Here is a 144,179-nt window from a genome sequence, read left to right as displayed (position 1 = left end):
GTTTTACTTTGAGGGACTGAGATTCACTTACTCATGAATGCCTCTAAATTATAGCAATAAAAGAGAAATACCGACAAACCAAGAAAAGCTCAGCTTTAAATAACTCCTCGCCTCACGTTACACCTAAAACAAACATGGTTAGTTTCCTTCCCATCATGCTCTCCTCTTTCACTGGTGATGCATTCCTTTCCTTCGGTCACAGTCAAATTATTAATCTGACTCACTGACGCAGACGACGCAGATAAAGCCTGCCAAATCCCCAGAGAAAACCCTCTCAGGTATGTTTTCGCAGAGCTCGGCTGCGGGGCTTTGGTGACCCCGGATGCCTGAGTAATTAACGAGGCTGGAGAGACTTGAGTTTGACCTCGCGCCCACCTCTGGGGGTCAGGAGGTCAGGGACGAACCGCTGGGTCGGGGGGGCTGTCGGCCGTGCATGATAACACCCTCGGAGCTTCATCGTTTAATCAAATCTGGGCTGTTTTGGACACAACGGGCAACCAGTCAAAACAATATCAACCCTGAAATCTTAATTAGTGTAAATGAGAAAGTCTCCCAGTGTTTTATGATGCACTTTGACCTTCAGATATATTCTAGAAACAAGTAGCAGCATCTTAAATCAAGTCACTATGGGATTTGTGTTTTGTTTTATTAAACTAAGGCTGAGTATCAAACCTCAAAACTTTTTTTTGGTACAAACCAAAATGTTTCTGTGATACTGAGAATCCGGCAGAGCCAGAGCAACACAACCTCCTCTCCAGGCCAGATAGGTAGAGCCAGAGCAACACAACCTCCTCTCCAGGCCAGATAGGTAGAGCCAGAGCAACACACTCTCCTCTCCAGGCCAGATAGATATGTGTTGTTTTGTTGGTTTTGGTCTCTGAAGCTGATATCCTTGTTCATGACATCTGTACGGTGGGTGAATTGTTCTATAACTCCCCCGTTTAGATTATATTAAAGCTTAAAGTTAGTGTGACAGGTGGGTGCTGCTCTGCCGCGTCACCCGGCCCGCCCCAGCTCCACCAACGATCCACCTCTTTGCCCATTTTTTTGATTAGTCGGGAGTTAAGCTGTGTCGTCACTGACAAGATGGCCACAGCCGGAGCCGCCGACTTTGAGCTTCACAGCGGCTCTTCAGAAACCCGTTTGACATTACGGAGACTACGTCCGTGCTTTATACAGTCTATGGTTCAACCTGCCGCAGGGATTCACTCCCAGTAGGACTCAAGAGTGTCACTGAGGTCCAACACTGATGTTGATCATCAGCCCTGGCTCGCAGCCGGCGTTCCATTTCATCCCAAAGGTGTTGGATGGGGACCAGTCAAGTTCTTCCACACCAAAACTGGGAAAACCATTTCTTATGGAGCTGGCTTTATGTCACAGGGGACACTGCCATGTTGAAAGAGGGAAGGGACAAACACAAACTGTTGACACAAAGTTGGGAAAGCACTGTTGTCTAAAATACAGCAGTGTAATCGAGGCCCAAACCAGGAGAAACCGCCTCAGACCAAACGCAGCGTATTAGATCATAAAAACATGCAGATTGTGTCTGAATCTCTGTTTTATTGCTTTATTATCCAGAAGGAAACCTGCCATGGTGGCATCTGCTGCGTGCAGCAATGAAGGTCTGGAGGTTTTCCAGGAGTTTCTTCGTTGGCGGTTTAGAACAAAATCTTGCTGAAATCTGCAGCAAAAACCCAACGGGGGGGGGGGGGTCCATTAAAATCATGTGGCTGTACGCAGGCAGGTATCCGCATCAATGGAAAGGCAAAGTGGCATTCATGAGCATTAATGAGCAGATGCCTCGTGTTAGAGCTGGTTTCTTCTTCCTCCTCCTCCTCCTCTTCTTCTTCTTCTATACCAGCTCCTGTTTCATTCGCCTCCCTCTGCCTGGATCTGATTACCCACAATCCCCTAAATCTGACGAGAAAGCTTCCTGCCTCGCCTGGATGTGCCAGCTTGCAATTTATAGCTCCTCACACACACACACACACACACAGATGAAGTGATGGTTTCTGTGTATGGGTGGGGGTGCTGCCATGTTACATGTTTTACGAGGGTCCGCTCTGAGATGGCTTTGGTGTTTTTTGGGGGCGACCAGCGGGGGGGAAATGTGTGTGTCATCATTGTGAACCAGACCACGTACTGTGGCAGCTGGACTGTGACTCAGTGTTAAAGTGATCCTCCACCCAGAATCTAACTTTAGATATCAAACACACAAACATTACGAGCTTAAAACCTGGCTGTAAAAAAATCGTTGTGGAGTTTCAAGCGTTGGTTTGTGAATGTTAACTTTTTAAAGGTCCCATATTGTAAAAAGTGAGATTTACATGACTTTTATATTATAAAGCCGGTTTAAGTGATATATAAATACTGTGAAAGTATCAAAACACTCAATCCATGGAGAAATACACACAGCCCGTATTCAGAAACTGTGCGTTTGAAACAAGCCGTTTCTGTCCATTTGTGATGTCACAAATATATATCTATATTTAGACCGTTTCACGGTTTTAAACGTAAACATACTAAATGTGTCCCAGTTTATTTCCTGTTGCAGTGAATGTGAATAACATCAGCTGACAGGAAGTAAAAATGGAGCCCAAGCTGTTGCCTAGCAACGCAATTCTGTTGCAATGTGCTAAAACGGAGCGTTTCAGACGGAGCATCAATACAGGTATATTCAGACAGACGGTATGAGGAAAACAATGTGTTTTTTGAACATTACAGCATGTAAACATGTTCTAGTAGAAACCTGAAAATGAGCATGATATGTCCCCTTTAAAAAAGTTCACTCTCGCCTCAACACATTCTGTTTCACTTCTATCACAGATATTCAAATCACAGTGAAAATACATATCAATTAGGGCTGTGTTAACGTATTAACGCAAATTTGTTTTAACGCCACCAATTTCTTTAACACATTAATGCAACTTAAGATTTTTAGGATGTTGTAGCGGGCTCAGTTATAAAGCTAGAGTGAAGATACTGGTATCATGTGAAACTAGAAACCTAAAGAATCCATCGGTGCCAACCATGTCATACTAGCTCGTCCAAACTTACGCTAAATTTCGGCGAGGAAAAACTGTCATGGCCATTTTTAAAGGGGTCCGTTGACCTCTGACCTCCAGATATGTGAATGAAAATTGGTTCAATGGGTACCCACGAGTCTCCCCTTTTGCTGCAGTTTGTTTTATGCGAAATGCAGTACCTGTGAGGGTTTCTGGACAATATCTGTCATTGTTTTGTGTTGTTAATTAATTTCCAATAATAAATATATACATACATTTGCCATAAAGCAGCATACTTGTCCACTCCCATGTTGATAAGAGTATTAAATAATTGACAAATCTCCCTTTAAGGTACATTTTGAACAGATAAAAAATGTGCAATTAGATCGTGATTAAATGTTTTAATCGATTGAAATCCCTAATATTGATAGTTGTTGCTGCTCACCTCATTACCTCAAAGAGGACATAGTTTACTGTAACTGTGGTTAACAGGTTTGTCTTGCAATAAACTACAGAACCAGTTTGACTGCAGAGGGACGTTTCTTTTCTCATCATATTTTCCAGTGAAAATCAATAAAAACCAAAGACGATGATCCTGTAGTAAGCTGTATTGAACCACTGTCAGTAGTTGTAAGATGATTTAATAATAACCTTTGATCAGGGTTGTATGTTGCCTCCCAGCAGAGCACCATGAACCCTGAGCAGCCTCCATCCTGCCTGACATTCACTCAGCAGTCGGCCCACACAGACGGGCAAGCAGCCCTCCGGAGAAAAACACTAAAGCTGTGAGTGTCACTGCTCCGCCCAGCGATTATTCACAGCCTCACACATCCATCACCCACAGAGGGAGAGAGGGAGACGGATCAGACGGAGCTCCAGCTTCTGCTTTTACTCCAACAAAAAATCCAACACAAAATCGGACTTTCTAAAGTTTTAAGAAACTTAACATGCAACCGCTAAATCACAAAATCAATTCACCGAAGTTTGATGATAAACAGTTTTCATCACGTGGCCATCACATGATGATGAGGTGGTCGGATATAAAGAGAACTGGAGCCTGAGACCGGATCACCTTCCGGCACCAAGAATCAAATCCATCAGCCAGTCTTTCAGGGACACAAACGGGACACTGACACGCTTTCTTCCGGTGGACAGGCGGGTCTATTACACGCTTTGCCGTGAGCCTGGGCTGGATGCGCACGGACAGACGAAAACCTGCCGCTCGGAACTCACGCGAAGGGGCGTATCTGATGGTGTGAGGTCACTTCGGCCGTGCGGACACTCGCAGATTGGTCAAGCATAAAACCGGCAAAAGACCCACAGCCCAAAGCAGGGACACTCAACTTGCTTTGCCTGGGGGCCACTTCTGCAAAATGACAGCAGGCCAGGGGCCCGTTAATAAACCAATATGAAACTCTCGGGGATCCGGGGGGCCAGATTTGGCACATGAGCCGTAAGTTGAGTATCACTGTCCCAGACCCTGTTTGACTTTCACAATCCAGTTAAAAGATGAAACGTTTCAACCTCAAAATGTTCTCAGAGACGCACATCATCTGATTTAGAAGAGGAGTGTGTGTCTTGGGAGGCTCAGCGTGTCATTTACTCTATTCTAACACACAGTCAGCTCGTGTTTTAGCTGAGGCAACAGTTAAAGGTCACGGCTGTGGTCTGTGGTTGGTCCTGTCTGGCCTGCACGGCTTCATCTGTTGCTGCTGCTGCTGCTGCTGTCATGGAAAAACTATGCAACCAAACTGCTTTTCTTTGACTTGAAGTTACAGATTCTCAGAAGTCGTTGAAAAGTCTGCGCCATAGTTTGAAAAATAGCTCAAGAGGAAAACGCAAAATATGTTTTTTGAAAAGCAGAAAGAGACTGAACCCTCCAGGGACATCTGCTTGTTGCAGCAGAGCAGGAATCGGCGGGATGAAGCAGATCTACATCAGCGACACGTCTCTGTGAACAGAATGGCAGCGTTGTGGAGCTCAGGGCCTTCCTCGACGACCATACGACAACATGTTTGTGTTTACGCCTCGCCGTGTGCGCCCCGCTGCATATTCTTCCCACGATCAACATCCTACAAGACAAAAGAGTTTCTGTGTCCTGAACAGAAGCACGAAGGCAACTCAGACCAGAGGACGACATATGAGGTGAGGCTGCACACACGGAGCTGCTGCTCTTTCCACATTTCAATAGCAATACATCATTCTGTTCAGCTGGTGTGTTCACGTCAAAGAGAGCTGACAGTGACCTGAGAGTGATGCTCATGTTGATCAGTCGATGCTTCAGGCTGCAGAGACCCAAATCAAATCAAAGCAACGATGATGGAAGTAAACTAAAGAGCTCTCATAATGAATTCTCATAATGAAAGCAAAGCCGCTTTTTTCACTTTCTTCACAAACTCAAACCAGCTTAGGTTTAAAAAGGGGGACATGTGTGTCTCATTACCCACAATGCCAATGAAACCGGGCCAAACGGGGCTGTAAACTAATGCCAGCTAATTGTCAGAAAACTGCAACACTGCAGGGCTGCGACTCGCCACCGCTCCACTGGTTTCACCTTATTCTGCTTTACATCTTAGTTTCACAAGATCTCCGTGATCGCTGACATATTGGAGCTTAAATCTTTTAACCCCCTGAGACCGACTGACTTTACTGTCCTTCAGGGGCTCTAGCAGCTTCAGTTTTAGGGCTAGAGTGAAGCTACAGATATCATATGAAACTAGAAAAACCTGAGGCATCCATTGTAGGATGGATTGGGATGGGAATGGATGGGTTTCTGAGCAGTTTCTACAACAGAAGTGCTCGCCATCCAATCGCCGAAAAAATGCAATTCTTGCAGAAATCTCCAAATGTGAAAAGTTTTTGATCCCAAATCACAGCATGGCTTTTTCTATGGTGTTCCTCAAGGTCTTGGTGTCTTAATGTGGTATTCTGAAGCGATTATTGATCATTTTTATTAATTATCCAGTGGTAAAAAATGGTTAAATTTAGCACCAAATCTGTGTAACAAATGGTATCAACCCCAAAGATTGCTGCAACAACTTAGAAGTCTTAGTCCCTGATCCCACCCAGCTCCACACAGTGAGCTTCACAGATTTTAAATTCATTTAAAATCTTTTATTAGATTTATTTTGTTCTTGTGTAACTCTCTTAACTCTGTGACTATTTTGACATCCCCACAGGACTGAAAAAAATCCGCTGGCCACGTATTCAGGATACCTCGATGACCACAAGCACAACAGTTCCCACAGAGTCAGACGCTGTGATGTCTCCTGTATCCGCTGTCCGCTAAATCGGGGGGAACAAATATTATCATTTCTGAAATGTAAAAATAACTGTGGCTTTTTGAAGTCGGGGGGAAAGAGAACGTCTTCGTCTGTTCGACGAAACAATGGAGCGACGTGCGGAGGATGTGAAAGTCGTCCAGCTTAAAGTCAAAGAGAGGAAGGATGTGAGGAAGGAAAGCAGCGGACAGCGAGGACGGAGATAGTAACAGAGTGTGAGTGTGGCGCTCAGATCCTCAGAGCTGCAGCCAAACTGCCCCGGGGATTTGAAACTTGATCAAAGTGTTTGGCAGACTGACGGGGAGAGAGCGATTAAACGAGCTTAAGACCAGAGCAGTTTATTCAAGCGGCCGATTAGACGGCTCGATATAAACTCTGACAAGAAAGGTGCGGATATCCTGACTGGGCATTCGCTGTTGGTTGGTCAGCAAAAGTTGTGGAGACAAAGAAACATTTTCATGATTCTCAGCCAACATCTTATTAGATTTCTGTGTCAGTCAGCTTGTTTGGAGTTCTTTCTGCCCCCTAGTGGCCATAAATATATTGCCGCAGCTTTAAATCAATAAAAAAAAAACCAATTAAAACAGGAAGATCCAGTGAAGATCACCTACCTGATCAGGACACACTGGTTCTGCAGCCTCTTCCACAGTGAGCGGTAGCACTCGTTGGCGACGGCGAAGATGTGCGGGGAGATTTCACCGAGGTGGTGTCGGCTGTACATTTCCACGGCCGGCCGGTCGTACAGGCCGGCGAGCAGCTGGTAAGGGTTCACCGCCGCCAGGATGGAGCCGATGTACGTCTGTGGAGCAGCAGAGACGGTGCGTTAGAAATATAAACATGTATGAGAAGGAGGTACGTACAGTACATCTTCACCAATTCAATGATGTGAATCAGGTGTATCAGTGTTGTTTGAAGCTCTGTAGCATGGCTAGCATGTCTTTCTGAAACCAACATGTACTGCAAGCAGCGGCGGCTGATAGCACCATGAACTGTGCATCACTTGCGACCGCTATCTGCCCCGTCTGAAGGTCCAATTCACAAAAGATTTCACAGCTTTAAAGACATTACAGTGTAAACACGCCCATAAAGTTTTGCAGCTGAGTGCAATTTGGCCTTTTGTTTTGCATCTGATTGCAATTATCTTTGTGGCAAAGTATAAATGTTGCCTCTGTTGGCAGAACAATGGCAGAGAGAAAAAATATCATTCAATACTACCATGATCACTGGAAAGTCTGGGCGTGACACTCCTAATAAATGTGCTTCAGTTCCCGCCAACTCTCTGAAGACGCTAATAATTAGACTGTAACTGTGTGCGGCTGTTAGCGTTGACCTTTGTGAATTGGACTGTAATGAAGCTAATTTGCATAGAAATTGGCCAATTTTACACCAAATGTTTGCATATAGGTGCAAATAGCACAGGATCACAGAGCCGCTATTTGCTTGGTTAGTGGTGCATTTCACCGTTTGCAAGCGCTTTGAGAATTTCATGGTTTCTTTTGTCTTATTTGTGCAGGTTTAGCGACTGCAAAAGCCGCGCAATCCTTTTTGTGAATTCGCCCCTCAGTGTTAACCCCAAAACATGTCAAAAACAAACTGTGATGTCATATTTGCTCTCTCTTGGTTTCCTCCCGGGGTCACAATTCTCCCGTATTTCTCCCGATATATGCCAAATGTTCACATCTTTTAAAGTCACCAGAATGCAGGAAACAAAGTCTTTGAAACTCAAGTGTTTCTCCCCCAGACCCCAGATGGTTTTGAAATCCCCCCTACACTCTTAGAATTAGGAGAGCCTCAAGGAACTCTGGGGATATTCAAGGAACCTTGCTTGCTGGTGGGGTTCCTGGAGGAACCTTTAACAGATGGGTTTAGAGGAGAGGTAACTGGACGAACCTTTAATACTCAAAAGAGGTTCCTGGAGTATCTTTTTTTTCAGTGACAGTGTACTTTGCAGCTTGTGAGAGAAGATGCAACATTGGACCTGCTCTCCAGTCGACGAGGAGAATACGAATTAATGCACAAAAAGGTAAGATAGCTCCATCAGCCACCCAGATAACAAACGTTGGGTCCAGTGTTGGCGAGTTAAGAGTTTGTGCATTCGTTGCAACCCAAACGTTAGACCAACCCGAGTCACTCAGCAACCGTAACGTTACTGATCTAACTATAACTTAACGTTAGTTCCACCGAACCATTCCCAACATAATGTAACATTGAACACGGTAATGTTTTATTATTATTTATTATTTGAATGAGTTCAAAATTGGTTCAATTCAATTCAAATGCAAAGCGGTTCCTTTTACGAACCTTTCTGAGGGGTTCCTTAAGGAACCTTTTTGAATTGAAAAAGGTTCCTCCACAGTGGCAATGGTGAGGAACCCCAAAAGGTTCCTCAAGGCTCTTCTACTTCGAAGAGTGTATCTGGGGAGCAGATTATAAAGCAAAGATGGTTGTATCTTTCTTTAACAGACTGAGGGGAATACTGACTGAATTAAAAATGAAAACCTGCATTTTACAGCACCAACAGTTGCAGAATATCCGTTTCTGAAAACCCCTCTGATGACAATAACTCAGATCTGGACCTCTATGTAGTAATCCCCGATCAGAGCGACACATCTCTGCTGCCTGTCAGTGCTCAGGTGGAACCACAGACGGGCCAAAGGCTGCACCTAATCCAATTTATCCGACATAAAACTCTTATTAAGCTTCCTGGAAGGCGAACGACAACAAACAAAACACGTGACCTCGGTAACACACACAAAACCTCCTTCACCAGTTGTACTCAGCAACACAACATTCAACACATTTGACCTTTAAGCTCTTCTTTTCACCCCCCCCCCCTCCCCCCCTCTCAAACTGCACAATTTCCAAAACCAGCTTCATATTTCAAAGTTCAAAGCAAAAACAAACCCAAACTGCTGAAATAGAAGCTTGTGAAGCCAGAATACGTGTTGGCTGCAGCTTCAGTGCTGCGGCGGTGGCGGTGACTAATGGATAAATAGGCAAGGCTTGGAAAAAAAGGGGCAGCACATCAGCATGTATCTGTGAGAAAACAACTGGATGTTTTCTACTACCGGCCTCGGTAGGTACGAGGAGTCGTAAAAAAGGTTACGGCGGCGTCATGTGGACTCTCGGAGTCACTCAGGTTGTGCAGAAAAAAAGAGGTGATGCTGTCAGAAATACTCGTTGTCATCGTCGGTGGTGAAGCTTTGAGCGGTGGGAAAGGTTAGAGAGGCATTAAGCTGCTTTTTGAGCAACAAAAACAGTGATGCTGTCAAAACCGGTCAATGCTGAGAGGAGCAGTAAACAGGCTGAGAGAAGTTTCCATGATTACATTCCAAAAACAGCTACTCTTAAATTGGCTGTTCCTTTAAAACAGGGGTCGGAAACCTTTACTATCAAAAGAGACATTTTAGGCAAAAAAGAAATTAATAATGATCTGTATGGAGCCACAAAACATTTGATCATTGTGATGAAGGTAACACAGCTTATAGTCTAAGTATATAGTATATAAGTCTAATGCAGTGAGGGCCAAAGAGACCATGTGCTACGGAGTATTAGGGACACATTGAGGGAAAAAACATCTGAGATTTCCAGAATAAAGTCGTAATATTACAAGAATAAAGTCATAACTTTACGAGAAAAAAGAAAATAACATGGAAAATTACTACTTTATAATATTATGACTTTATTCTAATAATATTATGACTTCTTTCATGTAAACTTCTGTTTTTATTCTCGTAATATCAGATTATTTTTTTTTCCTCAATGTGGCCCTAATACTCCGTCGTACCGTCGTACCATAGTCCTACATCAATGATAAATAAAAATGAAAATGTAAACAAAAAACAGTTACTCATTTCCATTTTTATAAATCCACAGGGAGCCACTGGAGAGGAGCTGAAGAGACGCAGGTTGCTGACCCCTGGTTTAAAATAAAAACAAACATAGGAAGAGTAAAGCTGATCCACACTTTGGAACAATCCCTTGACCTCTGACCTCAAGATGTGTGAATGAAAACGGGTTCTCTGGGTGAAGATGAGAACATTTTGATCTGTGCATCTTGGATGGAAAAGTGAAAATGTCATTACGGCAGCAGAGTGTTCCCATAAGCACACATTAGGACGTGAGTGGCTGTTGCCTGAAGGAGGTGATGTTATGCATTTAGAAGAAAGAGACGGAGAGCGAAGGACATTTAGGTCTGCAGAGCGTCTCCGTCTCCCGTCTCTCTAATCCTGTTCATCTCCTCACTGACCGTAAAAACACCAGACGACATCTGAAAGCAAACAAGGCTGTCCGTCTTCTGTATTCCACAACTGTCTGACTTCTTCAGTAGCTATTTATTATTGTTTTATTACCTGTTAGTAAAAGTGCTACTCAGGTTTAATATATCAGAGCGGAGCTTCAAAGTGTTGCTAAAACAAGCAGATGAATTAAAAACAGATTCCTTTTCCTCATTACAGAGGTCAGTCAGAAAATGGTGTGTAGTTTGAAGAAGAAAAACACGTAAATGGATCTTTCTAACACCGTCTGCCACGCCTGAGGTGAAACCGTGTTCAGCGCTCTGAAGTGGAGAACTCAAATTACAGCCCATAATAACGATAATTAGCTTAATGGGCATGCCGACGTACGTATGGGGCATGAAAAGAATAGCAGCTATAAAAATCAGCCTGGCCGTGCTGAGTAGGTCGTAGCTGAATGGAAATACTTAAAGGTCCCATACTGTAAAAAAAAAGGTGAGATTTTCATGTCTTTTATATTATAAAGCAGGTTTAAGTGCTTTATAAATACTGTTAAACTATCAAAACGCTCAATATACGGAGAAATACACACAGCCCATATTCAGAAAGCGTTTGAAACAAGCCGTCAGGATTTCTGTCCATTTGTGATGTCACAAATCTACAATACTTAGACAAATTACACGGTTTTAAATGTAAATATTCTAAATGTGTCCCAGTTTATTTCCTGTTGCAGTGTATGTGAATGACATCAGCTGACAGGAAGTAAACATGGACCCAAACTGTTGCCTAGCAACGCAATTCCGTTGAAATGCACTAAAACAGAGCGTTTCAGAGAGAGGGTAAATACAGGAATATTCAGGCAGACAGTATGAGGAAAATAAAAGTTTTTTTGAACATTACAGCATGTAAACATGTTCTAGTAGAAACACAAAATACAAGCATGAACCTGAAAGTGAGCACGATATGGGCCCTTTAAAGGGAACTTCTGATCTGACTGACTACAGATATATTTACCAGAGACGGATAGTTATGAAGCTCATTCAGCTTTAACATTAGAAATATAAGAAACCATCAAACCTCTGGTTACACACATGCATGATCCTTACAAGTTGGACATCATTGTGAAGGTAAATAAACAGGCTTTCCAACGAGGTAAAATACAATGACCATTAGCATTGTAACAACAAAGAAATAATCCACCAAACACAAGTTTATGAACTTTTTTTCCCCAGTTTATGTTCACATTATATTATTTTTTTTTTGTCATATGGATTGTTTATGTTGTACTTAACATCATAGAACACCATGTTTAAAAAAAAAGTTAACAAAAAATGCCTTTAAAGCCACCAAACCACCAAGAACCAGTTCGAGCCGTCCCTCCCCGTGTTACATCCTGATTAAACATCCTGGTTAAACATATCACATTACAGCAGCAGTAAACTCCTTAACTGCTGCTTCACAGTCACTTTAAAACAGTAAGACGAGGTCAAAGAAAGTTTTGCAGACAAAGATAGACGTCTATTTGGAGTTACCGACTCCCCTCCTGTACAAACGTCTTTGTCACCTGCTCTCGTTAACCCCCACTACTACGCACTAATCTGCCCTCGCCATGTAAACGGCCTACTGACTGACTGACCTACATTCAGCCTGGATGCAAATACATTTGAATGGCAGTTGAGGTGACAGTATTTACATGACAAATGCATTGCTCCGGACTATCCCGCCTGTGCAAAGTGGGCGTAGAGAAAAGAGGTGAGGGAGGGGATGTAGTTATAGTAATGTACAGCGGATCATAAATCAGCATGCGTGTTATCTCTAAACTCAGCGAGGCAGCTCCCTGCTCAGGTGAAGGACTCAGTTTATAGGCATGAAAGCAGAAGTTTAACCGTCTTCCTGCCGGCAGTGTAAACAGTTTACGGTCGGACTGATCTCGTGCATCACTCAGCCCGTCGTGTAAATGCCTTTGCAGACGCTTATGTAGTGTCACGTAATGTTTGGGGATTTTTACTTGAGTTATGTTGTTTACAGTATCCGGGGGAAGTCGACCGAGAAGCAGCCTGCGACTCAGACTTTTACACCTTGTGACTGTTATTCTGCATGCACGCCAGATAGGTCGAGCCAGAGCAACACAACCTCCTCTCCACGCCAGATAGGTCGAGCCAGAGCAACACAACCTTTATTTTTTTTCTATTTTGTTTAATTTATTTTCCCCTTTTGGATATTTCTCAAATTAAAAATGGAGTTATAAGTGAAATACTATTTACGCAAAATAAAAGTCACAGTTCCTTCAGCAGCGGTCTGGAGGGGGTTAAAGTTCATACGAGACGGTGAGCGTCGCTAAGAGTAAAAAAAACTTGGGTAAAGTCACGCCTCCCCTTAACTCCATGAATTACAACCATTTGGACTCAATTAGAGCCCCCCTGTTGCTCCGTCCTGGTAACAGTTTCCACGGCAGCACCCTGGCTGGGAGCTAATTGGCTGTGACTCTCATCAGAACCCCCCCCCGTCCTCCTCACCACCCCCCTATTGGCTGATGTGATTAGCCGCGGCCTCTCGTCCTCCATGAGTGGTGTCAAATACTCTGCGTCTCAGAGTCATACCACAGAGGTGACGCAAGGAACGTGATACCCACATTTACATTGTTTGTTTGAGGTACTTATCCTGTGGTATTTAGGACAGTCAGTTTGACATCATTCCAACATTGTGGTGGCTGGAGAGGCCCAGGTTTTAGCATTTAGGAGGATCTATCGGCAGAAATGGAATATAATACTAATAGGTATGTTTTCTTTAGTTTATAATCACCTGAAAATAAGATTTGTTGTTTTTTCGTTGGCTTAGAATGAGCAGTTTATATCCGCGTAGGGAGCGGGTCCTCTTCACAGAGCCGGTAGCCCAGAACAGACAAACCAAACGCTGGCTCTAGAGAGGTAACCCTGTCTCCTACAAAATTACATTCCCATACAACTAAACTGCGATTACGTTACGAGGGAAAAGTATTTTTCTTTTCTAGATCATGGTCGCAGTATTAAATGGTTTCAAACACATGGTTAACGTTGTAAATTGAAACAAAACTAAAAACGTAACTGAACTACTTGGTTAGTTTGGCTTAAAATGTCTACGTTTGTTACTTATTTAATATATAAATTAAGTAAGGGATAATGAACAGCAAGCCTCTTAAAGGGACTCTATTTAAGAATCAGAAATTGATTGTCAACAGCGACACCTGTGGCCGTTAAGTCAACGAAAGTCAGCGTCCTGTTGCTGGCGCTTGTGCTCGCTCTACATAGACATGAAGGAGCATCGCTCAACACAGTGAGGAGACACACGTCAGCTAAAAGCACAATATCACTCTATATTTCAGCTGCTTGGCAGTAATGTTAGCTGACCAGACCAAGGTCTCTCCATGAATCAATGCTGATCCTAGTGTTGGCTTTTCCTGCCTCAGCCTCCCGACCGCGGCCGGAGGGAACGGGGGAGACACCGGAGTTTTGGTCGGAGACGATAACGTTTCTCTCTGCGGAGCCCCGTCACTTCACAAGACACGGGAAACCTCTGTTGGTCTGGAGGAGCTGCAGCAGTTATTTCTGCACAAACGTCCACTGAACATTCACTAGATATTCTCAGAGCTAAACTAACTCTTCTGCAGTGTGGAGTGAGTAGCATGCACGTGAGAGTGGAGCGAGAGAGCGAGTGAGAACAAGCGCAGTGTGTGAGTGAAGGCAGGCAGAGAAGCAGAGTACAGCAGAGATTCGGGCCCTGGAGACCAAAGCTACGGTCTCCCCCGCGTCCTCCGACCGCGGTCGGGAGGCTGAAGCAGGAAGAGTTGACACTGTTTAGCAGACGGGCTTCACTAGATAGAACTTTGCGGTTTTGGTGCTTCCGTGTAGTTTGTGTTGGAGTCTGAATCTGAATAGCTTAGCCACACGCAAGTGCACATGGGACACCGACCCGCAATCATTTATACGTGTAAGAAGTTACAATCAGTCCCTTTAAGTAAGTAGCTGTGTTGTAAGCGGGATAATGAACAGCTAGTGGGTCATTGTTGTGAAATAAACCCCTTCAGGGCGATGCAAGACACAACAATGACCGGCTTGAAAGTTGAGTATCACTTTACTTTTTGACATCACATATCTTACATTCAACGGATAACTCCCACTGATAAATGGCCGAGATGTGTCACCGGTCAAACTGCCCTGAAGTGAACCTTTCTCTCTCTCGGACAGATCGCGGTAACTGAAGCCGAGGAGACGTTTACAGAAAGGCGTCAGTCGGTGCTGACGGAGGAACTGTAGAACAGAGGGAGGCATGCAGGCAGTCGGACCGGTGTCCAAAAACACAAGATCTCTCAGAGACAGAGCCAGATAAATGCACCGAGAGGGAAATGAAGACCAGATGGAGAGAGAGAAAAAAGAAAGCTGCTGGAGGATCAGAGCCAAAGCGCCGTGCAACCTGCCTGACTGACGGCAGGAAATGTAAGAGAGTGGAGAGGAGGGGGGGGGACGTGCAGCCGTCGCAGAGTTACCGTGTCACTGAGACAAATTCCTGCATTTGTTATACTTGGCGATTAAAGCGTTCCTGATCCCACAGTTCATGTTTAATATCGCTGTTGACGGACGGAAAAGCCCACATCTGCAAAAGTCAGCTTGTTCAGGAGAGTTTATTCTCTCAGCGATGCTCGGATAGTTTTAAAATGATGCAGCGGCAGTTTTGACAGGTAACCTGGAGACGTGAAACCTGCTAAACATACAGTACAATAAATTGTGGAAGGTTTTGATTCTAGAAGGGAAAAAAAGAAATATATTAAAAATTCATTTTTAATTTCCTGACTGGAGGAGCTCTCTGACAGATGAGAAAAATTATGCTGGATCAGGATCTGATGCTGCAGAGCAGATGATGTTATATGGTGCCAAAAGTAAGAGGCAAGCAGATCATGTTTAGTTTTTGTGTGCATTGTTTTATACTATAAAGCCGTTAGGGAGGCTAATTTTGACATTTTTTCTTTACCGATAACCGACCCTTGTTAACTGATTATTAACTGTTAACCGTCAAGATGTGTGCCCTCGCATGCAGCTGTGCGCCAGCTGCAGTGAAGGAGCACAACAGACAACAGTTCACCGTCCGGGAGCGTTAACTTAGCAGCTACGATGCTGCGTGTAGTGTCGCGGACATGCAGCCACTTTCCCAGTAAAAGTCTCCACCGCACATTTAGTTTAGTTTAGCAGGTTGTCAGTTGTGTGTCTGCGCAACGCAACTTTAGCGAGTGTCCGACAAACAGTGTGTTACCGTTAGCGTTAATCGGTTAAAATGCTTAATGTCGGTTAAACGGTTAATTATTAACATCCTTAGTGTCCGTGTTTTCGTCTTACAACTTTAACTCTTTTACAGTGTGTTTTCACTTCATGAAAGTTAATTGAAACATTTCAGTTGCCTAAAAATGTCTGAGTCAGCGTTTGGTTGCACTTAGCTCCACCCCTTTTGAGTCACTTCTGGTTGCAAAAAAACCCAAAATGGTGATGGCCAAAAAGCTGAACTCGAGGCTTCAAAACGGCAGTTCACAAACCAATGTGTGACGTCATGGCAACTACGTCCACTTCTTATATACAGTACAGTCTATCAGAGCAACCTGCAGGTAAAACACAGCCTAACGACCACAGCTGTAAAACTCTCAGATCTTGAAACCATAATTTAATGATCTGAGCCAAAAAAAAACTGCGTCCACCAGATTCCAGACAAATCTGTGTTTCTGTTATTAGCAAGATCTTTTAACAAATAACAGATGGGTGAATAACTTCTGCCAAAACTGACCGTAATTAGTAAACCAAAAAAATGCTAAAAATGGTGCTAAACACTTAAAACCACACTCTGTGTCTCATTCCACTACTTCACTCACATGTTCAACATATTTCTAACTAAAATATGTAAATGAAACCAGCGGGACAGTATGGTCTAAATCTGGTCTCACAGGAAGTGAGGTATAAGCACAGAGTATTTGTACACACAGCCCAAAGGAAATGACATCAGGAGAGTTTTTCTGTGGAAGCGTGACGCTCCGTTGGCTGGAGGGCCGTTTCTTCTCCACATCTGAAACTAATCAGGACTCCGAAGCTGGACGACGACGAGCGCTTCGGCTGAAACCTCTGAAATGTAAATGGATCTTCCACACATGCACACGCTCTGCTTTCAATAAGGAGTAAAGTGGGTTAGTGTTTCAGTGTGTCTAAAGGAATGTGTGTGTGTGGTTGTTTATGTACAGATAGTACCGGATATCTGTGGGGAAAAAACGGACATGTAATCTAACTATGACTTTAAATGACTGCCTGCAGAAAACACTGCATCATCTGGGGTTTTTCAAATATTGGGAAATGAATTTGGGCCAATACCAAACCATTTATCACTGTTATCATGCCTGTATATGCAGGTCTTTGCTCAAAGGTATTCTGACAAAAGCAAAGGCTCAAATGAGGCGATTAGCAGGTTTCACCGACTGTAATCTGGTTCTTCTGCTGCCGTACGTTACACCTCTCAGCTCTGAGCCGGGAGTGTGTGTGAAAGTGGAGCAGCAGCTCGGCTGTTGCCGTCTGTCAGCGGGCCGGCAGCGGACACGGTGACTTATTCAAAATAAGCCGAGAGACGAGTCACAAGACTGATTCTTGACCGAGTTGGCAAAGTATTCGATGGGAGCTGGAAAAGAGGAAGAACACTGAGCGTGATTGAGTGGTTTGCCCTCGATTTACCCGTGTGAAGCCTGGAGAAGCACACAAACCTTCCAACCATCTCTGCTAATCTGAGCTCTCTCAGTCCAACGAGACCTCGTGTGAACCACAACAACGGGTCATGTGTGAGCGCCTCCTAAAACAAAACCACACAGAACTGGTCCAAAATGACTCATGTGTCAGTGTTTTATGATCTGACACCTCTTTGGTTACAGTTTGGTTAAGTTCAGGCAACTAAAACTACTCAGTCTATCGGCTCAAATCAAAACAGTGAGCAGGCTGCATTTTTCACGCATTGCTACAGTGGGTCTGAACGCAGCCTTAAGGCCTTTACACACCGGGGGTGACACGAAGAAACAACAAGAAATCGTCCCGGAAAAGAAATAACATTAATTTCTCGCAGCGTAAAACAGCAGTTCGAAAAAAATATATATTGACGTGCGAATTGATAATAATTATTTTGGTGAGTAAAGGCCTTTAGTGATGTTAAATGAGACATGTTACCCAAGTAAGGAATGTCCTGCCATTAGCCAAACTAATATAACTAACTACATACAGTATTTATATTCCTATACATCGGTAGGAATGTATAGGTCTTGATTTGAAAGACCCCCTGCTGGGAAGAGAGAGAGGGGTATGTGTGTGTGTGTGTGTGTGTGTGTCTGTGTGTGTGTGTGCGTGTGTGTGTGTGTGTGTGTGCGTGTGTGTGTGTGTGTGTGTGTGTGTGTGTGTGTGTGTGTGTGTGTGTGTGTGTGTGTGTGTGTGTGCGTGTGTGTGTGTGTGTGTGTAGGGATGAGGGGGAGTTGAGAAAATATTGATGTGTGGGGGGGCAGACGAATAAAGAACAGCGTGTGATAGAAAAATGAGAGCATGTCAGAGTGTTTGTATGAGAGAGGGACGGTGTCGGGGTACAGAGATTCCTGAGAGAGACAGTGTGTGTGTGTGTGTGTGTGTGTGTGTGTGTGTGTGTGTGTGTGTGTGTGTGTGTGTGTGTGTGTGTGTGTGTGTGCAGTCTTTAGCTGCTGTGATTGTAACCAGCTGTGCTGTCGACTGGCAGCCTCACTCGTCTCCTCTGCAGATTCCAGTGGAGCACACACACACACACACACACACACACACACACACACACACACACACACACACACACACACACACTCACCAGTCTGGTAGCCTCCAGTCTAAATTCCCTGTTCAGCTATATATGGAATGCTAATTTAGCATTGAGGCTACATAGCTTCACAGTTTAGCTCAAACTAAAATATGTTCCCAGGCAGACGAGCAGAAAGCAGCACCAAGAAAACAAGTTTGTGTCCTCAAAAAACATCCATGAAAACTATAAAGTTATTACAAGACGAGTGTGATTGTTGCTTACAACAAGTACTGCACTGTAATTTGTATTGATCGTATAGATTTATATAGAAGGAACGCCACTTCTGTAGTTATTATAACCCAAACCGAGATCTTTTCCTAAACCTAACTAAGTTTTGTTGCCTAAACACCACAGAAGTTTCCGCAGAGGCACTGATCGCTCGTGTTTATTTAGGTCCAAAGCACTTAATAGTCCGTCTAATAGTAAAATAAGATACTATTTCTTTTAATAAACCAACATTTGGGTCATCTTACAGCAAAGAAGGTCAAGAAGTAAGTACACAGAACTGTTTGGTGGACGTTGGTTAAACTCATTAATTCTCCTGATTTAATTCTGTCAGAAGTCAGCAGGGGTGCTTTGAGGAATTTCGGGGCCCCCTGACAGGTTACGACACCGGGCCCCTCGCTCTGATGCATTTCATTTCATACATTAGCCTCGTCACCTCACCTTTCTCTGCCCCCTTTTTCCCCCCGCAGGGACTTTTCTGGGAACCCAAGAACTGTTTTAGGAAGTCAGGAACTTTACCTGCGTTTCGCCCACAGAGTTCCTCTGACAGTGAAATATAAACTCTACATATTATTACCTCCCACACACACAAGCAGATGATACACACACGGAGACATGAGTATTAATCTCTTTTATGAATCCACAACCAATCTGCCCTGAAAACGACTCGTAAAAAAACATCTGTCATGTCATCGAGGTGAGACCGAGGCAGCGTGTTTCTGGAAGGTCTCAGCCGTCAACACTCGTGTCCAGAAGTCAGGACAGATATCATCAAGAGACAGAGAGGAAGCAGCAAAGTGACAAAATCCAGACACTGGAAACATCTATGAGCAGTTATCTATTACATTATTGATTGATAAAGCGTCTGTAGTTTGGACTAAATTGAACCCAGTCGTTTAAGTTATTAGTAAATTTAATACAAGAAGCAGTTAAATCAACTGTCATGGAGCCATCTTTAATAGCGAGCTAAAGACCATTCTCTTTTCCACAGCTTTTAATTAATCCGTTTTTATGGTATTTTTACATCATTCTATTAACTTGGTTTTACACTACACAGATTAGTTCTTAAAGGGACTCTATGTAAGAATCAGAAATGTCTTGTTAACAGCGACACCTGTGGCCGTTAAGTCAACGAAAGTCAGTGTCCTGTTGCTCGCGTTTGTGCTCGCTCTACATAGACATGAAGGAGCATCGCTCAACACAGTGAGGAGACACACGTCAGCTAAAAGCACAATATCACTCTATATTTCAGCTGCTTGGCAGTAATGTTAGCTGACCAGACCAAGGTCTCTCCATGAATCAATGCTGATCCTAGTGTTGGCTTTTCCTGCCTCAGCCTCCCGACCGCGGCCGGAGGGAACAGGGGAGACACCGGAGTTTTGGTCGGAGACGATAATGTTTCTCTCTGCGGAGCAGAGACACGGGAAACCTCTGTTGGTCTGGAGGAGCTGCAGCAGTTATTTCTGCACAAACGTCCACTGAACATTCACTAGATATTCTCAGAGCTAAACTAACTCTTCTGCAGTGTGGAGTGAGCAGCATGCACGTGAGAGGTGGAGAGAGAGAGAGAGAGAAGGAGCGCGGTGTGTGAGTGAAGGCAGGCAGAGGAGCAGAGGAGCAGAGTACAGCAGAGACTCCGGTCCTGGAGACCAAAGCTACGGTCTCCCCCGCGTCCTCCGACCGCGGCCAACACTGTTTAACAGCTTCACTAGATACAACCAAGAGGTTTTGGTGCTTTACTGTAGTTTGTGTTGGAGTCTGAGTCTGAACAGCGTAGACACACGCGAGCGCGCATGGGACACCGACCAGCAATGATTTATACGTGTAAGAAGTTACAAACAGTCCCTTTAATTCTGCTTCATTATTTTCGCCCGAAGCTGCTAGTTTGCTGCTAAATTTATTGAAAGTTTGCAATGATTAGTTGTGTTTGAATTCTTCAAGTAAAAAAAAAATCTGAATATATCTAAAATAATTTTTCTTTGTGCATCACAAGAGTTTACGCTAGATAACTGATATAGACTGAGATAAATGTCCTCTTATTTCTACATACTATGAGCCATAGGTAGTTCATAAGAATTATAAATAAAGTTTATAAGAATTATAAATCAATAAATAAACTGATATTCAAAGCAGTGACTTCAGAGGTTCATTAGCATGTAGCATGTTTACCTGAGACCACCTGAGCTGCCATTTGAAATATAATTTGATAGATATTTCATATATATTTAATCTAATGTGTTTGTTGTATCAGAGACTGTTGTTGGCTCTCTGGCTTAAAGTCCTTCCCTTCAGGTTACCACGACCCGCTTCACTAAAACCTCTCCTCTAATTCTCCCTCTTTGCAGCTTTTGGACCAAAGAGGGTAAAAAAAGAAGCCCCGTCAGAGCAGAGATCGGGCTGTGATGAATTGATTGGATAATTTCGACCATACGGGAGCATTCACATGTGATTAAAGTAACGAGATGGCATTTGTCAAAGGTTACTGCGGATAACGCACGGCAGAAAGCACAAGGCCGTCTTTGTCGCCCGGCTTGTTGTGGTTTTCTGGAGAAAGTGCTGGGTCAGGTTTGTGCATTAGTCCATAAGAGACCGTAATGGTTGAGAGCTATTTGTTCTACATGTTCCTTTGTTTCCTACACGCCATACAGTAGACTCTCATTTACTCTCACTGGGGTCAGCAGGAACAGAGCTGCTTTGTTTGCTCATTAGCTCGCTACATGTGTAAAGCAGGAATACATTACAGGCTCTGAACACTACTACTACTCCTGCTACCACTAGAACTGCTAATAACCCTTTTTATTGTTCTTCTAAGGTTTATTCAACTTCAACCATTTCTTCCGTACGTTTTTTGGCCTTTAACTAGTCCTGCATACTTTCAGCTACAGATACCGTTCAACTATCAAAATAATCAGCTCTTTAAGTAACTACTCATACTGCTACTACTACTACCAGTGATGTTACTGCTACCACTACTGCTACTACTGCTCCTGCAGCTGTTCCTACTGCCTCAACTACTACTACTACCACTACTACTACTACTCTTACTACTACTACTACTACTGCTCCTTCTGCTACTACTACTATTACTACTACAATTACTACAACAACTACTACTACTACTACTACCACTACTACTACTACTACTACCACTACTACTACTACTACTACTACTACTACTTTCCACCCAAATACCACTTTCTGTGTAACAACTTATAGATTTTAAAGGTTCATTCAGTGAAAATACTATTTCTGTCCAAGCACTTATAGTTTTAAAAGTTTATTTCACCCAAATACTACTCTCTCTCTCTCTGTCTGTTTGTGTTTAGCAATGCAGTTCATCTGTCTGATATACATATAAAGCATTTCTTCTTTCCGCCTATTCAGGAAAATTCTAATCTACCACTTTTGACAGTATTACAGTTTAGCTTCCAGCTTTTCTAGCAATGTACTTCAGCTCTTAGCTTCTTTAGCTAATGCAGTTCAGCTTCCAACTCTGCCAGTTGTACATTTCATCTTCTACGGTGTTCAGCAGTGCAGTGCAATGCATTTGAGCTTAAACATTTTTAGGCAAGTCATTTCACATTTCTGAATTTTCAGCAATGCTTTGCAATAAATTTCAGCTGTCAGCATTCCCACGCATTTTCAGCAGGAAATGCATTTTCTAGTTTTAGTTATGATACACCCAACAAACACTTCCAGAAGAATACCGAAACCTAGAAAGTCTTATTTGTGCTTAAACCTTAACTATAGTGCTGTCACATACGTTCCATGAATATATTTCATTCCCCTTTAATTTGGTATATGGACAAACATCTTCAAAAACATGTTTCAGCTTGTTGAAAGAGACACTTCATAAGTGAGTTACCAAAGCTAGTGGAACAAAGATCAGTGGAGGGAACAACTATGACCACATGATCACATATATTACAGAGAGAAACAGCATTTTCACATTCACTGAGGTTTTGCTGCAAAGCTAACATGCTCTTAACTGTCTCGTCTCACAGCTTGGACGACATGGCGGCTATCAGAGCCGAGCCAGAACGCACCGGCTCCCGCCAAACTCCCGGTGAGGCCACCACCGGAATACCAGCCTCTAAAACGAGAGTCATCCTCCGTCTCACTTAGCAACCTGCTGCTCTTGGCTGCCAAACAAGGAGCTCCGTTACTACTACTTGCATAAATACTCTGTTAATTCGTTGTAATTAAAGTAAATTCTTTAAGAGCTTTTTGGGGAAAAAGGGTGACACTTAAAGTGATCAATGAACTATTAGATGTTAGATTATATAATGAGCGGTGTCTTTGGAATACTGCACCTTCTTTTCCCTAACATATAAGAAGAGTTTTAGAATAAAATGTAAGAGCTGGCAACAAATTTTTAATTTTTTTTATTCCAAACCCTCCTTTTAGCTCAGGCTGAGAGAAATGTTATATCCCATGTCGCAAAGAATAGCAGCATCTAAAATGACTATTGGCATATAGTTCATGGCTTAACCACAAGAGCTCAAAATACAGATCTGATGCAACAGAATGAAGCAGACTTGTATTTTTTTTTTTTTAATGTGGACAGAGAAACAAGTGGTGGTTTTAGTGAGAACTAAAGGGGAAAAGGACCATTTGAGAAACTTAAAACCTTAGCCAGGCCTAAAACGTACCTTCTAACACAACAGTGTGTATAGAAAAATATCTTATTTTGAAATTTTTTGCAGAAAATTCTGTCCTAAAAGATTCTAAAAAAGGTCTTTCTATGCAGAAACTACAAAAAAATGTCAGTTTTATCCATGTTGGATTCATGCGGAAATCTCTGAATGTAAAAAAAACAAAAAGCACTCAGACGGGTTTATGTTTCATTGTGAAAAACCTGCTGTCTGCACACGTGTCTCCTGGACGTTACTCATACCTCTCAATCAAGTGCACACCTGAACCTGGAGCTAAAACCTCACAGACAGAAAGCCAAACTTCTTTTGACAGGATGTCCACAGACAGACATCGCTGATCATTCCAGGAGGACGCGTCTCGCCGTTTCACAACAACAACAACATGGATCTTTCTGACCGAGCCATCACCTTCTGTTATCTCGCCTGCGTCTAGACGCTTATCTCTGCTCTTACGCAATGATTGAGCAACTTCAGCCGTTCATGGGAGATTCCTGCGTATAGAGCTTTAGAAAGAAGGCAGCGTGGACGCCGGTGCTGCAGACAGAGGTGAGTTTGTTTTGGAGGTTTTAATGTCAGACGTTCTTCTCCATTCTCAGATTTCCCCCTCACATGTCAAAATCAGATCCAGAAGCAACATGTCAGAATGTGGTGATTTTTTGAGCAATTTTCTATTTATTTTTATGTTTTCCCCCCAACTTTTTCGCTATTTTCTCCTGGTTTATTATTATTATTTTTTAAACGCTCTGTTTTAGGCATTAACCCTACCTGCTCTCTCTGGATGTTGATACGCTATTCATGTAAAAATGTGGATTAAGCAGTAGATAACTTTTACTCGTACTTTTTATTTTTTAAACTAATTTTGTTTTCTATTAGGGCCCGAGCACCGACAATGCCGAGCAGCAAGGACCCTATTGAAACTGTAAGGATTATTATTATTATTAAAATGAATTTGCCTTAACATGCTCAAAAAGTTGTTAAACTTGGCACACTTATCAGACGCGGTGAAAAATTTATTATTTTAAGGGTCTTGTGCTTGGGTGTTGCAAAATGGCTCGCTAGCCCCCTTAGAAAGTTAGAAAAATTGAGCCCCTCGCTCCGGTTTCACCTACATGTATGAAATTTGGCAGACAGATGTAACATGTGGAGACGCACAAAAAAGCCTTTTGGAGGTATGCCCAAAACTCAACAGGAAGTCAGCCATTTTAAATTTAATGTTTGATTTTCGCCAATTTATTAGTGTTTTATAGGCCGTGTGCTTTAACAAACTCCTTCATTAGGGCCCGTTCATCGCTGCTTGCAGCTTTATATATAATTATTCGTTATTATATTTGTTTTTTGTGTAATTGTTTTCTCTTTCCCCCTTTTTACGTTTTGTACATGTATACTTTTTTGGTCTTTTTTCCTTCGTCTATTAAATGTAAATAAAATACTCAAATGTCGTCTCCAGTGGAGTGAATGCAAGATGTTGTAAAAGCAACTTCAGGTTCATTATCATCTTCTTTCCAAATCAGCTAAATTACAACCGCTGCTCTCATAATGCATGTTGGGTCACAGAGAACAACTAGACACAGTGGACAAAATCCCGTCATGCCAAAAGGTCAAAGTCAGCAGCATTGAAAACTCTTCAATGTTTTTAAATCATCATCGTCGAGTGTGGCTCAGCTTGTAGGGAACTTACATAGATGTGTCTCTGCTGGTAGCGCAGGAAGAGGTTGTGCATGATGGCGCCGTCGTGGAGGTCCTCGAGGGTCGACATGTCCTCCACCCCTCTGACGCTGCTGTGGTGCATCGGCTGCACCTTCTGTCTGGTGAGTGCATTCTGCTTGTAAGTGTACACCTGGATCAGAAAACGGAAAAAAAAACATGAGGATATGCTGAAAAACGGAGGATCAAATGGTTTCCCAGCTCAACAATAATGCACAATAATGCATAACAATAACCTTAACCTTCATTTTTCTGTAAAAAAAATGTCAGTTCTCAAGTTTAAGAGTGAGATATTTCCCAAGAGGTAATATTTTTAAAATCACAGGAAAACATTCAACCCTGTTACTGAGTAGGTCCGTGTGAACCTCCTCTTTAGGTCTGGTCTAGTTTTTTCTCTACCACGAGTTTTACATCTTTATTTTTAGATGCAACTTTCTCTCTGGACCAGAGCAGCTTTTCATAAAAGCCCTGAGATGCTAAAAGAAAAATGACATGACATATCTGCACATTCTTTTAAACAGTAAACTAGCAGAATGAATTTCCCTGCAGTTCTTCACTGACTCTCTTATCAGGGATGAACTCTGAGTAAAGATCACATAGCAGACGGTTCAACACATATTTCTGTGCTGCAGTAATAACGATGTATGAAAGAAAACAGAAGAGAATGTGAAGCGAGACTGAAAACATTAAGACAGACAGCAGTGTGACTTTATATAAAAAGGATTAGAACCAGCTAATATTGTTTAATCACTAGATTGAGCAGATGTTTGGGTGTTGTTTTCATCCTGCAGAAGATGACGTGATGTACTGCCGGGAGGTGAAACTCTGACAGGGTTCATCTGTTCGTGCTAACAGCCTGACTGGTCAAACAGTTTAACCGTGTGATTTACAGCAGGACACGTCCTGATTCCTGACTGACAGATTCTCTCTGGTGTTACTGGAGGAGGACAACGTCTGGAAGACAGCCTGGAGGTCAGAGAGAGACACTCCTGGATTACATGTCTTCTGTATCAGCCAGAGAGGTATTAGGGTAAATATTTTTAAAAAGGGTCAAAATTCACAGCAGTAAAAATAAATGAGTGGTTCTACCAGAGTGAAGCCAGATGGAGGTGAAATCAAAGCTGCTTTCAGTGGCAGAAGAAGAACTCAAATCGTTGACTTGCTCAGTAAAACGAGCAGCATTACATCATCCACAGGTTGACTAAAGAAAACTAAAGTAGCAGAAGTAAGACGCTCCGCAGTATCTAGAATTACCGACTGGAAGTTAGAGGACTGAAGTCAAATATCACTTCTCATGCTTTCAGATCATTTAAAGAAGGAGAAGAAGGAAGGACAGAAGAAAGAAAGAAAGAAAGAAATAAGTTAATGAATGCAATCAATAAGGAAAAGAAATTAAGAAAGAAAGAAAGAAAAGGAGGATGAAACAAGTTAAAGAAAGAAAGAAAGAAAGAAAGAAAGAAAAGGTGCAATAACAGCTGTTTTTGACGTGTAATAAGCGTGATAATGTACAGCGAGCCGGTCATTGTTGTGAAATAAACCCCTCCACGGTTGCGGCATCGCCCTGTCGGGCTTTATTGAATCGGATCGGAATCGGTATCGGGAAAAATGTTATCAGAACATCTCTAGTTTTCCAACCACCAGACAAACATAGTGGGGTAAAAAGTACAATATTATATAGTATAAAGTCCAGAGTAAAGTACCAGTAAGTTCAGTTCTTGAGTAAAAGTACCATTAAATAATCGTGTCCTGTGGCAAGAACATCTACCTTCCTCTGCTGGTTGGAAAAAAACTCCTCACGGCTCGTATTTCAGGTCCGACGTATTTCCACCGACGTGACATATGGCAGATAGCTAGCGGAGGTAAATACTGTATGACCCGGGCCCGGTAAATAAAGCTGGATGAGGGTTTCAGCAAACGGCTGCTTATCATCGGAGTCTGAGGAAGGACAAGGCTGGACAGCTTTTCAAGACAAAACTAGAATTTGTTGATGTCGAACCCTTTTACCCTGATAGATACGTGTGATGTCTCCAGTTCTACGTGTTTTAAGGTCGATTAAGGTCAGTTATGAGGATGAGTTCAAACTTTAGTCAAAACATCTTACACAAGTCTCAACTTTAACATCAACAGAGGACATCTTATCTTAAGAGACGTGTCTAACGGTGACATTATGATCTCAAAACATCCTGAATCGCTGGAGACATGAGAGACGTTAATGGTGAAGTTAAGAATTATTTATTTTCAGATTCCAGACAAGTCAAGTCAACACATTAGTCCTCCAGATAAGTCCAGTATACTCCAGTCCTTAATTGTTTTCTTTTCTGCTATTAGCGATATTAGATTTGACAATTTCCACATAAAACCACTTTTTACACCCCAAAATGAGGAAAACAGAAAGTGATCCGGTTGTCTTTGCGACAGCGGCGACAGCCATAATACCACTTGACAACACCAGGGGGGAGAAAAGTTGAAAAGTTGTCCGTTGCCATAAGCCTCCTAAAAATGATTTCGCCTTTCGGGCTCCAAATCCCCAAACACATGCTGCAGTAGCGCTGAGGAACCAATATGGAGTCTCAAAATACAAGAGTATCGAGGAAAACCACTTTAACATGTAGACAAAGAGGTTATTCTTCTGCTTTGTACCGTCTCTCTATAATAGACAACGACTGTATGTTAGACCACAGGCAGTCCGGTCGAGAAGAGGACGAGCCGCTGAGGTTAATTAAGAGAAGAGCTCAAATTATCAGCGCTCTGCAGGAGGTCTGCAGCCTGCAAGGAGGACGCTCAGAGAGATCACGGCTCCAGATAATGATCCGACACGACGGCCTCACAGAGGTTCAACAGAAGAAGTTAATCAATACTAGGAATTGTGTTGCCTGAAGCGACACAGAAGACCTCCTAAACTGTCTCCGACTCTGTCCAGGACACCTTTGGCAGGAGATGCTATTTACATTCTGTAGTTTCTTCTGTGAAGTTTTTACACCGTCAGACTTTAACCACGTCGGCTTGTTCTGGGTGGAAACAAGGAGAGCAGCCAAACCCGGTGCTGTCTCAGCCTTTTCCACAAACAGCAACGCCACAAAAGATTATTCAGGAACACACGACGCAAACACACAAGAACACACGGGTCCGGCATTTCTTAGAGTCCATGATGGATTTCAGTTGTTCCAAACCTTTGTGTCCTGTCTACTCTTCGTCACAGGTGTCTCTACATCTGGGTGTTTCAGATGATTTCATTAAATAGTTTAAGGCCTGAAAAATTATACAGTATTATGTTTAAACATGAAGGAAATCTTGCAAACTGCTCGTCCACTAAAAACACCATTATATAATCACATTAAGACAGTTAAGGACTTTAAACCAAGAGGTCAGTTGGAGATGTATGACTTTGCGGAGGCCAATAAAACACCGACATTTCCTACCAGAGTTCAATATATTTAAAAAACGAACTAAAGCGAGGAATCTCTGTCTGTCTTTCCGTGTGTCCTTTACATATCTCGAGAACCGCTCATCCGATCTGTTTCACACTTAGCGGGTGTATTGCCGGGGACCCAAGGGAGTGCAGTGTCAAATGTGGTGCAATTTGACCAGATGGTGGCACCATAACAATGAACTTTATGTTTTGGCTTGTAACTTGTGAATCGTAACACTCAAAAACAAAGTTAGATTCCGATTTTTTTGCTACTCCTCCTACAGATTTTGAGCAATCGTCACCAAATTTGGTACAGAACATCTCTGGACCAAGCTGGAAAAAGTAACCTTTTCGGATTTTTGATGTTCAATACAGTTTTGCCACAGCTGGCCCTCAAAGTTAGCTCAAATGCTGTGGGTAGGACTTACAGTATATTACAAAAAATGTCTGAAAAATCTCCTGAATGCTTTGTGCTATTGCGACCACATTTGGTGGACATGTGTAGATATGATGTCTGAGTGACCATGACTAACTTGGTGCCATTTGGCCAATAGGTTGAACTGTAGCAGCATCATTTAACTATAAAGGAAGGAATCTCTGTCTGTGTGTCTATATATGTATGATTGCCCTTCGCATATCTCGAGAACCGTTCATCCGATCAATCTTCACACTTCCGGATAGCGTGCTCTGAACGGGTACACACTCCGAATACGTACACGCTCTGAACGGGTACTGCAATAGTGTTAATAATGTTGATGACCCATGAAAGACATATTGCTCTTGTTGTGTTTACTTGTGTCTAACAGAAAATCCCAATTGAAGCTTTAACACTGTTGCTGGTGATGTATGTTGGTTTCCTCTTCTGTGGCTAATTGATAATCTGGTTTCCCACATGACCAGAGCAGCATAAAGAAGTATAACAAACTAGCTGACTGACTGTAAGACCATAAGCTGAACATCAGAAATGTGCGCACGCACACGCACACGCACACGCACACACAGAACTCTGCTGCTGGTCGTTGATCCGCTGTGACCAAGCAGCTCGGGGTGACTTCCTGAAGAAAGCTGCTCTCTGTCTGAGGAGTCAATCACATCTGACCCCCCACACAACACACACACACACACACACACACACACACACACACACTAACACTAACACCCTGCACACCCCCCCTCAGCATCCTGCCAGGCCTCATTTCACACATTCCAGCTTCGGTGACGCTTCAGGGGAAACTGAACGTCACAGATGAATGAAACACGATCGCGTCTTTTCAACGGCGCGTCATCAACGCTGCGTTCACAACCGTCATGTTCTGACGGGTTTATCGCTCCTGAAACAAACAGAAGCGAAAGTCTACGTCTCCCAAATACATACATCCACCATTAAAAATGCTTTTTCTTCTTGTAATGTAATGTATTGTTACACACTGACCTGGAGGGGACTATAACTGCTTTAAGAAATGAGACACACTGTTCAAAAGACCAGCGTGTTTACATTTGCTGAGAGGTCGACAGTCACAGGGAGACTTGTTAAACTGGTTCAATGTAAACACAGTTTACAGTCATCAGTCAGACATGTGCAGTCAGTCCTGAGGTCTGTATGTAGGGACCATAAACACACCTTCACCTCTCAGTCAGCAACTAAGAAAACTACTTAGTTGGGCTCAGGAAAGATCGTAGTTAAGTTACGCCAAACCAAAAGCAGTTACACGACACCGGAAATGGCGTAACTTAAGTACGGAGGTTATTACTCCAGGAAAAGATGGTGGTTTGGGTTAAAATAACACCAGAAGTGGTGTAACTTATATGGAAGTTATGTGACAAATAAATCAGCTTTGACTTCTGGTTTCACACGGGACACGAACGCCGGTCTCCTGGGTGAAAGTCCTGTGGTTTTTGGCCCACCAACCCATCCCAACTTCCTCACACGGCGTTCGCCACTCTAATACTTCCTTATTCACAATAATGTGGATTACATATGAATTGATTTTTGTGGGATATATAGGAATTACAGTGCATTACTTTTCGTAGGTACGACAGTGTATGAGAACAGCCTGCAAGGGCTGAGTCATTTTGGAGGTGAAGTGTTCCTTTAACTATTGGCAGGGAATGTCAAAGGGTTTCTATAAAAGGTCTTCACTGTCTCTCTTCTGGTCATGGACAGTAGTCATAGCATTACAGTCAGGCCTCAGTAGAGGACAGGTTGTCCTCTGGCTTTGGCCTAATTAGGTTTCTAATTGGTCCAGTTGTCTCTTGTGGAGCTGAGGAGGGTCCACGCCTCGAAAAAACAAAGCCGTGGGGCCCGGACGCTAAGCCTAGCGACAGATGCTAACGGGAGTAAATCTCTGTGAAACAAAGCCATTAGACAGCAGAGCAGGAGGAGGTGCTGGACTCACTGCTGTTCCTCGGATCAACAGGCTCTGTTCCTGGATCAGTCGGGATAAAGTTTGTTGTTCTTTGCTTATGTGGATCAGGAAAGTGAATTCACAATTATGTTCAGGCAATTAGAAGACTCTTAACTAGAGAAATCAGTGACAGAGGAAGGATTTAATGGGTTTCTGGAGGCTGATGCTGGTCCTGTAGTGGTCCATCACTCATATTTATAGGTGGATGTGAAAAGTAACCACCACAGTCAGTGTATCAGCTATAGTGGAGGAGCGATACAGTGTTTTTGAGTCTTTATATTAATCCACATTCTTAACTGTACAGCAGGTTGATCTTTCCAAAATTAGATATTTTGTTTTTCTTGGTTACATATTGAAATGTATTCTTGTTTTTATTCTTGTACATTGTCTTGTTCCCAAGAGGAGGGTTTTAATGACGCTTTGACTCAGGCAAGCTGTTCTCACACACAGTTCGTAGCTATACCTCCGAAAAGTAGTGCACTGTAATTCACGTAATCGTGAACCAGAAAATATAAATGGCGGCGAACGGCGCATAGGGAGGAGGTCGAAGTGGATCGCTGGGTCAAAAAGAACTAGACTTTCGCCCAGGAGGGCGACGTTCGTGTCCTGTGTGAAAACAAAAGTTAACATGGATTTATTGGTCATGTAACTTAAGGAGTTATTTAAGTTAAACCGCAATCTTTTCCTAAACCTACCTAAGTAGTGTTGTTGTCTAATCCTAACCAAGTCGATCTTTTCCTAAACCAAACTAAGTAGTTTTGTTGCCTAATCCTAACCAAGTCGATCTTTTCCTAAACCTAACTAAGTAGTTTTGTTGCCTAATCCTAACCAAGTCGATCTTTTCCTAAACCTAACTAAGTAGTTTTGTTGCCTAATCCTAACCAAGTCGATCTTTTCCTAAACCTATAGTAGTTGTTTACTGTGATGAAGGAAGTTTATTTTGAAAAGACTATATGCATGTAACGAGCAGGAAGTGACACGTGTTGCTGAACATTCGGAGGAAAAACGCACAAAAAAGGAGGAATAACTTTTTGGTAAGATTTCATACGAACCGTTGTCTGAGGATACGTTGATTCAGGACTCATTTTTATATCGGTAAGACTGGTACATTCCCAGTAAGTTGTTCACCGTATGAAAGACTCTGTGTATAGTAGGTGGTCAATACAGCGGTAAATATCAGAGTATGTCCACCATGTTTTTACGTGTGTGTTGCCGGAGGTCGCCGGGTTTCTCTCGTCTTGCTCAGGTTTCAGTGTTTTTGACTGAACAGACAGTCTCCTCCGCTGAGCTGACTGCAGGACAATGCAGCAGGAGATGAATGGTGATTCAAAGAGCAGCTGCTGCTTTTGATGATGATGATGGAGGAGGAGGAGGAGGAGGAGGAGGGTGAAGCTTGAGGCGGGTGGAGGGGTTACCTGTTCAACTCTCTGACAGACAGACAGCGTGAGGGCTCAGTTTCCTCTCCTAACGACACATAATGATGAGTTTCATTCCTTCTCTTTGCTGGCGTGAAAGTCAGAGTTGTTATTAAATGTTATTGAAGCGATTAGCTGCTTTCAGCCTTAAAGAGCTGCTAACACACCTGAAGGGATGTCAGCCTGGGTTGTAGGTCTGAGGGCCGTTTTCAGAGGCTTTGAGTCACAGTTATGAGGCACACTAACTTTTAAAGATGCTTAATGTTGCTTACATGACTTTTGTATTTGCTTATACTGTATATTGAGATGAGATTCCTCCTATAAGCCTCTACATGTAGGTTTGTTTTATTAAATCTCACCGGAACAACTTGCTTCTTTTCTTTTGTTGTTGTGTTTCTGCTGCTTTGTTTTATTGTGCAAATAAATACATTGAAATCAAGCTAAAAGTGTCTGACTTTTTTAAGTAAAGTCATGTCAGCAATGACCAGTAGTTGTTGAGAAACCTAGCTCTGAACTAAAGAGTTGATCAGATGGTAAAATCATCCTCCGCCACTCCAAAATATCTATACTCGAATATAAAAGAACATAAATACACTTAAAATCAACACACTCATATAGATATATACACTATCAACTATCTGTGATGTAAATACAGGCACACACAGAGATGTATATGAGGGCTGTCAAAGTTTCTGCAGAAGCACATTAATGCAAATTAGTTTTAACGCCACTAATTTCTTTAACGCGTTAAGGCAAATTGCGGAGGTTGTAGCTGGCTCAGTTTTAAAGCTAGAGTGAAAATCCTGTTATCATATGAGACTACAAAACCTGATGAGTCCATTTGTACCAACCATGTCAGCTTGTCAGGTTGGAGGCTAAATAACGCTCCAAACTTACGCTAAATTTTGGCGAGGAAAAACTGCCATGGTTATTTTCAAAGGGGTCCCTTGACCTCTGACCTCCAGATATGTGAATGTAAATGGGTTCTATGGGTACCCACGAGTCTCCCCTTTACAGACATGCCCACTTTATGATAATCACATGCAGTTTTAATGATTTGAGCATATTGTTTTATGTTAAATGCAGAACCTGTCATTGTTTTAACAATGGACAATCATGCAATTAATTGCGATTGAAAGCCCTAATTCATACTGTATATAAGCGTGCATGTACTGTACACTTCAAACACACACACACTAAAGTGGGCGGGGTTTATTGTAATGTGCTTCTCTGATTGGTCAGTACAGGTTTTCCTCACAAAGAGCAACATCTGCTCTGAAGCTGAACAGGTGACGTCCGTCTCCAGTTACACACAACAGACGGCTGGCACACACACACACACACACACACACACACACAGTTCACTGTCGTATTATGGTCTGTTTCAGGGATTGAACCTGTGACTGTGACTGAGGAAAGGAGAGGAGAGGAGAGGAGACGAGAGGAGAGGAGACAAGAGAGGAGAGGAGAGAAGAGGAGAGGAGTGGAGACAGGAGAGGAGAGGAGAGGAGAGGAGAGGAGAGGAGAGGATACAGGAGAGGATACAGGAGAGGATACAGGAGAGGAGAGGTAACAGGAGGAGACAGGAGAGGAGACAGGAGAGGAGAGGAGAGGAGAGGAGAGGAGACAGGAGAGGAGAAGAAAGGAGAGGAAACAGGAGAGGAAACCTCAGAGGAGTCAGGAGAGGAAACAGGGGGGGCGAGGAGAGAGGAGAGGAGATAGGAGAGGAGAGGAGAGGAGAGGAGAGGAGAGGAGAGGAGAGGAGACAGGTGAGGAGGCAATAAGAGGAGAGGAGAGGAGGCAATAAGAGGAGAGGAGGCAAAAAGAGTAAAGGAGAGAATCAGACATCATGGAGTCACACCTCTATAGCGTTGCTAAGAACAGCCACATTACCCTACAGCTCTACAACCACAGCAACAAACAGCAGCCTCCTCCGGTTGAGACTGTAAACTGGTGTGAGGAGGCTCATTAGCTCCAGTGACCAGCAGGTCTAACAGAGTCTCTGTCAGAGAGCCGGAGAACAGGAGATAAGAATGTCTTAATCTGCCAGTAAATCTGCAGGACAATACGCTGGCTCAACATGACCCCAAATCCCCTCAGCGCTCTCATTTACAGACCGTCTCTCTGCTAGTGACCTTCTGCTGCACACCGCCGGCTACACAGGAAGTCTTTGTTAAAGCTGTCAGCACAAACAGTTCACACAGGTTACTGTCTGTTGGCCTCATGTTAAAGGCTTTGGTTAAACAGCAGTTAGTAGTTTAAACTCACTGAAGTTCAGGCTTGTTAAAGGGACTATTTGTACAACAAGCGACACCTGTGGCCGTTAAGTCAACGAAAGTCAGCGTCCTGTTGCTCGCGCTTGCTCGCTCTACATACACCTGAACGAGCATCGCTCAAAACAGTGATGCGACACACGTCAGCTAAAAGCACAATATCACTCTATATTCCAGCTGCTTGGCAGTAATGTTATCTGACCAGACCAAGGTCTCTCCATGAATCAATGCTGATCCTAGTGTTGGCTTTTCCTGCTTCAGCATCGGTGACGGGGCTCCGCAGCGAGTAACGCTATCATCTCCCGACTGCGCCCGCAGGGAGATACCGGCACCCGGTCAGACACGACAACGTTTCCCGCTGCGGAGCTCCGTCACTTCACAAGACACGGGAAACCTCTGTTGGTCTGGAGGAGCTGCAGCAGTTATTTCTGCACAAATGTCCCCTGTGCATTCACTAGATATTCTCAGAGCTAAACTAACTCTTCTGCAGTGTGGAGTGAGCGCGCGTTCACGTCTAGAGGTGGAGCGAGACAGCGAGACCGCGAGACCGCGCCGCTTGTCTCAGTGAAGGCAGGCAGAGGAGCGGGGACGCCGGCCACACGCGCACATACGCCATAAAGCCCTGCCGGTCTGGTCTATAGCTTGGAGCCATGTCGCCATACTGGTCTGGTCTATAGCTTGGAGCCACAAAGCCCTGCTGGTCTGGTCTATAGCTTGGAGACATAAAGCCCTGCTGGTCTGGTCTATCTGGACGGGTTGATTCATGTTCATTCTTATTAATAACCATACATAAAGGCCACTGTGACCCCTGCCCCGTGTGTCCTTCACCTCGTCTGTATCTGCTGTTTTGACAACACATGGATGAAAGAGGTAATGAAGGACCATATGGGGCTTTAAGGGGATTTGCAGCATCTTGAGCTTGATCCCAAATTATAAGTGGACCTCTTTAAGCCTTTGTTCTCTCTGAGGTTTGCAAAAAACATCTGTCGGCGTAAGAAGAGGTATGGGAAAGACAGGAGAGAGAGACAGTCGACTTCGCCTGGTGTTTCTGGGACAATAAGGTCAGCTGAGGAACACAATATTAGACCTTTTCTACTACTCATTTTTGTTACTTCTTCACATCTGAAGCACTGTGAATATTACGCACATTAGACCAAAAAGCGATCACATGTTTTGGGACGAGTTTGGGACATGACGAGACAACAACAACAGAATCATTGTGTTCTTTGTAATGTTTGTTCTTTGTCTTGTGACGAGTTGTTTTTCTGCTTTAGTGAGTTTTTACTAAACTGATTTAAATAGCAAATAATGTTAGGTTGCTGTTTTGGTTCCCTCACTACTTCTTCTTCTTCTTCTTCTTCTTCTTCTTCTTCTTCTCCACACCAATAATACGTTTTAAAATGCATGACTTTTGCTACGTTAACGCCTCGCGTCAACGCTACTCCGGCCTTTTAGAAACCCTAAAACATTCAGTAGGCTTTTGAAAACGCTGCTGACGCTGTTTTAGTCTGGACGAGCGGACACAGAGACACCCACGTTCACTTCCTGATCGGGTCTTATCAGTCATGACCAGAGTTATTTTAGTAAACTAAAACGAAAACGAAAACAAGAGTGGCACTCGGAGAGCGCAGACCTCCGCCAAGGTGCCCGAGTATGATTGCCCCCCCTCTCCGTTCAGCTTGCGCCATCATCCACGTGTATTTATGTTGATGTTGAGATCAGCTGAACGTAGCGGAGCATCGTAAAACACTTCATTCAAACTCTCACCTAAACCGTCGTCGTTACTCTTTCCAAAAATCACCAGTATGCTTTGGTCCAACTCAACTGTAATTGCACCAAGCTTAATGTGAAAAAATGCCGAATCTACAGTTTAACTGCAACTGAGATCCTGAAGTCAAAATGTAGGAAAAGCTCCTGAGTTTGTATAAACATTCATTGAAAGGTGCTGAAAGAAGACACGAGGCTCTGATGGGATTCATCCATCAAGTTTTAAAAGACATGAGTGTGATTTCAGAGAGAGGATCATAAAAACAGGAACTTTAGTGGCTCTTACCTGGCCGTAGTCTGTGGCAAAGGCAACAACACCTCCAGAGCACGAGGACACGGTGCTGGGAAGGTACTGCTCATCCTCCCGTAACCACACACGGTCACCCTGCAGGAAAGGAAAACATATATATGAGTTTTACTTGACCAGGATGATCCAAGGTGGGCAGAGTTTACCACACAATCACATCAGAAAAAACGTTGAAATGCCGACTGATTTAACAGACACAGAAACTGGATGTTCTAAAGGAAGGACAGTCCTGGACCAAATGACTTATTTTTTGCAAAGTAAAAACAGGGGTTCTAAAACGGCCCAGAAAGAAACCACAAAAAAAAAGACCAAGGCACGTCACCTGTAAAATATGATAAACTTAAAATGTATATTTATTGTAGCATCTGATGCGCTTCCATCATGAAGTTGTTTTCCATCACGGACAGATCATTGATGTTCATGTTCATGATGTGTGAGTTTGAGGTCATGTAATGCTATACTCTGCACTGTGCTAATGGCACAAGAAGCTGTATTAGCCTCCGTGTGTTGTTACCATGGCATTACCGTGACATTGACCTTTCTCTAAACCAATCGGAGGAGACCTCGGCCGTCGATGAGGCACGGAAACCTCTGTGCGGTGTCGGGTTTCAGAGTATCCGTACCTGCAGCCACCCGGGAGGCCCGTAAAACCTGCATGTTTATTGATGCTTCTTAGTGAGCGACAGCGGAGCAGAGTCAGAAAACACTTCCATACCCGTTGACCTGTTGAGTTTACAGCTCCTGGTTGCTACAACGTCTCCCTCCAGCTAACAGCTGCATATTTCATCACCGCTGCTCTGCTGTGTTTGTGCAGAATTAGAAGGGAATTTGGGGAATTCAGGAAGAAAGTCTTAACTGTATGTTTGGAGGTTTGCATCTTGGTCTTTTTTTATATTTGTTGGCTTTGGATGTGACCACAGTACCAAAACAGTGACAGCATAGCCATCCTCCAGGTTTTGCCTCCCACTTGCACGATTACTGAAGATTATACTGACGGTATTCAGTGGTCAATTCAGGCTAGTAGCACCAAACTCTCCCCTCGTTGAAATACGACTGAGCCGAAGAACCGAGGGGCCCTCCAAGTGGATTCCCTCTTAATCGCATAGCCACATGTGCCGCTGTTCGTTAGCATGACGAGCTAATGCTAATGGGAAAAACAAACTTTAAACACTTTTTGTGAGACGCCCCTCCTCCTCCTCCTCCTCCTCCTCTTTCTGAACCAGGCATCTGAACGACCTTTGACCCACAGGCTCTCATTCTGACAGAGCTGTCCTGGTGTGGTGTGGAGAGGGAGGGGGGGGCACCTGTTAACGGATGAATGGATGGAGAGTAAAACACACACACACACACACACACACACACACACACACGGTAAAGCTCAGGTCTGCAGTGTCAGCAGTGGATCAGAGGGGAGCTGTGTGTTGTTCTAAACCCTCAGCTGTCCTCTCTGAAGAGGGAAAAGGTCCCGGGATGTCCTGGGACGGTCTGAGGAAGCTCATAAACAAACTCTTCAAATCTTTTGATCGCGACTTTGTGACATAAAGTCTGACACAGAAATGACTCGTCGTCTTCTACTTTGTTAATGTGCAAATTCTAAAAGAAAGCTTCATCATGTGGGGCACAAAAATGATCTGGGATCGTCTGTGAGATTCTTGTTTTCATTTATTTTCTATTTAGTCTCCATTTTTGTTACGAATGTTGGTGGTTTCTGCACTTCCTTTAGACTTTGTGGCTGAACCGCAGAGGGTCAGACCTACAAACGCAAAAGTCTGTCACTGAGTGATGAAGTTACACGATTGGCTGGCCGAGCGTTGGAGTTTCCTCATTGGCCGTTGCTCTTTCAAAATGAAAAGAAGGGGCAACAGCCAAGCATCCAGGAAGAGCACCGGTCGACAATCCCAACTTTCGTAGTGGCCAAATGGCGGTACTGTAACTTCCGTGTCCGTCACGTGATGCCATTTGGCCCAAAAAGATATTTTCCCATAGACTTACATTGGGAAAGAGAGACGTCTGTAACTCAGAGGATCATTGTTTTTGAGGTGAAACAACTTCCCAGAAAGTACCAAGAGACGGACTAACACGTCGTTGCTTTTAGACTTTTCATTGATTTTATATTTTAAATGATTTATTAATTTAAGTAAAAGACACACAGAAAAGGTGACTGTGGTGTTGTCGGTGGCTGACGTCCGTCTCTTTGATGCTCCACAGAGGAACCGAACAAAGGAAGATGTTCCATTGTGACGTGCACAAAGAGGAGGCGTGTGCTGTTTACCAGCCCAGACCGTATGGACATTCCTGATGTGCACCACCGGAGGAATCTGATGCTCGGATCAAGAAAAGAGAGGGGTCTCCCTCCTCCCACCAGCACACTTTACAAGGCTCAAGACCCCCCCAACACACACACACACACACACACACACACACACACTCTAAAACACACATCCATGTTCTTTGTGGGCAGCGTGTGCCGCCCGCCTTCTCTCCGCTGAGGGGAGAGAAAGAGGCATCCGACAGTGGCACACTATCTTATTGTGTTTTCCCTCCCTCCCTCCCTTAATCCACTCCTTCTCCCCTCCATCCCTCCTTCCCTCCCTCCCTCCCTCCCCTCTTCACACACATTGACCCACAGAGCTACTAGCCCATTTCTAAACTAGGGCTCTGAGCCAGAAGCCCCGTGCTTCACCTCGTCTCCCTCATTCATCACCACTGATTGCCTGAACTCTGAACATCAAAGATCTCTAGTTTCCGACGGACCGAAGAAAATGAAAACTCGAGGTGCATTTCTCTGTTAGTGGATAAAAAAAACACTCTAAAAAAAAAAATAAGCAAAAAAAGCAAAGAGAACTAGAAGAACCCTGTGAAAAATAATGCTTGTATCCGCTCCAAAATGTAATGGCATCTTCCTTGGCCTGTGCTACACCCTTCCACCAAGTTTCATGGTAATCAGACTAGTAGTTTCTTCCGTAATCCTGCTGACAAATAAACCAACAAACCAAACTGAAAACAGAACCTCCTCGGTGGACGTGACTAGAGAGAGTCAATATACCTCCCTCAAGGCAACACAATGCCAACAGAAAATGTTTAGAAACTTTAAATCTGATCTGACATAATGCAGGCAAGCTAATGGCGGAGATGAATTTTTAGAGAAAACCGATATCCTGACTGGGGAAGATTAGGGGGAATTGTGCAAAATCTCAAGTTCACTTAAATCCATCATGTTGCTGCAGCACCAACGATAAGTTAAATGCATGCTTGGAACCTCGACCGAGATGGTACCCAAAAAAGTACCGGGTACCATCCACAACTTTTGCTAATGGAAACGCAAAAATAACCATTGAACTAACAAACTGAATTGAACTGGACTGCTTGGTGGAAACGAGGCTATTGTGGTGCAACCGGATACAGATCTGCACCACAAATGAATAATTAGCCAATGTCTTAGTCAATGACGTAATGTCATGAGATTTTATTCTACAAACTATCAGATGGGACAAACAGACCGGAGCCAAAACATAAATCCTCTGTATGCTCCAAACAAACGAGTTTATATTAATCACAACACAGTGACGTTTAAGGCGGCCTGTAGACGTGGTTGTTGGGGTGAAGAGGCGGTTGTCATAGAGACGCGATGAATTGTACAAATGGGGATAACGACACATTTTTGAACGTTCTCTTCTCGAAATATTTATGGTGTTGGACTGATTGTTTCGAAGAATGAAAATTGAGAGTTTTATAGAACAGTTTAAACGCTTCCTTCATTCACTGTAAAGCGTGATTGTTGGATTTTCTATTTTAAATTTAGAAACAGTCAGGCGCTGCACTGCCACATTCTGCAGTCAGAAAGGAGGTTTCAGACGTTGTTAGACAATCTAAGCAGCATTTGAAGCATACTGAGGCTGTGGTTTATTAATGTTATTCAGTCTAATCTCCCCTCCAGTAATGCCATGAATGTTTGAGATTCCCCAACGTTGACTTCCACTGTGCCGAAAAAGGCTCCACAAACAAACACCGTGATATTCTAGAAATTTCACGAACCACCAGGAATCACATAGATCAGCTTTCATGGACTCAAAACGTGACGAAACCTCGCTCGACACAAAACCAACAACTTTCAAATTAAGAAGGAAAAATAATCCAGGACTGCTCTGATGTGGTTTTTCTACCGAAGCGGAGACATGAAAGGAAGCTGGAAGCCTCAGCCGAGCTAATGTCAACACATGAGCAGTGAGACGCTAAAGAGTCTGGACAGGGACTGGGAGCTGTGGATCAAGGACCCAGCTGTTGCACCAGCGAGACCTCTGAGCCTCCATCAACTATCTCACACAGCAGAGACAGAGTGTGACCTACATCAACAGGTCGGATTGTTAAAGTGGGAACGAAGCTGTTGGGGGAATTAAAAGCCAGCATCTCACTGTAAAAAAAAAAAATAGTCTAGACAGACTGCATCATTAAAATGTTTGGATTTAGTGAGGAAATGAGATGGCTTTATACTGATTTTGCTTTCTTGGTTATGTCAGCAATCATTTTGTGAGAGATGTCATGGTCTAGGAAATATTTTAACAATGAAGAACATCCTGCACCAACACTGAAACCCTACATTAATAAAGTCAAAGTCATCCATAGCTGAAATTAAAGGTCCAGACACACCAAGCCAACGGTTGGCCGTCGGACAGCGGGGTCGTCGGCAATCATCTGTCGGTCTAGTTTTTGCGTTGTGTCCCGTAGGGATGTCATGAGAACCGATACTTCGGTACCAAGTCGATGCCAAAATTCTAAAAACGTGACGTACTCGTTTTCTACAGTACCTATGGTACCGTACGACGCCTGCAGGGTCCGAAACACACAGACACACAACAGCGCCATGCAGCAGCGAGATCCAGAGATGCAGAGATCCTTCATGTTCGAGAAGAGGATTCACTCGTGGTGGAAAAAACTGAACTGAACAAACTGAATTTCTATCTCTTGTTGCTTCTTGCTAAACCTCTGAAAAGTGGTGTTTTTTTTTTATTGAACTCTGGACTCTGTATTTCCGGTGAATGTTATTGGGACTTGCATTTGATTATCCACTTTGATCCACTTTGTTTGAACCGATCAAACAGCATCCAATCAAGTTTCAGGAGAAAACCATGAAGAATTAACGTTACGTTACTGAGCTCCAGTTGGATTCAGTTACTCTGCTGTTAAAATGACGTTACATCTGGTGAAGAGCGCATACGGCTTGTTTAGGACACCAGACCTGAGTTGGGACTTGAGTCACAGACTTGAGACTTACTTGTGACTTGCAAATCAATGACTTGGTCCCACCTCTGGTAGCCTTTACCCAGTGAGTGGATTTTCTATCGTCATAACTGTTCATGCTGGTTGATGAACTTGGAACCTGCTGCTGTTTACCGTCTATAAAATGAGGTTTTAGTCCTTTCTGATCCATAAGAGTTGGAGTTCTGCTTATCCACCACTGGATAACATCCTTGCACATCAAGTCAGCCACATGTGTCCAGAGAGACGCCTGGTTCTGGCCTTTATCTCGATCCTGACACCTCCTCCCGGGCCAGAAACCAAAACACCAACACAAACCTCCCGCCCTGAAAGCACTGGGGGGAAAACCGAGGCAGTGACCCTTCCCCTGCTTGTATTTTCCCTCCGTAACCTCGACATGTGTGGCTAATGCTCTCTCTGCGGGGAGGCGGGGGGGGGGAGAGCTGGTAAAACGAGGATCTGTGGCGGTGGGAGCGTTCGTACGCCGTCGGGGTTGGAAATGAGCAGCTGTCTCGTTTGAGAGATTCCTCTTCCTCTCCCATAACAAACAGAGTCCTGTGTTCGACCACAGCCATCCTCTCTATCGGAGCCTTCAATGGGAGAGCCTGTGAGCACTAAAACTGTGACTCAACACTACTGCCGGTATGTTCTCCGAGAGATGATGCATTGCTGCTCTTGCAAACAGCTGGCACTATTTGCTGCAGTCTGTATTTATTCTTGAGCCTCTGGTGAGGACAGCAGGCTCAAGTTTACAGACAAAACCGTGCAGAACATTTGGAGGCGACGAACGAGACGGCAGAAGTCCAGTTGTTTGTACTGAGTGTGTGAACACCGTGTTGCCACTGCTGAACTTTGACTTCGTCTACACCGGCAGCACATCAGCAACAGCTGCAGTCCTCCATCAGCGGCTAAACACCGGATCAGTTCAGCGACAGTCCTGCTCCGACTGATCTCAGAATAGAGTCAACACTACAAGCAAAAATTGCGAGTCAAGTGCGAACCATTACTGCGCCCGATTCAGATTCAGTTTCAGACAACTTTATTGATCTCAAGAAGGACAATTCATTCACAGCTTACCTCATCAGCCCAGATCAGTAAAACTGACAAACAGAGGTCAGTAAAGGACAGCAGATAAGTTAATAAAATATAATAAATAGCAATAAAATAGATAAAAAGAGAAAACAAATAGATAATAAATAGACATTGTTACATGATTTGTCATGTAAGGGAACTGTCATTAAAAGTCTCACGTGAAAAGACTCCCGTCTTGAGTTTAATAACCTGATAGCAGAAGGAATTAAAGAGTTGGAGTAACGGTTAGTTCTCCTCAGAGGTGCCTGATAACGGCGGCCTGAAGGCATCAATGAGAACTCATGAGACAGAACATGAAGATGGTTGGCTGATAAGATTCTTAGTCTTCTTTACCACCTGATTCTCCCAGAGGGAACACAAGCCTCTTTGTTGGACTGCAGTAATCTTGGAGCAAACCTTAACGATGCTATAGAGGCTGTTTTTGTCCTTAATGGTGAAGCCACTGAACCAACAAGTAAAAGAAAAGATTAAAAGTTAGCAATAAAAGTTACTTAAGATCCTCTCACTGACATTAAAAGAGTTCAAAGAAGACAACCTTTTTTTGAAAGGATGCAAACAAAAAAATATCATTACATCTTTGTTGAAATAATGAGCCGTTTACTCTACATGTTACAGTCCAGGTTTGTCTGCAGCTCTCGATCAAGTTCCAAAAGTTGGCATCAACTTCTGGTCAGATTAGTAGTTCGGATTTACTTCTTCTTTGATCAGCTAGTTCCTGATTAAAATCCCAGTTTTGTCTTATTCATTCACAATGATTGTACAGCTGTTTAGACACCATTTAACATTTGAGAACTATGAAAACAGGGAGGTATCAAGAAGAAGCTTCAGTGTTGGAAGTGAAACTCGTACACTAGATTCCAGGGTTGCCCCCCTTCTGAGTCGATTAGTCGACTAATCGGTCGTTTTCTTCTTAGTCGACTAAGATTTATTTTTCTTTATGCTTTTTTCATGCTGAATGATTTCTTTCCAAGAGACTTATGAGCTCATCTCGGGTAAACACCAGATATAAAGTGGTGCTTTTTTGTCATTCTTTGTGGAGAAACTCAGTTTCACAGATCCGTCGATTATTCGACTTAGAATTTCTTTGGTTTGAGGACAGCCATACTAGATTCAAAATATGTCAAACGATAGCACCTCTAGTTGTACCATGTAATGTATCAGTAGATACTATGAAATTGTCCCAACAGTCTCCACCAATCACGTCCTTGTGGGTAAAAGTTCACCCCCCCACTTGCAGAGCAGCAGGTTCTCAACTCTCAACTCAGCCGAGTGGAACAGATTATCTTCTCCATGTTTGTACAAGCCCCACATGCTCATCACGCCGTCGCCCTCAAACAAGGCTGACAAGAAAAGACGGGTCTGTTAATGGCAGATAAAAAGAGCGTCACGCAGCACTTTCAAAACCACCAGTTCCAAAAGGTGAACAGCGGATCAGAAGCGTCGTGTCACGCACCGTTTATCTCGTGTTTGAAAGGCTAAACGGCACCCCTTTTTTTTTTTATCTCGACTATCTGAGAGCAGGTGTGCTCGGCGTTTCTCTTTGACCCGCGGGGCCTTGAAACCTCATTCATGTGATTTCAAAAACACTCAGCTATCAAAGAGGAATTATTCTACGTCTGCGTTGCTGCAAAAACTCACTCTCTGAGAGGCCTTTAATGTCCATCTACTAACAACAGCAGCCGGCTATAAGGCCGCTCATTCATCGACCAGACTGGCAGGCGTTTGCAAAACAGATGCAGAGCAAACACAGACGCCTTTATTACGTCCTCAGTCCTGCAGGTACTGATGCATTTCCATTGTTGGAGTCACACTACCAGTGTAACAGTAATAGTTTCAGGCCCTTTGCTTTGCTTTGCCGTTGGGAGATAAGCCAGGGACGTCTGATTAGATGGATTAATTATTAACTTTTAGAGGGAACTGCTCTTTATGACCGAGGTTAAAGTGAGTAACCGTCTCTCTTCACATGCTTGTGTGTGTTTTTGAATTTGTCTGGCTCTCCTCCAGCCAATAGAGAGCAAGACAGACAGATTTCAAAATAAAAGCTAGAGACTGAGCCCTTCACATTTCCCAGCTGTTGCAGGACAAATCTTACATCCAATTGTTGAAGACAAAAAACAGCAAAAGAATTTGGGTCTTGAGGGTAAAGAAAAGTGTTGAGCGTGCTCCCCTGTGATGACAGTGAGTGACAACACAATAGAGACAACGCACACACACACACACACACACACACACACACACACACGCACACACACACACACACACACCAGTGTGTAGTGGGAAGCTGCTGTCTGGGAAAACGCAGCCAGGAGGAAGTCTACGAGCGCAAACTGACCTTGAACCTTCACCAGTGTGCAGCGCAGACCAATCAACTCGCAAAAAGCCCTTTGTGGAGAACCAATCAACGCGAGGTCAGAGGCAGAGGTTATTTAGGTTTGAATGACTGGACACACAAAGAGCGAGAGAGAGCAGGGGATTGTGGGAACTGATTAGGTTGCCGTGTTGACTTTTGGAAAGAAGTCTGAGAAAATGGCCTCGCGATGACTCACACACACACACACACACACACACACACACACACACACCAAAATAAACAATCATACGTGATTAAAGTGTGTCAGTGTGAACCCATCTCTCACTCACACTGTATGAACGAACACACAGCTGCACACACATCAGTATACAAACATGAATAAACATGCATGCATTCACGATCACATGCAATCAGATTAATAAACACAGTCATGCATCAATTACATGCGCAAACAAGCAAATCGTACAAACATTAATTTACGCTGGTTATGTTGTTACGTTATTATCTGAACACTAACTATGATCTTTTTTCTAACCTTAACTAGTGTAAATTGCATTTCTGCAAGCATGATACGAAGCGGATATGAAACGTATTTATGAAACATAGTTCTAGTTTAAAAAACGTCGACGTCCAACGTATCCTTGGTTTGCAGAATTGTACAATGGATACGTGAGGCTGATGTTGCGCGCACATAGATATCATGACGGGAAAAAATTTCATTTTCTCTGAATGAAAAAACGACAGCGCACGAAGAAAAAGCTCCTGTGGGTGAAGTCATCCTTGTCAAGTGGACTGATGGCGCCTGAAACTCTGCCGACCGGCTCCTCTACCGGGTGAGAGAGCGAGGAGTCCAGTGCGCCATTCGTCTGCGTGCGGGCCATGGATGCGTGCTCGCGCTGCAGAGGGCGGAGCTGGCAAGCTGGCGCACGTCTGGTGAGTGAACCGGAGTAACGTTTAACATTTCTTTACTAATAAAAGTGCTAAAAAACACTTTCATATAACGTTTGTCGTCCTTAAATACAAGGTAAGTTAGTAACGATACAATCGATTTCATATCGATATATGTCTCCCGTGAAGGACAACTTGCTGAGTATCTATCGATGTAGTTGGATCGTAGGAATATAAATCAATACATCGATGTAGTAGATGAATCTTTACACCCCTACTTAAGTCATTAGGATTCCTCCTCTGGGGATCATGAATGTCTGAACACAGTTTCATGGCTATCAAGTGGAGTCAAGATATATTGAAGTCTCTTCAGATCCCATATTCAGTGTTTGAACGGTTTAGTCGGCTCTCATTATGTTGATTGTGGACATGTGTAACCTACTTTCTCTTAAAGTGTAACTTGCTTTAATGTTCTTCCATCAATGGGTCTGTAAAAGCAGCTCTTTTCTGCTCTTATCTCTGGTTATCTTTAGGAACCAAATTCTTCTGTAATCCGTTTAGGACTGAAGTCCACATAACTGAGTTAGAGGAAAGACTTCTGAGCCTGACGTACGTTTGTTTTTGCTTTAAAGGAAAATGATTGCTGGAGTTGTAGGAGGAGGGAGGTTAAATCTTCTTTGCGAGCCTTAACATGAAAACCCCCCCAGTAAATGTAGCTGGATCTATAGAATACACACACATCATCTGTCATAATAACTGCTGCCTTCACTTCAGCTCCCCTTATTGAGTTTCCAGACCTTAATACCCCTTAATTAGATGTTAGATACCACTTAACCACCCGGCTCAGTGAGCAGTGCCACACATTATTCTACTCTAAGCGTCTGGAATTCATTCATTCATACATGACGTGTAACTTCGTCAGAGGGCCGACAAGGTTTTTTTCCAAACTTTAATCTGGACTAACGGAGACTGGTGGCTGATGGTTTTTGTCAAAAATCCAAATACCAGAGGGAGATTAGATCATATATACATGTGTGTATGTTGTCTGGAAAACATCTGGATCTATAGAGCCGAACGTACATGTTTATTTAGAGGGTTTAAAAGATAAATACATAATTAAGCTGACAAGCCTGAACAGTGAAATGAAATTGAATCATTACGTCAGACAAAACCTCCACTATTTGTTTTCTTAGTTACAGTTTGTTTGACATTATTAAATTAGGCCGGTAAGTTTTTTAGTCTCCTACTACTTTTTCATATGATCATATCATCATAATAGGATTCCACTGAAAGAGTACAACATTAACATTCATAAAGAAGCCTTTGCGTGTTACTTTATTAACTACAAACCATTCATTTAATCCACCATGTGAACTTGTAAAGATTTAAAGTAATAATCTGTGAGATTTACATTTAAATAAATGTCTGTAAAGTCACACAGTGGTGACTGAGCCTATGGCCCACTGATGACAGCATTTGCAGTACTACGAACATTCCCAGGAAACATCCCAAGCGGCACACAGTTAGTGACGTATTTCAATCGTCCAGCAGTGGTGCTAGCGTTGCGAGAAAACGGTTACTATGGCCGAACAAACAGAAAAGAGCGATGAATGCCAACTGCCACCTGACTGACATCACACAGGCAACACGGTTTGGATCTCTGAGAAGTGAGATCCAAAAAACACACCGGTAATTACCGCTTATCACCAGAGGTGTCGCCAAAACGAACGAAACAGAAATCTTCGAGATCGTAACTTTAAAATTAATGAAATAATAAATCAACTTTATATTTTCTGCATCGTGTGGTACTACAGTTATGATCAACAAACATTTTAAGAAGTCGCGTGGTGCTGCATTCAAGGACAACACAACCAAACACAACACACCAGCACAGGTTTGGCATTGATAAACTCTGCTGGTTGGTTATCACATCCAGAAAACAAACAAACACTGTAAAAAGAACATCCTAGAACACGAAAACTAAAAGTTTGGGGCCCGCGAGAAAGAAAAAAATATATTGCATGCTTTAGCAAAATGGTCAGCAGCAATGTAAAATATATGAAATATTCAGCCGAGACATGCAAAGCTACGAGTGTTGGCCTTTAAATGTGAACAAAAGTGATCTGAGTTCTCATGAAGACACAAACAAACCATCCCCGACATCCAAATGATTTCAGCATGTTGGCTTGAAGAAAATGCTTCACAACAGAGCATTGGAAATTACAAAGAGGGGCAAATTTACCCTTCAAAATGTCAGGAAGAAGAAAGATTTAACACACCAGAAGCCATTATCCGTCCCGTCTGCGGCCGCTTGATGTGGCAGCGGAACAACGGAGCCCAATCACGGCCTGATCACACCCACTGGGCTTGTAAGTGAAACACAGAAAAAGCCCAAATTCCTGCTTTTCTGATGGGGGAATGAATGCTGTTAGCTTGTAGGGGATTAAATGAAACCATATGTGAGGCAGGAGTTCTGCAGCCACATCCGGCCGACAGAAGCCTCCCTCTGAATATTTCTTCATAATCCAGAAAAAGGATTTATTAAACCATGCTGAAGGTCTATTTTGGATCATTTCTGATGCTGAAACTTATTCAGGATGGAAGCCGTCTCTCCTGTAAGAAGCCTTTGTCAGAGTGACTCAGTGCATTGTGGGAGAGAGGAAGCCAGTGGTTGGTTGGTTGGTTGCAGAGGCCGTTACCGGGGCAACTGATGATGATGGAGAAAGGAGGGCTGTGTTTATCGCACTCAAAAACACGCCAACAGACTAAAGGCACAGACATAAATACAGTAAATCTGCACACACACACAAACACGATCTGTGACTAATTGCTACCACATGAACATGTAGAGCGGCAGCCAATCAGACGCTTTGAGGAGTTGCTGACTGGAGTTTTAAATAGTTCAGTTCATGAGCTGCAATAATCTGACGAATGGCTTCATTCTGAGTCTGACAGTATCTGGATGAAGCTGCTTGTTTATTGAACTATTGCATGTACATAGACAGGAAGTCCCGCCCCTTCCAGCGGACCACCATGTACCACCAATAGTTTTATTGTCTAAACCTAAAGAAGTTGTAGTTTTATTGTCTAAACCTAAAGAAGTGTTAGTTTTGTTGCCTAAACCTAAAGAAGTTGTAGTTTTATTGCCTAAACTTAAAGAAGTTGTAGTTTTGTTGCCTAAACCTAAAGAAGTTGAAGTTTTATTGCCTAAACTTAAAGAAGTTATAGTTTTATTGTCTAAACCTACAGAAGTTGTAGTTTTATTTTCTAAAACTAAAGAAGTTGTAGTTTTATTTTCTAAACCTAAAGAAGTTGAAGTTTTATTGCCTAAACTTAAAGAAGTTGTAGTTTTATTGTCTAAACCTAAAGAAGTTGCAGTTTTGTTGTCTTAACCTAAAGAAGTTGTAGTTTTGTTGCCTAAACCTAAAGAAGTTGCAGTTTTATTGTCTAAACCTAAAGAAGTTGTAGTTTTATTGTCTAAACCTAAAGAAGTTGTAGTTTTATTGCCTAAACCTAAAGAAGTTGTAGTTTTATTGTCTAAACCTAAAGAAGTTGTAGTTTTGTTGCCTAAACCTAAAGAAGTTGTAGTTTTATTGTCTAAACCTAAAGAAGTTGTAGTTTTGTTGCCTAAACTTAAAGAAGCCTTTTTGTTTGTGTTCAAAACGTGATGTTTCGTTCAGTTTCACAACGTGCTAGAACGTGTTGCTTTTAAGTTTCACTTTTACAACGTAGTAGGCTGAGTAGGCTCCTAATGACCCACCTCTATGGTGCTTATAGCGACTGATAACACCTATTTATGGCCTGATAAAAGTCGAATCGGGTTGTTTTCTGGTAATTCAATAGATATACAGTCTATATGAAATAACCACATGGCAAAGCCTATTTTTGTTAAACTCCTGTGTTAAATTAAATACTCGACAAATTAAAAGTACTTTCTCATTTTAAGAACTGGAGTGCAAAATGAACATAACAGTTTTAAGTGAAACTAGAAGTGCACTCAGAGAGCGCAGACCTCCGTCAAGGCAGGTTTCATGTACGTTGCTGAACTGCTGAAACTGGATTTGTTTGAACTAAATTTAACTCACCGCAGTAAAGAGAGCTGACCCACTACGGCAGGAAACCTGAAATTAAAATAATAAATTACAGCGAAACCGAATGTCTCTCTTTCAAAAACACAGAAAATATTTAGCTAATCACTTCGGTTACTGCATTCAACCACCGAACAGTTTTAGTGCCAACGGTCGAACCAAAACCACAAATGACACCGGAGATTAGGGACAGATGTCAGAGCAGTAAAGACAGATCCACCATATGAAATCCATATCACAAAGATTCACCACACAACGCGTACAACCTGCAGCTTTTTCAGGCAGAGTGTTTTTACCAGACACAAAGGGACACAAGGGGAAGATGTGAGGTGAAGTTCACAGCAGATCCTGACAGACAGTGAAGAGCTGACGGCCTGCCAACAGGCTCCAGGAGCGCTGCTTTATCTTGACGTAGAAATTACAGAAGTGACTGCACTCGTTCATAAAGCATCACTCACAAGCATCAGCTAAAATGCCTTAAATTGTTTTTTTTCTTGAGAGTCAGAAACACATAAAGAAAGAGAAAAACTGGAAGCTTAAAAATGGGCAAAAGGAAATGTGTTTAGTAGAATTCATCCAGAGCTTTCAGCCTTTCCCCCGACCACAGGATCAAACTTTTAACAAGCTTCCCTCTGCTTACAGTTGCTCCTGGGTTCTTATTCTACCGATGATGACTTCAACATTAGCTCAGAGGCTCCGTGGTTGGAATATATTTAAGAGCCCAGACTCAACTTTAGAGATGGTCAACATATAGTGTGTGGTGCGTTTCCTCTCAGCCCGGACAGAACTGCTTTAAACACATACGGTGACACCTTGTTGCCACGGGATGATTCAAATTGACCCTTTTTTCTGTCTGTTGCTATACTGTGTTTTAAGTTCCTTGAATGTAATGTAAACTATGTCTGTGACGTTGCACCATATGACCGTTCATTTGTGTATTTCTAAAGAGTAAAGTAGAGAAGAAGTAAAGAATACAGCAACATATGTTTGACACAAATGTAACACAGTATAACCGCAGCTTTTAAATAAAACACCAGCTCACAACCCACTCAACAACACACCTAACACCTGGTGGGTTTGAATTATTAACAAAGCTATTGTCAGGAAGGGTCAAAGGTCACGTCACTCGGCGCGGTCTGGTGTTTGAGAGTGGGCGGCAGCAGAGGTGTCGACCGGAGGCTCCGACAGGAAGCAGCTGCTCGTCGGCGGACCGGCGGTGATCAGGTTATCAGGAAAAGAGACCTGATGAAGAGGCGTCCACCAGGTGATGAAGGGGACACTGACTCCAAAAGGACGGCACTTTTCAGGAGATGGCAGGTTGATTAAAGAGCCAGTAGAACCAGATTACAAATGTTTTATGAAACCATTTCAGCCGTAAAACAAATGGGAGGACAACACTTTCCCACGCTGCGTTCTGAAAACTTCAGAGACATCGAGTTGAGGGAGATGAAGCTCTCAGTGTCCTCCTCAGCTGCTTTGTGGATAATTAAAAGGCATGTTAGTCGTGGATCTGGAGAGCAGCTGTAGGGTGGATCCGTGCGAGTTTGCAGCTGACTCGAGAGAGAGAGACTTGGACGACAATCAAACCGCCAGGGGAAAAACACAAGGCAGACTGAGAACAAGAAATCCGACAGAAAGCACTGCAGCAGAGGAGAGTCAGCAAACACAGCAGCTCTGGACTCTGGACGGGACGCTCTCATTGTTTACATGTTAAATATGTTTGGGACTGTTTGTCTAAAACAGGAACCTCTAGTCTAAAGTATGAGGTCTAACCTTCAGCAAATGACAACTTCTCAACTGTTGATGAAATAAAGAGAAGGAGGATTTTTTATGCAAGATAATATTCAACTTATGAAGCTCTCAGCAAACCAAAACAGAGCTGCTACACCACATATTTAATAAACACATTCGTTATTTAACCTCTTCACAACGAGCCAGTACGACATGGTTGTTACCGATGGATTCTTTAGGTTTTCTAGTTTCATATGATACCAGTATCTTCACTCTAGATATAAAACTGAGCCGCTACAACCTACAAATCTCAAGTTCTTCCCCCTGAGTCCAGGTGACTTTATTCTACATTAGCAGCTATAACCAGAAGCACGGGGGACTCCCTCCTGCGGTGTGTAACTACTGCTCTAATGACAGTTTTCTCTCCGCCCGGCGCCGTCATTATCACCGCTGGAACTTTCTCATCTCACTTCTCTGCAGGCGAACGCCGTTCAACAGGTAGTTTTCTACCTCTGACACCAAGTCACAACGTGTCAACACACAACTCACTGACGTGCCTCAATGAAGGAAGTGACGGGACATTTGGTATCTTTTCTATATCCATATCGTCCCTACTGCTTGTCAGGGTCAGTTAAAAACCTTCTGAAACAGCACCTGTCCAGGAACAGACTCCCAGACAACATGTTTTTATTAATGCAGAAATGTGTTGCTGAACACCCAGTCCCTTTTTTCAATAAATCTAGTTGCTCAATTGTCCATAAACTGGCTCGTGGCCTTCTGTGTCTGAACATGTCTGATTCAAGTTTTTCTGGATGAATCTGTAGGATTTGGTGGTGACACCTGGCTGAGTCAACGGGGCGTGTGAGGTTGGTTTCACCGTCCTGCAGCCGCAGAGTCTCAACCGGCGGACTCTGACCCCAAAACCAGGGAATCAGTCTGAACAAGGAGGTGTTATTAATCACTGTTGTTTATTCCTCCATGTGACTGCAAGTAATGTTAACATCAAGACGTCTTGATTGAAGGTTTTCAGATGATTTGACTTTATTCTCGTAATGTGACTTTTTTATCTTGTAAAGTTATGACTTTATTCTCGTAATATTCTGACTTTATCCTGGAAATCTCAGATGTTTTTTCCCCTCAATGTGGCCCTAATACTGCGTAGTACATTTGCACTTTGGCCCTCACTGCATTACACTTACATACTATATACTTAGACTATAAACTGTGTTACCTTCATCACAACGATCAAATGTTTTGCGGCTCCAGACAGATTATTATTATTTTTTTGTGTCTAAAATGGCTCTTTTGATAGGAAAGGTTGCTGACCCCTGGTCTAAATTAAAACAATGAAAATTATAAAGCAATGAAAAAGGGACACACTTCAGACTCCATATCATAATGATGTTATTTTACTGTAGAGCCTCCGTGAATCTTTCTGTCATCCACAGTGTGGACCCGACGGCCGGTGAGCAAACACTCGCCCTCTTTCAGCGTTCCCTCAACAAACCGACCTCCACATATTTATTTACCGGAGCTATGAATTCCTGATGACAGCAGACGTTTGTTTCGCTGAAGATGAGTCACCGTGTCTCGTTAACTATTCAACAGCTCTCATTATGTTGTTCTGGTAAACTCGCCGTACGCCGATGACACCGTGGTGTGTTAATGAGGCCGGTGTTTATGACTCAGCCGTGTGTTCACTATTCAGTGTAGATTAGACTTTGAAACGGGTCAATCCCTCACGACATGAAATTGTTCCATTTCCTACTTTGGTGCTGTCACATGAGCGGCACGTCTTTACATCTGAATGGACATAAATGTGTGTGTCACTGCTCAGTAACACATTGACACCATTTATGACGTTCCCTTGAGAAGACTTTGAGTGTGTGAGTAAATATATGAATGTGTAATTACAGGCTGAACATAATCAAACAAACAATGTGCAATGACTCAATTCATAAAGAGAAAACAGAGTTTAACATGTCTTTAAGGTCAGACGTGGAAATGCTGGAATGTCGCGACTCCCCCCTGAATATCTGAGAGAGGCGGGTGAGTTTGGTCGTGAGAGGAGGCCGATGGAGGAAACAGGTGTTTGTGTTTATAGCTGAGACCTGGCTGTTTCTTAAGGATTGTTAACACGCTCTACTTACTGCCGGCTACGTGCTGTAAAACACAGCAGACCTGCAGCTCAATGGAGAAAACAGGGCAGCGACGCTGCAGCATTTATATGTTGGATTCTTCTATCGGATGGAATGAAAATACTCCTGTACCACATGCACCTTCTTTTATAAAAGCTGTGGACCATTTCAGCCGCCTTTTACAGACCTGAATATGTCGTAACTGGTCGACAAGACGGTCCTGTTACAAAGCCAAATTTGCAACTTTTGCATGACTTTAAGGCCCTGTGTCTACACATATACACATATTTTTATAAAACAAATATTTCCCCCTCCATTTAAAAATAAAAATCTGTCCAGACGACCTTCGTTTTACAAAATATCTCTGTCCACAATCAACAAAACAAAATCTGCACCTTAAAAGGCGTTTTCAAAAATATCCGTTTTTGTGACCCAAAACTCCGTTTGGACGTAGAGGAAAATATCTGTTTTTAAAAATACCTGCACGTGCAGACAGGACCTAAGTTGCACCTTAGAAGTGTCATTTTTTGGCTGCACCTGCACCCGAGGTTCAAGGTTGATTTCTGACTCCAGAGGAGCGCTGCCAGATGTTCAACCCGGTATCACTCCAAAGTGTGTTATAGACCCGCCTCAACACCAGAGGATAGCATGGTGTCGGTGTCACATTTTGCCTATTACACACCTTTATGAAGGTGCAGTATCAGCAGGGGTCCAACAAAACCACTCACTTAGGTTTAGGCAGCAACACCACTTAGTTAGGTATCGGAAAAGCATCATGGTTGGGCTTAAAAGAAAAACCTAAACTAAGTAAAATACGCAACATCTGTATGGAAAACACGTTACAAACGTGACTAGCGTAACTTACAAAACAAAACACCGTTCTCCTGGTTGAAAGTCCTGGGTTTGTTGAACCCATCCATCTCCCCACCCACCCAGAACAAAAACAGTTTGAAGTTTGTGTTTGAGCTGATCTAAGACGGTCACACTGTGACCTTTTACACTTTTTCTCAAACTGCAGAGCTCTTCGTTTTCTTTGAATTGGCTGGTTATTTCATCATTAGTGCCAGCACCCGGTCGGTCGCTGGCCCGGCTACAGACGACCGAGAGGATGGTCCCGTTTCAAGACGGCCACATGAAACAACAAAGGGGGTAAAAACAAACTCTGAGACATTTTTAACCCCCCGACTAGAACATAAACACACGTATCCTGTGCATGCGAGAAAGATGAACGTGTTCAAAAGAGATTTGAAGAAGCCCTTTGAAAACAAACAGCTTTGAAGTGAAGAAATTCTAACTTGCTTTTTCCTGTCTGGACTCATGTCTTTGGTCGACCGCCTTCCTGCTTTTCAGGTGGAATATTTTTATCCCGTTGGCGGGCATTTGTGGTTCATATTCATATCTGTTAGGGTTAGAGAAGGCCAGTGTGGATCCTAAACCATGTGGGATGATCCAGGTAAAGAAAAGGACTGATAAAAACAATCGTGTCCATCACAAAACCAACTTGTGATGTGGTTTGTGAGTAGACAGTCAGAGCAGCTTGCAGGTGAGACAGTAGCAGCAGAGCGTTGAATGCAGTCGACTCACCCGGCTGACTAAAAGTACAAATAAATACTCTTTTCTCTTTTGTGTTTTTTTCCTGAATGAGGAGGCGCTTTCAAGCTGTTTTTGGTTTATAGAACAAAGCAGACAGTGAATCCCACAAGCCCAGGCTGTAATCTCAGTTATGCTTGCTGGGCAGCTTCCTTGTTTTCTCATCACCGAGTCAAACATGCAACATCCACAGAAAAAGGCAACAGGGTTTTTGTCTGACATTTTTAGTCAGGGGCCTCTGTAACCTAAAAATGGAACCGGTTAGTTTTTGTTTTAAAAAGGGAGAGACTGGGATGTTTAGCCATGGTTGCTTTTTTATTTGACCTTTTGGAGGTGACACGTCCGTCAGCAGGACGGCATCAAACCTGAGGATACGTTGCAATGAAAATAACTGATTCCATTTAGGTGTTTAATGGCGTTGTCACACCTGTAGTTGGTTTGCTTTGCTCCAAATCAGGGACCGAATTGTTAACGTGCTGCACATTGCCTCGAGTTTGGTTTGTGTTCACACGGCAGCATTTACAAGCGGACAAAAAATTTGGTGGCAAAGAAACGGCCCTCTCTCTTTTGTAGTAATGTTGTCTGGTGTCTGGTGTCGACGTGCACAACGCTGCTCTCAGCGCTGCTCGCTACCGGAGCTGGTTTAATCCAAAGAGGCGCAATGCTTTCTCCAGTTGGCCCGGATCGAGGTCGGATAATGTTCTCACCACAAACGAAGCGTACCGAACCGTAGCGCAGCTCGTTTGGGACCGAATCGAGAGACCACCCCTTCAAGGAGGTCTCGGTTCGCTTGTTTTGGTGCTGCACCCGAGTGTGATTGCCGCGTTCACACCTGCCCAAACGAAGCGCACCGAGAGGTTAAACGCTCCAGGGTTAGATCCAACCCAACTAAACAAGGCAGGTGTGAATCAGCCCCTCCCACTGAGCAGCACCTCTCTAACACAAGAGACCGGCTGCACCATCATCACTGTTGTTTATCCCATCACAGAATCTCTGAATATCATCAGCCTTTATGTGTCTTCTACTTCTGCTCATAAACACACAGATTCTACTTTCCAGATTCCATGAAGCCAGACCACAGGAAATCCAGCCTTGATTAAATAAAGTCACGCTATTTATTCCTGTCCGAGAGCTATTAGTCAAAGGAAGATCGATGCCGGGACATCTGAACGATGAAGTGTGGAGTCTTTATTTTTTATTAAAAGGGGAGAACAGTTCAGAGATAGGGGCGATACGGGATCTTAAATCAAGGTTGTAACCTTTAAACCAGATCAGAAAGTCACAGAGAACTGCATGCAGTGAGAGAAGTTTGTGATTAGGCAAATGTCCTGTCTGTGATTCATTAGTCACCACAACCATGCGTGAAGAAGAGCGATTCGTCTCCGCCGCCGTCTGAAGCAAACGAGCCAAATCAAACTCACATGAAGAGAGGAATTCTGAATCCAAAGAAAGAAAGAGAGAAGGTTTGCAGAGACTCTGCAGCATCGGGATCAACGAAGAACAAACTGGACTCAGACCGGTTTCCACCACTAAAGACCACTTAAAGCCCATAAAGAGGGGGGGGAGAGGTAATGACCAAACCCCCCTCGCTAAAGCCCACCTGACCTACTTTCTTCTGCTCCGTGTGTGTGTGTGTGTGCGTGTGTGTGTGTGCGTGTGTGTGTGTGCGTGTGTGTGTGTGTGTGTGTGTGTTCGTCAAAGTCAGCATGTGTACGAGAGATATTGTTTGTACAAGTGTGTGAAAGCAAGAGTGAAAAAGTGTGTGTGCACATACAGCTACATGCATTAAGTGACTGTTGAGGAGGTGTTCATGGAGGATATTGTGTGTGTGTGTGTGTGTGTGTGTGTGTGTGTGTGTGTGTGTGTGTGTGTGTGTGTGTATGTGTGTGTGTTACAGGCTGGCAGCTGAGGCCAGAGCCGCCATGTGTTGCCCAGCTGTGGTCGGCTGCCGTTCGGTTCTGCAGACTCGTAGCGGAGGCAACGGGCAGAATATAAATACTGTCTTCCTCCTCTCTGCCTTTCTTCTGGGACAAACAACAGACGCCTCGTTGTGCAGTTTTACCCTGAGAAACACACTGTGTGGCTGATTAAAGCCGTATTTCACTGTGACCTGAAAGCGTTTAAAGGTGGGGGAAAGTGGTGGCACATGTAAGTCAGGACTGGGTCTTGGTTCAAGTCTGGTTCTTTAACTTTTAAGTTGAATTTGGATGAAATCAAACCTTATTTTTAACACTATTTATGGTCAGCATTTTTTCAGCAATTTAGCCATTCAATTTTCATCGTTAGTGGCGGAGTCCGCCGTTCCCGTGTGGGATTCAAATTATCTATACACATGAGGTCAATTTGATCTCATTGCTCTTCGAACGGCGAGTTTCATTAAATTACAACTGATGCAAGCGGAACATTTCCTTCTGCTGTTGCTTCACAATAAAAGCCATGAGACATGAGGGTGGCTTTTATTGTGAAGGAGTCACAGGAAACAGGTGGCGAGATCATTGTTTTCTTAACCTCTCTGCTCAGAGCTGACACTTCCTGTAACTGCTTCACAACTACAGCTTTACACCAAGCCCCCCAGGAAGACCGCCGGTCGTTGATGAGACCCAGACCGAGGCTGGAGCGTCGAGCCGCGACGACGGCGTGACGTTGGAAACCCTTGACCGTACAATGTGACCGAGCGGACGCTACTGCGCATGTTCCACGTGCCCAAAGATCCGAGTGCTTTTCCAGACGGAAGTCGAGCCGTTTAGGCTTCATGCTCCACTGAGCAACTTTCATAGGAATGAATGAGTTTATTCTGAACGAGTTTATTCTGAACGAGTTTATTCTGGCTCGTATGCTCAGGTTTAGTGTGAGAAAGGCCGATGATCCCGGGACACGCTTTTAACTTCCTCTAATGACTTTATGGCTTTTTTTTGGAAAAGTGTCAAGTCACTGAGTGCACTCTCGAAGACGGTCTAATAACTCTGGTGGCTTGGCTGTAGGAGACGTGGGTTAAGTGGCGAGGCGAGGGTGGAATTAGAGGAGAATTACTCTGCAGTGCATGTGTACACAAACTGGAAGGGTCTGTTTAACCAGAGGAGACCCCGAAGTGTTTAAAACACCATATTTCACACAGTCTAATGAGGAAATTAGCCTCCGAGACGCACTTAATGATACACGTTTCAAAAAGAGAGGTCAGAGGTGATGTCACTAAAACAGTTCAGTGCTGGAACAGTCCAACAGTTTCCTTTAAGACATGAAAACAAGCTGTGGTTCAAGCTGTAGAAGGACGGTCCAGCGCTAAATGCTGGATTGATTGGTGATTTAAGAGTCATTTGAACTAGCTAAAAGGCGTCCCGAGTTTAAGCCAGCAACAACAACAAACTGTTTATTGATCCGTCGGCGCTCTTCACACCACAGAGGGATGACAACGGGCCAGACGCCGACTAAATGGCGACTAATTAACGGCGTCGCTGTAAATCAGACTTGATTGAGAAAAAAGTTGCGCCTGAATTATTATGTTTCCTTCCATGCTTGAATCGAGAGATTACACTGAGGAGTTGGTCTCCAGTCTGAGTATCACAGGAGACAAACGCTGACTCAGATCACTAAGGAGACATCTAGACGGGCTGGATTTGTCAATAATCAATAGAACAGTCACTATGCATTTCATCAATCATACTTGACAACAACATAAACACAGACAGCCACAGCTGGACACATGAGACACAACTGATTCTCAATCATGGGTACATGAAATTAAAATTGTAGAAAATACAGGGAGAATATCCACAAATAAGTCATGAAATAAGAAGAAGAAGAAGAAGGAAAAAAAATAATAATAATAAAGAAATATAATAATAATAATAATAATGACAATAATGAATACAAAAAACAACAATAATAATAATAATAATAACAATAATAATAATGAATACAAAATAAATAAATATAATAATAATAATAATAATAATAATAATAATGAATACAAAATAAATAAATAATAATAATAACAATAATAATAATAATAACAATGTATACAAAATAAATAAATAAAATAATAATAATAATAATAATGAATACAAAATAAATAATAATAATGACAATAATGAATAAATAATAAAAAAAGGAAAAAGAAGATACTACTTCTTTCTACTCAGAGATTACTGTAGTGGGTTTCTCAAAAAATTACAAAAATGGATTAGATTAGATTTTTGACATCTAGGTTACTTATAAGTAGGGCTGTAAATCTAAAGTTTCTTCGGACGACAGTCTGATATTTGCTGATATCACAAAGTCTGCCACGATACGTTTTAGATTCGATTCAATTCAGGATCCTGCGATCGATGTGAGACGAAATCATCAGGTATATAAAAAGCAGCTAAAATATGATTTGACATTTCATTACTGTGCTCTTCCAGACATTTAAATGAAAAACAATCTATTCTTTTTAATAAAAAGAATAAATATAAAGTGGGAATTTCACAATAAAAGGCGATATTTTCACTTTGCATCGATGCTATTGGATCGTTGATCACTGAATCGATGTATTGTTACACCTCGGGCTGGGTAATATATCGATATTACATTGATATTGTGATACGAGACTAGATATCGTCTTATATTTTGTATATCTTAGTATTGTAATCTGGTTTTAAAGGCTGCGTTACAGACGTCCAAACTTTGTTGCCACCTCTCTTCCTACAACCCAAAGACACAACAACACATAAACATGTAATTCCAAAAGTTCTCTTGATCATTTAAACTTCAGTAAGTCTTAATGGACTTCATGAATGAAGAATGACTCTCTGATGTCTGCAGTGAGGAGACATCACTCCACGCTGCACAGAAAAAAATCAATCAGCTCATTAAGTCAGATAATGACCTGACTTTTTCCTGCTTCCTGTAAAGCAGCCAGAGTCAAACTATAGTCTGATGAACCACGGAGCGCTCGGAGGAGTCCTGAGAGGAGAAGACCTGCACTCTCTCTCTCTCTCTCTCTCTTAGGACTACACCATCGCATGAGAAGCAGCTAATTGCTGGAAATGGATGTTTGGTTTTTCGGGTTGTGCCCGGCCAGCATTTGTTGTGTTGTTTTATGTTGTGTGTGTGTTTGTGTGGACGGGGCTTTCCAGGAAGGTGCTGTCAACAGAGTCCAGATCAGATAACCCTCCTCCTCTTCCTCCTCCTCCTCATCCTCCTCCCTCCCAGATCTGATCACAAACACAACTGGATGTATCGGAGAGAATAACCAATGTTTGTAAGTTAGCAAATTAAGATTTTTAGGTTGTTGTAGCGGCTCAGTTTTTAAAGGTAGAGTGAAGATTTGGTATCATATGAAACTAGAAAACCTGATGAATCCATCGGTACCAACCATGTCATACTAGCTCGTCATGAAGGAGGATAAATAACGCTCCAAACTTACGCTACATTTTGGCGAGGAAAAACTGTCATGGCCATTTTTCCCTTGACCTCTGACCTCCAGATCAGTGAATGAAAGTGGGTTCTATGTGTACCCACGAGTCTCCCCTTTACAGACATGCCCACTTTATGATAATCACATGCAGTTTGGGGCAAGTCATAGTCAAGTCAGCACACTGACACACTGACAGCTGTTGTTGCCTGTTGGGCTGCAGTTTGCCATGTTATGATTTGAGCATATTGTGTTATGCTAAATGCAGTACCTGTGAGGGTTTCTGGACAATATCTGTCATTGTTTTGTGTTCTTAATTGATTTCCAATAATAAATATATACAAACATTTGCATGAAGAAAGCATATTTTGTCCACTTCCATGTTGATAAGAGTATTAAATACTTGACATATCTCCCTTTAAGGTACATTTTGAACAGATAAAAAATGTATGATTAATTTGCAATTAAATATTTTAATAGATTCACAGCCCTAATAAATAGAGCAGTAAAGATAGAGAGTAAGAATAGATTAAATTAAATTAAATAAGAGGTATATGCAACTCTAAGAGTAGAAACGATGTAGAAAGAATGATAAAAGAGTAATTAAAGACAAAGTTACAACATCGCCGAACAGCTGCCTTTAGACATGCTGTATGTTTGCCTGTAAAGACGGTTACTGTAGTTGAGCCCGTCTAGGGAATGGAAAAAAGCCAAACAGCTTCCATCCTGCAGGTGTTTCCATTAAATCATTACAGTGGTTTGTGGGCCAGGTGTGTGTGTGTATGTGTGTGTGTGTGTGCGTGTGTGTGTGTGTGTATCATGAATAAACTGCCCTCAGGCATGTGTGTGAATCGTACTACAACCTCTGTAGTCAGGTGTGTTTTGTAGTCAGGTGTGACAGAAACCCAGACCCCGATGTGTGCAGGTGAGAACACGCAGATCATGTCCTGGTGACACCTGTCCTCCGTCCTGCAGGACTCTCCGGGGAATCCCAGATACAGGCTTGTTTTGGTTTCAGTTATTTGGAACTTTTTTATTCTTTGCTTTTGATTTCTTGTATATATACAGTATGTTGTATATATTTTATCACTTGAAACAATTAGTCGATTGACATAAAAGTATTTGCCAACAAGTTTTACAATTAATTATTTAAGTCATTTATTAAGCAAACATGTAAAAACCTTTCCAGCTTCTCAAATGTGAGGATCTGCTGTTTTCTCCTGTTTTATAAACAGCTGTGGACGGAAGAATGTTTGAGTTTTTCAGACAGTTAGTCTGACACATTTGCAGATGACACCCTGTTCTCTAAGAAACTATGATGGACATTTCTTTACCATTCTTGGACATTTTATAGACTAAACAATGAAACGATTAATTGGAAAAACAGTCGTCAGATTAAGTGACGATAAAATGATGAACGATGAACTATTGCAGATTCTTTTTTACTTGTATTAGTTGTTTTTCTTATCATGTGGTGATCGCTTAGTGGCAGCAGAAGGAGATCTAAATAAAGAATACTCTAAAGAAAGAAATATGAATAAAGGATCAAACTTTGCATTCTAAAACCAGAGAAACATTGATCTGAATCTTGGCCCACAGACTGAGCAGCAGCAGGTCCGACACGACCCGGATCAAAACACTCGTCTTCCTGCAGCAGAGCGACACCTCGTCGGTGAAGATAAATCAAAACCGGATCCAGAAACCTCATTCCTGGTTTTAATTGACCATTTCAGCAGCGGGGTGGGGGGACGACCACGACGCAGCGGGACGCTGAGGGATTAGTGTCAGGAGAACGTCTCAGACAGAAATATTACCTCTGCAGCCAGCGGACCGAGAAATGAGCTCTGAGCTATCAGGCAGCGGTTTGAAGGTTTCCCTGTTACTGCAGAGCTGTACAGTAAGTACAGTATGTGGTCGGGTGAACGCGTCACATACAGGAGGAGTGACGGATTTAACATCAGCTTAATGTTCGATCTGCTTTATGACACAGTGACGTGGGAGGTCATACAGAGGTCAGGTGTAAAGGTGTATGAATGCCACGATAATGCGCGAGACGTTTAGCGTGCATGAAGAACACCTTTCTTGATTTCTGCGTGTCATTTGTACGCCATGTATCCTGTACTCACTGCGATGTAAACTCATCCGCATATAAATGCTACGGTAAGAGTTAGTGACGTAGTATAAAAAGCAAGAACGACCACTTATGGCTGGCCGGCGGGGAGGTGGATGGGTCCAACAAACACAGGACTTCTAACCAGGAAAGCTGACCGGTGTTTTGTTTTGTAAGTTACATCAGAGACGCTTTTTGTTGACGTTTGTGACGTGTTTTCCGTAGTTGGGTTAGGTTGTTTCCGTACATATTTTACTTAGTTTACGTACTTATTTTAAGCCCAACCATGACGTTTTCCCGTACCTTAATAACTAAGTGGTTTTCTTGCTTAAACCTAACTGCTGATGTTTGCGTGGAGCGCAAATAGTAGCGTATAAATGACACGCGAAAAGGCAAAAATGCGTCCACACGACACGCGGAATGTCAGTGCAATGTCGTGGTATTTATACACCTTATGCCAGGATTACACGATACTGCACGATATTTTTGATGGTTACAATGTCAGATTAGACGATTGAGAGTCATAGATCCTTGTCGTGACTTGGCCGCGACACATGACGGACTACACATCGGTCCCCTGTTCCGACAACACGCACTCTCCCGGCACCGCCGTCTTAATATACGGGCTTACCGGGGCTCAAGATGAAGACAGCCGTCTGCAGAGCGTGCTCTGTGTGAACACACGTGTGGAGGGAGCTAGAGTTGGAGGGAGAGGTCAGGAAGTGTCCCGATCTGGAGGAATGTTTAGAGCCATCCGACAGGAAGTGGAGACTTTATAGAAAGCCAGAGGAGGAAAGAAAGAGGAGGAGAGAACAGAGGGAGAGGAAGGTGATGAGATTATGGATGGAGGGAAAGAAAGATATATGGATGGAGGGAAAGAGAGACAAGGAAGTAATAGATGGAAAAGAGATTTACGGTCCCTGCTGATCAAACTGAAGACCTGCAGTAAAGAATCTCTCATGCAGGACTAAATGGTCAACAGTTGGGATGCACTCGAGCTCCTTTACTTTTCACATTTTCATCTCTGACTGGTGACTCAGTTTATACAGATATTCACATGCATTTAGTTTTTCAAGCTCTCCGTTTCATGAAAGAGATAAAAACGTTTTGTCCTGAAACACTTTATTGTACATCGAGGACATTAACTTATGTCAAGTTCCCAGTGTTCCCAGTTTGGCACCTGATTTTGACTTTTTGGTACATTAAGTAGAATCACAAGTCTTTTAATTATTATCAGTTATATTCTAGTTTTAGTCGACGAAGTCATAAACAACTTAGTTTAGTTTTTGCAAGTAAATACGGAGACTTAGTCTAACTTTAGCGATGCTTTTTTTTGTCCCGCTAGACTATTTCATGAAAACTTTACAGTCACATTTCTTCAAACAGGTTTTATATAAAAGTGTGATGAACTTATTTCATGTCTTCATTTGTCTATAAATGGTGCAAACATACATTTTAAGGAGCCTGCAGTCATTATCTTTGGTGTGTTTAGTTCTCATCTGTCGACGGCTGATGTTTCCTGTTTAAACAACGAGTGGTCCATCTTTCACATCAGGGTTTCATATTCTTAAATTGACAAAACAAATGCACTCGTTTTTTTTCTATAGTCGGTGTTCCTTCATGTTGTCACTCTAGAAAAATGTCTGTAGTTTTGCATACATGTTGTTAAAGAACACAACGCTGCAGCTGTGAGCGAGCTTAAACAGGTTAGAGGAACATTTTATGAAATGAAAACAAAAACAAATAAAGACGATTGTAATGTTAATCCTAAAACCCTAATCCTTGCAGTCAAAACATATGTGAGAGATCGGCCTTCACCTCGTCCTCGTCTGGACCCATTATCACAATAACGCAGACCTGCACACACAACGCCGCTATCGTGGCGTCTAAATCACAGATTAACCCACAAACTGAGACGAGAACCTAGAGGAGACGGTGGTACGGAGCACTTTGAGGCGATCAAGTCCAAAAATGTCTTATCTTAAAAAGGAACTAACCCCTCGGTGTGTATGAACGGCAGCGATCTGGTCAGTCGGCCATGTCGGCGCCTGCAGCCGGTAGAGGCTAGTTCAGTCTGTGCGGCTGTTTACGGCTCTGTGTTGGTTGTCGTTTGCTCAAGGACACTTCAGCAGAGTGGATGCTTTAAGTCTAGTCCTGAACTTGGAGTCTCACCAGGAGGCTGCTGCTATTAAAACCATCAATTCAAATGAGAATTTTGGTCCACGTTCACCACCGCAGCCAAAAAGGAGGAAATCTGAATAAATAGGTTTCCTGTCTGGGCCTGGTCTCTGGAGTCTGGAGCTACAGGCCTGACACGCTGTTTGATTTCCCACAGTCACAGCCGCCCCCCCCCCCCGCCCCGATATACACCAGAGTGGGCTGAGACTGAGCAGTGAAACCAGATTCAGATGGAGTTCAGGCGGCTCTGGCTCACATCCAGAGTGTCTGCCTTCTTGAGAAGGTGTTATTTCAGCAGCAGCAGCAGCGTAAAGAACACTCAACAGACCAGCAGCCATGTTTTACTTTCACTAAACATTAACAATGACGTGAGAAATGAGATACCAGCTCCCCGTATGTGACTCTGGAAAACAAGGTTTCTGTTGCAAACTTAATTAGAAGCTTCAAGGCGGGAAAGCAAGACAGTAACACAGCTCTTAATATACACATTTACACTATATACATACATACATAGAAGTATGTGGCAGCCCTGTTTCTCCAGACTGTTCTCATTCAGGGAGCCAAATACCGAAGGTTTGTCACGGCCGCCCCGTCGGCGTTCAGTACCGCCGCACAAGGCACCCTTTAGCGCCGGGATTTAACACAACGGGATTTAACACACCGGGCGTTCCATCAACTACAATGTAAACATGTCCACGGTAACAGTTAAAGCTGCAGCGGATAGAAATGGAGCAAATATGATAAAAAAAAAAAGTCATGTCCTCCGGTGCTCCTGACGGCATCTGCAAGATTTCACAGACCGGAGGAAAACAAGCAGTCAGAGCTGATCTGAGGTCTGCCGTCCAGCTGCCGTCTATAAGAGCCGGCTGTCAATCACTCGCGAACTCCGATCAAACGGTCAAACTAGGCAGCGCTGATCAAATATAAATCAATATTCTGTTACTGTAATGCCTATTTCTCTCCTCAGATGTTATCAGAATCATCTTGTAGTGTACTGTTTAGCTGTAAAATGAGAAAGTTTGAGACCCAGCAGCCATGTTGAGATCAGTTGAGGAAATACCAAGCACCGCCCACCAGCCGGAGCACAGCCAATAGGAACGCTCTCTCTCTCTGAAATGACCTGTGATTGGCCAAAGTCTCCCGTCACGGGCTAAATTTCTTTAAAGCCTGAAAACAGAGCCATGAGGAGGAGCAGAAGTCTAGTTATCTCTCAGAACACTTGAATTACAATATGCTGAAAGGTTATTATGGAATTTTTGCCCAATGATGTCAAAAAATTGTTGCCTACTGAAGCTTTAACGCTCTGAGAAAGCGCGCCAGGAGTAAAGAGCAAAGAGATCCAGGAGACCGCTGTTCGTATCCCGTGCATCACGCTACGATCAGCTGATCGTTTGTGTCTCGTGTTCACAACGTTCAGAGACATTTTCACTCTATAGACGTAGTAGTTTTAAGCCCAACCATGTAGCTCTTTCCTAAACCTAACTATAGTAGTTTTGATGAACTAAAGTGACGCCAAGGGGTGTGAAATGGTTAACCCACCCGTTATCACATCAACAAATGTCCTTATGTTAACAACTAAACCATCTCCATTACATCTGAGAAACTCCATTCGGAGAGGAAGGTCATGAGATGTGATTGAAAAAGCTTTGGAATTACAAAGTGAAGTGGACCTTGAGTTGAGAATCTTTTGCCAAGTTGCTGTTTTCAAGGTCAAGAATGAACCTTCAAGCTCATCCACATACTTTAGTCCCTATAGTGCATCTGCAGAATGTTTTCATTAGTCTGCCATAGTTGTACTATTCTTAGAGACAGGACTCACTGTGAAAAGGAGATTCCTCAGACTCTGATTGGTCACTCGTCACGGTGACCTGAAGGAACTCCTGAACGAACAGAAGCTGCAGACTGAGCAACAATTCATCAATTCAATACAACACAGTTGTCTTACGAGGACAGCGAGGAGCGGGAGGAGGTTGGGGGGTCTGCAGTGCACAAAACGACAAATCTGCAAGCTGTTTAAATTCCTCCCCGTTCTTTGTGGCTGCTCCACATGGTGTCAGGTTTCTGCTTGAAACCAGCCAGGGAGACTTGGAGGGAGGGAGGGAGGGAGGGAGAGGAAACGCTCCGACACAGCAACCCTCCAAATCATCGTTAAAATGAAGCCATTTAAAACGAGGCGGGGTCTTTTGTTTGCTGCGGTGAGCCTATTAACATCTGTGATGATTGGGCTCTTACTTTTTAATGGTTGTAATGAGGAATGCAGAGACACACCTGAGGAGAGGCTGAGGAGAGGCTGAGGAGAGGCTGAGGAGAGGCTGAGGAGAGAGGACAGAAAAGTCTGAAAGAATAAGAAGAGATGGAAGTTTCTGGACTGTATGGAATCAAACCAGGTGAATCGCATTCGTACTGTCTACTTGGTGCTTTGTCCACTTGGACTCAAGGATTAACTGATTAGGTTTTGGAGGTCAAAGGTCACTGTGACCTCACAAACCATTTTTTTTGGCCATAACTAATAAGAATAAGAATTCACATGCTAATTATGACAATTTTACACAAACTTTTGTTCTCAGTGTTTTCAGCCGTCCTTCCTGCAGAAGGTGGAGGAGTTAAATGGTAATTAGACTATAGAACTCCTCCCCCTTCTGCAGGAAGGACAGCTGAAAACACTGAGAACAACAATAATATCAATATCATGTGCAATATTAAAGGTCCCATATTGTAAAAAGTGAAATTTTCATGTCTTTTATATTATAAAGCAGGTTTTAAGTGTTTTATAAATACTGTTAAACTATCAAAACGCTCAATATACAGAGAAACACACACAACCCGTATTCAGAAAATGTGCGTTTGAAACAAGCCGTTAGGATTTCTGTCCATTTGTGATGTCACAAATATACAATATTTGGACTATTACACGGTTTTAAACATAAACATTCTAAATGTGTCCCAGTTTATTTCCTGTTGCAGTGTATGTAAATAACATCAGCTGACAGGAAGTACACATGGACCCAAACTCTTGCTTAGCAACGCAATTCCGTTGCAATTCCTATTTGAAATGCACTAAAACGAAGCGTTTCAGACAGAGGGTGAATACAGGTATATTCAGGCAGACAGTATGAGGAAAATAAAGTTTTTCTTTTAACATTACAGCATGTAAACATGTTCTAGTAGAAACACAAAATACAAGTATGAACCTGAAAATGAGCACAATATGGGACCTTTAATGTCCATCATATGCAATATGCTTCTTTTTCTGTTTTTTAGCTTACTTTTAAAAAACAAAAAAAATGTTTTACTTATCTTATTTACTCATTTTACTAAACGTATCTTACTTTATTGTTATTCTATTAGGCACTGGTGCTAGAAATAGTACTTTTTATTTTATACACTTGAATTTGTCATTTCTGAGCAATCTCCGGTACAAGAATTTCCTTCGGTATTAATAAAGATCTATCTTATCTTATCTTATCTTATCTTATCTTATCTTATCTTATCTTAACAGGATAAAATGATGAAGAGACGAAAGTTTGGACAGACGTGGATGTAAACTACAACTTGACTAGTTGACGAGGGCATACAGTACAACCTCGAGGCGGTGATTCTCACTAAATATGAAGCATTTTAGGCATCAAGTATTAAAAACTTTGCACTCATGTCTTATTAATACGTTGTATAGTAAGTAAGACATTGATAAGCAACGTGTGCCGTCTTTCTACATTTAGTAAGTCACTGTTGTCCCAGAGCCTGACTGATCTGAGGCCTGTTATCTGCCTCCCTTGACTAACACAGTCATCCCCGCAAAAAACCCACACCTGAGGCAAGCCCGCTCTCTGATTGGTGGACAGGTGAAGTCTGTACCTCACACACACACACACACACACACACACACACACACACACACACACACACACACACACACACACACACACACACACACACACACACACACACACACACACACACACACACACACACACACACACACACACACACACACACACACACACACACACACAGCACGCCCACCGGTTCAAATAAAAACAAACCCTGTAACTGTCAGACTCCACTGTGTCAACACACACACACTCCAGCTTCAAACACTCATCCAGCGCTGCCCGTTCATTGGATATGATAAAACAGGATATTATTGGCCAATCAGAGGCGAGCAGGATTCCTCTGCAGCCTGGAGGGAGTCAGTCTGTTGAACCTGAGAGAAACCTGCCTCGTCATGCCTCCAACAGCTGCTGCTCTCAGTGTTTCAAAATGTTCATTTCAGAGGGTTTTTTCCACTCTCATTTTTGTGCGATCCACTTTGGGTTGGTTAAAATGGAAACATACTGACACTCTGAAAAGGTTTGGGTTTTTTAAAGGCTAGTTTTGATACAAAGAAGTAAAAGTATGTGCCAATATGCAATATAACTATCTTATCAGGATGAAGGTGGTCTTTAAATCCTAATACTCTGCTTACTTGAACTCACACCGCAAAGACTACAGCCGACGGCCGACTACCACGTACGTTCTGCACCTGCGTGAGATGAAATAACTCTCTACACCAGCAGGTGGCGGTAGTCTGTAGTTGTCATTCAAAAAGTGGAACAGGAGGACAGATGACAGCAGATGTATAAGTATAAGTATAAGTTGTGAATCAACATGCTGAATCGGCTGAAAAACCTCAGACACGGGCAGACTAGAGCCGACTGTGCGGGACACACGGCAACAACTAGACCGATAACTTAATCATTTTTTATTGCCAATGTGTGAACAGGTTGGAACCTAACGTAAAAAAATTAGACCATCAGCGACTTTCTGTGATTCCTCTACCTATCAGCCTGTAAACTGCTTTTAATGAGAATAATGTGGGACGTTTTTTCCGGTAAAATCGAACAAATGTGACGTCATGCGCGCTCGCAAGTGCCTTTACTCTCTTCAGCTCCGCTTACAGGGATAACAGCGTGCAACGATGGCTAACGTTCGGTTAGAAATGGAGTCTGTTAACGCCAACAAACTCAGACTCCAACAAAAACTCCACGGAAGCACTGGTGAGGTTCAACATCGGCCGGGCCTTTGATTCATGGAGGAACCTTCGTTTGGTTTTGGGGATCAAAACGGACCCCAAACTGGCAAAACTCCTATTGGACAGGTCAGCTAACATTACTGCCAGGCAGGGGAAATATAGAATGATATTGTGGTTTTAGCTGACGTGTGTCGCCTCACTGTTTTGAGCGATGTTCGCTCGCGTCTACAGAGTACGAGCACAAGCGTGAGCAACAGGACGCTGGCTGTCGTTGACTTCATGGCGACAGGTGTCACTGTTAACAAGCAATTTCTGATTCTTATAGAGCCCCTTTAAATAAGGTCCTGTTTGTGCCGCCACACTAAATCCTGTAGAGGATATAAAATGTTTGTGATTGAACTTGTAAAAATCTGCAGTCTGTATGTGTAGTCTCACTCTATTTATGGTCCCTGGTCCGACTCGGGCTGCTCGGTAATTAGAGACCTCCCGCTAAAAGATGTGTCACTGTCAACACGTTCAGTAAACTCTATAGTGACGGGACAATGTGCTTTGCTGCATCTCTTCAGCACTACATTTTATTGAAGTTGTTGGAAAAAACTTTTTAAAAAATGCACCAACAAGGAGCAAAACGTCCTGCCAACAGGAGCACAGAACCAAATACAAAGACTAAACATCACACATGTACCCATGATGCTTTGTGGGTCTGAGTTTACACCGATAATGAGACGTGTTTTGTACACAGTAGAAGGGAGTAAACCGGTAATCTTAAGAAGGAGGACGGTTGAAGGCTCCACAGAGTGTCTTTGTCCAGCTTCAGTCTGACTGTGGGTCCCTCATCTAAACTGTCTTCAGTATAAATATGAAACACTCCAGTTTCCTCCCCAGTTTAAATTCCTCTCAGCTCAAACTGCTGGCCTCCGTCTGCAGCGGGCTGGAAGCTGCTTCACTTCCTCGTCAAATGCCCTTTTCCTTAAAGACTGGGCTCTTTGTTTCAGCTGCGATTCGCTGGCAGATATAAAGGCAGGCAGGACGATATTTGAGACTATTGTGAACGCCCGCCTGCTTCTGGCACTCACAAATATTCCCCCCCCCCCTCTCTCTCTCTCTCTCTCTCTCTCTCTCTCTCTCTCTCTTCCTCCAAGACTTGCAGGGAAGAGCTGGACAGCCAGATGTAGCGGCCACTCGTCAGGAGAAAAACCTCAGAGTGTTTGTTTTACTCAGCTCAGTCAGCGCTGTGACCTTTGGCCCGTCATACTGCCGAAAGCCTCTCTGGGTTTTGAAAATGCACGAGCACCAATGAGAAAGCAGGCAATCTTTCAACCAGCAGTCTCACCGTTACACCACTACCTGAAGACAAACCGGTTTTAAATCGCTCTCAGTGTTTTTCTATTCTCAGTGAAAGTACACTTCTCCTCAAAAATAAAAACACACACTCAGGAGTGACTCAGGTGTGTAGCTGCCGTTACCTGGCCGACGTCATCACGGAAGAGGTGCGGACGGCGATGTCGTAAATACGCCGCAATGAATGCTCATTAGCCGTGAGTCACAGCCTTCAGACTATCGAGATGAACAGGATTATCATGGAGGATAAACCCACCTGAACCACCCACCTGTCGACTCAGAGCTCACCTGTTACACCCCACAGAACATCAGTGATGTGATGACAGGATCTTTCATGGGAAATAACAGGATTTGTGTTCACATAGGAAGTCATCTAAGGATCTTCCTATGAAGATACAACATTCAAACCAGCGGGGCAGCAAATGACAGTTGTTTTCTTGTTTAATCACTTCATCGTTTGTTCTATTAAACATCAGAAAACTGTGACAAACCCCCACCACCATATCTCAAATGTCTTATTTTGTCCAACCAACGGTCCAAAACCAAAAGATATTTAGTTTACAATCACAAAAGACAGAGAGAAGTTGGAACTAAAGGATGTTATGTGATGACAGGATCTTTTCAGGAAGATTAAAGCATGAATATCTGCTTTTCAATACAAGAAAATGTATGTTTCTTTGCCTCATAATGATCAGATAGCAGCTCTGGAAACAGCAGCAGTGGAAGGAGGCATCCTCTCATCCTCACTGGAACAGTGTTGGCAAACAGGAATTAAAACCCTCAGCTGTCCTTCATCACTTAATTGGCTCTCAATCAAACTCTCCCATTGGCTCCCACAAGTTCACACTTCTATTAAGAACTTTACAGCACTGGGACCAGGTCCAACCATAGACCCACTGGGACCAGGTCCAACCACAGACCCACTGGGACCAGGTCCAACCATAGACCCACTGGGACCAGGTCCAACCACAGACCCACTGGGACCAGGTCCAACCATAGACCCACTGGGACCAGGTCCAACCACAGACCCCCAGTCTGACCAGCACAGTCCCCTGTGTGACACTCCAGTAGGTGTGATGAGTTCAGGGCTCATTTAAAGCCCTTTATGACATCCTTTGCTCCAATAAAAACATTGTTGCGTAATTGTGCTTTTATCACATCTAATTTGCATAATATCATCTTAGAGGTGAGCTAATGCTACTTTATGGCTCTTTATTGTATCTATATCCTTATAATAATAAAACAACAGCATTCTGTGAGAACTTGTGGAGGTGTTTAGCTGCAGGATGCTTCCTACACACACAGACTGTTCATACATGTTTTAATAGTTATTAACATGCTAAAGTTTATTATAGTAGTTATAAACATGCTAAAGTTTATTATAGTAGTTATAAACATGCTATAGTTTATTATAGTAGTTATAAACATGCTATAGTTTATTATAGTAGTTATAAACATGCTATAGTTTATTATAGTAGTTATAAACATGCTAAACTTTATTATAGTAGTTATAAACATACTAAGGTTTATTATAGTAGTTATAAACATACTAAGGTTTATTATAGTAGTTATAAACATACTAAGGTTTATTATAGTAGTTATAAACATACTAAGGTTTATTATAGTAGTTATAAACATGCTATAGTTTATTATAGTAGTTATAAACATGCTAAACTTTATTATAGTAGTTATAAACATGCTAAAGTTTATTATAGTAGTTATAAACATACTAAGGTTTATTATAGTAGTTATAAACATACTAAGGTTTATTATAGTAGTTATAAACATACTAAGGTTTATTATAGTAGTTATAAACATGCTAAAGTTTATTATAGTAGTTATAAACATGCTAAACTTTATTATAGTAGTTATAAACATACTAAGGTTTATTATAGTAGTTATAAACATACTAAGGTTTATTATAGTAGTTATAAACATACTAAGGTTTATTATAGTAGTTATAAACATGCTATAGTTTATTATAGTAGTTATAAACATGCTAAACTTTATTATAGTAGTTATAAACATACTAAGGTTTATTATAGTAGTTATAAACATACTAAGGTTTATTATAGTAGTTATAAACATGCTATAGTTTATTATAGTAGTTATAAACATACTAAGGTTTATTATAGTAGTTATAAACATGCTATAGTTTATTATAGTAGTTATAAACATACTAAGGTTTATTATAGTAGTTATAAACATGCTATAGTTTATTATAGTAGTTATAAACATACTAAGGTTTATTATAGTAGTTATAAACATGCTAACGTTTATTATAGGAATGATAAAAGTCTTCGTGCATGTGGTGTTTGCGCTCCTGCAGACAGCCAGTGTGTGTGTGTGTGTGTGTGTGTGTGTGTGTGCGTGTGTGTGCGTGTGCGTGTGTCCAACATGTTGCATGAATGAAGAGAAGACAGGCAGCTCTCTCACCTCTGTGAAGAAGTTATCCATTGGCCTGGTTTATTTTAATCCCAGAGGGTTTAGTGTATGGAACCGGTCCGGTTCATCCAACTCATGTGCTGCAGGTTCGTGTTGAGTCCAAACACAACAAGAGAGAAGCGGATCCGACAGTCTCAGTCCATCATGGTCCTCCAGAGACGCACTACAGTAGGACATGTACTCTTTGTTTCATGGGTTACTGCTGCAGCAGAGTCCTCTCAACAAACTTTCTCCTCCTGGAGCTGGACCTGGACCTGGAGCTGGAGCCTGGGTCCAGCCTCCTGTCTCTCTGTGTGTGGTCAGGAGGTCGCTTCTTTCTTCAGGTCAACTCTCTCTAACGTGCAGCACGAGAGAAGAAACGCGAGGCAGGCGGTCAAACTTTGGAGACGCTCACAGACAGACTGTGACACCGGTGCACAATAATCCTGAAGCTCCACCTCCTCCACCCAGCACCTCCTCCTCCTCCTCCTCCTCCTGCAGCCTGCTGTCTCTCGGACTCCTCCTGCTGTCTGGATGTGGATCTGGAGATGGAGGTGATGTTAGCAGGTAAAAAGCACAGAAGCACAGTGGAAGGATTAAAACAGAGAAAATAAAATAATCTTCATTCTCATACTTTCCAACCTTGAGAGCTATAAAATAGAGAGCTAGTTAGGGATCCTCCTTGTTTCCTGCATTCTGGTGACTTTTAAAGAATGAAAATAACAAAATAATAAGTACTGTGCAACAGCATTTTTATGTTAAATAGACCTACTTTTAATTCTCTGGAAATAAAACTGAATAATTCCCCGCTCCGGCTTGAACTAATGTTCTTCCGTTTTTTTATTCATTCCTTCATGTTTTTCCCTGATAGAGTATTTCTTTCTCTTAGTACATTCATTTCCTTTCGGACACAACGACATTTTATGTTTAAATATGCAAATGTGGCATTTATATGATATTAAATATGTGCATACATTTCCAGAACAGAAATGTGAACATTGGATAAAGCTGGGTTCAAAATTCTGGTTTCATTTAGTGGACATATTGGAGTCAAAGGTTTTTACAGATGTAACTTTGGATTTCTCTTTTTTATCACTCCATAAATCAGAAAATATTGTCAACAGACATTAAAAAGATCAATTTTCTGGATGTTTTTACGGATAAAATGTGGTATAAATCCGGCTATGAATGATATCTGATCAAACCCAGAGAGGTTTGCATGATAAGAATATGTCAAATTAAGATTCACAGATATCCACACAGTCCATTTGTGTATATTCTGTATCCTGTTTCATCAGAACGCTTCATATCTGTGAGGAAATCGTCTCAACTGAAGGATTCTTGTTGAAACAAAGTACTGAGGGTCTTTGTTGTCCTGCCGAAAACACTTCAGAGTTCTGAAAGTGACTCAGTAATCGTCCAGTAGTTCACTGGAAACCCTAAAGATCTAAAGATACTGAGGGAGGTTTATATCAGACAGAAACATTTACACAACGTTGCTGCTGAGGAGTCAGTTTATTCTTTGTTTTGTCTTTCTAAAGGCACGCTCAGTTCTGGAAACATTTCAGGTTGAAGATCTGAAGACTTCATTTAGAATTTTACACAAAGGCTGTGACTTCTATCTGTCTGTAGAATCACATAATGAGCTACACGGTGAAGCATTAACATTCCAGCTGTAGGTTAACAACACACACGTCTAATCCAAACATAGGAGCATGTGTGTGTGTGTGTGTGTGTGTGTGTGTGTGTGTCTGGTTTTCCCCTCGACTTACTCAGCATACAGGATGACCTCTGACCCCTGCTGGTCTGGGCCCCCGGGGGCCCCGCCAGACGTCCATCCTGTCCTTTGGGATGTAGTGCCCCCTGCGGCTGACTGGCAGGAGAGCATCAAACCAATCATAAATAAACAAATAAATAAACAGATAAATAAATAGATAAATAAATAAATGTCATTAAATGTAGCAAAAATAATAACTGTAGCCATTAATAATTGATTGATAAATTGATACATTTTGACATAAATTGATATTCCTGTTTTAGTTTGTTTCTTTATTTATCTATCTTTGTATTGATTCCCTTATTTATTTACTTTTCTGTTTAATTTCCCCTTTTATTTATTTATTTATGCATTTATTTTTTATTAATTTTCAAATTTATTTATTTATCTATTGCATTTATTTATATTTATTTATATATTTTTTGCATTTATTTTTTATTTATTTAATATTTATTTCTAAATGTATGTATTTATTTATGTTTTTATGCATTTTGTTTTTATTTATTTATTTATGTATTCTTTTCTTTTTCGATTTCTTTACACAATTTTCTTTCCATTTCTTTATACATGTCTGCTTCATTATGCAAATGAGGGGGCTGTCGCTCAACATGTGTTATACATAAATAAATAAAAGGGAAAATTAAACAGAAGAGTAAATAAATAAGGGAATTAATACAAAGATAAATACATCAAAAAGCAAATTAAAAACAGAAATATCAATTTGGGCACGGTGGTCCAGTGGTTAGCACTGGCGCCTCACAGCTAGAGGGTTGCAGGTTCGAATCCGGCTTGGGACCCTTCTGTGTGGAGTTTGCATGTTCTCCCCGTGTTAGCGTGGGTTTTCTCCGGGTACTCCGGTTTCCTCCCACAGTCCAAAGACATGCAGGTTAGGTTAATTGTGGACTCTAAATTGCCCGTAGGTGTGAGTGTGAGCGTGAATGGTTGTCTGTCTCTATGTGTCAGCCCTGCGATGGACTGGCGACCTGTCCAGGGTGTACCCTGCCTTCGCCCAATGTCGGCTGGGATCGGCTCCAGCCCTCCCGCGACCCCTAACGGGATAAGCGGTTGCAGATGGATGGATGGATGAAATATCAATTTATGTCACATTTTATCAATTATATATTATATATATTATATATCAATAATGGCTATATTTATTTTTTAAATTATTTTTGCTACATTTAATGACATATTTATTTATTTATTTATTTATCGAGTCATTTATTTATTTATTACTTGGGCAGGTTCCGTCCTCCATAGAAGTTATTTTCAAAGTAAAGTAACATATTTTAGCACTGCTAGGCTCCTAAACAGTTTTAATTAGAACATTAGGAGATGCAGGAGACTGAGGTGCTCCAGATGACACTGATGGTTTCACTCTGAAGCCTTTTCTATTCAAATGCCCTGGGCCTGTTTTGAACTTGTGCAACAACAAAACCACAATGTTGCATCATGTGGTTTTGCAATCCTGTGACTATCAGCTGCTCATTGAGGAGTGAGAAAACAACCTGAGTCAGCAACAGACATAAAAAAATGTGTGGGTGTATAGGAAGGGAGGAGATGGATGAAGAAGGTGCAGCAGGTCTGCAGCGATTCAGTTCACATTCAGCTCAGTTCTACACGCGTTCTAACGACAAGCTGAGTGTCGGTGCACTCGGGCATGTTCTGGCACCAGAACCCAAAATACGGCTGACAGATTGGGGCGGTTTTGAGGGAGCTGACTAACTCAGCTACTGTAGATCAGATAACATTTCTTGGCCAGCTTTGGAGCAAATGTGACTCAAATTTCGCACGTCATAAGTATCAAATCTGGTATAATATCCGGCGACCAAGCATGCCCAATTTAGGCCAACGCTGGGCCAATAAGTTTTGGTTATCCTCATGTGTGACTTGTTGTTTGTACTTTGTTATCAGCTGTTTCCAAAATGTAGTATTTTTAGATGTTGAGCATGTGTGTATCTGGGGATGTGTTAGGTAAAACAAGGGCCAATCATCTCATAAATAAATGAATGTCATTAAATGTAGCAAAAATAATATTAAAAATAAATGTAGCCATTAATTGATTGATAAAATGTAATTTCCCCATTTATTTATTTATTTATTCATGCATTTATTTGTTATTAATTTTCAAATGTATTTATTTATCTGTTGCATTTATTTATATATGTTTGCATTTGCATTTTTATTTATTTAATATTTATTTTTAAATATATGTATTCATGCATTTATTTATTTATTTATGCACAATTTTCCTTTTGCATTTCCCCCCTTATTTTTTCCCCCAAAATAATTTTTCCAAAATGTAGTATTTTAGATGTGGAGCATGTGTGTATCTGGGGGTGTGTTAGGTCAAACAGGGGCCCATCATCTCATAATCTGTCCAATAAAGAAAATACTTGTGAATGACTTTGCTTACAAACCTTGGATGATAAAAAAAATAAATCCTCCTTAGACGTCCAGCTGTTGTTTCAACAGCATTTCCATGACTAGATTTCAACAAACGACAACAAATGACAAACCACTCACATCTACGTAGTGCGAGCACGGCCGCGAGCAACAGGACGCTGAATGTCGTTGAATACCTGAAGTCATTAGGCGCTGGGCGGATTCTTTTCCTCACCTCACCGCCTGTTAATCCGTCTCCACAGCTGTCCTCTCCGAGGTGTCCTCCACCCGTTATCGCTGTCCACAGGTCACCTGTCTGGACAATGTCCCCTCAGTGACCCCTGACCTCTACCTCCCCGCTGCTGACAGGTTAAGTGACACTTGTTCCACATAGCGATGGGCTTTAAGCTGCTGAGGATTCTTCAGTCAGGGTAAAGCTGGATTTAGTGCTAGGAATGAGCTTTAAAAACACGCAGTAACGTGAACATTGTTGACGTTGCGGGTGTTGATTTTGAGTGATGAGGAGCTGCTGAAGCACTTCGGTAAACTCTGCATGCTTTACCCTGTTCACTATAAATCACACGATGCCGGGTTTCATATGTAAAGAGATCAAACTGAAACATACGAATACATCAGTACAGACTAAGATCTCTAACTGCACCATGATAACAGATACTACTCCCTTTGTTTCATCGGACCGATCATCTCATCCTCGAGCAGTACCGAAGGACTACAGGAGCCATGATGTCTCGTGTTGTTTGATTCTTCGCCAGCATCTCCAAACTTCTGAACTGCCCAAAACAGGATGAGGAAAACAAACATTTCCTGTGGCTGTTTCAGCCTCCTCCTAAAAGATGTGAGATAACGGGGCCGGGACTCCTGCTAGGCGTGTCAGTGGTGAAGCCAAAACCGACTTCCTCCGACCGGCATCACGCTAAGAAGAAGAGGAGGAGGAGGACAGAGAGAGTGGACGACTGGCAATGACACATGACAAGACATAAAACACCTGGAGGAGAAGGAGAGGATGGAGAGCCAGGTGATGTACTTTTGATCTGTTGTGTCACTTTAACCGCAAATTACAGCAAATTTACCATATTTTCATAGATTTCAACAGGGACAACAGGATGTATCACACAGTGTAAACTCTGAATACATTGATTGCACATGAGCAGTGGACTCTATTTGAATATTTCTGCATACTGGGGTCCCTAAACAGTCTTTCAATTACATAAATTGGGTCTCACTGTAAAGCTGAGACTCTGGTGGATCCAATGAGCCCAACTGTATTCATGTGTGATGATGTTTGTCCCCGTAGGAGACATTTCATTGTCCTCACTGTATAACATGACCTTGTGGTGACCTCTAGGATAATCACAACCTCATGAAACTTTACAGCCACAAACTAGAGACCTAGAGCATTCAGAGGATGGATGGATCAAACTAGAGACCTAGAGCATTCAGAGGATGGATGGCTCAGACTAGAGACCTAGAGCATTCAGAGGATGGATGGATCAGACTAGAGACCTAGAGCATTCAGAGGATGGATGGATCAGACTAGAGACCTAGAGCATTCAGAGGATGGATGGCTCAGACTAGAGACCTAGAGCATTCAGAGGATGGATGGATCAGACTAGAGACCTAGAGCATTCAGAGGATGGATGGATCAGACTAGAGACCTAGAGCATTCAGAGGATGGATGGATCAAACTAGAGACCTAGAGCATTCAGAGGATGGATGGATCAGACTAGAGACCTAGAGCATTCAGAGGATGGATGGATCAGACTAGAGACCTAGAGCATTCAGAGGATGGATGGATCAAACTAGAGACCTAGAGCATTCAGAGGATGGATGGCTCAGACTAGAGACCTAGAGCATTCAGAGGATGGATGGATCAGACTAGAGACCTAGAGCATTCAGAGGATGGATGGATCAGACTAGAGACCTAGAGCATTCAGAGGATGGATGGATCAAACTAGAGACCTAGAGCATTCAGAGGATGGATGGATCAGACTAGAGACCTAGAGCATTCAGAGGATGGATGGATCAGACTAGAGACCTAGAGCATTCAGAGGATGGATGGATCAAACTAGAGACCTAGAGCATTCAGAGGATGGATGGATCAAACTAGAGACCTAGAGCATTCAGAGGATGGATGGATCAAACTAGAGACCTAGAGCATTCAGAGGATGGATGGATCAAACTAGAGACCTAGAGCATTCAGAGGATGGATGGCTTTCCTATACTAGATTGATCAATAAGGGGGTTTCTGAGCAGTTTACACAACAGAAGTGTTCGCCATCCAATCGCTGAAAAATGCAGTTCTTGCAGAAATCTCCAAAATGTCAAAAGTTTTTGATCCCAAATCACAGCATGGCTTTTTCTCTGGTGTTCCTCAAGGTCTTGGTGTCTTAATGTGGTATTTTGGAGGGATTATTGATCATTTTTAACAATTCTCCAGTGGTAAAAAAATTGTTAAATTTAGCACCAAATCTGTGTAACAAATTATATCAACCCCAAAATTGCTGCAACAACTTATGAGACATAATAGAGCATGAGGATGACCATCACAAAATGATATTATCATGTTGTACACTCTTATACATTTACACAATTTATTTTAATTGATTAATTCATTTTTTGTTATTTCTTAATTTCTTATTAATGACTACAACAACTTGACCCTCAGTGCTGAGCTTCATCTCAAATTAATCTTCAGGTTCCCAGCTTTCAGATGATGTACACCACTTCTATGTGACATCTACTGTTGACTACTTATCTACCCCTGAATGTCCCACCACTACCCCTCTAAGAAAGAGGGCAGAATGGTAAGAGGTTAAATTGCTGTAATTTACTGATAACACGTTAGCGGTAGTTCTATTGTAGTTAGGCTATGACCACCATGTGGTTCATCATGATGACGTATCATATATATGATTATGACACATTAAACTGTGGATCAACCTCAGCAACAAGCTCATCATTAATCATTAGGAAACCCCCCCTCCCTCCTCAGTGGATCCTGGAAAACCTTCAAGGACCCCAGAGACTCCTGGAAGTCTCCTCAAAGACGGATGGAGGGAGGAGAGGCTGATAATTACTTGCAGTCGAGCTTGTCTTCAACTCCCTGTGATTACTGAAGGCTAAATGCTAATCTTAACCACTTACCGACAAATGATGACGCAGCAAACTCTTCCTACGTGGGCAGAGCACGACAAGCCCAGTTATTACTATTAAGCCCTGATAAAGACACAGAGGCGTAGTGAATGTCACGATGTGTCTGTGAAAGTTGATCTCAATCATTCAGGTGGTAGAAAATCAAGACTCCACTCCAGTGATTTGGTTACTGTGGCAGTAAATGAATAAGTGGGAGAGGTGGTTCACTTTAGAATCATTAGTCAATCAGCCCAATCAATAATGACTTTAACAAAATCAACCATATTTAAAGACGCTGCTATTAAAGATAGCTGCAATTGACAAATATCCAAACTTACGTAACTTTGCACTTAATTTGTTCCAATACTGACAATTTAAATGATTGTTTTTCTCCAATAAAAATGAAGGTAAACTGTCATTACAGTCTCAATTCACCTTAAAAATACAACATTAAAGGTGCAGTGTTTAGGATTTGGCGGCATATAGCGGTGAGGTTGCAGATCGCAACCATCTGAAGACAACAACTCTCCCGTGTACCAAGCGTGTCGGAGAGCTACGGTGGCCGACGCAAAAACGTGAATGTCCCTCTCTAGAGCCAGCGTTTGGTTTGTCCGTTCTGGGTAACTGTAGAAACATGGCAGCAGGCTCCGTGAAGAGAGGACCCGCTCCGTATGTAGATATAAACGGCTCATTCTAAAGTAATGAAAACACAACGATTCTTATTTTCAGGTGATTATACACTAAAGAAAACATACTTATTCAGGTTCAGGTGAAAAAGTGATGAGTTAAAGGAGAAAACAGATCTTATGCAGCGTAACGCTTTGCAACCAACTGCAAAACTCCGGCTCGGTCCGGACCATCTGGAGGCAGCTGATTGGTCCGGAGCATCAGGCCAGTGTTTAAGATGCACGGAGCAGCTATCAGTCGCTCTGAACTGTAGATCTTTAGTCAGTACATGATGAACTTCTATGTTTTTGACATTATAATCAAGCATTATTTGGTATACTGGATCAACAGCAGCAGTTCATGCAGCAGACTTTCAGTTCAGGACGATCTGCGCGGTATAATTAAATAATGCTGATGAGTGTGGTTCGTCTGTCATGACTCGTCCCCCCACCGCATCACCACGACCAAATGCTTCAAAGCTGCTTTTGAACTCAACTCTGATGTTTTGAAGCAGCTTCTTTCTTTTAACCTCAGGCCGCATCTTCACTCCAACAAACTGTCTATAATAATCTCTCCGCCGCGCAGACGACGACAGACTCTTCAGTTCAGAATGATAATCAAAAGGTATAGAGGCGCCTTCAACCGGATGATTCAGCTGCAAATGAAAATGAAGCACCCTTAGTTAGTTATTATAGGTTGTTCACCGCAGCATGTGCACCAAACAAACTCATAAATATAAAGATAACAATCTTCAAGGTTTCTGTTATGTCAAAGAAAAATGCAGCTTCAATAATAACAGTTATTTAAACTGAATGGCAGGTTAACAAGGGGGTTGGCATCCCCCTCATCCACCTCAAATCTCCGACTGCTTACAGTAGACCAAACCAGAGATTACATCATTAGGACTTTATTCTCCTAATATTATGACTTTTTTTCTTGTAAACCTACGACTTTTTTCTCGTAATATTATGACTTTATTCTCGTAATATTACGACTTTTTTTCTCGTAAACTTCAGACTTTTTTCTCATAATATTATGACTTTATTCTCGTAATATTACGACTTTTTTTCTCGTAAACTTCAGACTTTTTTCTCATAATATTATGACTTTATTCTCGAAATCTCACTTTTTTTTTTTTTCTCAATGTAGCCCTAATACTCCGTCGTACCGTCGTACCATAGACCTACAACAATGATATATAAAAATGAAAATGTAAACAATAAACAGTTATTCATTTCCATTTTTTTTTAAATCCACAGGGAGCCACTGGAGAGGAGCTGAAGAGACTTAGGTTGCTGACCCCTGCTATAAATGGTATAAACTTAGTGTATCTTTAACATGAACTAGAATGAACTCCCTCCGTCGTCCTCATGTGGAGGCAGAACTTTCTAAAGTGCACATCTCAGCACATTAAAAACCCAAACTGGCTTCATGACGCCGCCGTCAGCGAGTGAAGGTTTTTCTGTGTGAACTGACCCTTTAAGATAAACAGCCAGAGGCCTGTGCAGCCCTGTTAGTGGTATGTGGCTTTGTGCTGGTTGTTAGTGACCAGAGAGAGAGGGGATGTCGGATCTGAAGGGTCAGTTATAGTTCATAAGCAGCTCTCTGCAGCTGAGAGACACCATCTCAGAAACATGCAGGATTTATCAGTAGCTCTGAGCAGAGGTCAGGTACGGCCGAGTCAGTCAGGTCACAGCGTCTTAAACTGACATCTCTCCCTAATCCCCACATAGTTCCTGCTGGAGGGGAGGGGAGGGAGCTGCAGTTAGCTGCTCCTCACCCTGGAAATCCCTCCAGCAGCTGAGATGTTGATAACAAACTGCTGAATCACTCCGACACCAACAATGAAGGAGGATGCATGTTCATTCAGTGGAAGTAGTGAGAGTAAAAGAGCTTTTCCTGCATGGTAAACTCTACGTTAGTCAAAGTATGAGCAGTAGCAGTACTCAGGGTGTTGAATGGTCCCAGTTAGAGCGGTGCTGTGTGTCATAAAGCAGTTTCTGCAACAGCCTATAATCTTCACAACATCCACAACAACAACAACAACAACAACAACAACAACAACAACAACAACAAGCTTTGGTAGAGAACTCACCAACTTCCTGCAGATGAAGAAATCCCCAAAAACACGCTGGAAATGGATAGGTCGCACACTCCGTAAGCCTACGTCAAACATCACCAGGCAACCCACTGAGCAACGACAATTTAATGTCTCTGTCGACCGTCCAAAAGACGTCCACTGAGGACCCAGTTTGAAAGTTTTTGTGACGTCTTTTTTTTTAAACGTCCTTTTAACGTTCAACAATTGACGTCAACCTGAGTTGCACGTCAACAAGACGTCCAAAAAGTGGGTCTGGACTGACAGACGTTATACAGACACGATCTGAACGTCTTCAAGGCGTCACATGTTTGCTGGGAAGCTTTATCCTGGAAAGGAAAAAGGAAAAGAGGAAAGCCAAAGAACACCTGGCGCCGAGACCTCGAGGCAGACGCCAAAAGAACGGGCTCCACCTGGAGCCAGCTGGAGAGAAAGGCCCGGGATAGAGGAGATGGGTGGAGACGCCTCGTCGACAGCCTACTACTCCCCAAGAGAGGTAAAAGGCCAAGGTAAGAAAGCATGGTAAACTCTACGTAAGTCAAAGTATGAGCAGTAGCAGTGCTCACGGTGTTGAATGGTCCCGGTGGTGTTGTGTGTCATAAAGCAGTTTCTGCAACAGCCTATAATCTCATCCTGAGTGTCAGTAACAACAACATTTACCTCTGAAATGTGGCTCCCAAAAGACCAGAACCTTCAAACTGAAGTACTGAACTAAATGAAAGCTTGAGGTTAGGTTAGAGAGGAGAGGTTAGTGCTGTTCATTGGTTCAATTAAGCAAACACACTGACTCACCTGGAGTCACCTCCTCAGTAGAAGGTTCATAGGAGCAAATGAAACGTCTCAATTCTTTGCAAACACTTCCATCTAGTGTCCAACTGTAAGTACTACATAACAAACAACAAAAAAACAGAAGCATGGAGAGCTCCAACATTACACATTATATTTTGTGATAACTCAAAGTTGACGCCTTCTTTTGGTAAATTCAAAGTGCATCTTCATTCAGAAACTCTGGCAAAGTAACGCCAAAACAGTGAGTTGAATTATTGGTTTGTCTATGGATGTAAATTTAATAAAAAATAAAAAAAAGATAATCAAGTCATTGCATATTTATGTTTTATTAATATTTATCAAGGCAGTAGGCCCAACATCTTCTGGTTCCAGCTTCTCAACACACTATTGTATTCATAATTAGGCTAAAGAACATTTTTTGTTTTGACCTAAAATGCAGAGCACATGGGGTGTTTCTCTACTGATCACATGTTTTAATTAAATTAGTTCTTCTTCCACCTGTAGGGTTTCAGGTGCATTCACTTGTGCATCAACAAGTCCATCATGTTGACCCCCAAACTAAAGGACAGAAACGGTGTGGAGCTGCAGTGCACGGCAGAGGGCGCACGGAGGACACCAAACTGGAGAGAGACACAAGAGGATGGAGGATGTATTTCCACTAAAACATGCGCAGAGAAAATGCACATTCCCCTCCAGTGCGCATTGCAAAAACCTGAGTAATTATTGACTAAAAACACACACATCCACCAGGAAGAAGAAAAATAATCTGGTGCACTTTGGAAACACAGAGCTATTGTGATAAATGTTGGAGGGAATATTATTGTTGGAATTATTACAGTGATTGCATCGACGATTAAAATCACCAATAAACTAGTGATATCATACAACAGTATGGATCCCCATAAAGTATCGTCTCTTTTATTAGATATATCATAGAAAAAGACAGACAGTAAAATAATTTTTTTCCTCCTGAGCAAAAAAAAAATTGTGCATCTGTGTGTGTGCTTGCTTGCTTTGCGTGCACAAACTGCGCGCGTGCGTTTGGAGCCGAGCTGAACCGTGCACCGTGCAGCAGCAGCAGCAGCAGGCACAAGCCGCTGGGCGCGCAGGAGAAGCCGCAAAAACACATTAGAGCAGCCGCTACTTGAAGCTGCGAGGAGAGCAGAGGAGCCGAGGAACTTCAGCGTGCACGGTAAGACAACCACACTCTCCATTCACCTACTAAAACACGCGCTTTGGATGCTTTTTAGACTATTTTATTATTTTTGGTTCATCTCTTTTGTCTGTTTTTTTTTTTTTTTCCATCTCTCCATTTGGTGGAGCCTCCGGTGCGCACGCGGCGTGCATGAGAGTAGACAAAAGATCCGGTAGATTTAATAATAATAATAATAATAAAATAGAAGAAAGCTGAATAAGCAACAATTCCAGAAATTTATTCTCCCTTTTCTTTTTTCAAGCAAAAATAAAATGTGCACGAGCTTTTAAAAAGGGGTGTGTACCGTCTGGAGGAACACGCGCTTCACGCACAGATTCTCCTTTTTATTCCTCACTTTTATTGAGGGGGAAAAAATGCACCACGCGCTCTTTATTATTTATTGATCAGCCCTGAAATTGTTTATTATTATTATCATTATATAATTTGCGCAGGTTGCTAGGCAACGCTTCATCATTTACAGCCAGTTGAACATCCAGAAATCAAAGAAGAAGAAGAGGAGCCTCTTTGTCTGTGTGGAGGTGTGACACCATTTGGCTGCACATGCACACTCACATGCACACTATCACACACACATCCAGCGGCCTCTAACCACATTATGTCATGATTTAGATGAATTATTGATCTCATATTTCAGTTTTATTGCACTGAGAAGAAGGTGGAGGATGGAGATGGAGGAGGAAGAGGAGGAGGAGGAGGAGGAGGAGGGGGGGTGATGAAGATGTGGGGTGGTGTACCTGAATAACCCCCACCTTCCGCGTGCACATACATCAGGTTCATCCTTTTTCACTCCTGCTTGTGTTGCTGCTGCTGCTGCTGCATCCATGTTGGATGTTATTTCTGCAGCGAGTCAAACTTTATTAGCCATCCTCCGTCGGTTCAATGCCTGGTCCTTTGTTTGCCGCGGCACGCATGCGCACTGGGAGTAGGGTGTGGATGGGAGAGATGCCACCTTGCCTATCAATAGGATGGAGAAGAGGAGGAGGAGGATGGAGGAGGATGGTGTTGGGGGTTTAATTCGTGCTCTATTTATTTACTGCGAAGAAAATTTGATAATAGAAATAATATGAGATGCTTTGTGTGTGTGTGTGTGTGTGTGTGTGTGTGTGTAGCCACAGTGATAGTGATGCTGGTTCAGGACTAGACCTTTTTTTTGTTCACTGAAATATCATTCAGTAGATCATAAATAATTAGTCGTTTAATCGATTAGTTGACGAAAAGATAACAAGTAAACAACAATGCGGATAATCAATTAATCCTTAAGGGCGTTATCAAGCAAAAAAAATAGATAATTCCTGTTTCTTAAAGGTACTATATGAAACAATTTACATGTATTAATTGCTATGTATTGAAATTTATGTGAACAGATTGTAATGTAACTTAAAAACTGAGACCTTCCCCGACTTTCTCGGTTGCCTATATAACAGCCTGTCGACTGATTTCTGTGTAAAGGACTCGGGATGGTTTTGCTTCGTAATGTTAGATGATGATTTGCAAATGGCGAGCTATTTGGTGTCATGGAGATTGGACAATAACGGTAATATAATATGATTGTACTGTAATGTCACGTTACCGTTTTGGCCGATGCCCAGGATGATTGCTGCACCCGATTCAACTGTTATCAGGCCATTGAATAGGCCTTATTAGTCGCGGTAAGCACCATAGATGTGGGTCAGTAGGGGCCTACTACGCCTACTACATTGTAAAAGTGAAAGTGAAACCTAAAAGCAACACGTTCCGACATATAAAACTGAATGAAATGTCACATTTTGAAGACGAACAAAAATGCTTCTTTAGGTTTAGGCAACAAAACTACAACTTCTTTATGTTTAGGCAACAAAACTACAATTTCTTTAGGTTTAATAAAACTACAACTTCTTTAGGTTTAATAAAACTACAACTTCTTTAGGTTTAGGCAATAAAACTACAACTTCTTTAGGTTTAATAAAACTACAACTTCTTTAGATATAGGCAATAAAACTACAACTTCTTTAGGTATAGGCAATACAACTACAACTTCTTTAGGTATAGGCAATAAAACTACAAATTCTTTAGGTTTAATAAAACTACAACTTCTCTAGGTTTAATAAAACTACAACTTTTTAGGTTTAATAAAACTACAACTTTTTTAGGTTTAATAAAACTACAACTTCTCTAGGTTTAATAAAACTACAACTTTTTTAGGTTTAATAAAACTACAACTTCTTTAGTTTTAATAAAACTACAACTTCTTTAGGTTTAATAAAACTACAACTTCTTTAGGTTTAATAAAACTACAACTTATTTAGGTTTAGGCAATGAAACTACAACTTCTTTAGGTTTAGGCAACATAAAAACACTTGGTTAAGTTTATGGAAAAACATTGTGTTTTGGGTTAAATATGAATATGAATATTTTTATTATGTTCTGTCCTTTTAAAGACTAAACAACTAATAAATTATTCAAAGAAATAGCCTACAGAGTAATCGATAATAAAAAGTTTCATTAGTTGCAGACCTAACTCCTCCAATATAAAGTAATCCTATTGGTGCACATCAATGCAATATTAATGTAATACTCCTTTAGGGACAGGACTTGTTTCTGTGGTGCTCTGCTGTGAGTTTATGCAAGTACTCGGCTGAAGTACAATTTTCATGTGCTTGTACTTTACTTGAGTATTTCCACTTGATGCTATAGACCTTTTCATTGCCATTCTGTTGCTGGGGCAACAGCTTTGGTCAAAGATGACTTCAAAGGGGCCCATTTAGAAGGTTTATGATGTCAAGTTTGAGTCTATACTACTCTTTAATCCACTATATTTATCTGACAGTGATAGTTACTATGCACATGAACATTTTACATACAAAAAATACAATAAAACTTCTGCATTTGTACAGTTTCACATCCCGTTGTCGCGTTTAAAACGAGCTTCTACATTCAAATGCTGCTTACATGTCCCTGCATCTGAAATGCTAATACACCAGTATAGGGGAGAGCAGGGTGAGTTGAGCCAGTTTTTAATGGTATATGTCTCCAACTAAAAAATGTACACGTATGCATCTTTGGGAATGATCAATTTGGATCTAAAAATAAACAGTTTTCAAAATATGACTTTCCAAAAAAAAAAAAAAGGTCTCTTGGCTCAACTAAGACAGATGGTGACGCACCATAAAACGTGAACCAATCACGTCCTAGAAAAGGTTAAAAGTCGATTAGCCTATAATATGATAATCTTTTTATTTATAGTTTTTTAACTATTGCAGTTGACATTGAGATTTATGTAACAAGTCGAAGCTATTATCTACTGATATATAAAAATAAACGGCTCAACTTGCTAACAAACTTGTATCATCCAGCAGTTTAGAGCTGACGTCATGCTAACAGTATAGCCTCATATTGTAACTTCCTAAAGCACTAACACACGTGTGACATTTTTTCTAACTTCACGACTCCTTGAATATAAAAGAAAAATCACTTTGAGTGGTAAAAAGATGTTTTTGAACCTAAATGTGCTCACCATTGGTCTTATGGGCCTCTCTCCATCACAGAGTCAGTAAAATGGAGGACTCTTGTGTGGTGTGTGTGTGGTCACATGACCAATTCAGTCTATGGTAGGCTCAAATCAAAGCTCTACAGGTTCTTGTTGAATTGGCGTTGAAGTGTTGGCAGCGATGGTGTCCCTCTGAGCCGTGTTATAAGATCACCGTGGCAACGTGGAGACTGTGTAGTAATGTGTCCTGTCAGTGTGGCTGCTGATTGGCTCCCATAAATCCGGTCCGTTCATTCATCCTGCTGGACGGAGACAGAACAGCGACCTGATGAGAAGTTACGACGATGACTCATCCGTTACCGCTGCCGCCGCCGTCGGCTGCTCAAGGTGTGTGTGTCACATATCCTGTCTGACTCTGTTCTGTCTGGAAAAAAGTATGTGGACAGGAGGTCATAGGGCTTATAGGGGAGATGTCCATATACTTTTGTCAGACCGAAAGGAGACAAAGAGAGGGACCGTGCAGGTCTCAGGAGGTCCTCTCTTTGTCTGTCTTTGTGGTTCCCTCCCCGCCGAGATGTCAACGATTAAATAAAACCCCAAAACAAATGCACTCTTTGTGGCTCCAATGAGTCATGTGATCAACAGGATCACTTTTCATCCGTCTTAATTAAACCATCAGCCTGTGTGTGATGCAGTTAATTTACAGCGGAGGAGATGGAGCAGGACAATGGGAGGCTGCAGCTGCCGCTTAATGCAACCGACTGTGTGTTTGTGTGTAGAGGAAGGTGGGGAATGGGTGCAGCTGCAGGTTGAGTCACCGCTGCTGCTGCTGCTACTACTGTCACTATACCGCGGCAAAGAAAGTGGACAATTAAACACAATTGGGTCAGTTTTTGGTCCTAAAATTCTCATTAGGTGACATTTTCTTCACTACCTAGTGCAGCTTCACTCTAGAAATGAGTTTCAGTATCATGAAATTAGACAGAATAAGGGCGATTGCTGCTTTAGAGTGGAGAGAAAACGCCTTTTTTATTCTAGAAAAGTCTTGAATCACGTTGATATACAATAAGTAAACAGCAGATGAAATAATCTCTTCTCATTATATTAACATGATTAAGATGTCTGGGATTCAACCACGGACAAAATGAGCTGATATGATACGTCAGAACTATTGCTGGAGTGCAGGCAGCTGTGTGTCATGTTTAAGTACATATAGCGGGTATTATGGGAGCAGGTTGTGTTGTGTTTCACGCTGTAAGGAAAGTGCAGTAGCCTATAGGTGGCCAGATGCTGACTGCCTCGCAGCATGAAGCGGTATCTGACACGGGGCGGTGCGGTTGCACTAAAACCAGTATGTTTAAAAGTGGTTGTGAGTATACTCTACGTTAAGCATGAAATAATGTGGAGGAAGCTTATTTTATTGTGTGTGTGTTTTTGGCATGAACATGAGGACATTTGAGGCCCACCTTGGTTTGTGTGAATGGGCATACTGTATGCTACATTTTGTTATTTTGTTAGTGTGTGCATGTCTTATGTTAGGGATGTCACGAAACCAGATAATACCAGTAAAATTACACGATTTTCGATACCCAATTCGATACCACAAAAAAAATCCCATGTACTTCAACATCCTTTATTACCGTTTGCATTTTGGTTTTGCATTTGAACACATCATGAAAACATTATGATTTACCTTCACCCATTATTTTTACTGAATAGAGCTTGAGCACATCATATTGTAAATCAATGCAACCTCTGTACGTTAGTTGTTAGCTCAGTTATTTAGCCAAGCAGGACCGTGCTCAGTGTCACGTTTTTGTCTTGCGGAGACGTGAATATTACACGCCTGTATTAACATGCAGCACCAGTAGGGGGCAAAAAAGCCACTTAGTTAGGTTCAGGGAAAACATCATGGTTGGGCTTAAAATAAGTACGCAAACCAAGTAAAACACGTACGGAAAACATGCCAAACGTCACGTGACAACTGTCACTACAAAACACGTGACAAACATCACTAACGTAAAACACGCAAAACAAAACACCGGTCTCGAACAACGATCTCCTGGTTGAAAGTCCTGTGTTTGTTGGACCCATCCGCCTCCCCACCCCCACACCGTAGGTGATTTTTCTCACTATCTATACTAAGTAACTAGCTCTGAAGAAAGACTTACGCCTCGTCTACACTGGGAGAGTCAGGAGCGCGTGGCGTACGTGGTTTACATATGAATTGATTTCGTGCTGACCATCACGGAAAAAAATTTAAATTCGTGTCTATGTACACGAATCAATACATTCAATTTCGTCACTATTTCATGAACTGCTGTGCGTCTGGGCTGAAATATTCTCATAGTTTATGTTTATGAGCATCAACAGAAAGCTGGGAATCAATTTGTCTGAGAGTGTACCTTTTAAATAATTAAAGAAAGAGTAACAAACGGACATTTTCTCCGCAAAACATCTGAAGAGAAAGACGTGACGCCAGCTCTTGCTTCAACATTAGCACTAACATGATTTTACAAATGCTAAACTCATGTCTTTGACCCGGGGTTTGATGTGTCTTGCAGTCAAAAGTGCATGAAAAATAAAAGTGGAAGTGGCGGCCGACCCCTCCTGCCCGCTCCTCGTCCCGCCGGAGGTTTGACGGCGGTGCAACATGTCCTCGTCCTTCGGCAGCTCTTTCACCATGAGCGCCATCTGTCACATCGCACCTCGTCTTTCAGGAAATTACAGCTCAAACCGAAAGCGACAACGTTATCTGATATGTACCCCGGCGGGGCGGGAATGAACTCGGCAATCTCGGCTCGCTCTCTGCTGAATCCCAAATCCACTCACTCACTCAGTCGTCCTTGTGAATTTGAAAATGATTTGGCGATAGATAAAAAGCACAATCCGGCCATACTTCTTTCCACCGACCTGTCCTCTTATCAGAGGAGGAGACGGATCTCCTAAAAGCAGAGCAGACAGTGATAACATTTTTATAGTTTGAGATTTCAATAGGCAAACAATTTCATTTCAGACTGAAAACAGGCACCTCTTACTGCAGAGTAATTGCTATGAAAGAGGAAGTGTTGGAGTATTGTTGAGGCTTTTTCAGCTCACAAAAACAGGAACATTTTGTTACAGAGTTATCGCTTGTGGTTTGGTTAAATAATAACTCCTGGCTCTGAAGGAAAGGGGAGTTTTGTCTCACTGGCTTCAGGCTTGTTTACCGTGTGAATTGTACCCAGCAGGTACAGAGCAGTCAATCCTGACTAAACCATGAGATACGTGGCATTCCTGTCTCGTGATTTCACAAGTCTTGGCTTCAATGGAGGCATTTCTGATATTGTGTGCAAGGATCAATTATTAACTGCTGGAATGTCCCCCTGCAAATATGCAGTGTGAATTATAGATCAGCGTGAACCTCAGTGAAAGTTCACAGTCATATCTGCTGGCTGCTGAACATGTTCCTTTACCAGTGAGGTGGGCAGCAGCCATCTTGTTTCAGCAGGCAATCTGCTTCATGAACACTGAATGCATTTATTTCCATAACAAAGTGTAATACCTGGCCTCTACCCCACATGCTCCGAACAAATAGGGGTCAGCATTTCACGTCTACGACTGGGTCCATACAATCTGAAATTTACAGTCTTCAGTTATTAACAAATAGCCAACTACTTACTAACGGCAGAGCAAGAATACGTACAAATTCAACCATACTTCATGTGTGGTGTCGGCATAGTTTACGTTAGCCATCTGCATGTTTACTGTGCCGCTAACCGGGGGCTTTACGGTCCACGTACGTTTGTTTATTGGATTAAATCCAAAGTGGCAGTAACGAGAAATGACTCGTATTTCCGTTGTTTTCGTCCTCTCTGCAACCAGGAGACTACTTCGCTGGGAGTAGAGTAGGGATTTCACGATACCAGAAATCTAGTAGTCGATACCAATACCAGTGAATTTCCATGATTCTCAATACCAAATTGGATAACACAGTGAAAAAAAAAAAAAACTCAGATTGCAAGCAGTAGTTTAAATTCACTGACATGGTGACATTTCACCGGGTAAAGGCTACCAGAGGTGGGACCAAGTCTTTGCTTTGCAAGTCTCAAGTAAGTCCCAAGTCTGTGACTCAAATCACAAGTCAAGTCTGGAGTCGTAAACAAGCCGTATGCGCTCTTCGCCAAATGTAACGTCATTTTTAACAGCAGAGTCACTGGATCCAACTGGAGCTCAGTAACGGAACGTTAGTTCTTCTTCATGGTTTTCTCCTGAAACTTGATTGGATGCTGTTGGATCGGTTCAAACAAAGTGGATCAAAGTGGATAATCAAATGCAAGTCCCAATAACACTCACCGGAAATACGGAGTCCAGAGTTCAATAAAAAAAAAAAACACCACTTATTCTTTTAGAGATTTAGCAATGAGCAACACGAGATAGAAATTCACTTTGTTCAGTTCAGTTTTTCCCCCACGAGTGAACCCTCTTCTTGAACATAAAGGATCTTTGCATCTCTGGATCTCGCCGCTGTTGTGTGTCTGTGTGTGGTAAACTCCGACACACAGAGCAGAGGACGGAAGAGAGACGCATTTGACGCTCGGCGGGTGTTAATTTCCGACCCTGCAGGCATCGTACGATACCATAGGTACTGTAGAGAGCAGTACCGAAGTATTGGTTCTCGTGACATCCCTAGAGTAGAGCGTGCAGCAACTCTGGGAGACGGACCTTCAGTTAGCGGCCACAGACACTTGAATCAGCCAGTACAAACTCCAGCACCGGGATCACACCCAGTTTGCGCTGGCTGAATTCGAGCTAACTGCAAAGTGAAGGTCCGTCTCCTGGAGTTGCCGCTCACCCTCTCCTCCTGGCGAAATAGTCTCCTGGTGGACGAGAGGACAATTCTGCCACTTTGGATTTAATCCAGTAAACAAACTATGAAAACGTACACGGACCCTGTAGGCCTACCGCCAGCGTGACTGACCAGCCCCTCGCTGCAGCTCTACTTCTTCATGTCGGACTGAGGGCCGAATGGACGCCACAGAGACTCGGTATCGCCTCTCGAGGTATTGAAGAGGTATTACAAGACAGGACGGGCCGGGGCTAGCTGGTTAGCATGCTCATTTCAGTAGCTCTCTCTGCAACACAATACATAGACATCTTTGACATGTCTGACATGACACATTGCACCTTTAATGATCGGAAGAAACAATATTTCAGCCTCACGCGGATTCGTTTAATCATCTGCCAAATGACTTTATAGCGGAAACAACACAACACTGACATATCATCAACTTAAACAAAATGATCATTCTTTAGGAGTTGTGTTTGTGTCCACCTGATGAATGTAAGTCCAATATTCACTCTCTTTTAGCTCTGGTTTTGGTCTCCACCAACTGTTTGCTGCTGAGCAGGGTAGTGTACAGTGTGTTTTTACGGCTTTTTCTCTGAAAACGACGCTATGTGATCCGTTAGAGTGAACCAGAACAGTAAAGTTGAGGGCCGGACAGTTACACAATGAGTTGAAACTCAGTTGAAAGCTCCGTAAAGCCAATGATATATAATGTTTTATGTAAATTTAGCATTTTCAGCAAATATTTCGGTTCAAATTGGAGGACAGTGGACAACGGTCTGCTCGGCATGATAATGGAGCTAGAAAAACTGGACAAATATTATTCTATTATTCTACTCAGCAGTCACAATGAATATGTTTGAGCTCCGCAGCCTTCAGCAACGATCAGCATCTCCCATCATCCTCTCTGTCGTTACCTTTCCGCGTACATCTTTAAGGGCTGCCAAGGAGTCCTGAAAACGTTACGGGCGCTGCTCTTTTACAGTACGTGAATCTTAAACAGTCCAGAGACTGTTTCAGAGAGTCTGAAAATAATGAGATGGTACAACAGAGTTTAGACTCGTAGGTGCTTTGGCCTCCTCGCGCTTGTGTTGCAGTCCCAGTTCTGTCAGCTCCCATCAACGAGAGAGAGAGGCCGGCGACGAGGAGGAAATTACAAGAATATCTCTCACCGGGTTTTTTTTTCCTCAAGTGCGAGACGTGATCAAGGGCTTGTCTGAAACACTCAGCGATGTGTGTGTGTGTGTGTGTGTCTGTGTGTGTGTGTGTGTGTGTGCCACATTAGACTGTGAGTAGGCTGATAGTTTGCTACATGCATGGTAACAGTAAGGGGTCGATTTTACAAAAGCTTTATTGTATTATTCAATGTTGTATTGTTGCATTTTTCAATATTCGACTACAACTGATTCCTTAGAAGCAGAAGTTTAATTAATTTTTTTGTAGTTATATTTAAAAAAAAATACTGTATTAATCCTTTAGAATATTTTTTAAGATTAAAATTAATGTTGAATTAATTATTTTTAATGTTTTTATATTTGTATTTTATTTATCTATTTTCATTTTGTTTACATAATAAACTAAATTAATTATTTAAAATATATTTATAAAAACAAATCTTTTATTTCAATTTATTTAATTTAAAATGAAATGAATTAAGTATATATAGTATAGTATATTGTATACATTATTAAATATAGTATAATATATATAATATAAACTATAAAAATAGTATAAATTATATTATTAATAAATATGTTCATATTAATTATCACATAAATAAAGACAATACATATTATTTTTTATATATAAATGATGAAATAAAATAATATATAAAATAATATATTATATAAATAAAATATACATGTATTTAAATTAAAATATTTCTGATTTTTAAATAAGAATTTATTATATTTAATAAAAGCAATGAAAATTAAATTAAACTTAGGTTTTATCTGATGAACATCTGTTCATCAATTATTGTCTCTATAGAGTATTTGGTGCTTAAACTTGAACCCATAAAAGCTTGCCGTTGCATATATCTCATTCTGCTCCTTGCTCAGCTATAACCCAGTTGATACCAGAAAGACCAATTAGACCCGTCTAGACTGTGTGCCCCGTGTCCTCAGCGAGTCCGCTCTGCCTGCATGGTGCTGGGTGATGTGTGTCTTGGCTCTCACCCCCCTGTGGCTCTTTTTCGGGGTTAGCTGGAGTTTAGAGTCGACTTTGTCCCGTCTCCTAATCTGGCCTGCCACCCAGCGTCGCTGACTGCAGGGCTGCCCTCTCTCTCTCTCCCTCTCACTGTCTCACTGTTGTGGCTGGAGACAGCGGACGCCCGCCACGTCCAATTTTGCTCCGCCGGCGTCTGGCCGCCGGCTGCCGACGCGCTGGTGACAGGGGTCATTTAGATGCGACGCTGAGAGGGCCAGTTTAGCCGAGACAGCCAGACAGACGAATGGAGGAAAAACAAGGCTGTGCTGGATGTCTGAGTTTGCAGCAGATATGTTTGCTGTTGTGTTGTTGGATCTCAGCCTGAAGCCTCCTCTTACTGCTGCGTCTGTGGAGTCGAAGCTGAGTGCTCCTTTCTGGTGCCATTTTGAAGTTTCCTTTCTTCAGTTGAGCTCTGCTGGAAACCAGGCAGGAGGTTGGAAACCAAAGTCACCTGACTCACGTGCAGTTCATTTATTAGACACTTCTGGTGACCTGTCAGCCCTCCAGATGAGACAATTTTGTCAGCAGAGGAAGTTTGTGTCTTGTGTTGACACTTCAGAACAAAGTAAGAATTAAGGGGTTGCTTCCTGTAGTTATAGAAAAAGTAAGAAATATGTCTGTCAATCAATTAAAATAGTTAATTGGATTAATCGCACACTTTTTATCTGTTCAAAATGTACCTTAAAGGGAGATTTGTCAAGTATTTAATCCTCTTATCAACATGGGAGTGGACAAATATGTTGCTTTATGCAAACGTATGTATATATTTATTATTGAAAATCATAAACAACACAATACAACCCATTTACATTCACATATCTGGAGGTCAGAGGTCAAGGGATCCCTTTGAAAAACGGCCATGCCAGTTTTTGCTCGCCAAAATTTAGCGTAAGTTTAGAGCGTTATTTATCCTCCTTCGCTACAAGCTAGTATGTCATGGTTGGTACCGATGGATTCATGTTTTTTTTCTAGTTTCATATGATACCAGTATCTGAGCCTGTTACAACCTAAAAATCTCAAGTTGCGTTAATGTGTAAAAGAAATTAGCGGCGTTAAAATGAATTTGTGTTAATGCGTTATTATCGCGTTAACTTTGACAGCCCTAGTAGAAGAAAATAAAGAGAGGACGCATGTTTTTACTTGTTACTAAAACTGCTAAAAACCCACAAAATCGAACAACATTTTTGAGGCGGGATCAAAGATCCAAAGCCAGGTGAACCTGTACAGCTTTAACACATTGAATGTTATTTTTTTCTACATTTCCCATCCTGATAATCATCTTGCAACCTTGTAGGGGTCTTGACCCCCAGGTTGGGAACCATCGGGTGAGATTGCATCCTCACTCCTGATGAAATGCACACATGTATGTACACATAGATCTGTCTGAGACACACATATTTACCAGGAATGAATAAGGCACGAATGAGATAAAATATAAGTAATAAATATCAGCGATAGAAAGTGTAGAATCGAGCAGGACGTATATTCAGGTAATAGGAACTAACTGCTATTCTGAAAGAGGGAAGTGTAGAGCGTTGCATGGTTGGTCTGCGTGGGCAGCAGCAGTTGATAAGACCGTTGGTCTCATGCTGGTGAGCTCGCCGCCTCCTTTAAAACGTCTGAGGGGAATCTCGTCAGATTTATGGAACGATATTAAAGATGATTCCAGTGCCGGTGCTTTATGTTTTCCTGTGCGCTGGGATGGAGCTGGTAAAGCGGATCGTAAACATCGCAGAAAAGTCCCCAGAAAGCAGTCATGGAGTTATTACCTGACTCAGACGGCTGGAGAGCCTCGAAAGCTTGTGTACCGTGTTCTGATTGACCGGGAACGAACACATAAATATATTAAGCCGACCACCTGACGACATTGACTGTGTTTACATGCACAAAATATTCTGTTTTTTGCCCTTATTATGAAAAAGACAATATTGCTACCAAGCCGTTTACATGGCTAATGAAAATGAATATTCCACTAATATTACTGTTAACATGCAGCCGTTCATACTCTGATTAACGTAACCGGTGGCAACCTCAGCCTCCCTCTTTCATAACTTCAACCACCTTCTTGAAAAGGTTGGCATTGTGATCCAAACATCTGTTGATATCCAAGTCTTTCATAATGTTTAAAAGTAGGTGTGGTTCTCCTTCCAACCACAAATGTGGGCTTTTTTTTGGGCATGCATCTCTGCAAACTGTTGGCTAGACGGTTTGTGTTCAGGCAAGCAAGAGGCCGTATGTCGAAAACTAAGACGCACATACTGAATGTGCTGTATACATGTCCAAAGAATGCTCCTAAGACCTGAATAATATCAGCATAACCAACATATCTTAATCTGAAAAGGCTCCACTCAGAATAAGGCCTAATTCAGAATATCCTAACAGAATAATCTGTTTTCATGACCCCTTATCAAATTCAGAATATTGTCATATTTGGAAATATTTGCGTACACGTAAAGGTGGATGGGTCCAACAAACACAAGGCTTTCATCCTGGAGACCGCTGTTCGTGTCCAATGTTGGTTTTTGGGCTGTTGCCATTTTGGTTTTTGGGCTGTTGCCATCTTGGTTTTTGGCTACTGCCATCTTGGTTTTTGGCCGTCGCCATCTTGGTTTTTGGCCGTCGCCATGTTGTTTTTTGGGCGTCACCATCTTGGTTTTTGGCCGTTGCCATGTTGGTTTTTGGCCGTTGCCATCTTGGTTTTTGGCCGTTGCCATGTTGGTTTTTGGCCGTTGCCATGTTGGTTTTTGGCCGTTGCCATGTTGGTTTTTGGCCGTTGCCATCTTGGTTTTTGGCCGTTGCCATGTTGGTTTTTGGCCGTTGCCATGTTGGTTTTTGGGCAGTCACCATGTTGGTTTTTGGCTACTGCCATCTTGGTTTTTGGCAGTCACCATCTTAGTTTCTGGCTACTGCCATCTTGGTTTTTGGCCGTCGCCATCTTGGTTTTTGGCTACTGCCATCTTGGTTTTTGGCCGTCGCCATCTTGGTTTTTGGCCATTGTCATATTCAGAATATTTGCGTGCACGTTTAGGTGGATGGGTCCATCAAACACAAGGCTTTCATCTAGGAGACCGCTGTTCGTGTCCGGTGTTCACAACGTTCAGTGTCATTTTCACTGTACAAACATAGTAGTTCTTTCCTAAACCTAACGAAGTGGTTTTGTCGCGTTGTTCTGTTGTTACATCATTATTTGAACACAAAATTATCTTTTTTCTAACCATAACCAAGTCATTTCACAATGTTAACCACGCGGCATTGCGTGTTTCTTCAAGCGTGATACGAGGCTGATATGGAACATATTTATCAAACATATTTTTGGTTTAGAAACATCAACATTCAACGTATCCGAGATTTAGAGAAATTTCAAATGCCAAAACATTTTTTATTAAAAAAACGTCATTAAATTCGTCATATAAATTTGACATACATACAGGTACATGCATTTAACCCATCCTAAGTATTTAAGGGCCCGGGGAGCAACCTGGGGTTCAATGTCTCGCTCAAGGACACTTGGACATGACAGTAGGAGCTGGGGATCAAACCGCCAACCTTATAGCCTATGGTTAAAGGATGACCACTCTACCCATTGAGCTCCAGACACCCCCATAAGTGAGATGCTGTTTACTGTACTGGATCATCAATCTCAGTAAATATCGTCTCTGAAACATGACTTCTATTCCGTATTTCAATAAGTGGAAAACAATTGCTGCCTGAAAAGTAAGAAGCTAATGAGAACTAATGACAGTCATGTCAAATATGTGCAGTTAATGAGCTAAAACATGATAAAAGACACTAATGACGGTCTCTTAAAAGCCATGATTTCCCATCAGAGCTGCTCGCTTCATTCCCAGAACTTTCTCAGAAATGTCACATTGGCTCTGATCCGTTCTGAGAAAGCCGCTCTGCTCACCGGGCGCAGCCCTGCAGAGATATTGATTGATGCCGGACCATGTCTGGCTCCGGGGTGGAAGCCGGGGGGGCCTCGGGGATCCGTGCAGACAGATGGAAAGGAGGATGGTGTGGGACGGTTGAGCTGCTAGCGGTGGGCTCAAAGCTGCAGTGCTATTGATTGACACAAGAGATAGAACTCTCCGAAGCCGAAGCTGAAAGCGAGACAAAGAGAAAAGAAATATTCTTCTCTGAAACAATACCCGGGTGGTTTTGGTAGCCAAAATGGAGCCTCTATCCTTGTGTGATGTGTGCAGATTATATCTACCTCTGTAGCATTTGTAGCACTCTCACTGGAGTTGGACAAAGAGCAGATAAGCAGTAATTAGACATATCCCCACTCCCATATCGTACCCCATCACAGAAACATAATCTCTGTCTGGCTCCTGGTTTCTCATTTCTTAAAAGGCTTTGGTCATTTCAAGGTTAAAGTAATATTGGCAGGTTCCTCCTCACTGTTGGTGATTAAAGAACTGACGTTATCTTCCCTTCACTGGAGAACATAACAGCTCATAATCCAGTATCCAAGTATTTAATGATAAAGTCAAGCTTTCAGCCACTAAATCCTCGTCGTGGCAAATGTTTACCCCCAGAGCTAATAATGACATCAAGCAGAGCACACCTGTGCTTTGTCATGCACGTACACACATGGGAAATGTAGTTCACAGTTGTATTGTAGTTCCTTCTGGTACGTGTTATGTAACAGAAATTGAGGACAACCGAATGCAGACAGCTATCAGGAAATCAAAATGCAGAACAGAAGTGATAAAAGGGAAGGAGATGTTTGTGCTGTTGCTTTCGCTGTAAGCTCTTCTGGGTAACTGTGTCAGATAAATGTCAGATGTAAATGTGATTACCTCTTTTGGGAACGCAGGCTGAACACAAACACAGCAGCTCTCAAACCAATCAGGAGCTATTCTGACATCAATTAACGCTAACCTACAGAGCCCAGAGCTGCACGCTGATGCACCGCGAGAAAAGAGTTCCGCTTCTCTTGGTCCTGTTTGTTGTGTCTGTGAAGGTTCATCTTAATCATTCACATGGTACAATGTCTGAAAAAAGCTGAATCCAAATAATTCAATTGGAGTTTTAACTGCTGCATTTTCAGAAAGGTGAAAAATCAAAATAACAACCAATAAAAACTTTGGAAATCTTTCTTATATTATGCATGATTCATGAGACGATAGCTAACAACAGGATCGTAACAGAAACTTAAATCTCACATGTAAGTGTAATGTTGTATGAGAATATACGTTGAACATCAGCATAACTTTATTAATTGCAGCGTGCAGCTCATGTTGAGTTCTTGAGTTTGACATTTGGGCCTTCGCCATCTCGGTTTTTTGGCATGCTATGTTGGTTTTTGGCCGTCGCCATCTTGGTTTTCGGCCGTCACCATCTTGGTATTTTGCAACCAGAATTGACACAAGACGGTTGAGCTAAGTGCAACCAAACACTGAATACGACATTTTTGGGTGACTAAAATGTAACAATTAACTTTTCTTTATCTTTTTTTCCCCGTTTTTATGATCAGATTTCTGTAACTCCTTTATGTTTATGCTTCACATCTCTGTTCAACTACTCCACAACCGTGCGTTGTCTCTGTACCGACCCTGAGCACCTGTTCAGGCCCTCCAGGTATTCTCTTGTTCTCTATGTGTGCTTAAAACCAGATACAAAAGGGAAGGTATTCAAATAATGCAAATCACAAAGCTGATTTACATTATTGATAACATGCAAACACAGCTGAGAACACAAAGTCCTCTTCATAACACGGTCCACAATACTGCAAACAGTGGTTACGACACAGCGCACCATGGCTTATTTAAATCAGATTTAATATTGTCTATTGTTTGAATTAATAGACTCACTGTGAAAACCTCCACGGTGAAGCGCATTCAAATTGATTCATTATTTAATCGGGCCATAAAATGGCAGCACGCTTCCAGTTATTCATGAGGTGTTTTGTCTGTCCGGGACGCCCAGTTTGCATAATGACCACGCCGCAGGTTGTTTCTATAGGTTGTAGGTCAAAGGTGAACAAGTAATCCAATTATGTGGCTGTTTTTTTTCCAGTTTTGAGTCAAAAAACGACAAAAAAGAAACCCACCCAGCTGGCCAGGCGGGTGGGCCTCCTCATTTAAATTCAGCAGCGCCTGCGAGGAAAGATGCAGAGACGAGATCACGATTCCTTTGAAAGCACGCAAACCGAGTACTTGACAGCTCTTGAAGTCTCCTGTCTTAACAGCGTGTATCTGAGGCCGGGCGGCGGCGGTGGCGGCGGCGGTGGTGTGTGTTGGGAGGAAGGAATATTGGCAGGAGCCTGTGATGGAGTGGAAGATAGAGCCGGCTGTCACAACAGTTTGAGACGAGTCCCTTTGAGATGACAAGAGAGGACTAATACATCCACCCTGCGCCGTCTCCGACTCCGACTCAGGGTCCATTTTGATTTGTGGTTCATGATGTGCACTTTATTGCAGCTTATCTTACATGTACAGTGTGCACTCCCTGCTCAAAATGGCTGCCGTGTGGACTGATCAGAGAGGATGGCAGACGCTGCTGTAAGGCCCTCAGTGAAGGACCATCGAGCAACAGCTTTCCACATGGAGAAGTATAAACAAAGGGACTTTCTCATCCCGCTGGGCGAAGGATGAAAATCAAACTAGGTTCAAATTAACGTCGTCATTGATATTCCACCACGCGTCCTGAAAAATAATTAGAAAGCATGTTCTGCTCGGACAAACTGAGGAGAAAATGGACTTCACATTAGACGAGACGAATTCGTTGATATTCCACCGACACACCGCAGGCACTAATTTACGTCCTCATGCCCTTGTAGCCGCTCTATTACACCGTGACATGATAACAAAACACCGCAGTTAGCTTGGAAGATGTTTGCTTTTAGCACTCCTGATTTATTATCGCCTGAATGCAACTGACCCGACGAGCTTCCTGACAATGTCACTGAATCAGACACCGTCTCGGTATTTAAGCCCATATGGGCCCAATATTCACAGGTATTTTTGCACATTCACATCATATGGGAGGACTGTATAACTGCAGGTATAGTTTTATATCCATTAAAGTTCAATTCAATTTTGTCACCTGCACAAAAAGAAACAATGTCAGGACATTTTCCATTAAGTTTACAGACATTTTCTTCAACCCTAAAATGGAAAATGTCTGTTGATTTACAGTATATCCTCCACACCGAGCCAAATAGCAGGCCCAACCGTTACATTCTCGAGGGAAACAGACGCTAAGGCTAGCATTTGTACGTTACCTATCGGTCTTTGCGGACCACCTGAAGCTAAACCTGGGGCTAACTCTACCTGACGTCCACTGAAGTCTAAAATATGAGCATTGGTGAAACATAAATTACGATATCAAACTTGAGTTAGTCTCAAAGTGAGTCAGCAAAATATTCCTGGTGTATCTGGTAACGTTAACGGTCGACAACAGCTGAACTAAACGACCAAACAGCTTTCCAACTAAAACGATACGGAGCTCACGTTAAGTCCTGAACATAAATAATGTTGGTTAGACATTAAGTGTTGATTTCTTTTACCACAGAAGTTTGAGAAAGGTTTCTCCAAATTCGAAATTTGAACTAAACTTTGCCGTGTGTGATGGTCTCTTCCAACTTTCGCGTTAGCGGAGGTTCTTCTTCCCACAATGCAATGTGTATTTAAAAGTAAGGGTAAAACTCATGTGAAAAATCGATAGAGAAAATTCCTTCATATTAACACGGTACATTGGCCCGTATTTTTACGGACTTTTCTTAAGAGTGTGCTCATGTTTGCTGGGATGCCCATTCAGGGAATCAATCAAAATGTATGCCTGGACTGCATGCACCTACGAGTGTGCCGGGTGCACATGTGACTGCAACACATCTATGAACATAGATGGCGCCCAATGTAGTGTTACAGAACTGCATCCATGTCTGCATCCTCTGTCCATCTAGCAGTCCAAGTCCGTTTATATCAGGCACTTAATGGTCAGCTGACAACGCTGGTTAGCTAACAAACTGCAAATATGAAAACACAAAATCAATCAGTAGCGGAACAGCACAGATACAGACGTAAAACCAAGTACTTCCTATCTGTTGAGAACTGTGTAGTTCAGACAATCAGCCTCATTCTTACCCGCCTCTACCCGAGATGGAGGGCCTCCAATATGTCTGCCAGAGGTCGCATTATGTTAGCTGAAAGCCTTCAAACATTTAACGTTAACAAAGACAACACAGAACACAGCTGATCCATGACACATACTGAGTTTCTGTCTGACACAAGACGCAAGACTGACACAATACTGGTCATTGTGTGGGTGTAGACGGTTTTCTGTACACCAGGGAGTGAGCAGACGATGATCCAACAGGAAGTGAGAACGATTTACTTACAACTGATTTACATATAAGTGTTGTGAAATATGCAAGGTTACCAGGAAACACACGGAAATCATTACAAACTTGGGTGTTGTTCAGGTATTATGAGATTATAGAAATGTAGCTTCCAAGTACTGTTCCAGGTGCTAATCTGAGTATATAAGCATGTATTGCTATTTTGTTCCATAAACCAAACAAAACTTAACCAAACGGTTTGGAAGTTTGCACAAGGTTGTGGTCTCACAAGATCTCGTCAAAGATGTGATTGGTCCCTCTTATGTCAATGTATCCTCATACAACGGTCCGTGTGATATCTTATGAAAAGTTATTTCACTTCTTTCGTTAGTTTTTCGGTCTATTCAAAATAGGGATGCACTGATACCCCTTTTTTTCAGACCGAGTACAAGTACAAGTACTTATATTTGAGTACCGATATGGGTACTTCTCTGTGCCAGAAAACCCTCATTAACAGCCAGCTGGAGGGTGTGAGCGACACACGGCAGGCTGGGGAGTCCCGCATACGAGGCGGTGCGCCGCGACCGGCTGTAGGTCGGCTTAGAAAGGTTTGCGGCTTTGCAGGGCCGTGGACAAATTGATCGCTGCGCCCTCTCTCCCAGCCAGGGAGGAGGGACGGGGCCCCTACTCGCTGTGCGACTGCCCCCAGGGCGGATCTCGGTTCACGTAAAAGGTGCCAGGGGTCTGCGCCGATGTCTGCAACCCACCTGACCCGTCTTGAAACACAGACCAAGGAGTCTAACGTACGCTCGAGTCAGAGGGTGCAAGCAAAACCCCGCGGCGCAATGAAAGTGAGGGCCGGCGCGCGCCGGCTGAGGTGGGATCTTGGCCCTGCGTCTCGCCCGCACCAGTATCGGGTATCGGTGCATCGGTGCATCGGTGCATCCCAACTTTCAAAATAAACTTCCGTCTTCACAGGAAACAACTTCCTTAGGTTTAGGCAACAAAACTACTTATAGGTTTAGGAAAAGATCGTGGTTTGGCTTCAAATTATGTGACAAATAAATCAACGTTGACTTCTGGTTTCACACGGGACATGAACGCCGGTCTCCTGGGTGAAAGTCTGGTATTTTTTGACCCACCCATCCACCACGACCTCCTCCCTACGTGGCGCTCTTTATATTTCCTGGTTCACGATTATGTACATTAAGTGTTTTTTCATAATTAAGGACTTACAAAAGGACTAAATTATCTCACAAATGCAATAATTACTTTACTGCTTCAAAGTTGTCTGTGTCCAATTCTATAGGAGCACAGAGTTATGCATTCATTCTTCTATAATTAGATGCATTTTCATTGCGTTTTCAAGTGTAGTCCTTCACTCAGCTGAGCAGGACTGTTTAAATGAATATTTTATGTAAAAAGAACACATAGTCATTGATATGCTGCAGACACACTAGCCACTAATTTGCATCCAAATGCAAGTACGGACTGCTATTCATTAGCCTTAGCCGTTTCCTATTTTCATACTCGACACGTTACAGTCGGGATGGAAAAGGATGGCTTTTTGTATCCTTTTAGTACAAAATGACTAAATTTATAGCATAAATTATGGCAAATTAAGTCCAGCGCTGCCCATATGCATGCCAAACAAACGGTGAATATAAAATAACTACCTTTATTTCTTCAAAACTGATGTATAGGTAATATTTGCAGCTCTCTGAAGCAGCATCAGTTAATACCCTTCGGGGTTTAGCACTTCAGCTTGTGTTCGGTTCCCCTTTGAAACCAAGAGACAATATTAATAAATGGGTATTATAAATAAACTGCTCTGGCAGATTCACTGGTATGAAAACACCGGGGTGTTTTGGCTACACTTTGCAAGCTCTCCTAATTGAGAGGATTCAGAGCGCCTTTGACAGACTGAGTGGACTGCAGTGCATCGCACGATTTAGTAGACGGAGGGGCGTGTTGCCAGACTGAAAACATTCGCAGGGTTGGCAGCATCCAGAGCTGTGCACTCGAAGGAAAAGACAGCGGGCATCGCTTCAATTATCGCTGTCTTCACACAGTATTTGGTTCAATAGTCACTGATATGTAATGGAGTTGCAGCGTGGGTGATGAATTGTTGATTTCTGATACGGTTCATGGTGAGGTCAGTCGGGAGTTGTTAACATATCAGTTTTCTGCACATTTATTTTCTCTTGAAAAGGACATTTTTAAAGCTGCACTGAGCAACATTTTATATTTATAATGAATCAAATATGTTGCTTGTAGTGATAAACCTACAGAAAATCATCACCTGACCTCAGTTCCCCTCAGCATTAGCTTTTTAGCATCTTCCACCTCATTGCTTTAGTTAGGCTGCATTCTCATTCCCAGGGCGTAAAATACCAAAGCTTTGTCACACCCCTATAGGCGTGTGATGCCAACGTACAAGGCACATTTTAGCGCCTGTATGAGACGCAACAGGCTTTCAAGTAACTACAATGTAAACACACATAGGGCGGGCGGGCGGGAGGGGAGGTGGATGGGTCCAACAAACACAAGGTTTTCATCCAGGAGAACGCTGTTCGTGTCCCGAGCCGTTTATGTCCCGTGTTCACAACGTTCAGTTTCATTTTCACTTTACAAACGTAGTAGTTTTAAGCCCAACCATGTAGTTTTTACCTAAACATAACTAAGTGGTTTTGTTGCCTAAAGCTAAGCAAGTGTTTTTGTTTGAATTCACAATGTTAACCACATGTGAGTTGGGATGAAAAATGTGTTGATACGACCCACAACTTTACCGTACGGTTCAGTCTATGTACGGCAGCTGTTCTCAAACAAAAAAACTCCAATAAACCCACTGTTCACTTCTGGCTCGGCACCAAATGGTAGACAAACAAATTTGCAACCTGCTGGTGAAGAAAGTGGAGCATTAATAGCTAAAGAACCAGATATTTTCCTCAGGAGTCGGTGGAGACCAAAACCGGAGCTAAAAGAGAGAGAATATTGGGTTAAAATCCTCAAGTGGACACAAACACGACTCCAAATGAATGCTAATGTTGCTCCGTGTTTGCTGGATGTGTAAATAGGCTCCTAAATTGTGCTAACAAGTTTGCCATATCAACTTTATAAGGTGGTAATATGTCCAATGTTGAGTTTTCAGCTTGTTTTGTCGCCCCAAGGGGCCAAAAAAAATCAATTAATGCTGCTTTAAAACTGGGTATCAACCAATCACGCATATAGCCTCCAGCTTTTAGTTCCAGTTAACGTACCAGTCAGCCCAAGAGCAGGATCACATTTCCAAAGTCAACAGAGAACCTGAAGGGCTGCAATAATCCTGACCTGAAGAGCACCTGATCATCGGGATGCTAAAGCTACCGTCTGATTTAAAAGTGTTGATCATTCTGAGTTTGTTTGCTTGTTTATTCACCCATTAAATTCCTTTATTCATATATCTATCTGGTGTCCCCGTTAATATGAGTCACAGTGTGTAGAGGAAGCTGTTATCGGCACACACACACACACACACACACACACACACACACACAACCAGTTCCTCTCTCCTGTCGACCTCCGGACGCAGTGAAACTGAAGAATCTCATCAGACTCTTTGTCACTCTGACAGGCCGAGCAAACCAACCGGAACAAATGTCGTCTCTCTGTGCTCAGCCCAAGGTGGCACATCTATTTGTCTGCATGGTCTCTGTGTGTTTGTGTGTCTTCAACTTTATTATCTCCCTCTGGTCGTCTCCTCGCTTAAACAGCAAAAGCTTGTTGCTGGGTGCTCTTAGCATGGAGCTAATTAAACCCATCGGTAGCGCCTGCCACCACATTTTTTGATACAGATACCAAAATTAGATTTGATCAATACGTCACTTTGAGGGAATTAAACATGTTCCAGTATTCTTTTGTTGAAATGTTCCGTGGCTCCAGGTTTGCGTTTGGTAATTTAACGAAACACTTTAATTTGCACTGTAACCCACCTCAAAACTAACCTCGGTACAGCAGCTGGATTCTCGCGATTTCACAAGATTACGCAAGAATCGCGGGATCATATGTGACATGAAAATTATATTTCTTTGTCGTTCATTCATCACGGCCCCGGTGTGGGAAGTTCTTCAAGAGCAGGACCCACATTAAAGGTGTCATATCGTGCTCATTTTCAGGTTCATACTTATTTTCCTCATACTGTCTGCCTGAATATACCTGTATTTACCCCTCTGTCTCAAACGCTCCGTTTTAGTGCATTTCAATGGAATTGCAACAGAATTGCGTTGCTAGGCAACAGCTTGGGGTCCATGTTTACTTCCTGTCAGCTGATGTCATTCACATCCACTGCAATAGGAAATAAACAGGGACACATTTAGAATATTTACATTTAAAACCGTGTAATGGTCTAAATGTTGTATATTTGTGACATCATAGATGAACAGAAATCCAGACAGCTTGTTTCAAACGCACAATTTCTGAATGTGGGTTGTGTGTGTACTTCTCCGTATATTGATGCGTTTTGATAGTTTAACAGTATTTATATAGCACTTAAACCTGTTTTATAATATATAAGTGAAAAGAAAATCTCACTTTTTACAATATGGGACCTTTAAGGCCCTAATGTCAGTTGATATTGGGACTTTTGGGGGTCCCTATAGGGGTCATGGGCTCCGGAGCAGTCGTCTGCTTTGCATTGTTGGTATTCCAGACTTGCACAATATGAACCAAACATATAAATATAAAAATACTAGTCTACAGTTGGCAAAATGATCATTTAAATGAGGAATTATTCGGTCACAGAATTAGTAAACAAACAAAAGTTTTACCAGCCAGTTTAACACCTTCTTCTTCTTCTTCTTCTCCTCATAAAACAGGAAGTTACACTGTATTTGTTATATCGTTTTTAATACGTTTTGGGTTCTTCTAAGGCATAAGCATCCTGTTCTGCTTTGTTAAATCAGGAAGTGATGACTTATGTCAACTTCTGACCTTATTGCATCAGCAGAAATACCGCTTAGCTCTGCCCACACTGGCATTAAAACCCCTAACCTTTACTGTGATATACTGCCTTGCTCAACCCAGCTGAACCCTCAACCTTTGATGGCCTGCAGGGATGCATGTTCCTTTAGTTCAGACCGCTTTTTTCATGATTCTAATCTCAACAACAGCCGACAAAGAATAATAAAACATCTAAAGTATCTGAACCTGAGATTGCTAGCATGTGTGTCTGACGTGAATCCAGACAATCAGCAACAAAAATACAACAGCTGATAAAAAACAATCATATAATATTACATAAAAAGTCTGCAAATGTGTTTGTGGTTCCTGTTACAATGATAATCAATAACTGAGTTTCTTAGCTCTTTTCCAGTATTTTCAGATAATTGGTTCATCCCTCTGCGGCGTGGAGTGATAAGAGTACCGAGCACGCAACGAACAAACACAAAAATAGAGCTGGTGTCTCTCTGTTGCGTAATACAAGGGGAGGGCTCGTATAGTTTAGAGTTGTAGCTGCACTTGCCCTTTTGAAGTAATTACTCAAAATATCAACACTTAGTGATGACATTTTCATGTGAGGCAGGACACGTCTGAGCGTCCCTCTCAGGTCCTGTTAGCGGGACATTTAAAAAATGTCACAATTACCTCATCGGCTCCACAGAGCGACCCATGAGAGATACAGTACGGTTACGTTTGAATGATTTCATAACCTGAAGATTTAAGATGTGCTTCAGATTGGTTTAGAGGCCTGGGTGTGGCTTTAATTAGTAACATCCATGCTTGTCCTATGATAAGTCAAAATGTCTTCAATGAAAAAGGCCTATTATTAAAAGCTTCAGTAGGCAGTATATGTTTGGTGTCATTGGGCAAAAATTCCATAATAACCTTTTAGCATATTATAATTCAAGTGTTCTGAGAGATAACTAGACTTCTGCACCTCCTCATGGCTCTGTTTCAGACTTTAAAACATCTAGCCCGTGAGACTTTGACCAATCACAGGTCGTTTCAGAGAGAGAGAGGGTTCTTATTGGCTGTGCTTCAGCTGGTGAGCTGGTTGCCTAAACCTAAACTTCCTGTGAAGACGGAAGTTTATTTTGAAAAGACACTATGCCTGTAACGAGCATATATTAAACACGCCATCTCTGACACGTCCAAAGCGTCGGTATTTGACGAGTTGGGAGTGATAATGTGTTGACATAAACTATTTGGAAACTTTTTGGGAAATTTTTCAGACTTTTTTTTCGTCTTTTTTTCATACATTTGTCAGACTTTTTTTTCCCCGGACATTTTTCAGAATTTTTTTTCTGTTATTTTTCAGACTTTTTTTTCGAACATTTTTCAGAATTTTTTTTTCCCGGACATTTTTCAGAATTTTTTTTTTTCAGAATTTTTTTCGGTTATCTTTCATACATTTTTCGGACTTTTTTTTCTAACATTTTTCTGACTTTTTTTTTTCTGACTTTTTTTTGCAGAATGTTTGCAGTGTTATAGCAGCAAAGGGGGACAGTGCAAACAACAAGAGGCATCTGTAAAAAACAGAACACGGTATAATAAATAATAAGTAAACAATAAAGATATAATAATAAGTAAACCATTTTATCGTTTATCCAGTATAAAACTCCTAGAATAAAAGACTAAATATCTATAATACAATTCAGGGATTTGTTTTTCCTTTTTCCTCATGGAAAACTCTATCTTGAAATAATTAAGTGTAATGATGGTGTTTCCAGGAGGAAATGTTCTCTTTCATGTGGACATGCTCCACTTTCTACTCCCAGAGACCCACAGTGATCTCCCAGAGGATGGAAGTCCTCTGAGGACGTCGCTGCTATTTTTGGAGAGACCATTTGGGAACATGCACATCATTTTCATAAAGAGGTAAATAAATGCTTAAGTGCTTTTTTTATGAGCTGCTCTTCTGCTTTGATAATATGGACGCAAGTAAAATATATCGCTTCCCCTTTTTTTAAAATCAACTCAGAACTAACTACAATATATCAGAAGGACATGAATCAAACAGAGCTCATTAGAGTTGTTTCAGCTTCATATTAAGAGGATGTGACGGTTTCTAGGCTTTCTAAACCAAAGCGGTTCATCAAGTTCATGACAAATGAATGGAAATCCTCTGGCCCGCGTCCAGAGTAAACGGTGGAAATCACATAAACCAAACAACGAGGCAAGAAAGCAAACTGAGACGACGGCTCGGCGGCTTCTTCTTCAAATGAAACTCTCTTTGTTTGTTTAAAACTTGGAGTTTGTTTGTGAAGGAAGAGCGAGGCTGACAGCCAACGTCCACAAACACAATGCACGGTTACAGTTTGTCGTCATTATTTCAGATTTGATTGGACATTTAACGCCATCGGTCTTGACCTTTCTCTCTGCTGGTCATTAGGAGTTGTTATTGCCACTAAACCTGCCAGTCAGACTGGAGCCTTTAGGTTAAAAGGCACTCTGCTGAAAAAAGGGATTGCTGGTTCAACTGGTGGAAACCAACAGAAGCAGCTTCCTGTGTGAATGCATGGGAGCAGGATGGAGTAAACAGCACATGGACATTGCGTTCTTTACCAAAATCAAAGTATAAAAAGCTGCGAGCCTCTCCTCTTGAGGGTGACGACCAGCAAGGTGACGATAACATGGTCAACCTGGTAGAAAGTCCTGTGTTTGTTTGACCCGTCCACCACATCTCCTTTGCTACGGCCACCAGAGATCGCAGCCCAACAATAAACGTAAATATGGGACTTGCACAGACGACCTTACGGGGTCAGACAGTCTCTACATGTGATGGTTTACATTGGAATCACAGAAATAAGGTATTACTTTGTTAAAACTAATAGACGTAAAACAGGAGTGTCAAACTTTAGTTCATGGGCCACGTACAGTCCAGTCTGATGTCAAGTGGGCCGGACCAGTAAAACCATCGCATAGCGACCTATAAATAACAACACCTCAACATTTTCCCTTCCTGTTAGTGTAAAGAAGCACAAGTATGTCCTAAAAACGTCCACACTTAATGAAAAATGCATCCCCAAAATAGGAATAGAATTGGAATTAAAGATTAATTCTGACTTTAAAAAGTCATACATTTGACTTAATATCGATAACTTTGGCTTACTATGTCAAAATTTTGACTTAAAATCTGGACTTAATTCCTATTAAAAAGTCATGAATGTGACAAAATATCTAAAAATTCTGACTTGAAAAATGAAAATCTCATTCTTTTGATATTTAAGATTCAGAACTTTGAGTCGTATCTTTTAAGTTTGACTCCCCGAGTTTAACTTAATTCTCATAATTATGACTTCCTATGATAATTCTTTCTAGTATCTCATAGTTTTGTTGTGAAAGGACATTATTCTGACTTAAAAAGTCATACATTTGACTTAATATCAATAACTTTGGCTTATTATGTCAATATTTTGACTTTTGTTTTTTTACTTGAAAAATGAAAATCTTATACTTCCCTGCAATGTTTACAACCTTTATAGTACATGTAACCCCAAAAAAGTCCATTGAGTCTCCTGTAATAAATCCCCTTAAACTGCCTCCTAAATGTGCCCTTAGGTAACCTTGAATAATTGGATGAATATAGTTTTTTTTCCACCGTGTGACTCAGTTTTTAGATATTTATCTTTTCCTGCTTGTTCCAACCGTTCATTGAAGCGATATCACTCCTTACCTTGAGAGAAAGTTTCAAACCGTTAACATCAAAAGCCACAGGTCTTATATAGATTTCCCCGCAGTTCAGTGTGACCTGCAGCGTCTTATCTTTGAGAAAAACTCCTGATGAGAATTTAAATTGAACTTCTGTCAGTTTGGGCGAGGCTTGGCCACTGAAGAGCGCCTTTGTAACGATGGAAATAATGTGTGGGAAAGAAAAAGAAAGTAAGATAACTAACAAAGCCTTTAATGTGAAAGTAAAGTACTTTTGGTTCGTGTAAAGAGGAAAACTTTTCTACCCTTTCATACTGACTTCTTCTTCTTCTTTCATCGTCACATTAAGTACACGGAAGTGTTTTATTGCCAAAGCGCTACCTCTTTGACCTCAGCCTCTGGTTTCTGTAATCCCACTGATAGACAAAACTATTCTCATTCTGCTGCTGGATTTCAAAGGGCATCAGCTAAAAGCCTTAAACGTAGAAGGTGGTGCCGATTTGTTGAGGCCACGTAGTGACATTTACCAGGTGACATGGAAGCAGGATCTGCTGATGGAGCTGACCGCTTAAACCCACTTCAGAGACAAAGAGAGGACGAGACGGACAGATAAGAAGGTTCAGATTCTCAAAAAAGGCTGCGAAGAATCCACAAATACTGACGAAGGCTGAAGAGGTGAATAATGAAAATGTTGTAAACAAATTGTTCCATGTTATTTTTATGAAGTGATAGTAGATGAGAAGTGTGTCAGACAACCAGAAGTGGTTAACGGTAGAGCACAAGTTCAGTCCTGTAAACCTTATGTGGGAGGTGGAGCTGCTAAAGAGGCTTTTCTTTAATGTATATTTCAAAAGCTTCTTCTCTGCTTTTCTGATTTCCCAGTTAGCTTTCTGACTTCCTGTCTGTGGCTCTCAGCTCTGCAAGCTCATTGGTTCCTACTGAAGACGTAATCTTTAAAAACACCTCACAAATATATAGTTGGTATGTTTTTTAAAGGCTCGGTAATTTCCTAAAACAGCTGGGCAGCGTAGTTTTTAGCAAACGTTACTCAAACACAAAGAAAATAGTGCATTTGTTAGGGACTATTTTCAGCAGTGGATTAATACACACGATTGAAGAGTCATCTTCATTTCTTTACCACAACAAAGATGAACCAGACGAGTAAGAAGCAATTATTTCTTTTGTCATGCAATTAAGACGCAGGTTTGTGTAACGCCCCAACGTATCCTCATACAACGGTTCGTACGATATCTTGCCTAGTTTGCCTACGAATGTCCAGCAACACGTGTCAATTTCCGCTCTTTACATGCATACAGTCTTTTCAAAATAAACTTCCGTCTTCACGGGAAACAACTTACTTAGGTTTAGGCAACAAAACGACTTAGTTAGGTTTAAGAAAAAGATCGACTTAGTTAGGAATAAGCAACAAACTACTTAATTATGGTTAGGCAACAAAATTACTTAGGACTAGGAAAAATTCGACTTGGTTAGGGTTAGGCAACAAAACTACATAGTTAGGTTTAAGAAAAGATCATTGTTTGGGTCAAAATAACTATGGAAGTGGCGTAACTTATGTACGACACTAACAGTTGTCTCTTTTTGACCCACCCCGACCTCCTCCTTACGTAGATTTCTCGCTCTTTATACTACGCCAGTTGCTCTGAGCATGTAATAATGACGTAGATGGGTTTACATTGGAGTTAGAAAGCTTGGTACGTCTCATACAGGAGCAAAGTTGTGCCTCTGTGCCTCGGTATCAGACGCCGAGTGCCAGCGTCGGTATTTGACGAGTTGGGAGTGAGAACAGGTTGGAATATCATTTTTCTATATGCTTGCAGATAAACTGCAGATATATGATTTATTGTTTCCTGCTCAGATGGTGGAGTTTGTTTTATGAGACCAGCCGATGTGATAGGCAGCTTGGTGACCTTATTTTGCGACTGACAGTTTACCTGACACCGTCTGAACTGCACTGACGTAGTAAACACCGCCCATCTGGTACGGCAGGCAGTTCAAAACAAACACCAAATATGGGCCAAGGGCCCTGGGCTTGTGCTGATGGAGGAGCGAGGCCGGGAAGAGGAAAACAACTTCAGAGTCCTTGACTTATGAGTGAAGAGCTGGATCATTTCAGCTGAAGCTCTCTGCTTCTCTGTTTCCCGACTATCCAGTCTGTGGGAGTGTACTGGATTCAAACGAGGCCACAGGTCACGATACTGCTCCATAAATAGCACCACAAAGAGAGAGAGGAATGAAAGTCTTTCAGCCCGTCCAGCTCATTCATGCGTCCAGCGAGGACTCCCACCCAGCGGCGTCTAGTAGAGCATATTCTACATCGCATGTTGCCTCGTAAACAAGTACTGACTCATGGAACGGCCTGAAGCTGGGGGGGGGGGGCAGGGGGGTTGTCAGAAGGTTTAGTTAGCATCGGGACCTGAATTCCCCCCCCCTCCCCGCAGTGAATCAGATCAGTCTGCATTTCTCAATTGTTTCTGGAGATATTTCTTAGAGTCAATTATTAGTCTGTAGGTTAAATACCTGAGACGCTGAAAGTCTTATTTTGTTATTTAACCTTCTTCAGGCCCTGCAGAATCCAGTTCAATCAAATCAATTAAATGAACCATACCAGCTGTTTTGCAGTTAGCCGCTATGTGGAGAATATTTATGTGATGGATTTTTAAGATTTTGTTCTTATAAAAATGAGACGCTCCCAGTGGAAATTGGTATAATCCCAACCCGTTCATGTCATTGTCTCTGGCTGGAGACTGTTGGAGGTATCATGCTTCCGCTGGGGGTCGACAAAGTCCCTTTAAAGGACCAGTGTGTAGTATTTAGGGGGATCTATTGGCAGAAATGGAATATAATATTAATAAGTATGTTTTCATTAGTGTATAATCACCTGATAATAAGAATCTTTGTGGGTTTTTTATCTTAGAATGAGCCGTTTATATCTACATAGGGAGCGGGTCCTCTCCACGGAGTCCGCCTTGTTGCACCGCCATGTTTCTACAGTAGCAGATAACGTTACTCGCTCCCATCACCCGACGCCGCTCTCTCTCTCTTGCTTCATCACTCACTCACACGCTACTCTTACAACAACTGGCTCTAGAGAGGGACATTTGCGTTTTTACATCGCCATCGTAGCAATCCTACACGCTTGGCACACGAGAGAGGCTTCAGTTGGTGGCAATCTGCAACCTCACCGCCAGATCCTACACGCTGGACCTTTAATTTGACAGCTACTACTTCTGCTGCAGGATTTACAACAAACAGTTCATCCTCAGCAAACAACATCATATAAAAACAGTTAAATAATATAATTTTTTGGGACCTTTAACTTTTTTTATCTCACTGGAAGACAAGTCATCTTGCAGCCACGTATCTTAAAAAGACTTCAGCTATGAAACCAGTGCTCTCTGAGGAGTGACAGATCTCACTGAAGAAAGTCTAAACCAGATTCATGCCTGATTCTGATTCTGTGTCTCTGCAGACATTTATAGCCGTACTATCTCTTTAAATGAGAATGTTTGGTTGAGTTTACATTTTGCAACGAAGGGCCCCTTCTTGTTTTCTTTATAGCAACCTTGAGGCTGACGGATGGCTCTGTGTGTGTGTGTGTGTGTGTGTGTGCGTGTGTGCGTGTGTGTGTGTGTGTGTGTTAGCAGAGAGCCGAGCTGTGGGCCGGTCAGAGGTCGCATATTTCTCAGACACACTGTCCACATCGCTCATTAGTAAACAGCGTGTGTGTGTTTATCCGTGCACGTTTGTTTTTGTATGCAAGTGTTTCTGTGTGTATGTGTGTGTGCGTGTGTGTGAACACATGCGTCAGCGGTGCCTCTGTGGCCTTCTGCAGAGACAGACTGTCACATTGAGGGCTGGAAACTGCTCCTAGTGTTTGGTCGTAGTCACCTCTTCACCTCAACAACACACACACAACTTTATACTTCTATACATGTGAGGACCCCCCCCCCCCCCCCCCCCCGTTGGTATAAAGCATTCTTTAGTTCAGGGGTCAGCAACCTTTACTATCAAAAGAGCCATTTCAGGCAAAAAAGAAAATCTGTCTGGAGCCATAAGTCATAATATTACGAAAATAAAGTCATAACTTTACGAGAAAAAAAGTTGTAATATAGTGAGACTAAAGAAAATAAGTAAAATGACTACTTCATAGTATTATATATATTATATATTATATTAAATCTCAGATTTATTTTGTTTCCTCCATGTGTCCCTAATACTCCGTCGTACCGTCGTACCATAGACTTACAACAATGATAAATGAAAATAATCAAAAAAACAGTTATTCATTTCCATTTTGATAAATCCACAGGGAGCCACTGGAGAGGAGCTAAAGAGCTGCATGTCGCTCCGGAGCTGCAGGTTGCTGACCCCTGGTTTAGCTCTTAACCCTGTGTTTCCCAACCGGATCTAGAGAGTTGTAGAAATAAAAAAAAGTCTAATTTTCTTCATCATTATTGCTCTCAATCAGTTCTCAAACAGCTGGAAACACTTTGTTTCTTTTGAAATCCTGACTCGTTGACATCAGACAAAACCTTCAAATAAACAATGTGACATCAGCTGATCACAGCTAATGAAATACTTCTGAGATTTATACCACTGGCTGCTTTTACAACCTGGGTCTCGCTCTCCTTTTAGCGTCACTCCTCTCAGTTTATTCAGCGCTGATGTCTGAGGACGCAGCGACAGCAGGAGTAGGAACACCGTGTACTCAGTTTAGTCACTTTATCTGACACATTTGAAGGTGAAATAGCAGGTGAAGAAACTTTTATGTAGTATTTTCTGGAAGCAAATAAACCCCTCTGGCATCAGGACTTCCCACAAAGAGACACTTTGACAAACAACATTTCATCATGGATGCCAGGAGAAGGTCAGCAGGTCATTATCTCAGGCTGTTCTCATACACCGCTCAAAGCTATACCTACAGTATGTAACCACTTCCAATGAGGCGTAACTTAACCGCAATCCTTTCCTAAGTAGTTTTGTTGCCCTAAACCTAACTAAGTTGTTTCCTGTGAAGATGGCAGTTTATTTTGAAAAGACGGGAGCGGAAATTGAAGCTGGACGTTTGTAGGAAAGCGCACGAAAAATGAGGAATAACACATCACACAGTCTGTCAGCATGATGGATAAGTCTTCCTCTAACGTCTGAACACTCACTGTTAAAGTATTTAGGGAGGTGAGGTCACTGTAGTCTGTCTTTCCTCTCCACATAACAGCTCAAACTCTCACCTACAGTCTCAGTACAGATGTATTACTCCGGCCTCCAGACACCGATGCTTGTTTTTAGATATCTGGAGCCTTTTTTTTGTGGCTTCGGGCGGCTTCAACACCATCTTATCAGAGCCGGGAACGCCAGGTGGGACAAGACAGATGAGACACCCCCCCAAGCATCACAACGTTAAAGCCTTAACATCCTCTAAATCAGTGTTTCACAAACTTTTCCTGGGCCATATCTATAAACCGTGAGAAGGGCAATGAACATTCCTGACCATTTTTTACTACCGTTTCCACATCACCTTTTATTATCTTGAACAGGTAAACCAGCCATTTCAAAGGGATACACGTTTGATGTTGATTATGTCATCGAAAAACCAGCCAGTTCACACGAGAAGGCGTATAAATGCCACGATAATGTGCAAGGCGTTTAGCGTGCAATAAGTACGCCTTTCTTGATTCAAAGATTCAAGAGTTTTATTTGCCATTTGCACCCAAGTGCATTGGAATTCTGAGCAGTTTACACGAGTCAGCTTTAAAATATATATATACAGTATATATATATATATATGCTCCATGACCATATTAAAAGAACTTGTAGCTCTCAATCAAATATTTAAAAAAACATAATTAATATTTTTCAGAGGATTGAAAGTAGAAGGCGGCATATTGCACAGCATTTCAGTCCATTTGGTTCAGGTGTATTGCATCTCAATAATGGTACCGAGGTGAGGTATGGATTTCCGCGTGTCATGTGTACGCTATGTATCCTGCACTGACTGCAATGGAAATGCATCCGCGTATAAATGCTACGGTAATGAGTTGGTGACGGAGAATAAAAAGCAAGAACGACCACTTATGGTGGGCCGGCGGGTGGAGGTGGATGAATCCAACAAACACCGGATTTTTAACAAGGAAAGTTGACCGGTGTTTTGTTCTGTAAGTTACGCTAGAGACGGGTTTTTTTTTGGCGTTTGTGACGTGTTTTCTGTAGTTGTTCCTGTACGTGTTTTACTTCGTTTACTTCATTATTTTAAGCCCAACCATGACGTTTTTCCTAAACCTAACTAAGTGCTTTTCTTGCCTAAACCTAACTGTGGACGTTTGCGTCGCGTACAAATGACACCCGGAACTGTAAAATGTGTAATGTAGTGGTATTTATACGCCTTCCCGTGATATCGAGTTGTTGAAAACATATACTGGAGGAGCACTGGAGGAACTTCACATCAAAATCATAAAAAGTCATATAGTCATTTTAAATATCTGTAATAGACGTTGACAGATTTCTTTTCGCACAAGGCGTCAAACATGCTCTGTTTTATTTACACAGGAAGTTGTTGCTTTTTTTTACTTTATTATATAAAACTCAATTACAAACATTTAAGGATTATTTCAATAGTCAAACATGTCAATAGATGTTGACACAGTACAAAAAGAAAATAACTCACTCAACAAAACCAAAGAAAAAACATCAAACAAGACTTGCTTTAACAAAGAGTGAGGGTCGTACCGGAGCAGTGTAAAGTCCAATAACAGAAAGACGTTTCAGAGTTTTGTCCGTTGTGCACTGAAGAGATTTTGGGAGTTCATTCTCCCGTCCGTTGATACGGGTTTTAACTTTTAAATACTATAAAGTGGGCAAAGTAGGCTTGACTGTGTTCACAGAAATGCACCAAATCAATGATCTTTGCTGACTTAAAAACACGCCGCTTCAGTCCATCATGGATGAACTGGGATATTGAAACTAGTTTAACTTCCCTTTACATACACTGTATTTATTATGTTTATGGTTTTGGCCGGTTGACAAACTGCTTCTCTATTAGGCCACACAGGCACATGGACGCCGGCCAACATCGGCCCATTATTGCATTAAATTAAATCAGACTACATCATCGGAGCGGACGGACGTAAAGTCGTCTGTATAGCTGAGCTGTGAGTCTGTATGTGTCTGTGTGTGCAGGTTAACGCTCGTCTCGGGGATACTGAGCTGCAGACATCGTAGCTGAAACGCACCACAAAACAAATGCAAATCAAAGCTTTCAATTGGCAACACGTAGTTTTAGGTTGAGCTGTGATTGGTTCATTGCTGCAACACAATAAGGACACAATAAAAGGTCTATTTTCCTTCCACAAGCTTTGCAAGAGAAAACTTGCAAGTTGCACTTACTGTCAATATCAGTTTGCAAATGTTATTGTTTTTTGGACATTTACAACTTTACCAAATAATTTCGGTACAAGAATTGTCTGCTTTTGCCATGCATGCTTTCATTCAACGTAGGAAATGCTCTAATTAACACTGCTATAATATAAAGGAGGATATATGGATATGCGGCCTTCCTCATCTCTATATTTGTCTAAGATAAAGAGCATGTTCTCTGTGTTTGCTCTCCAACACTGAACTTCCGCTCCAGTATGGATGAGTCACATATTTACCTCTGAACTTCATGTTTGCCTCCTCTGTGTCGCCTCATCTTATCTTTTCATTATGCCGTACGGGTCAATACACGTTTCATTGTTAGCGCTCACATAATGGTGTTTGCCTTAACTGTTAGAAGCTGGACCTCGTCGTGTAGATTGATCGACAAATACAGTCTGAAATAATCTGGACGTTAATGACGAACCCATCGAGCTCAATGCAAATCTGAGTGAGAGTGAATCTTCAAGCTTGCAGGGAAATATTCTGGAGTCAGAACTGTCTTCAGTTTCTCTTCTGTTCCACTGAGTTGAACAGATTTTTATTGAAGTTGAAGTTAGGTCTCACACCCACTCATATCCCACATCTTCATCATCGTCTAAAAGACTTAGTGTGAAGTTGATCTGACCCTAAAAGCACAGATTTGTGGATGTCTTGTTGAGTTATGTCTGTCAGATACTGTCTCTAAATGAATATCAGAGCAGATTTTGTGCACTAAATTGGGATTGGAAGTTGTTTCATGCTTATTAATCCGTCCCTGTGCACTCAGACCTGCAGCACCTACAGGAGCTTAGTGTCTGTGCTCCTTTGTTTTGTTCTCAATAAACTCCACCATTTCCCAATCCGGTCATTCAGTTTTTACGACTCATGGAAGGTTTTGTCCTCTGTTGCTCTCGCTCATCTAATTCCAACACGGTCTCACGGCAGCCCGTGAAATAGTCATAAAAATTCAATCTATTTGATTTACGTACATAGACACGAATTCCCCCTTTTTATTCGTGACGCTCAGAGTGACTTTCTACAACACACACGTGTCAATTTCCGCTCCAGTCTTTTCAAAATTCAACCTTTATTTAAATCTCGAGGAATCTTTGTGGGCATGCCCGCATTTACAATGATGTCAAGAGTACAATAAGTAAGGGATAATGTACAGCGAGCCGGTCATTGTTGTGAAAGAATCCTCAACAGGTCGATGCTGCTGGGTCTCTCATCGCCCTGAAGGGGTTTATTTCACAACAATGACCCCGCACATTATCCCGCTTATTACACGGCTGCTTACTTAAGAAAACAATAATTTGACACAAAAATGGTCCAACATCCGAGTCCGACATCTGAGCTGCGCCCATAGCAACGGTCTGCTATACATAGCAACGGTCTGCTATAAATAGCAACGGTCTGTTATACATAGCATCGGTCTGTTATAAATAGCAACGGTCTGTTATACATAGCAACGGTCTGTTATAAATAGCAACGGTCTGTTATACATAGCATCGGTCTGTTATAAATAGCAACGGTCTGTTATAAATAGCAACGGTCTGTTATAAATAGCAACGGTCTAATATACATAGCATCGGTCTGTTATAAATAGCAACGGACGGTCTGTTATACATAGCAATGGACGGTCTGTTATACATAGCAACGGTCTGTTATAAATAGCAACGGACGGTCTGCTATACATAGCAACGGACTTTCTGTTATACATAGCAACGGTCTGTTATACAGAAATTACAGACCACAGAACGCCGTGATTGACCAATCAAAATCGAGTATTCAACACAGCCGTGTAATAAAACAGAATAAATACACAGAACAAAATCAACAAATTACAAGAAACAAGCGGTCCTGACATGCAAATCGGTCGTCGGATCTGGGTAGCATATAGGGGCGAAAGACTAATCGAACCGTCTTGTAGCTGGTTCCCTCCGAAGTTTCCCTTCAGGACACTCAGGATACTCATGGGCTCTGAGTTGCAGTAATCTAGGTTGCTATAGGTTTCTGGTTCTGCAGCGTTAACTAGTCTACTTGGTCTTGTAAACCAAATGAAATGTGCATGCAACTGCAAACAATGTTGTCAGGCCATGTGGAGCGATCACTGGGACAGAAATATACTAACATCTCATTCATTATTGTTTTGCACGTAGCAGCACTGAACAGCTCTATAGCTCTTGTTCCTACAGATATACTCTAAGAGGCTTTGGACAAAATGTAAATGAATGAATCATGTAATTCAAGAATTAAGGGACAAAATCCACAACCCAAAACACTTTTGCATGAAGGCTTTGCTGCTACGAACTGAAAAAAAAACCCACAGTCAGCAACAACTCTGATAATCAATTAATCCTTTAAGTCATTTTTTGAGTAATAAAAAGCCACAAAATTCAAAATGTTTCCAGCTTCTCAAATTTGAATATTTGCTCATTTTCATTCAGTAAACCGTTTTAGACTGTTGGTCGAACCAAGGAAGCATTTAAGCTTTGGGAAAATGCAATGGGTTTTTTCTTAAAGACCAAATAATGATATTGAAAAGGAAAGCACACACTTCGATGGGCTAACTGCGAGCACTGGAGCATAACTTTGGCTAAAGCTGAAATGTGTTTATTTTCTAAATGAGGATTGTAGCTTTGTGGGTTTTTGTGGATTCATGCTGATTAGCTAACACAGTTAGGATAAGGATAAACTTAGGACAGACTTCCCAAACCCAGCCTTTACTACATGCTGTCATGCTCTGCTCAAGAAGCTCTATTATTTCTACTCTTCAGCATTCATCAGCATGATGTGGATCAGGTGTGAGGAGCTGGAGCAAACACACACACACACACACACACACCTGAACTCTTGACTCGAAATCACAAAGGTTGAATGAACCCTGTGGACGTGTTTCTTCAGGCTGAATATGGATCCATACAAACAGCTTCTGTCGCTGCATAACCTCCTTTAGGAATGTGTTTAAGGTTAATTTGTGGCGTTCATGCAACAAAGACAAACAAAGTGTCATTTAACACGTTCTGAAGAGGCAGACGATCACATCAACCCAACAATACCTCTCCCAAACATTGTGGATTTGTGGAGTATTATATCCACGTACGTGACTCTTTAAAGTAGCCTATCTCTGAGTGGGGAGAACAGAGGAATGTTGAAGCAGCAGTGGGTAGAAAACGGTCGCTATATCCTGACATTAGTACATGAGACAGAAAAAAATCATGTGCCTATGTGTCCTCCGGTGTCCTCCGGTGTCCTCCGGTGTCCTCCGATGCTCCTAACGGCATCTGCAAGATTTCACAGACCGGAGGAAAACAAGCAGTCAGAGCTGCAGAGGGAATACCAAGCACCGCCCACCAGCCGGAGCACAGCCAATAGGAACGCTCTCTCTCTCTGAAATGACCTGTGATTGGTCAAAGTCTCCCGTCACGGGCTAGCATTACCTGCTGGAGGAGATGCAGCTTTGTGTTTAGAGTTGTATTCTTTCTTGTTAGTTCAGTCTGGTCTGCCTCTAATTGTCCGAGCTGTTGCCATTTTGCCCGCTAAATGAATCAGACATCAGGAGATTAAAACGCTACCTTCAAAGTTTCACAACTTCACGTCTTAAAAATTCCTTTTTTTTTTCAACCTATGTCTTCATAGTTTTATTCTTATCAGTTATGAAAACATTTTGACATCTAAAACACCTATCTGGTGGGGAAACTGAACGCTATATCGAACCCAAAATATTGGATATAATTTATTTTTTTATGTAGACCTACTGTATGCGTGAATAACTGTTGAACCATCTGCAAGATTCTTATTAAGCAAAGTTATCATAATTAATAGAAACGTTGCCCAGATCCATCATTGGTGATTGGTTTGATTTGTGACGTCATGTTTCCGGTTACAGTGCATACCAACAGGTCGCGACAGCTATTAGGCTTCATTAAATTTGCGTCCTGTCCCGGAGGACCCGCCTTCACACAGCCTCTCACTGAGATACAAGGCTGAAGCTAAAGCCCCTTGTGGGTCTTATGATGAAGGCTGATCCACCTGAAGCTCTTCAGCTGAGCAGGTGATGAGTCTCCGGGGTCCGGCCGTGTCGGCATTCATCGATGAGGCCAGCAGTGAGTTATTCATTACCTCATAATGAATTCCAAACAGGAAGGACACATCAGTATTAGTCTCTAGTTGAGGAATTAGACAGAGCTTCTCTGAGGCTGGCCGGTCCAGACTTAACTGTCTGGACCAGGCTGCAGGTTTCAGCAGATGACTCCATGTAGATAGTAAACAGGCCTTGGGGGCTCAGTGCCTTCGTCCCCGGCCTCCCCGAGTCTCTTATCTGTCTGAGAACACAGAGGCGAGGCAGCGAACGCATCTGACAAGTCACATTAACCACAGCGTCGGTCGGTGGGATCTACTACAAGTACACAAAAGGAAGTGGGCCAGGTCAGGTGACAGCCAAAAACCTGTATGATAATAATATAATAATAGGTTCATATTGTTCTTTGTTGAATCCACCACCCCGTAGATAACCAGCTGACATGACCCAGTTATATCAACTGCTGCTGATTGGTAAATGCCTGTAGCGCAGTGGATTGTGGGTATTTCTGCTGAAGCTTTGACGGCACCTGTTCGATCACTTAACGGCGCCTGAAAGAGTCTGACCTGGATGTGTCAGACGACAACAAAAATCTCACTCTACAGTGAGGACCGAGGCCAGAGGCTTCGCTCCGTCTCACAATGAATCAGGACGGAGTGACAAAGTGTTACAGGTTGGTGAGCGGAGAGAAGAAACGCTCTTTATCACCGCTTCAACCGTTCTTAGAGTCGACAAAGACGAGACGTCAGAGACATCAGGAACAGAAAACTTCGCTGGTTAATTAATCAGACAGGCTTTGTTTCCAGCTCCACCAGTATTTATCTCTCCTGGCTCTCCTTCAGTCATGGCTGGAAACATTATTTTAAACTGTGTAGACGTCAGTGAATCGCTAAGTTTAATGTGTATGTTTAGTTTGAGCTCATGACCTTCGCAGGCTGGATGTCAGAGCCCATTCTGCAACGTGATCTCATCCCTACTCTCAGGGTCTGAAATGAACTTCTCTCACTTCCTGTCACCTCCATACCATTATTGCCTTCCACTGTGTAATTCTCTGAATTCTCTGAAATATATAATTGTTTTTTTTAAATATTTTTATGAGAGCTACAAGTTCTTTTAATATGGTGGTGCGGTGAGGTGAGGGGTATTTGTGTCCCTCTTTAACGTCCTTTGCCACCAGTCTTATTGTAGCTGGGAAGAAGCTGTTGTGAAAGCGGAGGTGCTCTGTGAGTGGAGATGCTCTCTGGCCTGTGGTGCCTCAGGTTCTATCCTGATTCCCTCCACCTGAACAGAGACGAGCAGGAACAGAATCACCTTTCAGCATATTGTAATTCAAGTGTTCTGAGAGAAAACTAGACTTCTGCTCCTCATCATGTCTCTGTTTTCAGACTTTATAAAATCTAACCCGTGACGGGAGACTTTGACCAATCACAGGTCATTTCAGCAAGGCATATGATTAATGACAATTTACAGTAAATACAAGCTCAATTTTCCTTTTCAGTTTCTTATTGCTGTTATAGCAAAAATATTGTTCAATATAAATCATATCTATTTTACCTCCACATTCTCCATATGTAGTGGTTTTTAGTTGAACCTGGTTTGTACAGTATATGTGTTTTATTAGGTATGCAGTCAGAAAAAAACAAAAAACAAGAGATAAAGGAATAACAGAAAATGTAGTTTGACAACTCAACTGAACTTTCTCACTCATTTAAAAAGTAGTTTTGGTTCAGAAATGGAAACCAGCAGAGCATTTGTGGTGAGCGACTTTCCATCCAGGCAAACTTCTGCCAGCTTTGCAGACATGGAGGTCATGTGAGCGTCTGAGGAGGTGGAGGAGGAGGAGGAGGAGAGAGGGATTTCTGCAGAGTGAAATGCCACCGACTCCACAGAGATGGACGTAATCCCTTTCACTTCTCTGTTTTGTTTTGTCTGCCGTTGGTTTCCCTCCGCAGCCAACAAAGCGTTGGGAGCGATTTTTGTATTCAAGTAATAAACGTCTCAGTAGAAAAAAAGCGTCTCAAAGCGCCTCGCTGGCTTTCATCTCCGCTGAGTGCGTCCTCGGACTCGTAAGCAGCAGCAGCTGAACACACAGCGGCTCTCTGTGGTCGCACCGCGCCGATCAATAACCATTTCTGGCCCAGGAGTTTTCTCAAGCTCCGTCAATCTGAGGATTGATCCTCTAAACACCAGTGATTGTGTGTGTGTGTGTGTGTGTGTTTATTTATGCCTCTGAATGTGTGTTTAGCTTTAGTGTGTGTGTGTGTGTGTGTGTGTGTGTGTGTTCAGCCTGAGGCCAGAATAAGCAGTGGGCAGTCTGTGTGTACTCTGGGTAATTACACTGCTCTCCAGAACAAAGTGATGACTTTGTTTAGATCACTTCCTGCTTCTGTATAAAATCCACAACAAGACACCAGATCCCGGGTTCAAAAAAAATAACTGGATCTTTTGTAGCCAGATTTGCAAGAATAATTTTTTGACCATTTGACCAGTTTTAGCCGCATCAGCAGCTACGAGTACAAATCAAATATCTCAAAAACTATTGGATGGATCGCACGAAACTCATTTCATGACGTTTTCTATTTTCAATAGGATGGATTCCAATAGGTTTGGTGATCCCCTGACTTTTCGTGTTGCGCACCATCAAGTGACATTCCCGTCAGCCTCAGCTGTACTTTGTGTTTAGGGCGTTGGAGGCTCCCGTTCCATTCCTATGAGAGGTGCTCAGTGTTGCATGAAGCCCAAATGGCTCAACTTCCAAGTGTTAAAGTACCCGGATCATGGGAGAGCAATATGGAGGTTAGACTATTAAAGATAGGGTGGACGATGTTGGAAAGCTAGCGAAATCTGAAAGTAGCACCGCCTCATGAGCTCCGTCTATACCCCCCTTCCCCTTCCAAGGCAACGCCCCCCCACACACTCACACATGCACGAGCATCGTAACTCCTTCACCGCCACAGAGCGGAGAGAGGACCTCAACTCAACAACGCTACCTCATGACAGGTAACCACGGCAGTGCTACTGCAGGGCTGAGTTTTCTCTTTCATTCTTTAGTAAACGTGTGGCGGCGACGCGCTTTGAGTTCAGGCTGGTGCACGCCAAGGGTAGAGTACGAGCAGGGAGGCAGGGAGGCATCTGATTGGTTCTTTCCAAGCGGACCGCGAGGCAGTGATTGGTAGATGGTTTTACGAGATTACAGCAGCTACAGATGACGCCTCTTTTCCGGTTCTTTTTATGTTATATCTTTAGTGTACTACTGAAAGGTAACGCAGGTTTAAGACCCGTCGTCGTCGTTTTGGACAAAATGAGCATTATGCAATAATGAAATATTTGTTCTAGGTCCCCAGTAGTCCTCTCAGTTTAAGACTTTTAATAACATCCTATATGAAGCAGCTTCACCTCCTGTTTAATTTAATTTGTATTTGAAAAGGGTCGATGTACTCAACATTCAAACGTAAATGTAAATGTACCCGGGTTAGCTGAAAGGCTACTTTTCATTCTCCTGTAGACTGAAAGCATTTACTGTTGGACAGGAATAGCTGCAGCCGGCGGTCCTGCTGCTAGCCGTGACACAGGGGACCACTACTTTTTACTGATGGTACACTTTGTGCCTGCTACTGTATCCTGAAATCCACTCACACGCTCTACGCTTTCAGGCTGGAGTAAAAGTGTAGAAGACTTTTGCATCATCTTTGGCTCTGATGTCGTACAGCTCGCCAAGGTTCTGCCAAGGTTCTGCCAAGGTTCTGCCAAGGTTCTGCCAAAGATCTGCGTTTTTAAAATAGTGCACCGCTGTGGGAAAATCATACCAGCACCATCTGAGAATCTAGCTTTTCTATGGACTCCAATCTGTCATTTCAGCGAGCTGCATGTCTGAATTCGGCCTCCCATCTCCCAGAATCCTCTCTGCTCCCCGCTGTTTCTTCCAACTCAGTTGCAGAGAGCCGGTGTGGAGCTTTTTTCTTTTTTTTTTATTATTTGTGTGTCTGTGTGTGTGATTGGGCCAAATTTTCTGCTCCAGTTTGTCCGCTCAGCCGCCTGCTGCACTTTGGTGAAACAGACTCATCTCAAATCAGCCAGCTGGATGACAGCGAGAGGAAGTGTTCAGGCCTGCGTGTTGGATTTATAGCGTTCCATTCATGTCGGGAGCTTCACTGTATTCCTTCACCTATTGCTGGGCTTAGAGGGTTTTTTAAGTCATATATTATTAGCACTTTTACAACATACCTTCCAAAGTGACAGATCAAAACAACAACTGATTTAACGAGGAGTTTAGTGCAGGCTAGCTGTTTCCCCCTGCTTTCAGTCTTTATGCTAAGCTAGGCTAACCACATTGGTCCCAAAATGTTGAACGATTCCTTTCACTTCTTCTTCCTTTGTTAAAAAATGAATTCCACAAGTGCTTTTTTGTCCGGCATAATAACTAATTTGTGATAAAAAGAAATAAATAAATTGTGGTGTGACGAGTACTAACATCAGAGCATGTTTGAGTAATCGCAGGGTCGACTGTAGATATAATATTAATATTAAAACATGCATATAGACACATTTATGTTATAGAAGATGCTCATGTTTTCTGTAGGTATGCATGCTTTAAAACTAAAGCTTTGGAGCGGACTGACTGAGCAGTGACGGAGTCTATAAATGTACACCAACCGGGCTGAAGCAGAGAGCTGTGTGTGTTGTGTTGTGTTGTGTTGTGTTGTGTTGTGTTGTGTTGTGTTGTGTTGTAGCCGTGGATTGGTTCAGAAACACTCTGATACGGCAGTAAACTGTTTTAAAATGGAGGTCAGTGTGACACAGGAGGTGGAACTGTGTCGTAGCCCCCTCAGGCTGGATTCAAAATGGGATGCCATCTCTGTCAGTGCTCCATGAAAAAACATGTTTCTCCCCAAATGTCAATTTTTAGGAACAAAAGAAACAGTGCTGTTAATGCCAAGTGATGCATTTTTGATTTTTTTTTGTCATTCCAGCCAGGTTTATTTTTGATAGGCCAGTATCACATCCTGTAGAGTGTCTCAAAAGGATCACAGGCTACATTACAGCTGTGACGGGGGCCAAAAAAAGCAGGCCCGACCTGAAATGAGCCTGAACCACGGTAGCAGTTTTAGGTCCGAGTCTGATTAAAAACCTGAATTTCCACTAAAAAAATACAAGATATATAGCCTATAGTAAAAAAATGACATGCTTAAGTCAACAAGCAGGACAGCAAACAGCTTTTTGACTGCAGTGAAAATGTTTTATTTGAAAGGCTAAACACCAACAATTTCGAGCACTACGCCCCTTACATGTCCTGGATTCAGACAGGCCAATCACAACCGTTTATCCACATGCGTGGGGACGTACCGGGGCAACATATTGTTGTACGACGGTTCGTATGATATCTTACGGAAAAGTTATTCCTAATTTTTCGTGCATTTTCCTACGAATGTTGAGCAACACGTGTCAGTTTACGCTCGTTACATGCATATGGTCTTTTCAAAATAAACTTCTGTCTTCACAGGAATCAACTTCCTTAAGTCAAGGCAACAAAACTACTTTACTGGGTTTAGGAAAAGATCGACTTGGTTAGGATTAGGCAAGAAAACAACTTATTTAGGTTTAGGAAAAGATTGATTTGGTTAGGTATAGGCAACAAAAGTACTTAGCTAAGTTTAGGAAAGGATCAACTTGGTTAGGGTTAGGAAACAAAACTACTTAGCTAGGTTAAGGAAAAGATCATGGTTAACTCAGGAAGTGGCGTTAATTAAGTACGTAAGTCATGTGACCAATAAATCAACGTGGACATCTGGTTTACCACGGGACACGAAAGAGAGAAAGTAAGCGCAGGAAGAAGGTCCAGAAGAAGGTCATATCTGCCCAAATATCAAAAAAGGCAGCATACTTGGTTGCTAGTCCAGGTCAGACCTCGATTCATTCTCCGACTATAGCTGCTCGCAACTGCTGATTTTGCTCATCTGCATCCCATGTGCAAAGTGCACCTGGCTACGGGAGCTTAAACATGCAAGACTACGCCTGACATTTGGGTCACATCATAGTCCCACTACAAAGGTCCACGAGGACAGACCAAGCTCAGCACAGCGGGGAGTGACGACACGTCTTTTCTAGGATGGCAGGTTTTGTTACGTCCTTGTGGCCGGTGTGGGTGGGTAATGCTCTCTGGAGTCTCGCTCCGATGACCTGTAGCCTAGATTGTTCTCCATTTTTTTCCTGCACACATCAAAATGGGCGCTAATGGCATTTCCCAGTAGTAAACCCTGCTGATGGTTGTTTTACTTTATTTCATGCAAAAATAGCTTTTCATGACATGATCTAAAAAAAAGCTCTGCAGCTCCTCCTGCTTTCTGCTGTCAAGTCGATTTTATCCAACGGACATGAAAGGGGGATTGAGAGTGTCCTATAGCAGGACGGGGAGTCGGGCGGTGACGCCTTTAACCTTTAACGAGTCATTTTGGACGGCAAGAACACAGAACCTGCCAGGCCGGGCTCACCACTGCTCCAAAGGCCAGGGATTTACTGAGACCCCAGGACCTCCTGGAGACCTCCATCTGCCTGACCAGAGGAACAGGAGAAAGGGATTACAATCCGACCCGCAAAACAAATATGCAGAGAGAAAACAGAGATCATATATTGACAGAGAGGAATACGATATGTGGGCACTATTTACACAGACCGCTTTAGTTTTGACAAGATATAAGGAGTAGGAGAGAGGAGACTTTTTTATTGATTCAAATATTTAACCGCGATTAATGACATGTTTTTTATCTGTTCAAAATGTACCTTAAAGGGAGATCTGTCAAGTATTTAATCCTCTTATCAACATGGGAGTGGGCAAATATGCTGCTTTATGCAAATGTATGTATATATTTATTATTGTAAATCAATTAACACAAAACAATGACAGATATTGATCCAGAAACCCTCACAGGTACTGCATTTAGCATAAAACAATATGCTCCAATCAGAACATGGCAAACTGCAGCCCAACAGGCAACAACAGCTGTCAGTGTGTCAGTGTGCTGACTTGACTATGACTTGACCCCAAACTGCATGTGATTATCATAAAGTGGGCATGTCTGTAAAGGGGAGACTCGTGGGTACCCATAGAACCCATTTACATTCACATATCTGGAGGTCAGAGGTCAAGGGACCCCTTTGAAAATGGCCATGACAGTTTTTTCTTGCCAAAATTTAGTGAAAGTTTGGAACGTTTTTTAGCCTGCTTCATGACAAGCTAGTATGACATGGTTGGTACCGATGGATTCTTTAGGTTTTGTAGTTTCATATGATACCAGTATCTTCACTCTAGCTTTAAAACCGAAACCGCTCCAACCTCCAACAGATCTATTGCCTTAATGCGTTCAAGAACTTAGTGGCGTTATTATCACGTTAACTTTGACAGCCCTACTATTAACATCACAAAGTTGCTTGCTTTTGGAGATGAATGAAGTGAAATATCTGGCTCTCAAGCAGCTAAACGTTCCACTTTGGAGCTCCACTTTGGCGCATTAAGTGGCTGGCTAATCGCTATCTTTGTCTGTCTGCTATTTGGAGTTGAACAGGTAGTGTACAGTGGATTTATCAGAGCTTATTTGCTGAACAGAATAGCTGCCTGCTGCTTCTGTTGCAAATAACACTGATGAGAGCACTGAGACTGATCCAAAATAGCAAAGTTGCGAGTTATAAAACCAAAAGAAAGATGCTAAAATGCTCCATAGAGATGAAGGGACGCGCAGAGTTGAGTGAAAATTCTCTGTGACTGTGAGCGGGCATCTATCTATGGCTTATTATTATCAAAGAATTGATTAGCGTAGCTCTACTCACGTAAAAATTCTACGCACATAGGGGCTTTAACTTTGCGTAACTATTAAGAAAGAAGAGGATCCAACGGAGAGAAAAGAGAAAGTGAAGCTGCATCCTCAGACTGAAACAGAAAGAGAGAAATAATCCCAGGAGAGAGAGTCTAATTTAGACGTGCCAAAGAAAACACAACGAGAGGCTGCAGAGCAGGAAGGAGAAGCAATTCGGAGGGTTGAAATTGCACGCTCAGGACGGAAAAACACTGCAGGTGAAGCAGACGAGAGCAAAGACGTGGAGAGGAGGGGAGGCGGGAGTGATGATGGAGGGATTGTTGCAGAGAGAAGAAAGTGTGAGGCGGGTAGACGGGAAAAGAGAGCGGTGGCGTCGGCGTGTGGGCGTGACAGATGACTCGCCAGAGACGATGACACTTTGAGAAAATATCTGACGAGAACTCAGCCATCTGTTCCTTCGGGGAGATTTGCTCGTCTTAAACCGCTCTGCCACCTTTAGACTCGCCAGACACGGATTTGATCGTCGATTAATAACGTTGTATAAATACTTCTTCGCGGAACGCCGCCGTTCGAGTGATCAATCATGTGTTCTGTTAACTCAGCAGCTTGCGGGGTTGAGAGATTGGAGAGTCGGTGGTTAAGGGAGGCAACTGCTGAACACGGTGGGAAAAAAAACAGGGGAAAGAAAGTGCAGGTGGTGTTAATCTTGTGCATTTGCTCTCTCAGGAAAAAGAAACGGACCTTAGAAAGATGCACTGGGTTTTCACTGGGGTCTGTAAAGACTGCGTTTGAAAAGAGGGTGAGTGCAGATCCTTAAAGGACTCTCATCGGTGTCGTAATCGTACAACTGGTCTGAGAACTCTTGCAAGAGGTGGTCTCCAAGGGAACCCTTGTGCGGTTCGATTGCAGTGAGAACACAATCCCGCCCAATTGCAAGGAGGTACAACGCATGTGCGCTGTCCCAAAACAGGATGTTCCCTAAACGTGACTGTTTTTTTTTGCCTAAACTTAAAGAAGTTGTAGTTTTTTTGCCTAAACCTAAAGAAGTTGTAGTTTTGTTGTCTAAACCTAAATAAGTTGTTGTTTTGTTGCCTTAACCTAAAGAAGTTGTAGTTTTGTTACCTAAACCTAAAGAAGTTGTAGTTTTGTTGCATAAACCTAAAGCAGTTTTAGTTTTGTTGTCTAAACCTTAAGAAGTTGTAGTTTTGTTGCATAAACCTAAAGCAGTTTTAGTTTTGTTGCCTAAACCTAAGGAAGTTGTAGTTTTGTTGTCTAAACCTAAAGAAGTTGTAGTTTTGTTGCCTAAACTTAAAGAAGTTGTAGTTTTGTTGCCGAAACCTAAAGAAGTTGTAGTTTTGTTGCCTAAACCTAAAGAAGTTTTAGTTTTGTTGTCTAAACCTTAAGAAGTTGTAGTTTTGTTGTCTAAACCTAAATAAGTTGTTGTTTTGTTGCCTTAACCTAAAGAAGTTGTAGTTTTGTTACCTAAACCTAAAGAAGTTGTAGTTTTGTTGCATAAACCTAAAGCAGTTTTAGTTTTGTTGTCTAAACCTTAAGAAGTTGTAGTTTTGTTGCATAAACCTAAAGCAGTTTTAGTTTTGTTGCCTAAACCTAAAGAAGTTGTAGTTTTGTTGTCTAAACCTAAAGAAGTTGTAGTTTTGTTGCCTAAACTTAAAGAAGTTGTAGTTTTGTTGCCTAAACCTAAAGAAGTTGTAGTTTTTGTTGCTCATCTGGTTGAAGATAGTACGTGGAGAAAAAAAACTGAAATGTAACCAGAAATGAACGGACAAATGCATGAATGGCAGGTGGAATCTTTTTTGACTAATAGTTTTATAACAGAAGAATAAGAGATTTCAAAAACCTTGGTCAGGGAACAAGAACTGATTTCACAGTGATTGAGATCAGGGATTTACACGGTTAGAAGATTAGCTCTTTACAGCTGTAACAATGAAACTGTGTCTAAACGGATTGAGACACTTGATTCCAAATCCGTATGGGTACGTCTGAAAGGTCAAGAAATCCATTTAACTTCATTAATTTAAAGATAGAAGCGATAGGAACGATGTCTTTGGTTGTAATGGGACATTTACTCATCGCCTCGTAGTAGGGTTTCACTTTGTCCTGATTGCCACCATCAAGCAGTCTCATCCAGGCATTATGCTTCTGTTGGACTCATTTGAAGTCCTTTTAAAGACCCTTTTTCACCTCATTTTCACACACTTTGGGTAGGTAAGCTTGTATTCTTCCTCAGCACTGATAACTATCGTCCATATGAAGTGATGCTGGAAGTTCTCACAGCTGGCAGATCAGACTTCCTTTTGTGCTCTCCCTGACTGCAGTTTGCAGGTCAAATTAAGTCTTTTGTGCGACCCGGAGCATTTTCTCCAGGTTGTCTCGGCCCTGCCCCAGCTCTTCAAACACTAAAACCACACGCCCAGCAGCGAGAAAGCGTGCCTTTGGTTGAAAGGAAGCCATTGTCTGGCTCATATGATTGTGAGTCATTGTACTGGCAGCACAAGCCGGGAGTCAAATGATGTGATGTAGCAGAGAGACCTCCATTGTGGCTCCGTATAAAGCTGTGGCAGGAACGGCGGCCCTGGCAGATACCGACTGTTGGACGGTTCAGGGGAGTTTTGCATGAATAGTGGGGAGTAATTCCAGTCAGTGGCGACGAGGTGATTAGCATTTTGAGTGGATCCACCGCCGGCTCTGTCCCATTCACGGGGCGAATCTGTGAGTAGCCAGCAAGAATCTCTCAGTGGTCTGGTTTGTTTGGGAGGAAAAGGTCACGTCTGCTTTCAGAGACGTTGTGTGACGGATTTTACATTTACAGATGGACAAATGGATGATTTTGGTGGCAAACACATAAATGAAGATGACTTTTATTTGTTGATTTTACATTTTACACCATTTTCATTCACTTAATGTTGTTTTAACCAATTACAATAGCTATTTTTAAAAAAAAATTCAATTCATATTGGCCATTTTATAATATTTGTAGAAAATACCATGCAGAATAGTGAAATAATTTTGTGCCTGTTTACCATGAGACTGGAGACCAGACTTATTTAAGTTCCTCTTTATTGCTCATACCTTTATAACTCATTTTATGTGGAAAAACCCCAAAAGGTGGGACCACGGAGGATAAATACAATGAAAACTCTTGATACATATGTAAATCCCAAAATGCATGATTTAACATTTGAGAAATTGAAACTGAGAAACCAAGGATGGGGTGTTTTTTCGATCTTGCTTGCTTTTTAGTCAGCAAAATATATAAAAAAAAAAAGTGCTTTATAAATTGCATAATATAGTTAAATGGACAAGACAAAAAAGAACAACTTCATTGGAAGCAACAACTAAATTAAACTACAATCTCAGAGGAGTCGGAGGTTCAAAATTTCACTTGCAGGCAACGGTGAACATAGAAGATTTAAATTTAGATTCAAACATTTGGACAGTGCCTACAGGAGGCTGTTCCAAGTGTGTAGCATAGTTGCAAAATGCAGCCTCGCCGTGTTTTGTATTGACACTAGGGCTGCAAGTCATAGTCAAGTCAGCACACTGACACACTGACAGCTGTTGTTGCCTGTTGGGCTGCAGTTTGCCATGTTATGATTTGAGCATATTTATTATGCTAAATGCAGTACCTGTGAGGGTTTCTGGACAATATTTGTCATTGTTTTGTGTTGTTAAATGATTTACAATAATAAATATATACATACATTTAAATAAAGCAGCATATTTGTCCACTCCCATGTTGATAAGAGTATTAAATACTTGACAAATCTCCCTTTAAGGTACGTCTTTAACAGATAAAAAATTTAATTAATTTGCGAATTAATTAATTAATCATGATTAAATACTTTAAGCGATTGACAGCCCTAATTGACACTATTCTCTCATGAACTGCCACACGTAGTTGAATGAACAAAAGAGATTTGGTACATTTATCCATATGATAAATGAATGTTTAAATGCAGCTTCGAAGCCAAAGACCAAAAATCAAAATATAGGATAATAAATAGAGGACTGTGTTTGTGGCTGAGGTACAGTATGTGCTCTGAGTGCGAGTCATAAATCTAATAGTGTTGCTTTTTTCAGGGACAGTAAATAAATAGTTTAAGTATGTCCTTGTCAAAATACTGCCATGGTCGGAAAAAACAGATCTTTAGAGTTTAAGTGGTATTTTTCCACAGTGAATGCAGCAGTTTGGGAATTCAGAGGCAGAATTAAAAACATGCACAGCACTTATTTTTTTTCTGTCTTTTCCTAATGAGCAGAATAGACTGCCAAGTTGTTTTTGGCAGTTTTACGCATCAACATACAGACTTCATATTTCAAACAACAAATTGTACCGTTCTTGAGTCTTTGCTCCTAATAAGCCTGATTTGTTGTGGCATTGAAGTCCTCTCCCCCACCGAGCAGACAGATGGTGATATCCATGAAAAAATGCTTCAACTGAAGGAGTGAGCCAGGAATCTGCAGGTGTGTGTGTGTGTGTGTGTGTGTGTGTGTTTGTGTGTGTGTGTGTGTGTGTGTGTGTGTGTGTTGAGCCTGCCTCCACACAGCGCTATCTACCTGCTCAGTGACGGTTCAGCTCTTAATCACATGAAATGCACTCTTGGTGTCCCTTCACATGGAGCGCTACAGATCCACGGATTACATTCAGTTTGCTAAAAAAAACGATTCTTTGCTGATGATAAAACGTTTTACATGTTACACAATATTTACATCCGTTTGGCTGCACATTGTTACTCCCAATTCGTCATCTCTTTTCATGCCTTTACCTACGAATGTCCAGCAACACGTGTCAATTTCTAACTGTTACATGCATACAGTCTTTTCAAAATAACTTATGTCTTCACAGGAAACAACTTGGTTAGGTTTAGGAAAAGATTGTGGTTTTAGGTAAAATAAGTACAGAAGTGGTGTTACTTAAGTGCGAAAGTTATGTGACAAATAAATCAACACAAGCAGTGGTCATCTGGGTTTAAGTCCGTTGACCTCCTCCCTATTATGTAGATTAAATACAAATTGATTTTGTGGGATATATACGAATGACAGTGCATTACTTTTCGGAGGCATAGCTACGAACGGTGTACGAGAACAGCCTGGTCAAGGACGGCGGGTCCATTTCCGCTCATTACATGCATAGTGTCTTTTTAAAATAAACTTCTGTGTTCACAGGAAAACGTATAGTTTATGCTTGTTACATGCACACAGTCTTGCTTCAAAGTAAGTTGGTTTAATAAGTTATTAAGCTTAATTACGCAACAAAACTTGGTTAAGTTTAGGAAAAGATTGTGGTTTGGGTTAAAATAACTTTGTTACATAAAATAAGTAGGCTATGTTTATTATGTAACTGGCATTAGTAAGTAACTAAGTACATAAGCTACGTAACAAAAACTACAGTAAAATAAGTCAACAGCAGTGAAAGTCCTGTGTTTGTTTGACTCATCCATCCACCCTGGCCTCCTCCCTATGCGGACTTTCTCGCTCTTTAAGTCAGTTGCTCTGAGCGTCTAATAATGACGCGGGTGGTTTTACATTAGAGTTAGTTGAAAGACGCTAAATGGCGCCTCGGTGCATCGGTATCAGACACCGAGGGGCGCTGACCGAGCGTCCGAATGAGGCAACACAATGGTGATTGAAGCCCTTGTATTCGCAGTATTACAATCTGGATGTCTGTGGCGACGTTCCCGGGAAAAATCACAAGCGGAAAGTGAGATCCAAAAACACTCCCGCTTATTGCCGTAGGTGCCGCCAAAACAAACGAAACGGAGATCTTCGAGATTTTAACTTTAAGTAAATTTCAGTCAGCCAACTCACATGGAATGAGCTCATTATTAAAGGATCATTTCACCCAAATTACATTACCAAATAAACATGTGTTCTCGGCTACTCATGGTGGTAACAATTTAGGCGGATAGTTTTGGTTTTATTTGTTTTGAGACACAGATTCTGAAATCAGATGTTTGTGTTGAAATTTGAATGCTGTGAGCACCCCAAGCAAAATTCCAATCATCTCCATTGTATTGTGTTGGAGGCACATCGCTGCCTAAAAATACATTTTTATACTACTAAATGGTTTTGTTAAATACATTTAGGAGGGAACATAATTATTGTCTGGTTTACAGTATGTCCTCTGGCATTTAAAAATGTATTAGTACGTTCTCTGTAAGGTGTGGATTCAATTAGCCAGATTCAGTAGCCCTTAAAGGAACTGAGTGTTGTCTCAGTAACATTTCTCTGCTCTAGGCATGTCAGCTGTGGAAGCACTTTTTTTTTTGCATCCTTAATTAGAAGTGGTTGATCTGAGCTGTTCTGAGTCTGACAGAAGATGAACATCACAGATTCAAACTATTACACTACTGTTTTCATTCAGTTTTCTTCTCTGTAGCATTTCAACTCATGTTTAAATCAGCTTTGCTCTGCTCTGAGAGAGGGAAACATCATGCTGGGAGGCTCTCTGAGGACCATGTGCTTCAGTTTGAGAGACTTCATCAAAAATGCAATATGGGAGATGTTGTTCCATAAATGCACGGCTACTGCGTATCATTTCTATGAGCATCTTCTTCTTCTTGGTCTCAGCTCATACAGAGATGTCAGATTCTGCACTTGCTGTCTTGTACAGAAACGTATGAACACAAAAATCCTCCTCCTCAGAAGAGCATTGCTCGAAGCATCACATCAGATATTTCATTTATTTCCACGAGGAGCTTCCAGTGTGCTCAAGACTGGATTTTTGTGGTTCTTGTTCACATTTGGTCCGTTGTTTGGATTATATTTGTAGAATGTTCTTGCTTCTTATTATACTTCCTTCTCAGGGAAAGAATGACTATAACTTCCTATAATTCTAAATTTGTTTATTTGTCCCTTCTGTTTCAGAGGCCAGAGATCCAAAATGGGAGGCAAGCTCAGCAAAAAGAAGAAGGGATACAACGTAAATGATGACAAGGCCAAAGACAAGGACGCCAAAGCAGAGGGGGCCTCTGCCGAGGAGAGCGAAGCACCGAAAGACAACAAAGACGAGGCCCCGGCTGCCACCGACACTAAGGAGGTAGCGAACGACACGGCGGCCAAGGAGGCGCCGGCAGCAGACGCTGCAGCGCCTAAGGAGGAGGAGAAGAACGCCACTCCCGCCGCGAAGGAGCCCGAGAAACCCGCCGCCAACGCCGAGCCGAAAACGGAGGCGCCCAAGAGCGCAGAGCCCGCCAAGGCTGAGGAGAAACCAGCCGCGCCCGCTCCGGTCAAAGAATCGGCCCCCGCCGCCAAGGAGCCCGAGGCTAAGGCCGCGGCACCCGCCCCGGCGGCTGAGAAAAAAGATGAGGCCGACGCCAAAAAGACTGAGGCCCCCGCGGCACCAGCAGCCAAAGCCGAGGCGGGCCCCGCCGCCTCCCCTGACCCCAAGCCCACAGAGGCGGCGGCGGCGGCGGCTCCCGCACCGGCAAAGGAGGCCGCCGCAGCCCCTAGTTCAACACCAGCCGCCGAGCCTCCCGCCAAGGAGGCGAACGCCACAGAGGCACCAAGCAAGGATCAAACCGTAGCAGTTCAAGATTAATGGACAGCTTCTTTTCGGAAATGAAAAAAATGAAGTACCTAACTCAACGACGATGAAGATAAAAAAAAATGAAATTAACTAGCCCACCCATATTATGATAATAACAATAATAATAATAATTGTAATGAAAATTGATTGAGGAGGACTGGAGCAACCACCTGGAGAAGTTTCCCACCGCTGCAGATGATTATTGCTATTATTATTGTTATGTTTTATTCTATTTTTTTCTGCTGTAGTATTTGAACTTTGATACGAGTCTGTGTCGGCCATTCCATAATCCATCGTTCCCTCTCCTTCATACGTCAAGAACCTGACTCCCATCTCAGTCGTCCAAACACTCACCTGCGGCTCTGCTCTGTGGATTTCAGAACATCACAATTTGGGGGAAATGGGACTGAGGGAAGGAGGGGGTTTGAGAAATCACTTTACCAGCTGGACTTCCATTGAATCTGTCCACTCTTCAGCTCTCCCCCCTTCCACTCATCCTCCTCTTCAGAGTATCATGCTCTCAGCTTTGGCCCGGTACCTACACTTTTTCTTTTGCTGTGGAATTGTGGCTGTGTCCTTATTTAACCCCCCCCCCCCCCCGCTTTTTGGTATTGTTGGGTTGTGTTGCTAACCCATTTTTCCTCCACTTTCTCTGTACGGCAAAAAAAACAATACGCACCTTTAAAGGGTAGCTTAAATCTCCTGTGAGGACTGAGAATGCTCAGGCTTTCTAAGACATTTCAGAGGTTGTAAAAAGGCCGGCTTTGCAGAGCAAAACACATTCTTAGACGTATAAAACAGTCGTAGGAATTTTTCAGATAAACTTCTAGATTTTGTACTGAAACCCTTAGGTATATTGTAAGTGAACTAAGTGGGTTTTTTAACATTTGTAATACGCTTATAAAAATCTGCAAAGCCTCGCTGAACAGATCCACCGCAGTGTTTTTTAGAAAGTCTGATAGAAATCTCTGATCCTCCATCCAGATCTGATGACTGAAATTTTAATTTTTGGTTTTTAAAAGACATATCTACTGCTGACCTGGGTGAGATTAGTCCTACAGTTAGTCTGATTTTGCTTAGAAGACCAAGTCGGTGACGTTTAGTGCGTCATCCGGAGAGCTCTTTTCTGTGATTGTCTTCAGTTTCTGGACTGTGTCGCTGGACAAATCCTTCACTTACTTAAGTAAAAGTAGACATACTTTAATAAGTAAAAGGCCTACATTCTACTTAAATCGAGGATTAGCAGCAAAATATACTTAAGAAGCGAAAGTATATTGATATAGTGGACAGCGATGGGAACTGTTAACATGTGCTTACCACGTGTTAGTGCCTTTGTAAAGAAAATCACAAACCAAAATACCAATTTCTGGGATTTTGGAGTTAAATTTGGGATTGAAATAAAAAACTAGCATTTGTATTAAAGACTCTTCAACCAGTAGATTCATTTAAAATTGGCATATACAATGAAACTCTCATATGAATATAGCAGGAACATGAGTAAAGCAGTCTGTCCTGTGGAGCAAACCTCACCAGTTTGGTGTCTAAGCAGGTGAAAACACCCCCAGACGAGACCACGTTCAGGTCTGTGAGTCTCCGTAGCTCCGTGTGACTCTCTGTCATTAACAGTCTGATCCCGTAGAGGACAGGCGGACAACCTACTCCATCTACTGTGGTCCACGTTCCCATGGCAACCGTACGCCACGTTATCATTATGGGAAGGAAAAAGCCGTGCACATGAAACGGGAGCTTCTGATTTTGTCATTTTCACCCCCTCCATGCATTTTTCTTTTACTTTTCAGAAATATATATGGACGTATGCGTATACAAATATGCAGCGGTGGACGAACAAGGTACTTTACATCTTTTACTCAAGTAAAAAGTAATATTAAAATACTCCATAGCAACCGCCTGTATTGTCATATAACAAATGTATCCAAGGTGTAGTGAAGAAGAAGGTTGACTATTGTCGTGGTTTAGGATCAGCAGAAAGGAAGGAAGGAGGCTTTTATATGACAGAAAGAAAAATTAAATAAGTAAACAAGAAAGGGAAGATTGAAGAACACGAAACATCAGTGATATTTCATAATCGTATCTCGTGATTAATGGAAAATCTATCAGATCAAATATTACAAAATTTACCAGCCCTCTAAGATCGTACTGAACTTCTTTGCTTGAGTAAAATGTGCTTTCCTTATTTCCACCTTTGCATACATGTATGTATATAAGTATATATTTATTCATCTCAGCCATCCATTTGCCAACTTTTCAGTTTCATCCGACTGGCACACGACGTTTTCCTCCCAGCACTTGTCAAACCGTAGCAGAAACAAACACTCGAGGAGCGTTTGTGTGTCACTTGGTTCAGTTTTTTCTTCCTCTCTTGACTCAGTAAAATTGCATGTCCGTGGTTGGGTGAACCTGTAGTCCTGTCTTTTTGGTCAAGTGGAAAAAATAAATAAATAATAATTTCTCAGTCTGCATTCATGGCAACTACAGTTGATATTCTCATTCCCATGTCTCACCACTGCTATTTTCCACAACACACACGCTCATTCAAAAACAAAAACAAAAAGATGATATGGAAATTGATGCATTCAAAATTATATGTACTTGTATAAATGGTGCAACAGTAATAAAATGTAAGAAATTGACTGAAACTCGAGGATTTTGTGCAAAGTCAACTTTTTTTCACGCACTCACAAAACAATGTGTTTCTCTCAATACTTCCTTCCCGTCTGTGATTCTCAGCTCCGAGCACATTGGTTCTTACGACGGAGTATTAGGGAAATAAATAAATCTGAGATTTCCAGAATAAAGTCAAACGTTTATGAGAAAAAAAGTCGTAATATTATGAAAATAAAGTCAAAATTTCATGGGAAAAAAAGTCGTAATATTATGATAATAAAGTTAGAAGTTTACGAGAAAAAAAGTCGGAATATTATGAGAATATAGTCAAAAGTTTATGAGAAAAAAAGTAGTAGAATTATGATAATAAAGTCAGAAGTTTAAGTGAAAAAAGTCGTAATAAATTTGGTATGACAATAAAGTCAAAAGTTTACGAGAAAAAAAAGTCGTAATCTTATGAAAATGAAGTCAGAAGTTTATGAGAAGAAAAGTCATAATATAAAGAAAATAAAGTCAAAAGTTTACGAAAAAAAAGTCGTGATATTACGAGAATAAAGTCATAATATTATAAAGTAGTGATTGTACGTGTTATTTTAGAGGGGAAATAGTGTGAAAATGAGGAACGTGGAGCATCTTGTGAAGTTCTACTTTAGTTTAGGTTTCACAAATAACCAAATAGTTCGTCTTTTGGCACATTCAGCAGCACATTATCATCAGTACCAGGACCTGAAAAAGATTGTGCAAGAAACTGAGTTTATTTTGAAGAAAGAGCCAAACGGACCTGATGAGGAAACTGACTCTTAACTGGAGGAGGAAATGATTTCTCGTAAAGTTATGACTTTATTCTCGTAATCTTATTTATATTAGTATTTATTTTTTCCCTCAATGACCCTAATAGTCCGTCGTAGGTTCCTACTGAAGACATAAATCTTTAAAAACACCTCACAGATAATTTATATAGTTTCATGTTTAAAAAAAAGTCTGAGTTCCCAAAACTGCTGGTGACTGTGGTTTTTAATCAGGAGTTCCTCAAACAGGAGGAAATAGTGCCTTTGTGTTGGGGACTATTTTGAGAGGCGGATTAATCCACATTTGCAGAGGAAGTGAGTTCAAC

The 144,179-nt window shown here is 42.0% G+C and overlaps 2 protein-coding genes across 4 annotated transcripts in view; one reads left to right on the top strand and one right to left on the bottom strand.

Annotated features, from left to right (window-relative positions):
- Positions 1-74,519, bottom strand: part of myo10 (myosin X) — a 130,932-nt gene extending 56,413 nt beyond the window's left edge. Inside the window, exons 1-4 of the mRNA XM_074650010.1 lie at positions 74,107-74,519; positions 36,524-36,622; positions 24,943-25,101; positions 6,898-7,085 (exon numbers count right to left, since the gene is read on the bottom strand). Of these exons, the coding sequence (XP_074506111.1) occupies positions 6,898-7,085; positions 24,943-25,101; positions 36,524-36,622; positions 74,107-74,127 (467 nt within the window). The 5' untranslated portion in view covers positions 74,128-74,519. The remainder of the gene's footprint in view (positions 1-6,897; positions 7,086-24,942; positions 25,102-36,523; positions 36,623-74,106) is intronic.
- Positions 74,520-85,993: 11,474 nt separating this feature from the next.
- basp1 (brain abundant, membrane attached signal protein 1) lies at positions 85,994-143,102 on the top strand. Of its 3 annotated transcripts, none has more exons than XM_074650019.1 (2): positions 85,994-86,154; positions 139,780-143,102. In XM_074650019.1, the coding sequence occupies exon 2, from the start codon at positions 139,796-139,798 to the stop codon at positions 140,450-140,452; it is 657 nt and encodes a 218-aa protein (XP_074506120.1). In that variant the 5' UTR covers positions 85,994-86,154; positions 139,780-139,795; the 3' UTR covers positions 140,453-143,102. The 3 variants fall into 3 exon arrangements, with proteins under 3 accessions (XP_074506120.1, XP_074506121.1, XP_074506122.1); XM_074650020.1 differs by lacking the exon at positions 85,994-86,154 and adding an exon at positions 114,070-114,267; XM_074650021.1 differs by lacking the exon at positions 85,994-86,154 and adding an exon at positions 135,464-135,621.
- Positions 143,103-144,179: the final 1,077 nt, after the last annotated feature.

The sequence above is a fragment of the Sebastes fasciatus genome, chromosome 11 (genome assembly GCF_043250625.1).
Source record: "Sebastes fasciatus isolate fSebFas1 chromosome 11, fSebFas1.pri, whole genome shotgun sequence".
Classification (NCBI taxonomy): domain Eukaryota; kingdom Metazoa; phylum Chordata; class Actinopteri; order Perciformes; family Sebastidae; genus Sebastes; species Sebastes fasciatus.
The sequence above is the reverse complement of the archived record's forward strand: the minus strand, read 5'-3'. Positions and strand labels throughout refer to the sequence as shown.

Excerpts from the sequence above, each read along its gene's own strand:
- basp1 (XM_074650019.1), top strand. The coding sequence starts at position 139,796 with ATGGGAGGCAAGCTCAGCAAAAAGAAGAAGGGATACAACGTAAATGAT.